The 134315-nt window shown below is 57.1% G+C and overlaps 7 protein-coding genes and 1 long non-coding RNA gene across 39 annotated transcripts in view; 6 read left to right on the top strand and 2 right to left on the bottom strand.

Moving 5' to 3' along the window:
* SRRM2 (serine/arginine repetitive matrix 2) overlaps positions 1-14790 on the bottom strand; it is a 14818-nt gene extending 28 nt beyond the window's left edge. Inside the window, exons 1-14 of one of the 7 annotated variants that reach the window (XM_042922995.1) lie at positions 14519-14790; positions 13532-13639; positions 13187-13351; positions 12937-13014; positions 12431-12493; positions 12301-12333; positions 12064-12114; positions 11783-11875; positions 10934-11129; positions 3148-9836; positions 2127-2414; positions 930-1043; positions 700-810; positions 1-615 (exon numbers count right to left, since the gene is read on the bottom strand). The exon at positions 1-615 is cut by the window's left edge and continues 28 nt beyond it. In XM_042922995.1, the coding sequence (XP_042778929.1) occupies positions 606-615; positions 700-810; positions 930-1043; positions 2127-2414; positions 3148-9836; positions 10934-11129; positions 11783-11875; positions 12064-12114; positions 12301-12333; positions 12431-12493; positions 12937-13014; positions 13187-13351; positions 13532-13639; positions 14519-14760 (8241 nt within the window). In that variant the 5' untranslated portion in view covers positions 14761-14790 and the 3' untranslated portion in view covers positions 1-605. Of the gene's footprint in view, positions 616-699; positions 811-929; positions 1044-1166; positions 1794-2126; positions 2415-3147; positions 9837-10933; positions 11130-11421; positions 11698-11782; positions 11876-12063; positions 12115-12300; positions 12334-12430; positions 12494-12936; positions 13015-13186; positions 13352-13531; positions 13640-14518 lie in introns of those variants that run through there. The other 6 variants (XM_042922996.1, XM_042922997.1, XM_042922998.1 and 3 more) reach the window with 6 other exon arrangements.
* A 3622-nt stretch (positions 14791-18412) lies between these two features.
* Positions 18413-32290, top strand: LOC122210342. Of its 9 annotated transcripts, XR_006198014.1 has the most exons (7): positions 18659-19001; positions 20784-20887; positions 24403-24547; positions 25038-25175; positions 30913-31038; positions 31110-31370; positions 31454-32290. It is a non-coding gene; the product is annotated as an uncharacterized LOC122210342 (long non-coding RNA). The 9 variants fall into 9 exon arrangements; XR_006198009.1 differs by lacking the exon at positions 18659-19001 and adding an exon at positions 18413-18501 and having other exon boundaries at positions 31110-32290; XR_006198010.1 differs by having other exon boundaries at positions 18651-19001; positions 30616-31038; positions 31110-32290.
* Positions 32291-44207: 11917 nt separating this feature from the next.
* On the top strand, positions 44208-53466 carry FLYWCH2 (FLYWCH family member 2). 3 transcript variants are annotated; one of them, XM_042921667.1, is made up of 4 exons: positions 44208-44767; positions 50141-50578; positions 52235-52368; positions 53016-53466. In XM_042921667.1, exons 2-3 carry the CDS (start codon positions 50248-50250, stop codon positions 52336-52338), a joined length of 435 nt encoding a protein of 144 aa, XP_042777601.1. In that variant the 5' UTR covers positions 44208-44767; positions 50141-50247; the 3' UTR covers positions 52339-52368; positions 53016-53466. The 3 variants fall into 3 exon arrangements, with proteins under 3 accessions (XP_042777601.1, XP_042777600.1, XP_042777602.1); XM_042921666.1 differs by having other exon boundaries at positions 52235-53466; XM_042921668.1 differs by lacking the exon at positions 44208-44767 and adding an exon at positions 48758-49422 and having other exon boundaries at positions 52235-53466.
* A 5876-nt stretch (positions 53467-59342) lies between these two features.
* On the top strand, positions 59343-85347 carry FLYWCH1 (FLYWCH-type zinc finger 1). Of its 6 annotated transcripts, none has more exons than XM_042921665.1 (10): positions 59349-59580; positions 61268-61384; positions 71960-72400; positions 72673-73134; positions 74212-74637; positions 74769-75032; positions 78827-79090; positions 80076-80348; positions 81761-81825; positions 84296-85347. In XM_042921665.1, exons 3-10 carry the CDS (start codon positions 72067-72069, stop codon positions 84323-84325), a joined length of 2118 nt encoding a protein of 705 aa, XP_042777599.1. In that variant the 5' UTR covers positions 59349-59580; positions 61268-61384; positions 71960-72066; the 3' UTR covers positions 84326-85347. The 6 variants fall into 6 exon arrangements, with proteins under 6 accessions (XP_042777595.1, XP_042777599.1, XP_042777598.1 ...); XM_042921664.1 differs by having other exon boundaries at positions 80076-80373; XM_042921663.1 differs by lacking the exon at positions 84296-85347 and having other exon boundaries at positions 80076-80373; positions 81761-82148.
* Positions 85348-91859: 6512 nt separating this feature from the next.
* On the top strand, positions 91860-96065 carry KREMEN2 (kringle containing transmembrane protein 2). Of its 4 annotated transcripts, none has more exons than XM_042922138.1 (9): positions 91860-92083; positions 92324-92498; positions 93514-93605; positions 93706-93830; positions 94144-94180; positions 94543-94875; positions 94942-95064; positions 95141-95219; positions 95472-96065. In XM_042922138.1, the coding sequence occupies exons 1-9, from the start codon at positions 91987-91989 to the stop codon at positions 95680-95682; spliced, it is 1272 nt and encodes a 423-aa protein (XP_042778072.1). In that variant the 5' UTR covers positions 91860-91986; the 3' UTR covers positions 95683-96065. The 4 variants fall into 4 exon arrangements, with proteins under 4 accessions (XP_042778072.1, XP_042778071.1, XP_042778074.1 ...); XM_042922137.1 differs by having other exon boundaries at positions 94027-94180; XM_042922140.1 differs by lacking the exon at positions 95141-95219 and having other exon boundaries at positions 95472-95680.
* Positions 96066-97300: 1235 nt separating this feature from the next.
* On the top strand, positions 97301-100559 carry PAQR4 (progestin and adipoQ receptor family member 4). 2 transcript variants are annotated; one of them, XM_042922252.1, is made up of 3 exons: positions 97301-97531; positions 98903-99124; positions 99281-100559. In XM_042922252.1, the coding sequence occupies exons 1-3, from the start codon at positions 97366-97368 to the stop codon at positions 99712-99714; spliced, it is 822 nt and encodes a 273-aa protein (XP_042778186.1). In that variant the 5' UTR covers positions 97301-97365; the 3' UTR covers positions 99715-100559. The 2 variants fall into 2 exon arrangements, with proteins under 2 accessions (XP_042778186.1, XP_042778187.1); XM_042922253.1 differs by having other exon boundaries at positions 97462-97531; positions 98829-99124.
* Positions 100560-100565: 6 nt separating this feature from the next.
* On the bottom strand, positions 100566-109320 carry PKMYT1 (protein kinase, membrane associated tyrosine/threonine 1). 5 transcript variants are annotated; one of them, XM_042922251.1, is made up of 10 exons: positions 109156-109320; positions 108709-108856; positions 104394-104898; positions 103103-103596; positions 102339-102445; positions 102052-102224; positions 101812-101966; positions 101490-101610; positions 100897-100995; positions 100566-100813 (listed from the first exon to the last, which is right to left on the bottom strand). In XM_042922251.1, exons 3-10 carry the CDS (start codon positions 104742-104744, stop codon positions 100793-100795), a joined length of 1521 nt encoding a protein of 506 aa, XP_042778185.1. In that variant the 5' UTR covers positions 104745-104898; positions 108709-108856; positions 109156-109320; the 3' UTR covers positions 100566-100792. The 5 variants fall into 5 exon arrangements, with proteins under 5 accessions (XP_042778185.1, XP_042778182.1, XP_042778181.1 ...); XM_042922248.1 differs by lacking the exons at positions 108709-108856; positions 109156-109320 and adding an exon at positions 108033-108146 and having other exon boundaries at positions 100909-100995; XM_042922247.1 differs by lacking the exons at positions 108709-108856; positions 109156-109320 and adding an exon at positions 108033-108143.
* Positions 109321-109528: 208 nt separating this feature from the next.
* Positions 109529-125579, top strand: LOC122210170 (glycine-rich cell wall structural protein-like). 3 transcript variants are annotated; one of them, XM_042922689.1, is made up of 38 exons: positions 109529-109664; positions 111292-111468; positions 114742-114774; positions 115578-115607; positions 115729-115758; positions 116420-116455; positions 116786-116818; positions 116903-116998; positions 117296-117328; positions 117436-117489; positions 117919-117939; positions 118027-118059; positions 118144-118185; positions 118503-118562; positions 119277-119306; positions 119381-119413; positions 119501-119536; positions 119740-119769; positions 119853-119885; positions 120500-120535; positions 120888-120917; positions 121010-121042; positions 121832-121867; positions 122038-122070; positions 122155-122190; positions 122274-122306; positions 122420-122455; positions 122779-122910; positions 123184-123228; positions 123545-123586; positions 123703-123735; positions 124164-124223; positions 124303-124332; positions 124410-124469; positions 124603-124716; positions 124983-125027; positions 125127-125180; positions 125421-125579. In XM_042922689.1, the coding sequence occupies exons 1-38, from the start codon at positions 109559-109561 to the stop codon at positions 125444-125446; spliced, it is 1860 nt and encodes a 619-aa protein (XP_042778623.1). In that variant the 5' UTR covers positions 109529-109558; the 3' UTR covers positions 125447-125579. The 3 variants fall into 3 exon arrangements, with proteins under 3 accessions (XP_042778623.1, XP_042778624.1, XP_042778625.1); XM_042922690.1 differs by lacking the exon at positions 122779-122910 and having other exon boundaries at positions 118027-118185; XM_042922691.1 differs by lacking the exons at positions 122420-122455; positions 122779-122910 and having other exon boundaries at positions 118027-118185.
* The last annotated feature ends 8736 nt before the right edge of the window (positions 125580-134315 follow it).

Raw genomic sequence — 134315 nt, 5'->3', positions numbered from 1 at the left:
CAAAGTGGAAAGACTGCTCACTCTCCACCCTCCACCCCTAATAAATAATCTACAGACCCAATTCCTGCATTTCTCATTTTTATTTGACAGAAAAAGTTGCTCTTGCTGTACAGATTTTAAAAAACCAAAATGCCTTTAAGAAACGTGAAGAAAAGTTGGGGGAGGGGCCACAACCTCACTTGGGGGACAGTAGGGGCCAACTAATTTCAACTCCTGCCCCTTCCTTCCAGGAACACCTCACACAAGTTCCCAAGTTCCAACTCCCCCCAGAACTTAGGGTTACAGGGGGGCATTGACGCCTCCCAGCCCTTTCTAACTCAAGACCAGGGTGTCCCCAACTGTATCCTCCCCTCCCACAACTCCCATTCTCATTCCCACCCACCCCAAAACTCCCAAAACGTGAACCAGGAAAAACTCACAGAGATTAACATTTCACAGGAACAAAGAAAAAGGGGGGGGCGGGAAGGAGGAAGAGTCCTCTCCCAGGAGTCTGCCAGGGTTCGGGGGTGGGGGGGCAGACAAGGACCCCTCCCCACGGCTGGGTAAAGGGGGCACTCCCTGCAGCTCCAGAACTTGGGGTGTGGTGGGATTCCCCCCACAGAGATTCAAGGAGACCTGAAACAGAGGAGACAGAGATCAGTGCCTAGGCCCCAGCCAGCCCCAGAGGTCCCCAGGCACAAGAGCTTGACAAGGACGCACCTGGATGAGCGGTGCCGCACGGGGCGGGGGCTGGGTGTCTCCCTCCTGCGCTTGTGGCCAGGGGAGCGGCTGTCCCCACGCTGGCCTCTGCGGGAACCCCGCTCGCTGCTACTGCAACAACAAGAGGACAGTCAGCCCGTGTGCAAGGCAACACCAACCTCTGGCAACTTCGAGCCCCAAAGCTGCTCAGAGTGGCGGTGACCAGGCTGGCCACTGACAGGAGGCCTTACCTCTGCTGGTCCCGTGGCGAGGGCTGAGGCGAAGGGCGGCGGCGCTCCGCAGGCGAGTAGCTGAGGGACCGAGAATCTCGGAGGGAATCTATTGGCTTCCGAGGACTACGGGACCTAGGGAGCAGAGGAAGTTGCCATGGCACCACGCTCTTCCAAACCCACCAGCCGGCACTCAGGACCACCCCCCAGGTCCTGACCACCAGACCTCATACCACACAGGGCCAGCCTCAGACCCACCTTTGTCTGCTCACTCACCCATCCGCCCGCACACCATCCACCGAGTGCCCCACTGGGCAGGGCACGGGGTGCAGCGGGGGATGCAAAGAGAAAGACAGTCCCTGCCCTTGGAGGGGCTCAGTCTGGTGGTGAAGGGAGGCCAAGGGAGGCCCGCTCGGCCCCGTGTATGGGAAGCAGCCCCACAAGGACCGATATACGTGGGTCTGGGGACCCGGGGGGGAAGGGACACAGGGCGGGGAAAGGGGGGGAGGGTAGTCTTCTCGAAGGTGCTGTTTGAGCGGAGTCTTGCAGAACGAGGAGTTCACCAGGCGGACAAGGGAATTCCAGGCAGAAGGAACAGCATGTCCAAAGGCATGGGGTTCTCCTTAGACTGCAAGGCGCTGGGTATGGCTGGAGCACAGGGCATGTGTGGGGGCGGGCAGGAGAGGAGAACACAGGGCAGGCAAGGCCAGTTGGTGAAGAGCCTCACACGCCATTCCCGCAGAGGTGGGGCTTTATCCTGCAGGCCACAGGGCGTCCCGGAAGGATTTGTGGAGTGGAGGGAAGTAACCAGATGTGCGTTTTAGAAAGATCCCTCTGGCTACGTGTGGAAGAGAATGGCGTGGAGGCAGGGAGACAGGGAAGAGGCTGTGGACAGAGTCGGGAGAAGATGACGGTGGCCAGACCAGAGCCCTGGCGGGAGCAACGGGGAGATTTAAAATCTAGAATCCCTGGGACGTGGGAGCAGGAAACAGGCTGCATGTCAGGGGAAGGGAGAGGAAGGAACCTAGGACTCCACAATTCTGACTGGAGCACCCACACTCGGACCCTTTGCCGGAACAGGGCACAGCACAGGTGGTAGGGAGAGCGCCCAACTCCCCCCACGCAACCAGACAGCACAGTCCACCAGAGACTCCCGGCAGGGATCTCGCGCCCAGGGTCACACCCCGCCCCTTCCGGCTCCGGCAAGGCCGCACTCACCTCCGCTCGCCGGGGGGTGGCTTCTTGGGGCTTGCAGGTTTGGGCAAGGCCTGAGGGCCAGGCTTAGCGGGGGAGGGGGACGAAGAAGTAGAGGAGGAAGAGGAGGAGGAAGAGGAGGAGGAGGAGGAGGAGGAAGAGGAGGAGGAGGAAGAGGAGGAGGAGGAGGAAGAGGAGGAGGAGGAGCTGGAACTGGAGCTACTGGAGCGCCTCTTCCGCTTGGCCGGGGTCGGCTCCGGAGGACGTCCCTCTCGAACAGCCTCCTTGGGGGCCGGGGTGGGGCTGGGGACCCTGTGGGAGAAGCAGAGCGTCAGGAGGAGACACGCCGCCCCAGCCCCGACCCTACCTTCCTTGGCCTGGAGGAACGGCAGTGGGGGAGGGGTGCCGGAGAAAGGCCCCAGGAGCCCTCGGAGCGGAGAGCCGGCGAGCACATTCTCTGGAGAGCAGTGGCCCGAGACGCCCCGACCTCTGCTAACACGAGCAACAGGCCGGGCCCGCAGCACAAGGGATCAAGGCTAAACCTCAAGAATGTCCCTGACGGAGGAGGACTAAGGCCCCTGGGCTCAGGTGTGGAAGCCGAGCTGGGCGGTCTCCTTCCCGGGAGAGCCGCGGCTTGGGGAGGCCCCTGCGAGCGGGTTGGCCGGGGGAGGGGCCGTCCTGCCTGGAGGCAGGGAGAAGGATGGGATGACCTCTGAAGATCCTTCCAGCCCAGGGAGTTCCTCTTGAGGTCTAACTGCCATCCCTCCTGCTGTAAAATTAAGTCCATTTCCTCTAGTTCTGTCCTCTGTAGAGACGGAAAACTTATCATTATCCTCTAGAGAATGAACCTTAGGAGACTTTTACCTGTCCCGTTCCTCCCCCCGGTGCCCCCACCCCAGCATTCTCTTCGACCCCAGCTTAGGGGTCAAGGTCCCATACCTCTTTCAAAGAGCCAAGAGCCTCTGGACAGAACTTCTCCCTCCCCAACCCCACCCACCCCCCAAACCGGCCCCATCCAACGGTTCTGCCAGTCAAGCCCCCTCACCTCTTCAGCGCTACCTCAGGTTGAGCAGGAAGGCTAGAGCCCTCCGAGTCGCTAGAACTGGAACCGGAGGAAGAGGAGGAGGAAGAGGACGATGACGAGGATGAAGAGGAGGAGCTGGATGAGGAGGAGGAGGAGGAACTCCGCCGCTCCTTTGCCGGCTGCAGGGTGGCCAATGCAGAAGGCTGCTGGGCCCCCGTGGAGGCCGGTGTTTCCCCACCCTCAGGGTGGGACACCCCAGGGACAGGGCCAGAGAGCATGCCGTTGTGGTCACCAGCAGAGGACGTGGTCTTTGCCACCGTCCCAGAGGAGAGGGACTGAGACCCTGCTACAGGGGTGGTCTGGGCAAGCAAAGCTCGGGACTGGTCAGAAAAAGCAGATGGCGCAGGGGACCTAGGTCGATCCTGAGCTGGAGGAAGAACACACTGGGAGGAAGCCTGGACCATCCTAGAAGCAGGAGAGGGAGCCCGCTCAGAGGTCATTCTAGACTGGCTGAGGGCAGACGGTGGGGTTCTGGAGCCTGGGCCTCCTGGTGGGGTTCTGGATCTGGCTCGGTCAAGAAGTGGTGGTGAGGTTCTACCACTAACACGTTCGTAAGCAGTGAGGGGCACCCGGGGACTGGTAAGGTTTGCACCAGACAAGGCTGGAGCCATCCTAGCACTGGTGAGGCTTGCAGGTGCCATGGCCGGAGGGGTTCTGGAGCTGGCAATATTCACAGGAGCTGTAGCATGTGCAGATCTAGGACCCACCAGGTTTGCAGGGGCTGCAGCCTGGGCTGTTCTGGAGCTGGAGGGATAGTTTGCAGCGGTCGGGGGAGTGCCAGAGCCGGTGAGACTCAGAGCTGCCAAGGCAGCCGGGGTTCTGGCTCCTGCTAGATTCACAGCCGGGGCTGTAGGGGTGCGAGGGTCAGCGAGGTTCACAGCAGAAGGTGCCACTGCTGTTCTGGGGCTGGCCAAGTTCATGGCTGCCGCCGCAGCTGGCGTTCTGGAGTCAGCCAGGTTCACTGCTGTTGGTATGGCAGGTGTCCTGGCACCGGCCAGATTCATCGCTGCTGCAGAAGCTGCAGGAATCCTGCTGGCAAGACTGGCAGCTGGAGCCGTTCTGAGACTCATGAGAGGCACTGGAGCCGGGACCTGGGACATTCTTGCAGCAAGGCCAGCAGCAGACATGGATGGAGGCGGCCGAGCAGTGCCAAGACTGATGGCTGTCAGGGCAAGTGCGATCCTAGACTGTGCGTGATTTTCCGGCACAGATGTTCTCGGGTGATCAGGAATTCGGGGACCTGGACCATCCATCATGGAGCCACCAGCTTGCTGCAGGACAGACATAGGTGTTCTGGAGCTGCCAAGGGGTTCCAGCATTCCAGGTGATCGACAGCGGTCCAGAGGAGTTGGTGACATGCTAGGACGACTGAAACAGCTCATTCTGGAGCTATTGAGCGCTACTGGAGGGGTCCGAGAACCAGAATGATTTCTCGTTGCCGGAGGAGTAGCAGAACGTGAACGATCAGAACTACTTCCGGATGCAGAACGTCTTCGGATGGCGGGAGGAGATCTCGTTAAGGACCGTTTGCCCCGAGTTGTTCGTGGAGTACGGGATCTGGAACGGCGACGGATGGCAAGGGGAGAGCGACTTCGAGAACGCTTGCGTGGCAACAGCGGGGTCCGAGATCTAGAGCGACGCCGAATAGCAGGAGGTGTTCGGGACCGAGATCGGCGGCGTGTCACCGGAGAGGTTCGAGAGCGGGACCTCCTTCGAGTTACTGGAGATGTGCGAGATCGAGATCTCCTACGGGTGACTGGAGACGTTCTGGATCTCGATCTTCTGCGAGCGATAGGGGAAGTTCTGCTTCGAGATCGCCTCCTGGTCACTGGTGGAGTCCTAGATCTGGACCTTCTTCGAGTCACCGGTGGAGTTCTGGAACGGGAGCGCCGGCGTGTTGGGGTTCTGGATCTTGAACGACGGCGGGTTACTGGTGGTGTTCTAGACCTGGATCGCCTTCGACTCACTGGCGATGCTCTGGATCGAGATCTTCGTCGAGTCACTGATGTCCTGGACCTTGATCGTCTCCGACTGACTGGTGAAGTTCGAGACCTGGACCTACGGCGGCTGACCAAAGGTGTTCTGGACCTGGACCGCCGGTGAGTGGCTGGAGAGGCCCGAGACCGTGAGCGTTTCCACGGAGCTGGTGATGTACGAGAGCGGGACCGCTTCCGACTGGCTGGGGGTGTCCGAGAACGGCCTCTTCGGCGTCGGGAAGAAGTTCGGGAACTCTCCTGCCGGGCAGGTGACCTTGAGTGGTAACCAGAGCCTCCCCTCCGCCGCCGAGTGACCCGAGACCTCGACCGGCTCCGCTGTCTTCTCCGCGAAGTTGACTGAGAAGATCCAGACCTATCTCGACGTCGAGTTGTTCTGGTTTTCTCTCTCCTTGAGCGGGAACGGGATCTCTGAAGCCCACGAGGCTTTGGTGAAGGAGAACGGCCTCTCCTTGAAGTTGTCTTAGCACGTGGGGATGAAGCTGAGCGCCGCCGGCGTGAGGACCTTGACTTTTCAGCTGGCTCTGGGGAAGACACTGAAGGACTTCTTCGACGTCTCGGGGGGGTTCTAGAACGGGTCTCTGGTGAGGACGATGCAGAGCGGCTTCTACGAGACAGCCTGGCCTTCCTAGTCAGCTCAGGAGACGATCTAGAGCTGCGACGGCGAGGTGGAGTGCGGGACTTGGTCTTGGGCTCTGGTGATGACCTAGAGCTTCTTCTAGCAGTTCTGGATTTGGGTGGGTGTTCTGGAGAGGACTCTGAACTGCTGCTTCCGTCCGGAGAAGGGCCTCTGCCTTTGCTCGATGAACCTGACCTGCTTCGTCTGGGAAGAGCTCGAAGGGCAGGAGCCTTGGGTTCAGGAGAAGAATCAGAACCGCTCTGTGCCCTGGGTGCCACTCGCAGCTTCTCTTTAACTTCAGGGGATGAGCCAGACCTACTACGGCGAGGAGAAGGTCGGGCTTTGCTATCAACCTCTGGAGACGACCCTGACCGACTCCTTTCTCTAAGTGGTACTCGTGTCTTAGCTTTGGAATCTGGAGAAGAGTCTGATTCACTTCTTTCTTGAGGGGATGCACCGGGCTTCCCATCAAGTTCTTGAGAAGACCCAGATCGACTTCTCTGTCCAAGAGGAGTCCTAGCCATGGTCTTCTGTTCAACTGATGACTCTGACCCACTTCGTTCTCTCTGGGGGGTAAGACACTTGTTGTTGAGCTCTGGAGATGATGGAGAACGACTCCTTGGCCTAGGAGTCTGGGGCAAAGCTTTTGGTTCTGGAGAAGAATCACATTCACTTCTCCCCCTAGACGGTGTTCTAGGTATATCTTTCATTCCAGGAGAGGACCCAGATAAACTGTGCCTCGAGGGAGTCCCAGACCCATCTCTAAGTCCTGGAGAAGACCCAGACCTGCTTCTCCTTGAGGGGGTTCTGGGTAAACCGTCTTTCAGTTCAGGAGATGCAGAGCTACTTCTTTCCCTCGATGGCGTTCTGGGTACAGCATCAAGCACTGGCGAAGAAACACTCTGATTTGAAGACATTCCTGCTTTTTCCACTGCATCTGGCGATAACTCAGAACTGCTGCGTCTGGAGGACCTTGTGGATTGTTCTTTCATGTCTACAAATGGATCTGTCTCCAGCTGATTAGGAAAAGATCCATTCAAATCTTCTTTAACCTCAGGAGAAAACCCAGCATTCATTTCTGCAACAGGACCTGAGTTTCTAAATTCTAAAGGTGATCCAAAGCTATTCTCCCTCGGGGAGGAATTAGACAGCTCTTTATGCTCTGGAGAAAAATGTGGCCCACTCCAAGTTGAGGCCACTGCAGGGACTTCTGCTTCCAAAGAAGTCTGTGACTGGCTTTGGTCAAGAGTCAAAGACACAGGTCTTTCTTCTATTTCAGGTGAGGATTCAAAATTACCTCCAGCCATTTCTTTAAGTTCTGGAGACAAATGAGAGAGGACCTGGTTTGAGGATTCTTCAGATTTCTCGACGTCCATTAATTCCTCATCTTGGCTTGGCTTAGCTGACGTACTTTGGTCTTTTGTATCTGGGGATGACCCAACACCACCTCTTTCCCTTGATGGGGTTTTAGGTGTCTCTCTGAGTACTGGTGAGGACTCAGATTTATCCTGCACTGGGAAAGGACTAGATTTGTCTCTTGGTCCAGGAGATGACACAGTAATATCTTCCTGAAAGAGTAAGCCTGTTTTCTCTTTTGACTCAGAAGGCTCCAATCTACTCTGCCCCAAAAGAGATTTAGAGTCCATGGCAGGATATGGGAAAGAGTCAGACTGAGACTTGCTCTGCTCAGGAGACATTCCAGATTTTAGCCTAGGACTTGACAATTCACTTCTGTCTGGTCTTGGTGGAGATCTGGGTGTCAGCTCAGTGACTGGAGATGAAGACCTGGACCGGCCACCCTTAAGAGGTGTGTGAGATTTGCTCTGCAGAGACGGAGACTCAGAGTGACTCCGTTTCATGTCTGGACTTGAAGTATCAGATCTAGGGTCTGGTGAAGTCTGTGATTGTCCTTTCTGTTGCAGAGAAGAGGAGACAAAATACATTTCTCCTGGTGGTGTGGTAGACTTTACTCCTGGACAGAGAGAGAAGGATCCAGAACTTTGTGCTGGTAAGTCTTTAGACTTCTCTTGGGAACATGGGGACTTAGATCCACAAAGACTGTGCCCTGATGGAGTTTGGGGCTTAACTTTAGGGCATGGTGAAGTAGACCCTGAGTGACTTTGTCTTGGTGGTGTTCCAGGTTTCACTTTGGTATCTGGTGAAGAGGACCTAGAACGGCTGTGTCTCTGCAACAATCTAGATTCCATCTTGGAGCAAGGAGACTCTGATCTGCTTTGCCTTGGCGGTGTTTTAGAGGTTACCCTACTAGGACTTGGAGAAGAGGAGCCAGAATGACTTTGGACTGGCGACATTACTGCCTTCACTTTGGGTTGTGGAGATGACGATCCAGAGCGGCTCCCTCTTGGAGGGGTGCTAGATTTCACTCTAGGAGGAGAGGACCCAGAGCAGCTATGTCTTGAAGGGGTCATAGATTTCACCTCAGGGTCAGGTGATGATTCTGAACGGCTCTGTATTTGTGGTGTCGCAGATTGTTCATTTGCCTGGGGACTTGTTACAGACCCTTGCCTTGGTGGTGTTCCAGACTTCACTTTAGGTTGAGGAGATGAACTGGAACAACTCTGTCTTGAAGGTGTTTTAGATTTCTGGTTAGAAGGAGGAGAAGAACCAGAACGACTTCGCCTTGGTGGTGTTCTAGATTTAGCTTTCGGCTGGGATGATCCAGAGCGACTGCGCCTTGGTGGTGTCCGAGACTTTTGTTTAGGACACGGAGAGGATCCCGAAAGGCTTCGCCTCAAAGACAAGCGAGATTTTGCTTTGGACCGCGGTGAAGAGAGAGACCTGCTCCGTCTTGAAGAAACTCGAGATTTTTTCATTTCCGGGCTTGAGTTGGACCTGCTCCTCCTCTGTGATGCTCTGGATTTGTTCTTCCGCTCTGATGATGAACCAGACCTGCCTCTTCTTTGTGGTGTTCTAGAATGAGATCTTCCTCGTCTAACTAGACTTCTACTACGAGATCTTCGTCTTGCTGGTGTCCTAGACCGAGATCGTCCTCGTCTTACGGGTGTCCTAGACCGAGATCGTCCTCGTCTTGCCGGTGTCCTAGACCGAGACCTCCCTCTCCTGGCTGGTGTTCTAGAGCGTGACCGACGTCTGGCTGGAGTTCTAGAGCGTGACCTGCCACTTCTCCTGGCTGGTGATCTGCTACGAGACCTCCGTCGTACTGGCGATCGGGTCCTAGATCTGCGCCTAGCAGGTGTCCTAGAGCGAGACCTGCCTCTCCGGGCTGGTGTTCTAGAGCGGGACCTACGCCTGGCAGGTGTTCTGGATCGTGATCTCCGCCTGGCAGGCGTTCTAGAGCGAGATCTAGCCCGGCGGGCTGGCGTTCTAGAACGAGATCTGCCCCTAGCGGCTGGGGATCTAGAATGAGACCTGCCTCGCCTTGCTGATCTAGACCTGCCTCTTCTCTGGGTATTTCTGCTTCTAGACCAGCCTGGTCGCTGAGGAGACCTAGAGCGACCACGTCGCTGGGGGCTTCTGGACCGTCCCCACCTCTGTGCAGACCGGGACCTACGCCACTGAGGGGACCGGGACCTAGAATGACCTCTTTTGGTAGGGGTTCGAGACCGAGATCGCCCCCTCTTAGTGGTGGTAGGGCTACGGGACCTCCCCACTCTTCGAGAAGGGGTATGAGAATGTGACTTATCCCGCTTTGCTCGGCCATGTGAGCGACTCTTGGATGCGGGAGAAGAAGAAATCTCTCGGCGGGACCCAGGAGCTGGTGCAGGTTTAGGACTTTCAGGGGAAGAGCTGGCATGTCGAGAAACTTTGGTAGGTTGAGGGGATGGTGGGCAGCTCTCTGAAGACGACTGGGGAGGTTTCTCAGGAGACTTAGGTGGTGAACGGCCCCGGGTTGGGGAAGCCTCAGATGGGGGGTTCACTGGCTCCTGACTTAAGGTGGTTGTTGCAAGGGGTTGTGGGGAGCCGCCATGTTGCTCAGCAAGGAGCGGAGTGGGAGCAGGTGGTTCTGGGCCTGCGCTGCTCCTTTCCGGAGAGGGGCTAGGTCGAATTGCAGATTTCTAAGAGTGGAAAAGAAAGCACGGATAGGAACATAAGCACCAAAACTTCCCATCAACCTAAACACCAAAACTTCCTATTACCCTTAAGAGCCTAACATCCTTGCCAATGAAATTTTTCCTCTACATACCCCATTACAACACCAACTGGTCCTTTACCTCACCACAGGTAGTCATTAACAAAAGATCACATAAAAAGACAATTGGGACAACATGAACAGGCTATCTTATCACTTTAAGTCTCATAACCTAAAAAAAACACAACACAAACAACACACTACGTTTTACAATAACCCTAACAAAATACCACGGCAACAGAAAAAAAGTGCATACTTTTACTAAACGGAAAAACAAAGCAGTTTCCCGAAGCGTGAGGCATCTGACTTCACCCTTGAAAAACACTAAGATTATGGTGCAAAGACAAAGATTTGAGAATATGGTTTATGTAAATAGAACTACAGATAAGTACAGAAAAAGAAAACGAAACCAAGTTTGAAAAGCTTTAAATATAAGACAAGTAAATGAAATTAAAACAGAAATTGTTTTTGAGGTAATCCAACTTGTACTTTAGAAAAATAACTCTGGAGGACACAGAAAACGGGACTAAAAAGCTAAGCATTTAACGAAGAGCAATTACACTGTAATAGCTAAAGCAATAAAACATCACGATTAGGGCTTCGATCAGAATAGCAACCATAAAATGACAAGTACTGAAAAGACCATTCCGGAGTAGTGTTTTCAAATTGCAGGCAGCAATCCAGTGGGTTGACAACTTTTAGTTAGCTACAACCAGCATTTAACAAAAATAAACTCTATAGACAAATCTCAAAATGCTAAAAATGATTTAAAAATACTTTTCTCAAATTGAATGTAAAAGCATAAACAGCATAGGGACGTAAAACCTACAAATACCCGGCGAAGTTTGAAAATGTTAACTCTATAGAATTTGCACATGCAGAAAAGACCTTAATAAAATGAAAACTGCGTTACGAAAAGAACTGAATTCACTTCTTTAAACCAGTTTACTTCCCTCCTTCACTTCAAACACCCATCCTAACCCTCCAACCCAAAAACACGCATTAACTCAAGACGTAACCTACCTCCTTGTCTTTGTCTTTGTCCTCATGAGGACTGCTAGGCTGCTTTGTAGAGGGCTCTGGGCTGCTAGGCTGCCCTGTGTTGGTGGTACCTTGTTCCTTAGAAGGTGCATCTCCCTCCCCTCGACGCCCTGAAACAGGGGAAGGACTTCGCCCAGTCAAGGTAATTGTATGGGTCTTTGCTGCCGCACTTCGAGACCTGAGGAAGGTAATTGAGGGCAGGGGAGAGGAAAGAAATCAGCTCAGGGGAGAAGAGGGAACCCCCTCCCAGCTCCCATCCACCTTTCCTGACTATACAAACCCTCTTCCAAGAAGCCTTCTCTTACACACAAGACTCAAGTCACTCATGGAAATTCAAGTCCACTTCACTTTGGTCCTTTTCTTCCCAACAGTCCCCAAAAGTGTTCTCCCTCTACCCCTTTATCCACCTCCCCCATCCTCCCCAAACCCTCCACCCTGCCCATTCCCTACCCACTTCATTCACAACTCACCTCTGAGCCCACCTCCTTCAGGAAGCCTTCCCCGATTAAGGAAGCCAGGGTAAGGATTCCTTCCTCCCCCAGACACCACGAACAAACCACCACCCCCCCTATTCTGGCAGTCCATATACATCAGAACAAAACAAAAAATAACAAAATAAACAAAAACAAAAACAAAAACAAAAAAAAAAAGAGAAGGGGAAATGTATATGTCTGTCCATCCTGTTGCTTTAGCCTGTCAGCTCCTAGAGGGCAGGGACCGTGTCTTCCGAATGGTCTGTGCAGCGCCTAGCACACCGTGGGCGCTCAATAAATATTAAATTGATTAACCCACAAGTCCCTCTCCCTCCCTTCCTCCTGGACCACCCCTTACCGACTGCGGGAAGTATCGGAAGAGGAAGCAGAGTCAGCAGACGTTGAACGGTGGGCCCGGCGGCTCTTGGGGGCTGGTGTTGTACTACGAGACCTGAAGGAAGGCCACCACCACAGCTCAGGGTGCTATTGCGCTTACACTGGATTCTCCTCGTCGGTCCCTCAACCTTCCACCATCAGTCAAGGACACAACTGATTCTCCCCTTTACCCCGCCAGGTAGACTTCACCTAACCTACTGCCTAATAAGCAAATTACCCTCCAAATCACACAAACTCACTCACCGCTTCCGCTTCTTGTCCTTAGATTTACGTTTGCTCTTTGGAGTGGGAGACCTGACAATGGAAATTCAAAATAATCATCTTAAAAAAAAATCCAAAATCAAATAAAAAAATGACAGAACTATTGACAGAAGATCAAGGAACTGAGCTTTACTCTAAGAAACCCCTACAGAACAGGCAAGGCCAGACGGGCTCACCGTTCCATGTCACTATGTCCCCGATGTCCCAAGGAGCTCTTACCTATGCTTCCGTTTTTTGGATTCAGATTCTGACCTGTTGGAGGGGAGGGGGGGAAAACAACGCATAAACCAATACCTATGCCTGGACTCCTCAAACCTCTCCAGTCACTTCATGTACTCCCACCTCGTACCTGTGCTTCTTCTTCTTAGAACTCTTCTTCCTCTCTCGTCGAGGAGAGCTGCTCTCTGACCTGCTAAAGATGGGTTCAGAAACGAAGTCATTCTACTGGGTTCCTTCTCTGACCCCCCCCACTTACAATCCACCCCCAAAAAAGGCTTCTAAATCAACAAACACGAACGTCACCAATGTCTCAGACCTAAGCCCAGGACTTATTACTCTCCAGGAAGCAGAAATACCTCTTCCATAAAGCAACAAACCTCAAAACGAAAAGCCCAGTAATTCAAGACGTGGCCTAGTTAGTTCTTAGTTGGCAAAGCTGCAGAATCAAACCTTCCCCAATGAATAAACTTAATACATTCCTTCCCGTGACTGAAATCTGAATGGTAACTCCCTCTTCCCTGATGTACCTCACAACTCTCTCCTGCTTCCCAAAAGAATTCTCTATTTCCGGGGGGGGGGGGGGGGGGCCACAAGACCGGTCCTCTGCTTATTAAAGTGACATCCCAACTAACTTACCGTCCTCTATCTTTCTTCTTTTTCTTCTTCTTTTGCTTTGGGGTTGGTGAGCGAGAACTGCTGGACTCCCGGACAAGGCTGGAGGAAGATGAGAAGAAGCAGGATGAGTGCTAAGATGAATTTTCTCAGACATTTCAACTTCAAAACAACAAAATCTCAACAGTTTGGGAAGGAACAGTCCCCCTCATCCCTAAATAGAGCAGAGCGCTTAGAAGAAAAGAAGCTGACATGCTTTCTTGACCTTGAGTACCTGTAAGGTTTGGGAGGCTCTGGAGCTGGTTGTTTAGCTTCTCGAGCACGTCGCTGAGGATCAAAAGAGCTGCCATCTACATAGGAATCACTGATACCAAAGGCAGCACGGAGTCGCTCATTCTTTTTCTCATTCAGTTCTGCCAACTGGTGAGTCTCAGTTACCCTGGGGGGAAAAAGGCAATGGTTAGAAGGGAAGAGAAAAGATCAGGGTTGCTCACACCACCGGAGGCAGCCAAATGAGACTGGGAAGAAGTTGGGAGAAAGAACAGGGAGGAAGTTGAAGAAGAGAAAACAGGAGAAGCAGTGCAGTCCAGAGGAAATAAGAGACAGTGAAAACACTCACGCTGGCCTCTGCCCTGGGGTCTCTTCCTTTCCCCCAGGGTTCACATCCTTCTCCAGCAACATGAGTCGAAAGGTAGCCACTTTTTCCTGAATTTGCTGTTCCTCGTACCTGAAGAACAAATCCCTTCAAGGTTAAAGCCTGACTAGGCACTTAACCCAGTCCCAAGTTAAAGTTTCCTTATTCCCAGGAGGATCCCTTCCCTTTCCATGCACACATAAAACTTTTCACTCACTGTCACCCAAAGGGCCCTTCTCTTAAATCTTTCTGATCTTTCACTGTTCTTTCTTCCCTCCATTTACTATAGCCTCTAGAACAGTGGATTTTAAACAGGCTAAACTCCAGGGGCTAAAAGAGGAAAGCTAAGCAGGCAAAGTTCCAGGTGCTCCTCCTCGACTTCAACAACAGGTATTTCCTGAGATTCCAAAGTAAAGTGCATTGTATAAAAAGGGTGCCACTGCTGAAGTTTGAAAACCACTGCTCTAAAAGGTTTTCTCAGTGTACTCCTTTTCCAAAATTTCACTTCCCTACCCAACCCATGATCCCCTCTTATCCAGATTAGTATTTCAATTCCTGTTTTCTTGCCTTCACTACCTTCCAAGGCCTCAATCCTTAAATCCATTTACCTTCCTCTTCTCTACCAATGACAACACCTGTCAGCTTCTACTCCAGCTCTTTTCTTGCCTGGTACCTGCTTTCCCACCTCTCCCCTTAAAGCACCTTTTTGTTTTTCAATGGCTTCCCTCTTTCCCCAAGTGTCTTCATCCTAATAATTCAAATTCCCTCAGGCTTTCTCTTGGTACAGACTTTCCTCATCTCCCACCTTGAGCTGTCCCTTAACTCCTCTCAATCTGCTAACTCCTTTACCTCCTCCCCTCCTGCAACTCCTCTCCAGGCCTCTTCAACGAGCCCTCAACTCCCTACATCCCACCTAATTCCCCCAGCTCTGCACTCACTCAGTGCTTGGCTCTCCCCCAGCCCTCCCCTCACCCCTGCTCTTCCATCATCTCCTCCAGCTCGAGGCATCGCAGCTCCACGCGCCGCTTGCGCTCGTGGTCCAGGATGTCAGGATTAGGCCGCTTCACCAGGGCAGCCTCCAGGCGCCGCAGTTCCTCCTCTCCCTTGTAGTCAGGCCGCTCACCCCGGCGGCCTCGCACCAGGGACAGGTTGCGCTGGACGTAGCCGTTGGTGCCGCTGCCCCGGGGCGTCGGCAGCCCGATCCCGTTGTACATGGCCCCGTGCCCGGGGGGGCACCACCGCTCCTGGGGGGGAGCGGGGAAACACGGGTCAGGGCCCTGACCCCAAACTAACCACTTGCCACCACCCAAATCCCTGTTCTTCACCCCTATTTCAACAGGAAGCTCCACACTAAACTCCTTTATCTGCAAAATCCTCCTGGTCTTCTAACAAAAACCCTTCCTTCCCTTCCCCTTCCCATACTTTCTTTCCACTCAATCCTACCCCAGCTCTTACAGCCTTTTCCCTCAAAGGCCCAGAGCCACTTCCATTTGTTTGCACCTACATGTTCTTGTTCCACCCTGAGAAAACAAGAAACCTATTTCTCTCGAATTTTTCCACACTCTTTATTCTCATTTGGCTCCCATAAGCACCAACGTCTCCACCTACTACTAATCTACTTTCCGACATCTGGCAACTGACTGACTGAGGCCCCCAAACAGGGCACGACCACCACTACCACAAATCTGCGGTACCTACGGGCCCACAGTCCAAATCCAAAGATTCTTTTCAGAACTGACCTAAGAATTTCAGACTACCACGTCACAAACGCAAAACAGACTAAACAACCCCTACGTATCTAAACACGTGGACCGGTTGGTTTCTGACATAAACCAAGAGTCCCATGCAGCCTCACACTCAAGAATAAAAGCCAGCATGCATATCAGAAACACAAGAACCTTGGCTACATAATCTTCTTGTACTTTACCTCCCCGAGGAGAGGCCGTTTCCCTGATTTCAAATATTTATAAGCTATCGACTACCTTGCCTGATATCTTGCTCCTTTAATTTCCTTCCCAATAGGATTTCTCACGATTTCGGCAGCTCACCCGAGTCTCATTAGCTCCCCTTAGACATCACCTGTTTGCAGCTCAATGCTCTGATCAAACCTCTGCTCCAACTGTTCCCACTGCCCTCTTCTACGTTCCTTGCCCTAAACTTACTCAGAACCCCCCCCCCCCCACAGCCCTTCACTAAGGCGAAACTGTCAACTTTCCCTACCAATTCCCCGTTATCTCGCTTCCTAGTGTTTCTCTTCCAGACCTGCCTTATCTCTCCCATGTTCTCTTTGTGCCTCCTACACCAAGGTTCTATCCTCTCAGCCTGTCCCAACCCCAGCATGGCTCTGAAAAGCCCTCAACCCCCTCGATTTTTCTGGTTAGATTTCTTAGCTACACGTTTCTTATTCTTTTCTCCTACTACATATACGTTATTTCTTCCTCCATCTCATCTCGTCCGCGACAGCTTCACAGAGCACAAATATGTGAGGGAAAACTACCCCCCTCAAAAACCCCAAGGAACAAGCGAAGAGATTAGTGAAAAATAAGCAAAGGTAGATAAACACGGATACAAAGGAAGCCTATGTTTTTAAAATTCCAGAAGAAACAGCCTATGAGTACCTGAAGGATATAGTAAAACAAAATTTTAAGTATGGGGAGATTGAGAATGGAAGGAAAATTGCCCAATTCCAGAACTGCTTGTACCTCTGTCCCCCAACTCTAAAGGCTGGGCCCCTGCCCAACCCCAGGAGCAGACTCCAGAGGACTGAAAAATCAGAAAACCACACTAAGGTACAGGAGTGACAAATGAAGCTCAATCTAGGAAAAGCAAGTAGAAATGCACAAAAAAATGAAAATTTTCGCTACAGCACAAGAAATGAGTTTCTTTACCTTCCAACACTCACTTTCATTTTCTCAAATACCAATCCTCCCCACTCTAAACCTAGGTCCTTCTTTGCCTCTCTAAACCCCACCCTAGTTTCTGCCTTCCTCGCAGAATGCTTCCAGCGTGCAATTAATTCTTCAGCTTAACCATTCACCCACACTTCCATACCACCTCACACAAAAGTCCTCCCACTCCCTTAAGAGGGCAAACCAGCAGCTGCTAAAGAAAGGACATTAAGTCACAACTAATTGGAGAACTTTAAAAAACAAGTCCTCACCCTCCCCCCTCCCCCAAAGCAGCCCACGGCACCGAGGCAGTGCTCAGAACACTAAAAGGAAAAGGCGAAGGGGGAACATCAACACACACAGAAGTCACCCGAAACAGCTAACTTTGTAAAACAAACATTCTCAACTAGGGTCCACAGACTGTGAGAACACAAAAGTTGTCCAAGATAAAAATCACAAAGCAAAAATCGACTGCAAGACAGAAAAATTTTTCCTTTTACTGGGAAACTTATCACGACGCCAGACAAAGAGAGACAAGACAATCCTCAATTCAAGACGGGAAACACTCAAGAAACGAAACGCACCAGGAGAGAGGCGGTGGGCGTGCAGGGAAACGGACACGAGCCAGCCCAGCAAGCTCAGTGATGAGCGGATTCGGGGAGGCTGGGCCAGCGCTACCGAACCCAGAAAAATGTTACGTCCTGGCTCAAGACAAGACCGCAACTCACACACTTAAGAGAAAAGACAACGAAACGCTCGTCTGGAATTCTGGGGCCAGACGACATCTTAGCCCCGCGTGAGTGGCCACGAAGGCTCAGGAGAGACGGGGGCCAGATAAAGCCTGAAGCGGAGCCCGGCGTTTCCTTCCCCAGGCAGCGCCCCACCGGCCCCGCTAAGCTTGAACTTTCGAGAAGACAATGAAGGAGTGGGGGGCCGGGGGGGGGGCGGAGGGGGGGCACCTACACTCCCTCGCATACCTGGGCCGAGCACGTCACCTTTACGTTCAAACAAAACAAGCCAAGCCGCAGAGCTTGCGTCTCCCTGCCGCTTCAAGGCCGCCAGCAACGGGCGCGAACTACCTACGTCTCCAGGGCACCCGGTTCCAGGCCTCCCCTGCGCCGGCTGGGCGGCCAAGGCCTATTTTCGGCCTTGAGGGGTGGGGGAGGGGGCTGCGCGGCGCCCGGGAGTCTGGGAGGCTCCGCGCCGGCCCGCAGGCCCCCGGGAGGGACGGAGAAGCCGAAGGCCCGAGAGGCTCGGGGGGGAGGGACCCGGGAACGCGCCACGGCCACGGCCGCCGCCTCCCCGCCGACAAAATGTCGAAAGGGGTAGCTGCGGGAGGCCCTCCTCGGCCGCACGCGTGGGGGTGGCGAGAAGCCGAGGCGCGCGCTTCCCCCTCCTCGTCGCGAGCGCGCGCGAGCCCGCGAGCCCTCGGCGGCGCGGGCCGTTGCCATGGGGGAGGGGAAGGCAGGGAAAAGCCCGCGCGCGACGGGAACCGAAGGGAAGGGGGAGGGGAGGCGGGCGAGCGAAGGCGTCCGCGTGAGCTAGGGGCGGCGAGCGCGCGTGCGCGCGGCGGCCTGGACCGTTCTCCGCGCGCTTTGGCCTCGCGCCGGGGCCGCCGCCCCTCCCCCACCCGGCTCGCGCGCTCCCTCACCCTCTCACCCGCCGCCGCCGCCGCCGCCGCCTCCGCCCGCCGCCTCCGAGGGGGAGAGGTGCTGCCGCTGCTCACGCTCCCGAGTCCCTCGGGGCCAGGAGCTGCCGCCTCGCCTCGCCGGTCCGCCTGGCTCAGCCGACACAGACGCCTCGTCGCTTCCTCAGGGGCCGCAGCGGGCTCCGACTGCGCCACTCGCACCCCGCCTGGGCCGCGCTGCACGTCAGCACGACCGACGAAGCGCGTCAGCACGCACCCGCGCGCGTCGCGGGGCCCGCCGGGAACCGTAGTACGTCCCGCGGCGCTTTGCGCAGGCGCCGAGGCCACTTCGGGAAGTGTAGTTTCTTAAGGCCCAAGGGAGGTTCAACGCAGCAGCCAAGGGAACTACGAATCCCTTCGGCCAGTGCGAGGAAGGGCGGGTGAGAGGCCCAGAGGGGGCCACGTATTCGGAGTATTTCCGCCGGGGGGGAGGCGGGGCATGGGGGCCTAGCGCCACATCGAGGGACGCTGGCGCGCTCCTTGCCCTCCCACTTTCTAACCAGAGCATTCTGGGAGTTGCAGTTCGTGCGTGCCGCGGAACCCGTATGTGGCTTCGGCCCGAGGCACGGCCGCCATTTTGTCTCCCCATGTTTGGAGTTGATGGTCCGAGCCCAGCGACCTAACTGCTTGCCTGTGGCCACGGGCCTCGCGCGGCGAGCCCGCGGCAGCGTCGCACCCGGCCTGCCGCACCGGGCAGAAGCCCCCGCAGACCCTAGGCGGCGGGTACACTCCTAACTTCAGAGCCCGGCGTCAGGCCCAGGGCCTGAGGCAAAAGCCACGGCAGCTGGCCGAGGGGGTTGGCAGCTTCCACCGCTGCAGATAGTGCTGAACGGGGCCGGCCGGCTGCCTTGGGGGATACTTTTCGTACTAGTTCCTCCGGGTAAGGCGGCCGGGCACCGATGCCGTTTTCTACAGAACCTGGGACACGTTAAACGTGGCAGGGCAACAACGTTACAAACACCCTCAGATTCTTCACCCCTCTGCAGAGTGCCTCCTGGTACCTTTTTAAAGTCCGCGTTTGCAACCTGAGGAGGAGTCCCGCTCTCCCAGCACAGCTGAAAGCCGCTGAGCCTCTCAGACCGCCACCTGCTAGTCGACCTTGGGCTCGCCCTTGGCCGCGCCCCTACCTCGGTTGGGGGGTGGGGGGGGCGTCTCGCACCCTCACGAGGTCCCGTACTCAACTGCCGCCCCTTTGACTTTGGGGCTTTGTATTTGATTTTACCAAATACCCGTCTCAGGAGCTGGACCAGGAAAGCCCCGCGGTTTCGGGTGGGAGTGGTGGCCCCGGGTGGGAGCGGTGGCCCCGGGCGCTGTTCTAAACCCGCTGCCTGGAACCCGGCACCTATGGGCAATGCTCCCGTGAGCGGAAGCACCTCTGAGCAGCCTAGGGAACAGTCTCTCTGGGCCCGAGCTGGTGTTTCTGAAGTTGAGGGTGTAGGGTGGTGGTATCTTAAAACCCACCGCTTCCCCTGAGACTCGTTCCTACCACAATTATCCTTCCCTGTATTTACCTACTGTTTGGGGCCAAGTTCTGCATTTGACGCTCATGACAACCCCATGGGTGAGGGTTCTTCTTTTCCTGTGGGAAGAACGGTGAATTCCCTGACATCCACAGTACAGATTTCAAAATCAGGAAGATAAGATTGACACGCTACGGTAATTTACAGACCTTATTGCAACGTTGTCCGTTGTTCCAACAAATCCTTGATAGCAACAAGAAATTCAAAACCATGTATCCATTGCATTCAGTTGTCGTGTCTTTTTTAGACGAATCTGGAACAGTTCCTAATTCTTCGTTTGTAACTCATGACATTGTCACTTTTGGAGAGTACAGGCCATTTATTTTGCAGAACGTGCCTTAAGTTGGGTCTGTCTGATGCTTCATCCTGTTTAGATTCAGGTTCCGCACTTTGGGTGGGAAAAACATGGAAATGAATGCTGTGTCCTCAGTACCCAATATGAAGAGGGACATTCTTCCCAAGAGTTCCATTACTGCCAACGCTGACTTTGATTCATGTGTTGAAGAAGTGGTCAGTGTGGTTTCTCTGCTGTAAAATTTCTAGTTTTCCCCTGGTAGTTTTCAAAACGGAAAAAGAAGAAGTATCTGGTGGAAATAGAGAAAAATGTGTCCACAAACCAAGATAAGGGTTGTAGGTGTACTTAGACTCCGTGTGGCATCATTACTTCTGGGCCTTCTTGGAAAACAAAGCTGGGAAATGGATAAGATGTGCACACCCCAGAGTTTACAACGTCTGTAATTCCAGCCTAATGCTGCAGGGTTTTTCTCTCCTCTCCTCCTCCTCCCCCGACCTCCCCCCCCACCCCCGCAACCCCCGCGCCGGTGTCTGTAACTGTATTCTCCAGCCCTGAGAACTTGGCTCCCGATTCACCCATCGATTGATTGATTTGTTCAATTTCCTAGAATTCCAAAAAGTAGCTTCAGATTTGTTCCATCTATGTCTGGAGCGGTGGGGAGCCTACCGATTAGAGTTAAATATTTGTTTGGAGTTCTTTTTGTCTTTATCTTGGGGGCATATGCTCTGAATTCTATATTCAAAAGTTGCTTATGTTATTGTTTTTCTCCTCACCCTTGAGTGTGTTTGTGTTATTCATTTGAAATAATGCTTTTGATTCATTTGTTTCTGTGTGTATTACATTTTAGGACTTTTCCTCCCTTGAAGATTCCTCTTCCTTGAAGGTTTGGTCTATTTTCTTTTTTTCGAGTACTCGAAGCGATAACTTGATTCCAAAAGGCAGTACCAAAAGGTACGTTCAGGGAAATGGCTTCTCTCTCGTTCCCTCCCCACCCCGTGCAGTCAATCTCAGTCCTCTTAGGTTTTTCTTTCCTAGGTTACTCTTTGCTCAGGTGAGGAGGCAAATGTGTATTTTCTTAATTCCCCTTCTTTCCTACGCAAAGTTGCACGCTCTAGATACTTTTTCACGCTTCCTGTTGTTCACTTAGCAATACGGCCTGGAAATCAGTCCACGTCAATTTACGGAGATGGGTGGATGGACTTCGATTCAATCACTCATTTATGTATGAGCATCTAAATTGTTTCTAATATTTTATCGTTACACACCCAGCTGCCATGAGTAACCAAGTCAGAGGTATTTTTGTATTGTTGAGGTGTACCTACAAGAGAAATTCCTAGAAGCCGGATTGCTAAGGCGAAAGGTAAAGGCATGGAGTTTTGTTGGTAATGACAGATTCCTCCCACAAGCAAAATATGAGAAGGCCTGCTTTCCCACAGCCTCGCCAACAGAGTGGGTTGCTGTATTTCCCAATTTCTGCTAACCTGGTAAGTGAGAGGTGGAATTCAGTGTAGTGGCAAAATGTACACACCCTGAAATGTACCGTTTTAACTATTCACAGGCCGTTCAGCAGCGTGAAGTATATTCAGTGTTTTGCCACCATCACCACCGTCCCTTTCCAGACCCTTTTCATCACCCGAACTGTCCCCGTGAACGATAACTCCTTCTTCCTCCTTCTCCCAGCCCAGTAACCTTTACTCTGTTTTCTGTGTCTATAAATTTGCCTCTTCCAGGTCCCCTATGCATGGAATCACACACTCTCTCTCCTTTTATGCCTGGCTTATTGCACTGAACGTAATGTTTTCGAGGTTTCTGTGTGTAGTAGCACGTGTCAGAGCTTCCTTCTCTGTCACGGTCGAATGTATTCCGTTGAATGTTCATCCCACCTTTTGTTTGTCCGTTCGTTCACTGGTGGACGTTTGAGTTTCCACGTTTGGGCCGTTGTGAACGATGCTGCCGTGAATGTTGGCGTACAGCTTTCTGTGTACACGTCTGTTTTTATTTCTCAGGTGTGCACCCAGGATTAGAATTGCCGGGTCATCTGTAATTCCATGTTTAAGCTATTTGAGGAAGCGCCACACTGTGTTCCCCTGGGGCCACACCATTTTGCGTCCCCACCAGCGGTGCGCGAGCGTTCGTTTCTCCACGGCCTCGCCAGCACTTGTCTGTCCCTGTGACTTCAGCGATGCTAGCGGGTGTGAGGTGCAATCTCGTATCTTTATTTTTAATTTAAGTTTATTCACTTATTTTGAGACACAGAGAGAGAGGCAAGTGGAGAGGGAAACAGAGACAATCCCAAGCAGGCTCCTCAGTGTCAGCAAAGAGCCCAACATGGGGCTCGAACCCACATACCGTGAGATCATGACCTGAGCTGAAACCAAGAGTCAGATGGCCAACCGACTGAGCCACCCAGGCGCCCCTCGTTGTATCTTTGATTAGCCTTTCTCTGATGACATTGAGCCTCTTGTCATGTGTTTTTTGTTCATTTGAGGATCTTCCTTGGAGGATTGTCTATTTGGGTCCTTCGTCCATTCTTTTATTGGGTTGGTTTTCTTGTTCCTGAGTTACAAGAGTTCTCTATATATTATTGGTATCGATTACTTATCAGATATCTGATTTGTGACTATATCCTCCCATTCTATGGGTTGTTTTTTGTGTTTTGATAGTGTCCTTTCCATGCATGAAGTTTTTAAAGTTTTTTTAACGTTTTATTTTTGAGAGACATAGCACGAGCGGGGGAGAGGTAGAGAGAGAGGGGGACACAGAATTCTAAGCAGGCTCCAGGCTCTGAGCTGTCAGCACAGAGTTCAACCTGGGGCTCGAACCCATGGACCGTGATATCGTGACCTGAGCCGTAGTCGGATGCTCAACCAACTGAGCCACCCAGGTGCCCCTGAAGGTTTTTAATCTTAATGAAATCCAGCTTATGCCAGTGTGGCTTTAGTTGGCATGTCACTCATCGTGAGTGAGCTTGAACATTGCAGTCTTCCTTTATGGAAATTTACAACGTGGCTAAACTAGCAGGATGCACAAAGCCATACATTCTGAAATGTGCGTATTAGGTTTATGGTCCACCCTTTGCAAAGTGGCACAGTTAGGCATATGTGACAATTAGAAAACTGGACCGTAGCAGGAAGGCACAAACTCCTGTTCCACCGATTCTTTAGTTTTAGGACTCCTTCAGAGAGGAGTCGCTCTTGGTCGTGCTGGGAGGCAATTCCCGGCTCATGGAGGTTTTCTGATGGCTCTTCCTCCCGAAACTGCTTCTCTTGTCATTCCCATCTGGGTAAGTAGCACCTTCATCCAAGCCAGAAAGCCAGCAGCCCAGAGTCTTACTGACTTGGCTTGCACAGCTTTCCCAGCATGCTGCCCTCTGTCCTTCCCACCGCTGATGCCCACAGGCGGGCCTGGACTCCAGCAATGCCTCCTCTTTAGGCTCCCGGCCTCCAGGCTTCCCCTCCAGCTTTCAGGGGTCCTCCAGAGGGATTTTGAAATTTTCCTTTGAAATTTTGTGTCCCACGGTATAGTGGGTTGACTAGTGTCCCCCGCCCCAAACTTCATGTCCATTCAAAACCTCAGAATGTAACCTTATTTGGAATAAGGGACTTTGCAGATATAGCTAAGGGTCTCCAGACAAAATTATCATGCATTTAGGGTAGACCCGAAATCCAGTGACCGGTGTCATCCTAAGTAGAAGAGACAGATGCTGGGAGAAGGCCATGAGAAGATGATGGCAGAGATTGGGGGGGTGGTCACAAGCTAAGGAGTGCTAGCAGCCGCCAAAAGCTGGGAAAGGCAGAGAAGCCGCCTCTGGAGGAGCAAAGCCCCGCAACACCTTGATTTAGGACTTGTGGCTTCTAGACTGGGCAAGAATGGATCCATGCTGCCGTAGGCCTCCCAGTGTGTGGCAGTGTGTTATGGCAGCTTCAGGACACTGATACATACCTGTCAGCCACTGTCACTGGAGGACACATGAGAAAACACAGATAAACAGAGAAATGAGCACAGGCAGTTCCATCCTCCAGAGACGGATACTGTTTAACACTTCAGTGTCTAGCTTGTTAGAGTAATAGTCCTTAAATGCAACCTTCTAAAATGCTTAAGGGGCACCTGGGTGGCTCAGTCAGTTGAGTGTCCAACCCTCAGTTTCAGCTCAGGTCACGATCTCACGATTCAAGAGATCGAGCCCCACGTCGGGCTCTGCACAGACAGCACCTACCCTGATTGGGAGTCTCTCTTTCCCCCTCTCTCTGCCTTTCCCCTCCCTGTGCACTTTTTTCTCTCTCTCTCTCTCAAAATAAGTAAGTAAACATGGGGAAAAAATAAAATAAAATGCTTAAAACTTTCCCAATGCTTTCAGGATAAAACCTGAAACTGCTTGCTAGAGCCTCCCAGACCAACCTTTTTTGTAGCTGCTTTTCCATCCACTCTAAGAATCAGCTTGCACCCTGCCTCTGCTTGTTCTCCAGGTGGACGGGCCTGGCCTGTGCCTTCAGCCTCCTGTTTCGTGTCCTTGTCGCAGCGCCGTGGATGCACCCTTTCTTCTGGAGCTGAGGCCGCTGGGCCAGCGGAGCCTGAGAGGCGGAAACAATGTTGGTGGCCGCTGGGACAGGGGTGAGTGGGGCCACTCGTGTTTCCACCCCTTGAGTCCTGGACCTGGGGCCCTGGAGCTCCTGTTCCAGCCGTGCAGGACACAAACAAATAGGCACCTACCAATCAGAAGTGGCCAAGGGGGGATGTCTGGAAAAGAATCACACCCTGTCCTCCAGAGGGACACCAGACCCCAGCAGAAGCCTAGCTCCCGGGGCTGATACAGTGCCCCAACCACTTGGGAGGGTCTCCGGTGTCTCCTTTTGAGCTGGAGGCCTCAGCTGCAGCCCAGCTCGTCCCACAGGCCCGCAAGCACCTTCCTGGCCAGTCCTTGTAGCTTCCAGGCCCCAGGTGGGCTGTGTGGCCTGGCCAGCACTAGCAGCCTCAGTACAGGACGGGCAGGCCAGGGTCTCGGCAAGCAGAGTGTTTGCCTGAGCAGCCTCTCAGCGGCACGGGGGCCCCAAAGATGCCTCAGATCCAAGCCCCTAGACCGTGACTCTGTTCCTGTGCCCAGGACCGGGAGAAGTAAGACACTAGAAAGGAACCTGGTGAGGAAAAGCCACAGGGACCGTCCTGGTCTACAGCGTTTGGGAGCATTGCCTCCTTGGCCGCACACCACACAGCAGCCTTCGTACAGCACGTCCTGGCCCGGGTCAGTATGTTCCCCCACCCCCCACTCCTTCTTGGGGTGGATGCTCTCTATGATTCAGAAATTTCTACAGCTTTAAAAGCAGTAATTTTATTTTCTTAGGATTGTTTTATGAAAATTCGGATGAATTATGACTACCAGGCTTGGCATCTTTTTATTTAAAAACACTGGGGAAAACAAGAAAACCACTGAAAAGTAAAAGATCAACCAATGAAATCCCGTCACTTAACAATTACAAAATTAGGGGTGCCTGGGTGGCTTAGTCACTCACGCATCCGACTCTTGATCTCTGCTCAGGTCGTGATCGCACAGATCATGAGTTCAAGCCCTACATCAGGCTCCATGCAATCAGCACAGAGCCTGCTTGGGATTCCCTCTCTCTCGGCCCCTTCCCCACTTGTTCTCTCTCTCTCTCTCTCAAAAATAAATAAACTTATAAAAAATTATAAAATTAGGGGTGCCTACGTGGCTCAGTCAGTTAAGTGTCCAACACTTGGTGTCACCTCAGGTCATGAGCTCAAGCCCCACGCTGGGCTCCACCCTAGGCCCGAACCCTACTTAAAAAAGAATTATAAAATTAGAGGGGTGCCTGGCTAGCTCAGTTAGTAGAGCATGTGACTCTTGATCTCAGGGTTGTGTGGGTAGAGATTACTTAAAAATAAAAGAAACGTTACAAAAGAGGCATGTATGTGTGTGTATTTATGTGTATATCTGTCTAGATAGTTAACTATAGTTTGTATATGTATATTATATAGTACTATATATATATCATATGTAGAACTATATATATCACATATATATATCCTATATATAGAACTATACATATAACTATAATATATAGAACTGTACATAGAACTATATATATAAATATAGATGATATGTAATATATGTAATATATATATACTATATAGCATATATATAGTATATTATATATATATAGTCATAGACTCTAAGTCTAAAGTTCTCTTTTGGCCAGCAAAAGAGCGGACACAGGATTCAAACGAGAGATGGCTAATGTCTGGGAAAAAGACAAGAGCCCCGAATAAAGGTCCTTGCCCCATATTTATTCAGATCAGAAGGCTTGCAAACGTGATGGGTGTGTACAGACAATGGGTGTGTTGACACATGGGTGTGAACGGTAACCTGTGGACATGAGCGAAAAGGGGGTTTTTAAAGATATACGGTGTTTGGGGTTTGGGTCAATATAAAACAAAATCCGGGCACCGGTCAGATGGGTAGATGGTTGTTAACAGCAGGCAGAAGGCTCTGTGCCTGTTTATCTTTGCCAACCTAGGGGAGGTGACAGACAGGGGGAATAACCTCAGGGTTAATAAGGCACCTTTTCTTTGGTTAACCATCTCCACTCTGGGCTGATTTGCCTGCAGCGCAGTGATCCAAAGTCCCATTCACCATTTACCTAACCTGGCCCTATTCTCCTATAAAAGCAGCTTTCTGTTATAGTAGTAAATTTGGGGTGCTTTCACCCTGAATATCTAATCTTGTTATTCCTGTGTATTGGGCACCTTTGTGCCATTTCTATTTCAGGCCTTTGCCTCTCTCTATTTTGGGGGCTCTGCACCCCCTCTCTATTTTGGGGTGCATTGCATCTCCCTAATCCTGGCACCTTTGTGCTTCCCTATTCTCGGAGTATCTTTGCACCCCGCTTGGAGTGCTAATCTGGTTTACCCAAACTCAGGTGTGAGCATTTTATGACTTTGTATTTCTTTATGCCTTGTTAACCCATTGGTTTAAGCCCGGGGGATTCCTAAGCTTATCTCCACAACGTAAGTATATAGATAGATATGGTTACAGATACTGATACGTATATGGATATAGTAAGAAAATGTAAAGTGGTCTCCCCCCACCTGGCATCACCTTAGCCCTGCACGGCAGAGCCCCAGAGCCACACGGGGAGCTGCTTGCTGGAGGGTCGCCTACAGGCTGAAGGTCCAGCAGAGACATTCTTACAAATACAGTGTTGGTGCAATTTCGTCATACAAAAAGATGGGGAAAACCTAAATGCTTCTGAAGTGTAGGCCCTGAACGTTGTATTTGGTTTGGTAATGCAGGTGCCTGACTTAAGCTTTGATTGGCCAAGCATCTGTTTCAAAGAGGTGTCTGCTGGGAAAAAAAATATATATATATATATACGTATACATATATATATATATATATGTATACGTATATATATATATATATATCTGGCTTTCTCAAACACATTGCCAGCCACACTGAAGAGCCAGGCCACCTCCCCAGCTGGGGCTCCTTTGTCTTAGAGTGTTTGGTCGATTTCAGTAACTGAACACTTGGGCCCTTGTCCACCCCCACAGCTTTAAATTCCTACTCTTACTTTTTTTTTTTTAAGTTTATTTATTTGAGAAAGAAAGAGTGTAAAAAAAAGAGAGAGAAAGAAAGAGCGTGATCAGGGGAGAGGCAGAGAGAGAGGGAGAGAGAGAGACTCCCAGGCAGGCTCTGAGCTGTCAGCACAGAGCCTGATGCAGGGTTCGAACTCACGAACTGTGAGACCATGGCCTGAGGCAAACAGAGATGCTCAACCAACTGAGCCCCCCAGGCGTCCCTCCTGCTCTTATGTTTTAAATTTAGCAATAAAGAGTGAGCTCATGAAACCCTAGGCCCCCACCCTGGACCCCAACCAGAGCAGAACCCTAGGCCTGTGAGCCTGCCCTCCCACGCTCGGGCTCTCTGTCCCTGCTTCCCAGAGACCTCACTGCCTGGCCCCAGGTATGTTGTATAATTTTCTGGTCCTGACGTAATAAACCTTTATTATTATTATTTTTTTCATAGTTTCCTGATGGTTATTGCCAAAGGGTGTCTTGCAGTCATAGTAAGAGCCACAGGGCTGGGCCAGTCGGGACACCGGTGACCGAGAGGCTCCAACCACACACAGGGCGGCCACCGTCGCCAGCAGGGTTGCGTGACTGCCCTTGCGGTTAGCTGAGGGGAGCGCGGCTTGCTCACTCACCCCTACCTGACTCGGGAACACCGCCTGGGGAAGCAGCACTGCTCACGGGCAGCCTCGCACGCTGCTCTGCGCTTCTGCGTGTCGCCTCTGTTGTGTGTTGCCTGCGGTATCTGACCCAAGAGGTCACAGCCGCCATAATTATCCGCGGGCCTCCCTGGAGCGGTGTGATCGAGGCCATGCGGTCTAATCATCTCGTTAGACCACTAATTATAAAGGCCTTAGTTGGCTATGAATGTGTGTGAGGGTTCTGCACCTCTCAAGGCCAAGGAGAACGGAGGCGGGCAGATTGGATCGCCAGGCTGGCGTCCCTGCCCGCGGAGAGGCTCTGGGCTGAAGGCCCAAGGAAAAGATTCCCGTGGGCGAGCGGGACGGGAGACATATTCCAGTGACCATTGAGTCAGCGGGTCGTGCCCTAACCGTGTGTCCTCACCCAGAGGAGTCAAATAGCCTTGTAACCAGAAACCTGTGGTGCCACCAGAGGGAAAATACAACGAAGGCCACGGTCTCTCTCTCACTGCTTCACTCACTGCTGTCACTGTTCATCCCCTGATGTGGGTCCTATTCCTGGTATGATACCACTACAAAAATTAATGGACAGATGTGAATGCTCTGAACCTCTGGTGCCAGCACATCCTAATATACCAGCTCCTCGATAGGTGCAAACCCCGCAGAAGCTTCCAGACATCGTTCAGTGCCGTGCATGCCAGCATGCCAAGCCTTGGTGTAGCAGCCCAGAGGCCTGGGGCTTCTCCCAAAGAGCCTGTACATAGCATGCCAGTGGAGGCAGACCCCGATCCCGGGGAGGTCTCTTGGGACGCCCTGGAAAGGAGAGTGGCCTACAAGGTCTCACGGTGACAGCATCCAAAATGTTCTGGCTTCCCTGCCACCAAGGGAAACGCTGACAGGGTTATCAAGGCCTCTCGGGAGGAGACAGAGGGAAAGGGAAGGCGAAGGCCCCTGGAGCCACGGAGACTCCTACCTGGGCCTCCGCCTCTTCACCAGGATATTTATTGCCAGGCACCGTGCCCGTGGCGAGATCTCTGCCAAGGCCCACAGGCAACAGCAAACATCGAGATGAGGCCCGTCTCCTGTGCAAATTTGGCATGGTCCGATGGGTTTATAGTTTCTATGCCGTGGCGACCAAACGATCCCCTCTTTATTGCCAACCCGCAAGAGGCCCCATTTTTTTAATGCACTAGTTTTAATGTTCACTAGTAGTATTGACTAGTACTATTTTATTTTTAATTTTTATTTTAGAGAGAGAGTGCACAAGCAGGGAGAGGGGCAGAGAGAGAGAGAGAGAGAGAGAGAGAGACCATCTTAAGCAGACTCCATGCTCAGCACGGAGCCAGACACGGGGCTCGATCCCACACCCCTGGGATCGTGACCTGAGCCGAACTCGAGAGTCAGATGCTCAACCGACTGAGCCCCCCGGGTGCCCCTCAGGAGACCCCATTGGACCCTGAGTCCAAATAATTACTCTTCACAGGGCACTCCCCGTAATTATGGGTTGATGCCTCTGCAGTTTAATTGGAAAAAATTGCATTATGAGGAAATGTTATGTTTTTAGGAATTAAGAAATATCATACATTTGACAACCCCTAACCCTAACCCAACTGCTGTGTAGCAGTTCACAATTGCTTCTTAGTTTTCACTAGAAAATAACTTTTGTAAAGATTAATCGTTCTAATTAATATATATAATTTAAACTACTAGAAATGATAAGTAAAAAGAAAGTAATTTTGTCCCATTTTTAATAATCTCTACACCCAACATGGGGCTCGAACTTATGACCCCGAGACCGAGAGTCTCATGCTCCACTGACCAAGCCAGCCTGGCTTCCCCAAAGTAATTTTGTCCTAAAGTGAAGCTGATTATTTCAAAATGAAAAAGGGGAAAACCAGAATCACTGTTATAAGCGCTGTAAAAATAGGTTTGGAGGGGGCAGGGGCATCTGGGTGACTGAGATGATAAAGCGTCAGACTTGGGCTCAGGTCATGATCTCACAATTTATGGGTTCAAGCCCGGCATCGGACTCTGCGCTGACAGCTCAGAGCCCAGAGCCTGCTTTGCATTCTGTGTCTCCCTCTCTGCCCCTTCCCTGCTCATGCACGCTCTCTCTCTTTTTCTCAAAAATAAACAAACATTCAAAAATTCTTTTAATTTTAACTAGTCTTACTTGATACATTATATTACATGGGAAGCATTTTCAAATAAGAGATAATGCTGTAACTTCTTTCTTAACATCCTTGTATGGATATACGTTATTAATATAAGTGTTCCAGAAATTATCTGAAGCTGCAAAAAATCTGATATGTAATATTATCAGTCATTATTCCAGTTATCACCTTAAAATGTTGTGTGTCCCCAAAATAACCAGATTTCCTTGTCAGCTGCGTTGTAATACACTTCCATCAGCTCTCTAACCATGTCCATCTTCAAGTCTTTTGTCACTTACAGACAGTTGCTGCTGTACTCTGATGCTTTTGGAAAACTGTTTCGTCTGCATAGACATTCATAGCAAGGACTGACAGGTGCTTTAGAATACAGGTTTCTGAGAACTCTCAGATCGCATCACTCAACTGCGAAAGAATTTACCGAACTCGAAAGCAAAACTAGATTTGTAAAACCTGCTGACAAAAGAGCAAGATCAACAAGGATTAATTTCAGGGGACTGACGGACCCGATGAGGATCCTTACACGTTTCTATGACTTTTGTTTGAAACGTTGCTGGTTCTTTACTCTCTTGTTCTCCAGATTCAAGGAAACTTTGTCTTAAACCAGCTATGACTCACGGCAGTCTGTGAAGTCTACCTTTGTAAACAAAGATAAAGCAGCTACGTTTTCTCCCTACCTCATCCCTCCAGACTTTGGAAACTCCCAGTAAGTATGCTTATATTTTCATAGCAACGCATTTGTGGAAGTCCAATAAGAATCTGTTCTCCTTGCAACAGGACACTATTGGAAACACTGGTCATATTACCAAGGCTTTGGCTAGAATATCATATCTGAGAACGACGCGCATAGACTGAGATATGACCAGACAGCGCTAAGGAACAAAGAGTGACTGTGTGGAACCAACCCTTGGAAAAATCAGCCTGATAACCTTGCTGGGGTTCCCAACAGCCTTATCATGTGAGTCAGGAAGATTGCCTCCTGACAGGCCCAGGAACCTCACGAAGAGGGACTGCCCCCCAAATTTATAGGTATTCTAGGTAAGATCGACAGGGAGGTGTCGGCTTGGCTTCTTAGCCTGGAGAGGCCTTTCAGAGTTCCATCTGAGATTCCTTATGAAAAGTTCCAGGAAAGCAGACTTGAAAGAGCCTGGATGGTCAGTCCCTATTCTTGCTGCACTCACGCAAACAAGAGAGCCGAGTTTATCGCGACTAGACTGAATTTGCAAACAAAATAGTCTTGCTACGGTTGTCCTTGCCACAGATCGGGGCGATTACAGAGAGAACAGGTCTGCTTCAGTGACACACCTTCACAGGTATATTCTGGCACCGCGGATTATCTTTGGTGTTTGTCTTCACCTAGGCTAGATCCTGAATTCTAGTTTCTTCCAGTAGTCGGCCACAACTCCAAACTTCCAGCATTTCTCCCGCCCTCTGACCTGGGATCCTTGAGACCTAAAACCGCCCATCCCACAACCGGGCAGGCCCAAGTGGGGCGACTCGATCCAAACTTCGGAGGGACCACCACAGCAGCTCGCGGGGGGACAGTCTTCGTGCCTGTTGCCGGTGGGCCCCTCAGGACGGTCACCAGAGACGTTCACGCCACAGACCGGGCACGTCTGCCAGGTTGCCGCTGCCCGCCCTCCCCTCACCCGAGGACATTTTGAGCCCTAGATGTGCCCTAGTTATCCCCTCCACGTGGCGGCACTCGGAGCTCAGGAACGGCGTTGTCGTCGGCCCCAGTCTTTAACCTCTGTTGCGTCATGTGACGCCGTCACAAGACGTGGGGTGAGTATAGGCCAATGAGGTATTCTGAGAGAGAGGGGCCAGTTTCATACGGGCCTTGTTATGCTTTGAACTACTATCGTTCTATCGTGTGTACTGCAGATATTATAATGTTTTTTTATTTTAAGACCCTTGCTTATTTTTTAATATGAAATTTATTGTCAAATTATGTTATTACTGTCATTATAATTGTTTTATTCTATTACAGGTGTTTTATTATTAGTTATTGTTAATTTCTTACCGTGCCCGACTTATGAATTTTATCGGAAGCATCTATGCATGGGAAAAGCATGGTATACGTAGGGTTTGCTATTGTCTCCAGTTTCAGGCATCTACGGGGGGGTCTTGGAATGTACCCCCCTGGCTGGGGGGCGGGGGCTGGGGGCCTGACCTTGGGAGTCTGCCTGCATCAGCACCTCCTGAAATGAGACACGACTCTGACCTGACCTGACCTGTCCGCAGGACGAAGACCAGTTGGATGAGATATGGAGCAACCTGCCGGCTCCGGACAGGTTCAAACCCACTGACGCCAGGTACAGGCCACTTGCAGGCCACCAGCTTGAGCGAGGGAAGCCTGAGTGAGGAAGGAGGGCCCACAGTGACCCCCTGACTGAAGACAGACCGGCGCATTAGGCGATCCACCTCGAAATATCCGTAAGCCCTAGCTGACCAGTGGATTACTTACACCCAGATCCGGGTGCCGAAAAAGGAAAATTCCGCACGTTCCTGTCCCTCCTCACCTTCCCCCTTTCCTGCAGCCCCGCCCCCCCCCCCCCCCCCCCCCGCCCCCCGTCCTGGCTGACGGCAGCGTCTCTGCAGCCTTCCCCACTGCTCCCCTGCAGTGCATGCAGGAAACTTCTATGTCCTTTTTTCCACCTCAGGTGAATTCTTTGACGGCCTCTTCTGCAGGCCCCCACTGGATCGGGTTGCCCCCGACACTAGATGGCCCAAGATGTTAAAATATTTCGTGGTGTTACCCAAATCCTTGAACAGATTCCCTGAGCTGGCCCCTGAGATGACCGACCTATTTTCCTAGCTGGACCCTTCAAGTCTGGGACGACGGCTACAAACTAGATTCCAGACTCTCCTCCCACCTCAATATTTATAGGATTTGTTACCGTAATCCTGTTGAGAAGTGTACTTTCTGGATGACAGTGTGCCCTGTCCCTGCTTGTGGCATATTAGCTCCCCAGGTAGTTCACATCCTCTGACAGAGGCATCACAGGGTGGGTGCGGCGTAAGCCCCCCCCCCCCCCCCCCCCCGGTGGTTTCCTTTCTCTTTTTTCTGACGCAGGTGCCCGTCTTGAACTTTGATCGTCAAGGCGTCCGTTTCAAAGAAGGCTATCTCACATGAACACATTGCCAGCCACCCTAGGAAAAGGGCCAGGCCACCTCCCCACTCTGCTGTTTCAGAGAGTTCGGTGGACTTCTATAGCTGACCATTTGGGCCACTTTTTTTTTCTCTCTCTCTTCTGAAGCTTTAGATTCCTGTTCTTATGTTTTAAATTCAGCAATAAAGAATGAGCCTGCAAAACCCTGGGCCCGCATCCCTGATCCCAATAAAAGCAGAACCCCAGGCCTGTCCGTGAGTGGGCTCTTGTGCACTCTCTCTCTCCCTCTCTCTCCTCTCTCTTCCTCTCTCCCCACCCCCAACCCCAGCTACCTCACTGTGTGGCTCCAGGGTTGCTGTAGAACCTCCAGGTCTTGTAAATAACAAATGATGGTTGTGGCAAAAGGGCATTTCAGTCCCCGCCCTCCCAGGCACAGTGTCACCTCCTCCAGGAAGTCTCCCAGGACCAAAGGCTCCAGCTGCAAGCTCCCAAGGAAAGGGTCTTTGGCCAAAAACATTGGCTGCAGAGATTATAATGAGTACGGGGTGGGGGCTGCAGACTGTGGGGCAGGACTGGACGCCGGCCGGACCTGAGGCTCCATTTACACAGTGAGCTCAGAACTGCCTTCAGCGCCACCCCTGCTCTCCCAGCTGCCCCGGGGCTAGCTCTCTGGCTCTCTCCCTCACCCTCGGATGGAATCCTTACTCGTCTCACAAACTAGGAACCTTTAAACTGCTTTTATTTCAGAGCAGGTGGAGAAATGAAACGAAACCGGGACCACGATGACCTCAGAAAAGTGTCACACGGGTTCAGCAAAACCATAGCTTTTCCAATAAGCCGCAGGAGGGAGGAGGGGGGAGGGAGGAAGGACCACTCGGGAGTGCGTCTGCTTCCAGGTCTGGTGCAGCCAGAGCCTGCGGGAGCCTGTGGGGTGAGGGCTGGACTTCCCTTCCAGGATGAGGGCGCAGGGACTGGCAGGGACCCGGCTCCACTGAGATGTGGGGTCCCACAGCGCGTCTGTGGTCAGGACAGGACAGCCAGCTCAGCCAAGGGAGGCCGAGGTGGGATAGGGAAATGTTTCGCATGCAGACATCAGACCTTCCTTCTGGAGGGTCGACAGGGAACAAAAGGTGAGGACCAGGGGCATCTGGGGCGTCCAGGAATGCGTGCCTTTGAATTGGCTGGGGGTGGGGGGAGTTGGGCAGGGAATGGCAGCGGGTTGAGCTGCTTCTTTCTGCACCCAGCAGTCCTGGAGTGGCCCGGCCCCCCCCACCCCCCTTCAGCCTGCCCTCTGTGGGTCCTGTTGGGCGCCCCAAGGTGGGGGAGGGGTATCAGAGTGATGAGAAACCAGATGAAACTGGTGAACAGGGAAGAGGGGTCAGGGGGCCACTGGTGGGTGTCCTCAGATGACCCAGGGACAGAGAAGAGGGGGCCATGGGCCAGGCCTCTGGCTGCACAGTGTGGGATACAGAAGGCCGGGGGGGCCAGGCTGGCAGCCACTGGAGGTTTTCGGAGGACAGTTTCCCCAGATTGGTCAGGGGGACAGGAAGCTGACCCCAGGAGAATGGTCTCCATCCCTGGGCAGGACGGCCACAGGGGGAGGCCAGGCCGGAAGGTGGCCCTCCACTCAGCTCCTGCCTGCTGCCGAGGCCCCGGCCCCAGCGGAGCAAAGATGTGGGCTGGATGGAGAGGAGCCTGTGGTGGTTCCTGGTGTATTTGGGCCCTGGGGGGCGGGGAGAGGCCCGCAGCTGGGGAGCCTAGGAGGTGGTGGGTCCCCCCGCAAAGAGTCCTGTGGGGGGTGTGAACATCCCCAGGCCTGCAGAGGTAACTTGTAAGCCAGAGGCCAGGTGGGTCGTGGGACCTCCACAGACACCCCCACACACACAGGGACCGGTCCGCGGCAGCCCGGTGGGCTCCTGGACAGTCAGCACCCTGGTCTCTTGTCCGGGTTACCCCTTCGGGATGCAAGGTTGACCCGTGGCCCTGGCGGGTCCCGGGGGTCTGGGAGAGTCGAGTGTGTAGGAAGAAAGATGACGTGGGGTGTCCCCACAGGGCTGAGCTCTGGTACCTTTGGGATAAGGTGATAGGAGAAGTGCCCCAAATGGTCGCCAGCGTGAGACCCAAGAGTTGCCCCTCACGCTCAGCCAGGCCTGGCCACATCCAGCCACCCGCTAGGGGATAGGAACCAGGACCCCGGTCATTTCCCCTGTTCGCTCGGTGCACCCACGATGGCCAAAGGCTCCAGGAGCCTATGGGGAAGGCACTGCTTCCCCCTGGTCTGGGACCGAGGAACCTGGGAGGGGCATTGACGGTCACAGGCCAGGTGTTCTCAGGTGACCCGACGGTCCCCTTGGCTTCTAACCCCTGCCGGGGGTTGCCTGGCCGGAGCCGTGCTGGGGGAGTCAGAGGGACCCTGTCCCTGGAGCCCCGAACCCCTCTGCAGCATGCCCAGCTTGCCCTCTGAGGACCTCCACTGTCCACCTGTTTCCTGCCATCCGCCTTAGGGATGGACGGTGCCGTCCCCATGGCCTGTGGGAGTCAGGGCTGAGAGGGCCCGAGTCACCACCGTGAGGCCACCAGCTGGTCCCTGCAGAGGGTGGCAGCCTCTGCCTTGGAGCCCACTCTTCCCGAAGAGCTCTGTGCGACAGGCTACCTCAAGCGTCCCTGGCTTTTCTCTGGTTCCCGTCTGCGTCACCCTAGGACTCTGAGCCCCGCGGTCCCTCCCCGTCTCCATCCTGTAGGCTCGGCCTGGGCTCCCTGTGCCCCAGCCGCAGGGCCTGCGGTGTGTTTCCTGCCGTGGGTGCCGTCGTTTCACAGCTCACCACCGTCCCCTCGCACAGGGCAGGGCAGGCCTGGGATCAGTGCCCGGGGGCCCCACAGGCCAGCTGGCGTAGGCTGGGGAGTACATGACCTGGCGGACTGGGGTAGCTTGGGGGAGGCACAGGTTAGGTCAGGAGAAGATGGGGCCCGTCGTTGGCCTGAGGCTCGGTGGCCCCTCCCAACCGGCCACCCCACCCTCTCCCCGTGGGGGTCTGGGCCCTGCCTGACCCCCTTGCCTTGCAGACGAAACAAACAAGAGCCGTGAAAGGTGTTGACAGGAATGCTCTCTAAGCCACCCCCACCCCCAGCAGAAGGGGAGGGTCCCCTTCCTCAGGGCAGGAATGCTGTGAGGCAGCATGCTAGACATGTTTTTACGTCTTGGGTCTGAACAAAGTCAACTTTGGGGCGACACAAAAGCCACCGAACACACATTTATTGAGTGCTTACTAAGCGCCTAACCCCTTCCCACAGCTGGGCTCTGAGTCCCAGGAGACCCGCTGCTTCAGGGGACAATCTCCGACAGCGGGGCCTCAGGTCACCCACACACTTCTGTTCCACTTGGCCGCAGATCAGGGGATCCCACGGCCCCCCGCTTGGGTTCGTTAATTTGCCAGAAGGGCTCACAGAACCCAGGCAAACGGTTTACTTGCTAGATCTCCGGTTTATGGTCAAGGCTGTACCACAAGAAGACCGGCCGGGGAGACGCACGGGGAGAGGTTGGGGGGGGGAGCGAGACACCCCCCCCCCACTTCTGGGTGTGCCACCCTCTGCACAGCTCCCTGTGCGTACCTGCCCGAATCCTGTGGTCCAGGGACCGTCCCGTGCACGGATGCATCCTTATCTCAGTCCCCAGCCCTTCCCACCTCCCCAGAGGAGGGCTGCGAGTTCCAAGTTGCTAATGAAGCCTTGGCCTTTCTATCTGGTGACCGGCCTTCATCCTGAAGCTCTCCAGGAGCCCACCCAGAGTCACCACGTTACAACAAAAGGCATGGGGCGCCCGGGTGGCTCAGTCGGTTAAGCGTCGGACTCCGGCTCAGGTCATGATCTCGAGGTTCGTGAGTCTGAGCGCCTCGGCGGCCTCTGTGCTGACAGCTCGGAGCCTGGAGCTGGCTTTGGATCCTGTGTCTCCCTCTCTCTCTGCCCCTCCCCTGCTCACGCTCTGTCTCTGTCTCAAAAATAAATACACATTAAAAAAAAAAAAAAAAGAATAAAAGACACTTCTGCCACCCAGGAAATTCCAGGGGATTTGAGTCCTGTGTCAGGATCCAAGGTCAAAGACCAAATATTAGAGCGAGCACCCCTATCACTCAGGAAATCACAGAGGTTTGGGGAGCTCTGCCTTAGGAACCATGGGCAGAGACCAGATATGTATTTTTTACTGTGTCACAGGGTCTCATAGCCCCGGAACCCTTCAGCCTGGTGACTAAGTGAGGTCCTTGAGCATCCCCCTTCCTGCTGCCCTTGACCTGAAAGGGACCCTCAGCACGGACAAGGCACCAAACCCGGTAACCTCGTTTCTAGCCTTCACCGCCTCCATCATTTTCAGTTTCTAAGCCCCCACCCCCACTTCACACACACACACACACACACACACACACACACACAGCACTACTAGCTTCGGGATGAAACCCAGCCCTCCAGACGCAGACCTGGCTGACCCAAGGACACCCTTGCTGAGCCCCCTGCACCTGCCAGGCGGGGTGACGTCCAGCCCTCGGTCTGTGGAGCCCGCCACTGCCCTGTCTCCTCTGCCGCGTCCGTGTATCTGATGGAGACTGGCAGGTGGACAGAGGCAGCGGAAAGCTTCACGGGGAAAGAGGCCGCCGGCTGGAGGCTGTGGACCCAGAGAAGCTGGGAGTGACTGACCGGAAGCGGTGCCCTGTGTGTCTGGACCGGACAGAGCGGGGTTTCCCTGTGGTCCTGAGTTAGATGCAGGGGCAGGAGATAGGGACGCTTCGGTCGCCGGCTGGGTCCTGACCATCCAGGCAGACAGCTGCACGTGGGTGCTTGGGCTTCCCAAGGGGACAGTGGCTGCAGGACAGTGGCCAGAGCCATCATGTGGGCCGGCCACTCTCCTTTCTGACTTTCCTCTTCTCCGAAGTGACATGCCCACCCCTGCCACCCGGTGCCCAGGACATGCCCAAGCACGTGGCAGGGACCCGCAGGGATGGGGGAGGTACACAAGGAATGAAAATGCCATACAGAGGGCCGCTAAGTCACCTCTGGGCTCTGGCCCCAGCAGCCGGCTGCATGGTTTTCTAGAACACTTGATTACGCCCCGCCCCAGAACAATCTCCTATAAGCCTGAGAAAGAGAAGAACGGCACTCAAAGTCCAGAGCAAAAATATGCAAACTGCCTCAGGTCAGGCCAGGGGCAGCCGAGGAAAGGGCTATGAGGTGGAGTGGACACGGGTCCCTGCGGGCAGGGTGGGAGCGGGAGGAGGGACAGAAGGTGGAGGCAGGGGCCAGGCTGGGGGCAAGAGCAGATCTGGGTGTGTCCGGGGAGACAGATGTGGGCATCCAGCTGTGCCTGGGGGGGGCAGGTCTCCTCTTTCCATTGCTGTTTTCTGAAGATGCTCTTCTGGGGACCCGAGGAAGCAGAGGGGCGTGTGCTGGCTTTGGCCTGGGTCACCTCCCTCTCAGGCCCGCTCTCTCTCATCGCCCCCCTGCCCACCCTCCTGCCCCCCAGGGACCCTGCTGCCTGCCTCCCCAGTGCCCCTCCGCACCACTCCCCAGAGATGAATCCGTAATAAATTATCAGCCATGACTGCTATGAGGGTGCTGGGCACCCCAAGGCCCACACAGGAGTCTCCACCTGCAGTCATGGGACCAAAGGGCATGCGCTGGGCTCCCCTGAGCACTAGTTCCAATCCCAGTTCCGCGACTTACCATGTGACCTCGGGCAAGTTACTTAACCTCTCTGGGCCTGTCTGTACAATAGGAATCAGAACACAGCTCCCTCAAGGGCTGGCAGAAAGGTGAAATGAGTTACCAGAGGGGCTCCTGGGTGGCTCCATCCATTAAGCATCCGACTCTTGATTTCAACTCAGGTCATGATCTCACTGTTCGTGAGATTGAGCCCAGCTTGGGGCACTGTGCTGTCAGTGCAGAGCTTGCTTGGGATTCTCTATCTGTCTGCCCCTCCCCTACTCGCTCTCTGTCTCTTTCTCTCTCTCTCAAAAATAACTAAACATTAAAAAAAAAAAAAAAAGATGAAATAAGGGGCACCTGGGTGGCTCAGTCCATTAAGTAACCCACTGTTGTTTTTTTTTTCTGCTCAGGTCTGATCTCACAGTTTGTGGGTTCAAGCCCCACATCAGCCTCGGTGCTGATGAGGAGCCTGTGTGGGACATGAGATCTCTCTCTCCCTCTCTCTGTGACCCTCTGCCGCTCTCTATCTTTTTCTCTTAAAATAAATAAACATGAAATAGAAAACGAAAAGAGGTACTAGATCTTAACATAAAATAAGAAATCAGCAGAAACCAAGCAGTGCCTGGCGCCTTCCCTGTCTCCCCTCATGACTTGGTCCACCCACCCCATCACCTGATCCGCCCACCCCATCCCCACCGAGCTACAATGGCATCGTCTCCTTCCGTCCCACAACATAGGCTCCAGAAGGGCAGAGATCTGTGTCTGTTTGGTTCCCTCTTCTTTCCTCGGTGCCCGGCCCAAGCAGGCGCTCCATAAATACAGTGAATGAGTAAATCAATGAATGAAGGAGGTTGGAGTAGTTACCTATTGCTACATAACAAATTACCACAAAATTAGAGGCGTAGCACAAGATAAATTTATTATCTTGCAATTCCGTGGCCCAGGTGGGCAGGAGGCATGGGGAACGGTTTTCTGTTCGGGTAGGGGGTTTGGGAAATAGACTGTAGTGATGGCTGAACAGCATCGTGAACGTGAGCAGTGCCCCTGAAACATACACTGAAATACTGCTGAAATGCTCCAAAGGATTCTCCTTAATTTTGTGTGTGTAGGTTAACAGACAGATGAAATCATCATCTGGTAAACGTTTCACATAGAAGAGAAATTTACAAAGCAAACTGTAAAGTAAAAGCCATCTTTCTCTCCTGCTGGCCCCAATTATATTCCTCACTTCCGGTGGCTTGGACCTTGTTCCTCCAACGTTTACAGACTATGGACAATCCAATGTGGGAGTATTAGTCCCCTGGAGTCGCTGTCACGAAGGATCACAAACTGTGCGACTTAACATTTTATTCTCTCACAGTTCTGCAATTCAAAGTCCCTCCGCAGGCTCTAGGGGAGGTTCCCATCTGGCCTGGCCGCTTCCACACGCTGGAGGCTCCTGGCACGCGTTGGCGGCGGGTGCATCGGGCCAGTCTCTGCCTGCATTGTCGCACAGCCCCACTGTGTGTCTGTGCCCCCATCTCCCTTTCTGGCCCCCCCAAAGCCTTGCGCTGTCTGTGCAGAGCCCACATCGGGGCTCGAACTCACAAACCACGAGATCATGACTTGAGCCGAAATCAAGAGTCAGACGCTTAAGCGACTGAATCGCCCAGGCGCGCCCTCAGCCCAGTTTTCCCTAATGTTACAGACTAACATAGTCAATATAATTAGCCATTGGAATGAACATTGATATAATCCCTTTAACTAAACTTCCAAACTCCCAGCTCTCAAACTTACTAAAACGTCACCAGATTTCCCACTGATGTCCTTCTCTGGTCCAGGATCTGTACACGTTACCAAGGTATTTATTTGTGCTGTCTCCTCAGCCTCTGCTAACCAGTGACAACCAACGAGACTATGTTTACAAGCATTGTCATTTCTTTTTTTTTCTATTGTCGTTGAGAGAGAAAAACAGAGTGTGCGCAGCAAGGGACAGAGAGGGGCAGAGAGAGGGGGGCAGAGAGAGAGGGGCAGAAAGAGAGAGAGAGACACAGAATCAGAAGCAGGCTTCAGGATCTGAGTGGTCACCACAGAGCCCAATGCTGGGTTTGAACCTGTGAACCGTGAAATCATGACCTAACCCAAAGTCGGATGCTTAGCTCACTGAGCCACCCAGGTGCTCCTCAAGCGTTGTAATTTAAGTCATCTGTGTATTAAATCTTACGACCCAGGGGAGCCTGGGGGGCTCAGTCGGTTAAGCATCCGACTTCAGCTCGGGTCATGATCTCATGGTTTGTGAGTTCGAGCCCTGAATCAGGCTCTGTGCTGACAGCTCAGAGCCTGGAGCCTGCTTCCGATTCCGTGTCTCTTCACTCTCTGCCTCCCCGCCCCCTCACACTCTGTCTCTCTCAAAAATAAACATTAAAAAAATTTTTTTTAAATATTCCCTATGTTAGACTTTTCATCTTCACGGCTTGTAACTGGGAGTTTGTACCTCTTAATCTCCTTTATTTCATCCATTTCCCCATCCACCTCCCCAGTACAAACCATGTTTGAGGCAGCAATTTTATTTTACTTTATTTTTTTTTTTTTACTGTTTATTTTTGAGACAGAGAGAGAGAGAGAGAGAGAGTGTGTGTGTGTGTGTGTGAGCGGGGGAGGGGAGAGAGAGAGGGAGAGGGAGACACATAATCAGAAACCTGTTGCAGGCTCTGAGCTGTCAGCACACAATCAGATGCCGGGCTCGAACTCACTAAATGTGACATCATGACCTGAGCGGAAGTTGGAGGCTTAACCTACTGAGCCCCCCCAGGCGCCTGTAGAGGGAGTAATTTTAATACAGCTGCCACTTTCTTGATTGTTCATTTCTTCTTTTAGTTTACTTTTTATTTGAGAGAGGGAGGGGAGAGGGGTAGAGCGTGGGAGAGAGAGAGACAGAGACAGAGACAGAGACAGAGACAGAGACAGAGACAGAATGTTAAGCAGGCTCCACACTCAGCAGGAGCCAGACTCAGGCTCCATCCCGCCAGGACCCTGGGCTCATGACCTCAGCAGAAATCAACAGTTGGATGCTTAACCGACTGAACCACGCACAGGCTTTCATTTCATGTTAAACTGACATTTAAATCACATGCCATAAAATGCACCATTTTTTAATTTTGGGATGTTTATTCTTGAGAGAGAGAGAGAGAGAGAGAGGGAGTGCGTGCAAGCAGGGACGGGCGGAGCCAGAGGGGGGACAGAGGATTCAAAATGGGCTCCATGCTGCCAGCAGAGGGCCCCACGCCTGGCTGGAACTCACCAACCCAGAGATCATGACCTGAGCTGACGTCGGAAGCTTAACCAACTGAACCACCAGGGCCCCCAAAGGCACCATTTTAGAGTGGACAATTCTGTGCGCTTTAGTATATTTACAACCATCACTACATTACAAATGTAGTATATTTACAACCATTTGCAGCCATCACCACTCCTTAATTCCAGAACATTTGCATCACACCAGAAAGATACTCCACACCCATTAAAAGTCCACATCTCCTTTCAAGCCTCCCCTAACCCCTCCTGGCACCCACTAATCTCCTTTCTGTCTGGATGGGTTTGCCTATTGTGGACATTTCCTGCGAACGGAACCATACAATGTTTGTCCTTTTGTGTCTGGCAGCTTCTGGGGCCGAATGATGCTGCATCGTGGGCATAGAGGACACTGGCCTATCCGCTCATCCCCTGATGAAGACTTGCGTCACTTCACATTCGTTTCACTGTTATAAATAATTCAAAAAGCCTTGTGGCTAAACCCGTGTCACCTCAGGGGAGGCCAAGGAGTGACAGTGCGATGAAACAATGACAACTAACTCAGACGCCTAAAGAGAAACCGGGGTAGTATGAAGACCAAACGAAACAGGCCCCGCGCCCTCCCGCACGCGACTCTGTGACCCGGGGCTGAGGCGGCCGGCGGCCGGCAGGGGGCGCGCGCGGCTCGGCGGCTCGGGTCCCGGCGCCTCCCCCGCGTGGGGACACAGCACCCGCTCTCACCCGCCTTCTGCAGGGGTGGGCGCCGGCGATCCCGCGGGGAGGGTTCCCCTGGGGGCACCTGCAGCGCCCCCCATCCCGTTGCATTTCCCCATGACAAGCACCGCCCGGAACCGCCCACGCAACTCCTTGTTCGTACCCCCCGCTTCTCGACAGGTCCCCCAGACACCCGAGAGCGGGTCTCTGTGGATTCGGGTCCCGGAGACGTCCGGGGTGGAGAACAGGGAGGGGAGCGCGCGGAGAGGGGCAGGGAGGCGGAGGACGGGCGGGCCCCACGCGACCTGCACCTGCACCTGCCGGGAGCCGGGAGTGGGGGGAGGGGACCACTTCCAGCAGCAGCTTTAGAGCAACGGGAGGGAGGCGCAGGGGAGCGGGTGTCAGCGCCGCGTGGGGTTTTCTAGAGAGGAGCAGCGTCTTCGCTCTGCAAAGGCTGAGGCCGCGCGGCCGGAAGACGGAGGCTGCGGCCCGGCGAAGGAGAGCGGGCGGACGAAGGGGTCCCCGCGGGGCTGGGGAGGGTCGCGGTGAGCCGAGGGCCCGGGGCGCCGTGCGGGAGTGGAGGCGGGGGCGTCCCCGCGCCTGGGCCGGGTGAGGGGACTGGGGCCGCTCCGGCCGTCACTCGCCAAGTGTCTTGGAAAGCAGCGCCCCGGCCCGCAGCTCCCCGCTGTGATCCGGGACCCCACCGCACAGGGTGGTCGGAGAAGGACAAGCGTCCAGGGGCTGTGGGCTGGGTCGGGCGGCTGGACCGAAAGGTAAGGGGGAGACCAGTGGGCGAAGCAGTGACGGAGGGGCGAGGGAGGAGGGGCGGGAGAGGCAGGGAGGAGGGGCTGGTGGGCGAGGGAGGAGGAGTCGGTGAGCGAGGGAGGGGCGGGTGCGGTGGGGAGGGATTGAGGGGCGAGGGAGGAGGGGCCGGCGGGCGAGGTAAGGGCTGGTGCGGGAGGGGGCGACGGAGGGACGGAGGGGCGAGGGAGGAGGGGTCCGTGGGTCAGGGAGAGCGGCCCGTGCAGGAGGGAGGGGTCAAGGGGAGAGGGAGGAGGGGCCGGTGGGCGGGGGAGGAGGGGCCGGCGGTGAGGATGCTGCCTCGTCGAGGAAGCAGGGTTGAGCTGAGCCAGTGGTTTCAGTGAGCGTAGAGAACAGCCTCGGGTCGCTCAGGCAAGTGTCAGGCGCGAACGAGGCCTTTAAACGAAAGCTCTGGTTTCTTCCGCCGCTAGCGGGCTTCAAACCCCGGGGGATGTCCTGGGGTCTCAGTTAAACCCACACTCTGGTGCTGGGAGAGCCCCGCCCAGAGCTTGGTTCTAGGCCTTAGGACGGCCGGCGCTCCGCCCCCGGGCGCTGTCGCCCAATCCCGGGCTGGCCCCGTCCCCTTCGGGAGTCGTAGCCCCGCCCCTCCCCGCGCCGATTGGTCAGGCCTCCAGTTCGGCTCTGCGAGGCAAAGACCCGGAGCAGTGAAATTCGCCCAAGGATTGCCCCCGCCCGGCCCTGCTGCGCATGCTCGCTCCGTGACCCCAGCTTGAGGTGACGGTCCGAACCGAGGCGGGGGCCCCAAGCAGGAGGCTGCAGGACCTGCCGCGGCTCCTTCGTCGGAGAGGGAGGTCTCCGCTGCCGCCGCCGCCCGACCGGTGCCCGGTGAGGACGGGCCCCAGTGGGCTGGGGAGGGTCCCGGGTCCCACGCGTGGCCGGGCCCCTCCCGGGGGTCCCCAGGGCTGCTGCTGCTGGGAGCGGGGATCCCCTGGTTCTGCGTCCCGGTGCTCAGGCCGCCTCCTGTCCTTCACCCCAGACTCGCCTCTTTTTTCCTGGTCCTCCTTCCCCCCCAACCCACCCGACCCCGGAATGAGCCCTGACACCCCAAGTCAAGGATCCTCACGTCGGTCTGCTTTTCCTTGACCACACCCAGTACTGCCCACCCCCCGCCCCCGCAGCCATCCTCAGTCTTGTCCCACTCTATTGGAGTTGGAGTTGTGACATATTGAGGGGGGGTAGACACGCCGCGGGGCTCAGAGAGGGGGTGGTTGTAATAATGGGAGGGGAGGGGAGGAGGGGCTATTTGGGTGCAGCAGAGACAGGTCTGACGACAAATTACAGTGTGTAAGGAGAAGTAAAAGTAAGATTCCGAGCCATGGCGATTAGGGGGAGGAGGCGTCACTGCCTGAAATTGCCACCATGGGGAAGCCCTTCCCTGTGTATCCACAGTAGCAGTCCTCGGTCTTTTTGGATCGCTGCTGCCTTGGAAATCTCCCTGTCAGGATGTGTACTTGCACACCCATGTGGGCCCTTCATGCTACCAGCACCTAATCGCAGTCCCCCATGAGCCCCAGGGTGCAAGCGGTCAGCATCACCCGGACTTTTGAAAACAGCTTAGCCTTGCCTACCTGCTCTTTAGAACCTCTGCTAAATTTGCCACTATTCCCAGAGCACAGGTGAAAGCAGCCCGGAGCGGGAAGGGATTTGTCCGAGGTTGATGGTATTTTTCTCCCACACGCGTGGAGGTAATTCTATTGAGCCCTGGTTGAACCCCCATCAGTTGCTGGGCAGTGTTCGAATGGTGCCTTTCAGAACCTCGGGAACAAGGGATTGGACCTTGTATTGGTTACCTATTGCTTTCGTAACAAATTACAACAGATCTAGTGGCTTTAAACAACACAGCTTTGTAACAGTCTTACTGTTCGGAGGTCAGAAGTCTGACATGGGTTCTGGGTCTCCTCCGTGCAGACCAATGTCATGACAGCGGGTTAGGATGAGCGAGTGACTGGAGGCCAATGACAATATCAAACCACCAGATTTCAGAGTTAGAGGGAGGGTGTAAAGTGAGTGAACTATTAAGTCCTTTGCTCTTTTTTAACTCATTTCTGCTTCACTTTTAAAAATGCTGTTGCTTCAGTGGACTTTCATGGAGTGAAATTTAACTTTCAAAAAATATATGTTAGGCTTAAAATAGCTGCCCCTCTAGTCTTCCCTCCACATCGAGAAAAGAAATTGCTAGAAGGTTAAGGATGACTCCAGAAAAGAGGCCGATCCAGCCGGCAGGACATGACCACCCCTGTTCATGGAGACACTGAACACCAGTTCAACCTATGAACTAGAAATTACAGACTTCTGAAGTGAAAGGCCCGTGGCACCTTTGTGGTCCATGTCTCTCCAAGTATGAAAGACAAATGGGGTACTGGTAAAAAGTGTAGATTCTCGGGCCCCCCTCCAGCCCCCTTGAGTGGGGGTTGGGATCCAGGACTGCGGGTTTGTCACAAGAACCCCAGGCGCTTCTTAGGTATAGTGAAGCTGGGGCACTGCTGGTTGTAGACTTAATTTCCCTTTTTCCTAATAGATAACATTTTTAGGAGATCGTTCATATACGATGCAGTTCACTCGCTCATAGTGTACAATTCAGTGGCTTTTAGTGTATTCAGAAAGTTGTTTAACCATGGCCACAGTCCATTTTAGAACATTTCCATCGCCCCAGAGACCATCCCCACCAGCAAACAACGCCTCCTCATTCTCTCACTGTCCTCCTTCCCACCCCTAGCCCACCACACATCTGTGTCCGTGGATGGATTTTTCTACTCTATAGATTTTCTAGTCGCGAGGTCATTTTATTTTATTTTTTAATTTAAATTCATTTAAAATTTTTTACTTAGGCTCCCCACATGGAGCCCAATGCAGGGCTTGAACTCATGACCTTGAGATCAAGACCTGAGCTGGGGGGCACCTGGGTGGCTCAGTCGGTTGAGCGACCGACTTTGACTCAGGTCATGATCTCACAGTTTGTGACGTTGAGCCCCGCACTGGGCTCTCTGCTGGCAGTGTGGAACCTGCTTCAGATTCTCTGTTTCCCTCTCTCGCTGCCCCTACCCTGCTCACAGCCTGTCTCTCTAAAAAATAAATAAACATTGGGGCACCTGGGTGGCTCGGTCGGTTGAGCGTCCGACTTCGGCTCAGGTCATGATCTCGCGGTCCGTGGGTTCGTGCCCCGCATCCGGCTCTGTGCTGACAGCTCAGAGCCTGGAGCCTGTTTCAGTTTCTGTGTCTCCCTCTTTCTCTGACCCTCCCCTGTTCATGCTCTCTCTCTGTCTCAGAAATAAATAAATGTTAAAAAAAAAAATTAAATAAATAAATAAATAAATAAATAAAACAGAAGACCTGCGCTAAGATCAAGAGTCAGATGCTTGGGGCGCCCGGATGGCTCAGTCTGTTAAGCATCCCACTCTTTTTTTTTTTTTTTTTTTTTTTTTACATTTTTAAAAATTCATTTTTGATAGAGACAGAGCACAAGTGGGGTAGGGGCAGGTAGCTGTCAGCACAGGGCCCGACACGGGGCTCGAACCCACGTACCGCGAGATCATGACCTGAGCCGAAGTCGGCCGCTTAACCGACTGAGCCACCCAGGCGCCCCCGTAACACGTTTTGTAAATTGACAAATAATATCCATTGTATGCAGATGCCATGTTTTATTTCTCCATTCATCTGTTGATGGGTGTTTGTTTCCACTTCTTGATGCGTATGAATAACACTGCTGTGAACGTTCAGTACGAGTTTTTATGCGGACATTTGTCTCCACTTCCCTCGGGCACGTACTTCCTTCTCGTGGAGTTGCCAGGTCACGTGGGAACTCTGTGCTTAACCTTTGGAGGAGGTGCCAGAATGCCCACCTGGCTCTGCTGGTGGCGTCCCCGCCAGCGGTGCAGGGGGCTCCCGGTTTCTCCCCCTGCTCACCCACACGTGTCATGGCCTGCTTTGTGTGTGTGCCTTCTATTTTTTCCATCCTAGTGGTGGAAAGGAGTATCTCGTGGTGGATTCGTTCCGTGTTTCCCTCCTGACCAGTGACGCCGAGCCTCTCACAGGCTTACTCGCCATTTGCCTCTCTTCTTTGGAGAAAGGCTTATTCAGAGCCTGTGCCCATCTTTAAATTGGGTTATTTGCCTTTTTGCTACTGAGTTGTAAGAGTTCTTTGTAAATTCTGGATACAGTTCCTTCAGCAGAGATGTGATTTGCAACAATTCTTTCCCCCTCTCTGGGTGGTCGTCCAACTTCCTTGATGGCGTCCTGTGAGGCACGAAAGTTTTACATTTTGATGAAGTCCATTTTATGTGTTTGTTGTATTTTTTTTTAAGTTTATTTGTTTATTTTGAGAGAGAGAGAGAGCAAGGGAGGGACAGAGAGAGGGAGAGAGAGGATCCCATGCAGACAGCACAGAGCCTGACTCCGGGCTCAATCCCATGAACTGTGAGATCATGACCTGAGAAATCAAGAAATCAAGAGGTCAGATGCTCAACGTACTGAGCCACCCAGGTGCCCCTTCTATCCTTTTTTCTTTTAAGAGTATTTTAGGGTTAATTTTTGTATATGCTGTGAGGAAGGGGTCCACCCCTGTGGGGTTTCAACCGCACACCAGGGAGAGCCGGCGAACCACAGAGGTGGGCTGGCTCCAGAGGGACGCGCCCTGAAACCAATCAGTGTGTGGGGACAGGAGCGCCTGTGGCGGGGCTTCCCCCGCGACCTTTCTCTGCCAGAGCTGCCCTCCCAGGGGAGGCGTTGGTGGTGTCCTTTCTGAAGCCGGTCCCCACGTTCCTCCAGGACTGCCGTGTCACCCTGTGGGACAGCACGGGCAGGGCAGGGGCAGGACTGCACTGGAGGAGCGGAGGCTGGCACGTCCCAGGGCTGAACCGGGGGCAGGAGGGAGAAGCAGACACTGATCCCAGGGGTGCCTGTGGTCAGGTGACCCGTTACCAGGCAGATTGCCCTGAGGGACCGGGATGGAACTTGTAGGGAGCAAGGCACCCCAACCCCTCTTTGGCATCACACCTCTGACTCCTCTCACGGATGGGGTCTTGGGACACTTTGGAATACTGGCCCTGGCGCCGTCGGGTCATATGTATTGGGAGGGGTCCCAGGAAACAGAACTGCAACCCTGGTGGGATAAACAGGGCGGGCCAGGGGCGTGGGCAGGGAGGTGTCTGTGATCCTTGCCATCGCCTGGGTCCTGAGATGGGGAGGTGAGATGTCTGCTAAGGATGCGGTCTTCTTTCTGTGCTAACACTGTAAACGGAGAAAGACCCCGCCATCTGCCCACGCGGTCGCCCCATCAGACAAAACGGCCACTGCACCTGAGCTGATGCCCCGGGGCCCTGTTTCCAGGCCAGCCCTGCCCTGCCGTCGGCCCCTGTGATACGTCTTTTCTGCTTCTCCAGCCGGAGTCTGGGGAGCCCTCAGTGACTGTGGATTCCGCAGACGCCTCTGCAGCCCTGTCCCCCCCACAACTGAGGCAGCACCACCACCGGCTCAGGCGCAAGGTCGCTGCCCTCCTGGGGCCCTGGCATCTCCTGAGTGCCGGGTGGTCCAGGGCCTCACGCCCGGGATGGGGGACGGATCCCTGGGACACAGTGTCAGGATGAGGGCCACTGGGCATTCTGAGAGGGTCTGTGACCCGAGCCCATGTCCCAAGTGCTGGCCTCCGATGCTTGGTGCTCAGGAAGGCCGGGATGTTACCCTGCCTGAGGCACAGCAGGTACTGTGTGGGGACGGGCTCCGGATCCGCCTCGACCAGACTCCCGGCTCTGCACGTCATGGCCGTGTTGGCCGTCCTGGAATGCTTCAGTGTCCTCATCTGTAAATCGGGTCAATAAGAATGGTCGACTTTCATAACACGGGGCCAAGTGAAATGGGGACACCCGTGAAACCACATCACAGCCTGCTCAGCACCCACGGGCCTCTGTTCGTACGAGCTCACGGTACTCTGTGCCTCAGGGGTCCCGACAGGCCCCGAGAGCCCTGCATTTGGCACATTTTTCAGATGGGAAAGTGGAGTTTGGGTAGGCGAGGTGACAGACCCAAGGCTGCCCAAGAGAGGAAGAGGCCCAGGTTCTCCAGCTCCGTGCGGGCCCCTCCCCAGCTTTTCAGCCCCGGGGGTCCCGAGGCAGCCCCGTCTGCCTCGACCTCCACCCCACATCCATTTTCCTGAGCCCCCGGCCCAGGGGTGCCTCCACTGATGGATTTTGGCTCCTTCCTTAGGACGGAGCCCCTGGACTGCCAGGTTCCCTACCCGGGAGGAGGAGGAAGAGGAGAAATCCGTCTGCTGGGGCCTGAGCGTGGCCTGGGGGACCGACCATCGTCCCAGGATGCCCCTTCCCGAGCCCAGCGAGCAGGAGGGTGAGAGTGTGAAGGCTGGCCAGGAGCCGTCCCCCGAGTCCTCTGAGCCAGGGACTGATGTCGTCCCCGCGGCCCCCAGGAAGCCCAGGAAGTTCTCCAAACTGGTCCTGCTGACAGCCTCTAAGGACAGTGCCAAGGTGGCAGGGGCCAAGCGCAAAGGAGTCCACTGCATCATGTCCCTGGGGGTGCCGGGCCCCGCCACCCTCGCTAAAGCCCTCCTCAAGATCCATCCTGAGGCTCAGAGGGCCATTGAGGCGCCCCCCCAGGAGCCTGAGCAGAAACGCAGCAAGCTGGACACAGGTGAGGCCCTGGTCCCGAGCTCAGAGTGAGCAAGACCTCCCCGGGGCCGGAAGTCCCCTGACCACCTGGGAGCCTGGGGGACAGCTGGGCGTGGCTGACTCTGGAGAGCGTGCACGTTTCTGTGCATCTGTGTGTGTCCTGTCCATGTCTCTGTGTGAATCTTGCATGTATGTGGACGTCCATGCACGTTGTGCTTGTCTAAGGTTCTGCGTATGTGTGGATTTGCCTGGGAGGGTAAATTTGTGTGTCCCTCCGGGTATGTTTGTGTGCGTCCTTGTGTGTCTGTGTCGTGGGCCTATTTCTGTCCATATCTGCTCTTAGGTGTTTGTGTCTGGGGGGCTGGGGGCACACGTTTCTGTGCCAGAGTCTATTTGAGGCCCCGGGCAGAACCCCCACCGCCCACCCAGCTTAGTACAGGTGACCCTGGAACGTGGGTGCCTTCTCTGAGCGTGGAATCCTGAGAGACGCTCAAGGGAAGGGTTGCCCAGTGGCTGGGGAAGAGATGAGCCGGGGCCAACTGGAGGGTGGTCTGCTGTGTCCAGAGAAGACGGGGATGAGCCACAGTGGCTGGCCTCCACTTGCTGCCTATGAACAGGTGCCACCCCCTGCCCCGGAGCACACCCAGGTCTTTGGCCTGTCAGCCAGTCCTGGGAAGGGGAGGAGGCTCCTGGCTAGCTGGGCAGTGCAGGGAACCCCACTCACTGATGGAAATTTAGGAATGAGTGGCCCAAATGCATAGGGGAGGGACCCCACTGCTTCCCCTGGAGCTGAGATGCCAGTGCACCTGTGACAGGGGCATCCCCCGCAACAGGCCTGGAGTTTCAGGGGACCCAAGGGACACCTCAGCTCGCATCGCCTGCTGGACGGAAGCTGAACTCAGGAGTTAGGGGGCCCCACCCCCCGGAGCTTGGAGGCCCCTCTGTGGCGTGTCCAGCTCACCCTTGCGTGTTTCCACCAGCCAGTCCTGCCCCAAGGGCCCCCCCATGTCTATCTGCTCTCCAGGGGGTGGAGAGTGCCATCCCCATGACCTGTGAAAAGGCAGGGCTTAGGGAGCTAAATCTTGAGGCCACAAGCTGGTCACTGCAGAGGATGAACAGGGAGAATCTGGCTCAGAGCCTGTCACTGAGCTGGGTGGTCCCTTACACCCATATGAGACCCCTGCCCACTCCTTAGATCTGCCTGGGCTCTGGGACCATGTGGTCCCCAGCCCACACGGCCCCTTGGTGACAGTTAGAACAAAGCCACCCTTCCTCAGATGGAGGGCTGGATAGCAGAGCAAGGGCTATGTCTCAGGCTCCCCTAGGCAGGCACTCTTGGGCAGTGAACAACCCCCTCAACCTGCCACCCTGTGTTTTCTACACCTGGGCCACAGACTTCTCCAGCTCTTAGCCCATCCCAGGCTGGGCGGTGGGGACAGTAGTGGGTTCCTGGAGCTCAGCCCTGATTTGGCCCGAAGTTCCCTGGAAATGACTCTAAGGGCCTTTGTGGCCCTGGGCTGGTGGCCTTGGGGAGCATGTCTCTGGAATCAGCAATGATTTCTGTAAGTCAGCCAGTGGCACCTCCAGAACATCCCCTGGCTGGGCTGAGAGATTCAGGCTCTGGGTTGTCCCCTCCCTTATCCTGTGACACCAGCCTGACTCACTCTATGTCTTCTAGATGGAAAAGAAGCTGGAAGGTTGGCAGGGCAACCTGCCCCCAGCACGGAGGTGGCCGGGGAGGAGTCCACCGCAGACGCCATCGTGCCCGGCACGGTCCTGTAACCCTGACAAGCGCGGGTGCGCCCTTACTGGGTCAGTGAACTTGGCTGTGACCTCTGCCTGGGACCCAGTTGCCAACTGATTTTCATTCTCAAACACCATGTAATTTTTTTCAAATCAAGCATACATTACTTTTGTAAGCAGAAAGAAACCCAAAAAGAATAAAAGAAGCTATAAGCCAGGTCCCATTATGGACAGGTTTTAAAACCTTCCATGATTTCGGGTCCTTTGAGACCCAACTGGGACCCCACCAGCCCTCACCTGGTCCTTCCCCAGGGGCTGCCTGGCCTGGGCAGTCTCCCAGACCCCCTGGCCCCTCAGCCTGGGGAACCACCAATGACTAGGTGGGGTCTTTGAGCGTTCTCCTTCCTGCTGCTCTTGGCCTGAAAGGGAGCAGTGGGACCCCCTGCTCTGAGCCCCAGGGAAGCCCATCCAGCCCCTTCCTGACCGTCCCTCCAGGACTTGTTCCCAGAAGGCCTCAGCCTGCTCCTGGACCATCAGGAGGCTAGCCTCTTCCAGGGAGCCACACGGACTGACAGCTTTCCTCCACCCCGCATGGGGGACCTGTGTTCATGGCTACCCAGGGTTCTGCTGAGGAAGGGGTGGGCCTGGGGGATGGTGGGGGGGGACCCCGACAGAAGAGTATGACGGCCGCATTGTGTTCCTTCTGGGTGTTTCGGAGCTCAGATTCCCGGGGACCTCAGCCCCTCCCCCGGCACCTTGGGTGCCGCACCCCCTGGAGGAGGAAGTGAAGGAACGCACGGGTACCCCCCTGCAAGCAGAAGTCAGGGTTCCCCGGAGGCCCCCCCGACAGGAAAGGCTTCGGCCTCGCGTTGCTTCCCCACACGTGGTCCTCATTTTTTTGAAAACTGCCATTGGGCAAAGGACACAGATCATTTCTAAAGAGTTGAGTCTAGAGGCCTTATGTTTTTAAACCTCATTTTCCCAAACGTAACCTGGGTCTGCAGACCCCTCCGAGGAAAAGTGAGTTACTCCGCGAGTCCCCTTGCGCACCTCCATTTCGCTCCCCTCCTTTTACAGCTGGTTGTTTGTAACATTCATGTTCTGGAAGCGTCGTTTTTAAAGTTCCTTTGTCTTGGCTCTGTGTCTAAATAGATCTCCGTTCCTCACCACGGTTTTTCTTTTCTGAGGTTATGCGTCATCCCCTGGGTGTGTGAGGTCACAAGGACACCAGAGGCGTTGGGGTGGGGGGGGGGGAGTAGCACCTGGGAAGCAGGGCGGGCAGGGGGCGTGAGGAGAGGGGGCAGGCAAGGTGTGGCTTAGTCTGCTCCGCCGCTGTACCCGCCCGGACGACAGAGAGGACGGACCCGGCCCTGCACCGGGCAGGGTTGCCGGTAGGCGTCCACTCCCCCGGCGCTGGTGTGTCCCCGTCAGCCCTCCTGCCACTGCCTTAGACGTCGCGGGCGGGGCCAGGTGCTAAGGGGTCCCCGGTGAGTGGGGCCTGGTGGACTCCTGAGTGCGCCTCCCCCTTGTGGCCCGTCGTGCTGGGTGCCGGTCATCTGTGTGCAGGGTAGTTGGTCCCACGGGCGGGAAGCCACCGCCCAGCCCAGCCGGGAGCCCACACACCCGGTCCAGCCCTGTCAAGGTCGTCTTCGAGTATTTACTTTGAAACCTTTCAAATTCGCACAGGAGCAGCATGGGCAACACCAGCTTCACCCTCTCCCCGTCCTGTTCCCGCCCCCTGACCTTCTCCCCTTGCTTCTCCCTCCTGCCACTTTCTTGACCCTTCACTTCTTGAGGACCTTAATGTCCGGCCCTGGGATCCAGCGGTGAACGGGTCACACTCTGGGCCTCCCTGAGTTTGACGGGAAACTCAGAACTCCCTGACAATGAGTCCGTGAAAACTGGGGCTGAGGCCGGACCAGGAGTAGGCCCGGTGCCCCTCGGATGTGACGGGGGGCGGGGGGGGGGATATGACAGGGGCGCGAGCCCACACTGCTCAGGGAGGGAAGCCTGAGGAAGCCCCATGGAGGGAGCCAGCGGGCCAGGACGGAGCAGGGCAAGAAGGCCAGCCAGGTGGGAATGGTGGGCAGTGGCTCAGGATCTGGGGACCCGAAGGCCACAGGGAGGATTCCAGGCTCCTCATCGGGAGCCGGGGGCAGGGGAAGGATTTATGCAGAGGAGGGACACGGCCAGCAGGCCAGCATCGTCGTACAAAGCCCACAGGCACCATGAGGGGAACGGGCTGGAAGTGTCCGAACTGTGCACTGTCCCAGCGCTCTCCACCACCGCCTGGGGGAGAGGAGACACAGGGGAAATGGGGAGTGCCGGCAGGAGGCTGAGACTGGCTCAGTGACAGGCTGTCCCACCTGGGAAGGACAGCGCCACCTACCAGGAGGAGAATCCTTGCGTTGCTGTGAAAAGAGTCGTTCCCTCGAGTGTTAGACCGGGAAATCCTCAGGGGTCACACACCGATACCAACTCTCGGTCTCTGCGCTCCGGACGGGTGGGCATTAATTATAATGAGGATCAAGACTGAAGAATATGACTGTACACTTCCTTAAAAAAATAAGTGGGGGGGGGGCGCCAAGCGGGGAAAAAAAAGATAATTCATGGTGATTAAATACATACTGATTATGAGGAAATATTACAAGTATCTTCAGTAATTCCACCATCTAGAGATATGTCTAATATTTTTTGTATTCAGAAAATTGGGATGATGCAGTTCACATTTTTTCTTGATATATTGCAAACTCTCCCACACCGGCTTACCGGCTGCAGCACACCACCGCAAGCGACGGGACGTCCTTTATCCCACCGGGCCGGTGCCACCCAGTCGCGTCCAGCCTGTCGACAATCCTTAAGTAGCCCCGGGTTTTCCCGGGACGAAGCTCTAAAAGGGAGATTGCTGCTCCCGGGGAGGACCGGCAGCTATCGTCCTCCCCACGGCCTGTTTGGGCCCCCGCTCAGAGGCGTCCGTGCCGACGGACACCGGGGCTGTCACCGAGAAAATGGTAATAATAATAGCGACAGCAGCAGCGGCACCGTCCGCTTCTCTCCTGTGAGCGCAGCCTCTGCGCGCTCGGGCGGGCGGAGGGCAGGTTCCAGCCCGCCCACACCCGGGGCTGAGGCGGCCGGCGGCCGGGAGGGGGCGCGCGCGGCTCGGCGGCTCGGGGCCCGGCGCCTCCCCCGCGTGGGGACACAGCACCCGCTCTCACCCGCCTTCTGCAGGGGTGGGCGCCGGCGATCCCGCGGGGAGGGTTCCCCTGGGGGCACCTGCAGCGCCCCCCATCCCGTTGCATTTCCCCATGACAAGCACCGCCCGGAACCGCCCACGCAACTCCTTGTTCGTACCCCCCGCTTCTCGGCAGGTCCCCCAGACACCCGAGAGCGGGTCTCTGTGGATTCGGGTCCCGGAGACGTCCGGGGCGGAGAACAGGGAGGGGAGCGCGCGGAGAGGGGCAGGGAGGCGGAGGACGGGCGGGCCCCACGCGACCTGCACCTGCACCTGCCGGGAGCCGGGAGTGGGGGGAGGGGACCACTTCCAGCAGCAGCTTTAGAGCAACGGGAGGGAGGCGCAGGGGAGCGGGTGTCAGCGCCGCGTGGGGTTTTCTAGAGAGGAGCAGCGTCTTCCCTCTGCAAAGGCTGAGGCCGCGCGGCCGGAAGACGGGGGCTGCGGCCCGGCGAAGGAGAGCGGGCGGACGGAGGGGTCCCCGCGGGGCTGGGGAGGGTCGCGGTGAGCCGAGGGCCCGGGGCGCCGTGCGGGAGTGGAGGCGGGGACGTCCCCGCGCTGGGCCAGGTGAGGGGCCTGGAGCCGTTCCGGGCGTCACTCGCCAAGTGTCTCGGAAAGCAGCGCCCGGCCGTGATCCGGGACCCGACCGCACAGGGTGGTCGGAGAAGGACAAGCGTCCAGGAGCTGTGGGCTGGGTCGGGCGGCTGGACCGAAAGGTAAGGGGGGGACCAGTGGGCGAAGCAGTGACAGAGAGGCGAGGGAGGAGGGGCGGGCGAGGCGGGGAGGAGGGGCTGGTGGGCGAGGGAGGAGGAGTCGGTGAGCGAGGGAGGGGCGGGTGCGGGAGGGAGGGATGGAGGGGCGAGGGAGGCCAGAATGAATGCCAAAGGGTGAATGAATTTTTCTGTTTGCCATTTTATGTTGGCATAATTTCACACCTACAGGAAAGCTGCAAGAGTGCAAAAGCATTCCTATATGCTCTTCACCCAGATTTCCCAAAAGTTAGGAATGAAACCAGCCACAGCGGCAGTGTTTATAATAGCGAAATTTAGAAATTCAGTGTCCACCAAGAAAAAAACTAAATTGTGTAGCTAATCATATGTAAAATAAGCCTACGATATAGGCGGTGTTTACACTACAGAGTTAAGTGGAAAGGCAGCGACATGAAAATAATTGCTATGGAGTGTTTTCTCACGGATGCAAAATTTAAAACATTCATTTTCAAAAGATTGGAAGGAGAGATAACAACTGAAAACTCAAGGGACCCAGAACCGCCAAACTCATCCTGAAAAAAGAACAAAGCTGGAGAACTCACAGTCTCTGGTTTCAAGACTTACTAGAAAAGAGCAATAATCAAGACAATATGGTACTCGTGTAAGCAGAGCCATAAACCAGTGAAGTAAAATTGAGAGTCCAGAAATAAAGCCTCAAATTTACGGTCAACTAATTTTCACCAAGGGTGCCAAAATAATTAAGTGGGGGGAACAATAGTCTTTTTTTCCACAAATGGTACCCGGGCAGGGGAAGGGGGGGGGTGGGGCTGGGTGGCTCAGTCTGTTGGGCATCCGATTCTTGGTTTCAGCTCAGGTCATGATTTCTGGGGCACGGGTTTGAGCCCTGCATTGCGGGCTCTGCGCTGACAGTGTGGAGCCTGCTTGGGATTCTCTCCCTCTCCCTCTGCCCCACTCCCACTTTCTCTCTCTCTCAAATTAAAAGAAAAAAAGAGCCTTTAATGCTTCAAAGCACATCATCTCTCAACTGTGGGCAGTCAAGTGAGGACAACCTCCAAAACAGGACAAAGTTTTTGCAAATCATATATCTGAATGGCACCTGTATACCTAGACTATATAAAGAATTCTTAGGCTCAATAATAAAATGACAACCCAACTTTAAGTTGGCAAAGATCTGATGGACATTTCTCCAAAGAAGCTATGCAAATGACAAGCATGTGAGAAAAGGCTCCACGTCGTCCATCATCAGGAACGTGCAAATCAAAACCACGAGATACATTTCATTTCTACTTGCGTGGCTCTGCTCAGAAAGACAGATCGATAACAAGCATTGCCGAGGATGGACAGAAATTGAAATCCTCGTCCACTGCTGGTGGGAATGTGAAACGGGGCAGCCACTGTGGAAAACGGTCTGGCAGTTCCTCAAATGGTTAAACAAAGAGTTACCACATGACCCAGCCATTCCATTCCTAGGTGGACACCCCAAAGAACTGAAGGCATATGTCCACACAGAAACTTGTGCATAAATGCTCATGGCGGCGGTAGGCATAGGAGCCCAGAAGTGGAAACTACCCAAATGGCCATCAACGGATTAATGGATAAAAACAAAAACAACCCCCCAACGCAGATGAATGGATATACAAATTGTAATCTGCGTACGCGGTACAATATTATTTGCCCATGAAAAAAAGCAAAACACTTCCACAAGCTGCAAGGAGGATGAACTTTGAAAACACTATACTAACTGAAAGAAGCCAGACCAAAAAACATCACATATCGGATGATTCCATTTATATGAATGTCCAAAATAGGCAAACTACAGACAGAAAGCAGATGAATAGTTACCGAGGTGCAGGGGCGGGGAGCGGGGCAGAGAATGGGGCATTTCACAGCGATTGCTACAGGTTTCTTTCTGGAGTAAATGTTCTAAAATTGATTGTGGTGATGTGTGCACATCTTTGTGAATATACTAAAAACCACTGGAATTGTACACTTTAAATGGGTGAACTGCATTGTATGAGAATCATATCTCAATAAAGCCATTTTCAAAAATGAAACAATAGTAAACCATTTATGTGTTAACTTTTTTTATGAGAAATTACTGTATTTACCAAAACAAAGAAATACAGTGAGAGGAGTGGAATTGTTTTTGCAGTTTTGCAAATCTCTTTAAAGTAAGCCTAAGGTAAGACTAGAGATTCTCACATGTGCTTTGGCAATCAACCTGTTACATCAGTCACGTCGCCTTCTTTGCAATATTCCACAGGGACCTCCAGGAACGCCCAGACTACACTTTGAGAACCATTTCTCTACTGTAAAATTTGTATTTCCCCGTTTGTAATTAATAACTACCTTTGGGGTTATGTAAATACTCTTTCCTGGTTAAACGTTCACTCTCCAGTTTTAGCGGCCATTGAGGATTTTTGCTCAAATCGGGTATTAATTAGGATGGCTGCCAAATGCTGATTTTCTGCATCATCCCTTCTGCATTTTTTACTTGGCCTTCTACTCTAAGAACGAGCTTTTCCTTCTCCCCATCTACTTATCTACATCAGTATCGACTCGTGGATTCTTATTTTATTCAAAGTCATAATCCGTTATTATCATTATTTACTACTGTGGTTTGAATCTCAAACTGCCCCAGCTTTGGGGTGGGGTCTTGGAGGGTTTCAATGAGGTGCGTAAAAAATGTCCTTCTGCTGACTAGAGAAAGTGACAGGTCTAATACAATATGTAAACAAACGCTCCCGCTTAGCGAGCACGGAGGCAAACCTTGGTGGAGGCCCCGGGGGTCTCAAGAAAGCCCTCCAACTCACTCACGTGTCCGAGAGCCCCCGCGCAGAATCTCTAGTCCAAGCAGCGGGTCCGACCGACGCCCCGCCCCCGGGCGCCGCCGCCCAATCCTAGGATTGCCCCGCCCCTTTCGCAAAACCTCGCCCTGTATCCCGGCGCCGATTGGTCAGGCCGCCAGCTCGGCGCGGCTCACGGAAGAGCCGGAGAAGCGGAATTTGTTCACGGAATGGGGCCCCCCCGCCAGCGGCCCTGCGGCGCATGCGCGCTGGGAGCCCGTTTGGGCGTTCCAAGAGGTCGGCTCTCCTGCGGGGAGACGCGCGCTCCTGGCCAGCGGGGCGGCGCGCCGGCACGAGGCTCGCTCCCGAGAGGGCAGGTGGGGGCGGGGAGCGGGCGCTCGGGTTGTGGTGGCCGGAGGGGCCTGGGCCGCGAGGTCGACGCCTGTGGTTCCGGCGGTCGAGGCCAAAGGACCCACCGCGGCTTGGTCGCCGGAGAGGGAGGGGTGCGCTGCCGCCGCCGCCCGGCCGGTGCCCGGTGAGCACGGGCCCCAGCGGGCCGGGAGGGTCGCGGGTCCCACGGCGTGGCCGCGCCCCCAGCCAGGCCTCCCCGGGTGTCCCTCGGCTTCTGATACTGGGAGGGGGTGGTCACCCGGCTCTGCGTCCCGGCGCTCAGGCCGCCTCCTTGTCCTTCACCCGAGACTCGCCTCCTTTCTCCAGGCTCCTCCTTTCCCCCAACCCACCCGGCCCGGGGACTGTGCCCTGAAACCCCCAGTCACCCCACGTTCGCCCGCCCCCCCCCCCGGCGGTGTCCGCCCCACCGGTGCTGACCCGTGCTGGCACCCCAGCCCTGTCTCTTCTGTGGTGTTCTGTAGGTCCCCGTGACCTTGCACTTTTTGCTATTAACATCCCAGCTTCCCCTCTGCTTATGTAGATTACCTGTGGTGACTTTCAAACTTTTTTTTGACTCACCCTACAGTAAGAAATCTGTTTTACATGCGAAACTTGTGCTGTAGATGTAGATTACTGAAAGATAAGTTTGAAGGGAGAAATTACCCTAACCTCTCCCGATTCATCCGGATCTACTCTACCTTTGTTCTAATTCTATTCTGTTCTTCCCATTCCAAAAGGCTATTGTTAACCCATTACATTGATTTTAGGACCTACTGGTTCTGACCAGTTTTAAACCCTTGCTGTAAGCCATCAGTCTTTGGTTTCCTTTACTTCTTCCCTTTGGGGGATGCTGACTGAGTTCCAATAATCAGATAATCACGAGTAACCTTCAATCCTAAAGAAAGGGTATATTTTTAATATTTTGACATTTCTGCTTCTCGGGGCCAAAATCACTTCAAGGACTTGACTTGAATTATCTAGTTGGATGCCATCAGGCTTATCTTGTTCTTCCAAAAGCTCTGTGGGACTTGGGGAAGAGATAGTGTTTATCTGGATTGTGGGGTGTTTATACGGAGAGGGAGACGATTTTTTACTGGACAGAGAAATAATTAAAGTTCAGCTTTAGGAAGATTAACTGGTTGGTACTGCGTAGGGAGAATGGGACTGGCTGGATGCTGGAGGAGAGGGCTGTTAAGGAGTGGGTGGGGATCAAAGCCGGGCGGTGATGTTCAGTGGGAGGGCGATAGAAGGTGTCACGACCAGGTATACATGACATGTGAGGATACATCAGTTCCGATAGGGAAGGAGTAAAAATAGCTAAGATTCTGGGATGCCTGGCTCAGGTTGTGAGTTCCAGCCCCACGCTGGGCATAGAGATTACTTAAATAAACAAACGAACAAAGAGCTAAGATTCTGATCTGGTGACTGAAGGACTTGGGCTGAGAGGACCAGGAGCTAGAATCTTTCCAGTGCCCTCTGCCTCTCTAAGGTGGTCTGAAGCAGTGTCTCCCCTAGGCCATTCAGCAATCTTAATCGCTAGGGGCAGGGCCACTGGCACCCTCATCGCCTTCTGGAAAGGACACCTGTATGCACACACAGAGACCATGCATATTTCATAGGAAGGTCTCGAGTCAGTCAATGAACACCTCTAACCCTCTAACCCTCCCTAGTGTATGTGGGAGGGGAGCGGCAGTTGGAGTCACCCAGGAGCTTTTTCAAACATCAGGGCCCCTGAGCCTGACAAAGAACTCTTTGTTCTTGTGAGATGACTTTACGGTTTATAGAAGAATTTCACATACAGTATCTGATTTGCCACTTTTCCTGTTTCACAGGGAAAATCAGCCCAGAGAATTGATGGGATTTGCCCCAGGTCTCCCACCCGGCAAGCCAGCCCTAAGGACCCGGGTACTGGCGCATGGGGACGGTGGCTCTCCCTCTCGTGTGTAAAGGTAATTCTGTTGATCCACTGTCAGCTGCCTCGTGAGGGTCAGCCTTTCGGGACCTTACCGCTTAGGGCTTGCCTCAGAGGCACGTCGCAGCCTGTAATACCGTGTGTCTCTTGGGTGCTAGGTTTACACTGACCCCCAGTGCGCAGCAATATCAAAGGAGGCAGCTTGAGTATTGCATTCGAATTGCCCTGTACCTTGCTTCTGGTGGGTGTCGGGGGAGAGGAAATAAGAGAGCGACGAATCCTAAACCATGAAGCTTTCCAACTTTCCATTTACATCTGCCCGATTTAAAAACACTCCAGTCATTCAATAAATCTTCAGTGAGTAAAAATTGAATATGACAACACGAACACGTTAGGGGCTCAAGTATTTACCTCAAAGCAATAGCCATCCCGAATTAAAAAAATATATTTAAATCCACCCGGAATAAATATACACACGTATAATAAAAGTTTCCTAAAATAATACCCAGTTATACTGCATGCAGTGCAGATTGATATTTCACATGTAATTTTAAAAACTGACCGGAACAAACAAAAATAATAATAAAATAAATAAATAATAATAAGTTAATTAATTAAAAACTGACCGGAACCAGAGGTTAAAGGACCAATGACCTGAGCAATTAGAAAGCAGAGTCTTGGGGATGCCTGGGTGGCTCAGTCAGTTGAGCGTCCGTCTTCAGCTCAGGTCATGATCTCATAGCTTGTGGGTTCGAGTCCTGCATCGGGCTGTCTGCTAACAGCTCAAAGCCTGGAGCCTGCTTTGGATTCTGTGTCTCCCTCTGTTTCTGCCCCTCCCCTGCTCACTTTCTCTCTCTTTCTCAAAAATAAATAAACATTAAAAAAAAATTTTAGCAGTCTTAAACCAAAACAAAGGAAATAAAGCTGTTTGACACAGATGTAAAGTGAACACATATGGAAACTTATACTTAGCTCATTAACCAACAAACCAGAAAGATCTAAAAACCAGTGTGCAAGAGATTCCAAAGAAAATTCTAGAAGACTATAGATACTGAAACAAATGTGCACATGGAGGCAAAACTGGCATCTTCTGCAGTGGGAAGAATAATTTGCATGTCTGTACGCGTTTGCACGGGGAGAGTTTGTTGCCTATAGACGAGAATAATTTTGCATTGCTCTCGGTTATCTACACTGCAGAGTTGTAAAAATAGTTCAAAGGCTAGAATCCTATAACCTGGAAGGCGTGTTCTAGACAGCCGCATCGTCTTCCGCTGAAGCACAAAGCTTCTTTGCAGTCTCATAACCTCCATGAAAGATACTTCTAATCTTAAAATAAGGCCGGTCTCCTTAGATTTGGCCTGATTGTTCGCGCAGGTACAGTGTGTTAATTCACCATAAAGGCCTTCTTGAGTTTGCCTTGTTGGCAACCTTCATAAGGAGTCTCAGATGGGATTTGTAAAAATCTGGTATTTGCTATCTCGTGGTATAAAAGCTATGCTCAAGAAGCTGTCTCCCTCAGATTTCATTCATACTGCTTGTAAGTTTGAGCAAAGTCCTGTCTGTATTCTTGAGGTCCCCCAAATCCCCTAAGGTATCTGACACTTGTTAAGTTGTTGAAGGATCATTTCAGGAAAGATAAAATCATGACTCTCCCACTGCTATAAAATAAACAAATATTAGTGATTTTATTTAATGCATTAATGAAGGAACGTGCACAACGTGACGGATTAAATGAGACAATGTATATAAAATGCTTCATAAGGAGCCCGGCACAAAAACAAAATAAAACAACAAAACAAAAAAACCTTCAAATCCTTCTTAGGTTGGCCACCTGTTTCTCAAGGGCATGTGTTCAAGTGTTTCTCAAAAGCAGGAGTCCATGGTCCACCAGTGCTGGAGCCTCATGGGGTACTAGTTAAAAATCCAGATTCTAGAATCGCTTTCCAGACCCTCCGTCAGCATTTTGGATGGAAATCCCAGCATTCGCATTTTAATCAGGTGCCCTGGGGAATTCTTATGAAGACCAGAATTACACATACAAATAATTGTAATAAAACGTGCGTGAAGGGGCACCTGGCTGGCTCATTCGGAAAAGCATGCAACTCTTGATCTCAAGGTTGTGAGTTCAAGCCCCACGTTGGGTGTAGAGATTACTTAAGAATAAATACTAAAAAAAAATGCATGAAAACTATACTTAGACTTATATCGATGGACTCTTTCTTTTGTATTTCATTTTTTATGCATTGATCTTAAGGAGGGTTTCTCGTCCTTGGCTCTGTTGGCATTTTAGACCAGATGCCTTTTATTTTTAATTTTTTTTTTTTTTTTGCTTTATTTATTTTTGAGAGAGAGACAGAGTGTGAGCAGACGAGGGGCAGAGAGGGAGGGAGACACAGAACCTGAAGCAGGCTCCAGGCTCCGAGCTGTCAGCACAGAGCCAGATGCAGGACTGGAACCCATGAACCACGAGATCATGACCTGAGCCGAAGTTGGACGCTTAACCGACTGAGTCACCCCGCTGCCCCGTAGACCAGATGCTTCTTTAAGCGGGTGTTGGAGAGGCTACTCTGAGCCCTGGTGGATGTTGAACAGCATCGTTCGCCCCTACCCGCTAGTTGCTAGTAGCGTGCCCTGCCTCCCAGTCGTGACGACCAAAAGTGTCCCTGGACATTGCCAAGCGTTGCCTGGGAATCACATCACCCTGATTGACAGCCACCAATCCTAACCCACTATATTGATCCTTATGGTCAGAATCTCCACTTACAAAAGGCTATTTTCACTTATTTTAAGAGGTTCGGCCCTGAGGGCAGACACAGCAGTCTCGAGCGGTGACTCTGTCTTTGTTGGCCTTGCTCTTGGCCACAGGGACCGAAGACCAACGAACCCTTAATTCCTCCTCCGAGATAGGGAAGAATAGCGCACTCTGACAAGGTTATCTGGAAGAGGAAACCGTGCGTGCAGAGCCCTTCAGGGAGTGCCAGGCACACAGCTGTGTTTGGTAAATATTAAATGGTGAAGTCACAGTCCTTTAGACTCTCGGAGGATGTGTCAGTCAGAATGCAGACGGGAGAACAGAAGCCACCGTACGATTTCAGCTGGGAATTTCCGTGCGGTCCCTGGTGGTGGAGGAGATGAGGGGCCGAACCAGAAACTGAGCAGCCCAGACGCTAGCAGTGGCTGGATGCTGCCGACACAGCAGGCCGAGCGCCCAGGGCCCCCAGGGAGACCCTGCGAAACCGAAGCCGGAGCAGACAGCACCGGTGGAGCCCCGCCTGGCAGGTGGTTTCGGGAACACCCTCCGGTGTCCCGCAGTGCCTCCCACTGGCCAGATCAGCCGGAGGGCACCGTGACAAACCACGAAAGAGCTGGTTTGTAGGGACACATCAGTGCCTCGGACGACTTACTCTGAAGGCCTGACCGCAGCTCTGAGCCTCAGCTTCCTCTGTAACAAGCGCTTCTTACCTCAAGGCTCAGGCGCTCAGGGCAGGAAGAGGCACCCCATTAGCGCGGCACCAGCTGGGCCTGGGTTTGAGTCTCGGCCGAGCCGTGTCGTCCTGGGCCGCTCGCTGAAGGCCCCAGAAGCAGAGCGGGGAAGAGTGATGGTGACCCTCGGCAGGGAGATTGCTGGGTTACTGTACTGAACATGTGGGCCGATGCCAGAGTTCTATTTCCGGCTCAGGTCCCAGGTCCCAAGTCCCAGGACCAACAACAAGGCTCTGGGCGGAAGGGTGTCTCCCCTGTCTCTTCTACCCTCTGACCCTCATCCTCTCTCATCCTTCCACCTGGAGGTTTCCATCACTTGTTTTCTCTGTCATCTCCCATGTCGTCTATAAGTTGAAACTTGGGTTTTCGAGAATGTTTTAAATTTAGGCTTTTAAAAGATTGCAAAGGGGCGCCTGGGTGGCTCAGCCGGCTAAGCGTCCCACTTCGGCTCAGGTCATGATCTCGCGGTCCGTGAGTTCGAGCCCCGCGTCGGGCTCTGTGCTGACAGCTCAGAGCCTGGAGCCTGTTTCAGATTCTGTATCTCCCTCTCTCTCTGACCCTCCCCCGTTCATGCTCTGTCTCTCTCTGTCTCAAAAGTAAATAAACGTTAAAAAAAAAAAATTAAAAAAAAAAAAAAAAAAAAGATTGCAAAGATAGTACGATGAATTCCTATGTACCCGTCACCCAGTCTATCTGATTGTCAGCATCTTACCTGATGCCGCTCTGTTAACCTGACTCTGATTTCTCCAGCTTGTTCCCAGCATCCTTTTCCTGTTCCGGCATCCCATGATGCATTTAGCCATGATCTCCTCAGTCCCCTCCAGTCTGTGACAGGTCCTCAGCCTGCCCCCGTCCTTGATGACCTCAGCCGTTTTCAGGTGTCCTGGTCAGTTGTTTTGTAGACCGTCCCTCCATGTGGCTTGTCCGATTAAAGCGGGGGTGTGTGTTTGGGGCAGAAATATCACAGAGACGATGTTGTGTCAAGGAGGTCATGGTGTTGATGTGTCTTTTGGACGGTGAAGTTGACCTCGATCGCTTAGGGGGGTGTGTTACCATCATCAAGTTACCATCTTACCCTTTGTAGTTAATAAACATCTTGGAGGGAATGTCTGAGCCTATGTAGGTCCCACAGGGATTTTACTCTCCTTGATTTTTATTCATTTCTCCGTTCTGTCGTTTTTGTTAACTCTTTAATTTCTTGTGTGACACGTCACGGGAGAGTTACGGAGTTGAAGAAAAAATTACCAAGCGAGATGTCTCCCGTTTCCCCAACGGTACAAAGCATTCATGCACATTGTACACAATTTAGGAAAACGAAAGAAATGTAAGGAGAAAATAAATCACTATACTTACTACTTTTAACATTTTGAGATATCTCTTCCTAGTTATTTAAGGTGTTGTTTTTTTTTTTTAAGTCATGAATACATAAAGTTAGTCTGTAATTGGTGGCTGGGAGCAGAGCTGGGAAGAGGCAAGAGAGGAGGTGTGGGGGCCGAGAGACAGAGGCCACAGCAGTGTCCCAGTCATACTTTGGCTTGTTTTTTGGAAAAAGCTCAGAAAAGATAGTATTTTCAGAATTTGTTAACCACATCTGCTTTCTCACTAAAGTTTTGTAAATACAAACATTTTTGGAAAGCTTGACTTATTTTTGCTACAGGGAAAAACTCCCAGATACTGCTTTGGAAACATTTGGGTCAGACATTTAATTTTTACCGGTAACTTCGTTTTAAGGAGCAACATCGCCATCTTGTGGCCTTTCGGAGCATTGCCGCTGAGGGTTTAGATTTGTGTTCACGCCTGCTCTGGGCCTACATTACATGGCGATTTCAGCCTGGCTCTATCAGATCTGCAGGTGGGGCTCCAACCGCCCCCCCCACCCCCCCCCCCCCCACTGTAAAGTGGGGTGAAATAGCAAACAACATGTTGAACGCAGTTGTATGCCACTGAGAACAAAATGTCTGTTAAGAGCACTAATCCAAGAATGAAGATAGCTGTGCATTTGAGGGCAGGATTATGGGTGATTTACTAGTGTTATGTTCTTAAGATTTAAAAAATATTTTTACATAGTTTTACAATCGAATATTAGCAACTTACAAAATATCCCAAATATAATCCATGCTGGGGCACCGGCATGGCTCGGTCGATTGAGCATCCGACTTTGGCTCAGGTCATGGTCTCATGGTTCGAGCCCCACATCGGGTTCACTGCTGTCCATGTGGAGTCTGCTTCAGATCCTCTGTCCCTCTCTGTCTCTCCCCCTCCCCTGCTTGTGCTTCCTCTCTCAAAAATACATAAAAGCATTAAAATACAATATACGTGTGTGTGTGTGTGTATGTGTGTGTGTGTGTGTGTGTGTGTGTGTGTGTGTGTGTGTAGTCCATGCCACCCCTCTTCTCTGATGAGGAAACCGAGCCCTGGAGTGAAAAGCCTGCTAATGGTGTAGAAAACTGTTTTGGGGGCACCTGACTGGCTCAGTCAGAAGAACGTGAGACTCGACCTCTGGGTAGTGAGTTTCAGCCCCGCTACTAAAAAGTAGAGATTACTTTAAAAAAAAAATAAACTATTTTTCATCCAAGTGGTCCTGGAGACCTGAGTCCCTATAAGGATTTTTTAAAATAGTTTTACTGAGCTGTGAATTACATACCATACAATTCCCCTACCCGAACTGTATAATTCACTGTTTCCACGGCATTCACAGAGTTGTATGACCGTCACCACAGTCAATTTGACATTTTCAGTACCCTGATAAGAAGCTCCACACCCCTTAGCATCACTTCCTAATCTCCCCTTCCCTTCCCCCAGTCCTATGCAACCACTTGTCTGCCTTCTGTCTCAGTGGCTTTGCCCGATCTGAACATTTCATATAAATGGAATCCTACACTGTGCTTTCTTTTGTGTCTGGCTTCTCTCCCTGAGCGTGATGTTCTCAAGGTTCATCCACACGGCCACAGGTGTCAGTGCCTCCTTCCTTTTTATTGCTGAATAAATTCTATTGTGTGGATGGACCACATATAGGCCAGGGCAGGTGGTTTGTTGGGAGAACGCGGTTAATGGGCTGACCAAGCCGGCACTGATCCTGCACGATGGCCAAAGAGGAGGAGAGTGGTGTCTGAATGTGTCAGCCTCCCGACAGCCAGGCTGAGAAGGGTCGAGTGTGGGCCGTTCTTACAAAGTTGAACTGTTGACGGAAGGAGGGCTTTAGGACACAGGAGACCGCAGAATCTCGGTGGTCCCCCATGGGAAGAAGAACCACGGTGGGGGCGGGGTGGCAAGAGGCTTGGCAACTAGACACAGCAGGATGTAAGAAGTGGGGAAAGGGCCCCCAGGAGCGTGGGGGGTATGCCAAGGGAACCGGGTGGGGAATCTGGATAACGTATGTATGTCCTCTTTATCCAGTTAGTGAGGAGTGACAAGAGCTTACGAAGATACCCATCCTCAGTGGATAAACTGAAACAGATATAATCGTAAAATTCTGGATGGTGGAGAAATGACTTTAGTTAGTCTGAAATCTGCCTGTTTTGGAGAACCGCATTCACCAGGGATGTTAGGTAAATGCAGCATCACTACCTGTACTTTGTTACGCGCGCGCGCGCGTGTGTGTGTGTGTGTGTGTGTGTGTGTGTGTTTGGTAAAATATATATAACAAAAATTTACAATTTGAGTCATTCTAAGTGCACAGCTGGGTGCCATTAAACACTTTCACATTGTCTGCCACCAGCACCACCCACCCCCAGAACTTTGCCCCCAATCTCCCTCTCCCTCCCCCCAGCCCCTGGCAACCACCACCTGACTCTGTCTTTGGATTTGGCAACAGCAGCTACATCCTAGAAGTGGGATCCTACGGCATTTGTGTTTTTTTGTGACGGTCTTATTTTATGTTATGTACTTTTAATTTTTTTAATCATTTTAAGGTTTATTTATTTTTGAGAGAGAGAGACAGACGCACACACACAGAATCCAAAACAGGCTCCGGGCTCTGAGCTGTCAACACAGAGCCTGATGCAGGGCTCAAACGCACCAACTGGGAGATCATGACCTGAGCCGAAGTCGGCTGCTTAACTGACTGAGCCACCCAGGCGCCCCTGCGTACTTTTTAAATACGTAACTCTCATTGCCGTCCTTTGTACTTAATATTTCTGTTCTTTTCACTGAATTACCAGCCCTGAGGGATTTAAAATCTGTGTAGCATGGCACCTGAACTTCAAAAGCACTTTGTTGTGTATTGCACAACCTTTAATATTCCATCCATCAAAAAGCCAAACCCGCTATGTTCAGTCACTTGCCAAGAATATCAGTTACTGCTGAGTAACAAATGACCCCGATCTCACTGGCTTAAAATAGCAGTTTATTACTGATCGATGTTCCCTCAGCTGGCTGGGCCGTTCCTCTCTTGGCTTCTTCTGGCTCCTTCATGTGGCTAAACACAGCTGCGGGGTTTGCTGGACTGGACCGTGCAAGATGGTTTCCTCTGTGCCTGGCAGTGCCTCCAACCCCCCAGCGTCTGGCCTCTCACACCACTTCCTAGCCTGGCAGTCTCAGGGCCATGTCTTATGAGGGTGAGGACTTCCATACCCCTACCGCAGGCTTCTGCCACACTCAGCAAGTGGCCAATCTGGGCTGGAGCCCGTCCAGATGAGCGACCACCTTGCAGAGGGACCTGCATACTTTATAGGAGGATTTGTGGTCGCTATAAACGATGGGTGTTCCAAGGCCCTCTAGTGGTTGAGATTGGTAAGTGTCAGTCCAATCTAAATTCTAGGTCATTGCCAAATTCATGCTTTTCTGCAGGGGATAGTCAACCATAGTGTATGGAACTTTTTCCATATCCTTTGAGGGATCTTGGAAGTCTTTTTTAAATTTTTTAAAAAATGTTTATTTATTTTTGAGAGAGAGTACGAGCAGGGGGAGGGGCAGAGAGAGAAGGAGACAGCAGGATCCTGCTGTCAGCATAAAGCCTGATGAGCTCGAACGCAGGAACCCTGAGATCATGACCTCAGCCAAAGTCGGAGGCTTAATTGACTGAGCCACCCAGGCGTCCCTTGGAAGCCTTTTAAGCAGAACTTTTAGTTAAGGGGATCGCACTGGGCGTACCCGTGACTCTAGTAAGCTCCGGGGAATGTAGGGGCTCTTAGTCACGACAACGCCCTCTGGTCCGGAGGAGGCGGGCTTTGGCGCCTGGTGGTCTGACACTGAGGCCGCTGGAGTCCCCTCCTGCCCCGCGCGTGGTGGGGGATCGATGGCTGGTCCTGTAGGAGTGTGCGTGCTGTGTGGACAGTGGCCACGCCGCTTGGGGGAGGGGGCCCGGGTTGTCTGAGGCCTCCCGTGGAGGGGAAGGCCGCCCCCCACCCCCCCGCCCGGCGCCGTGGCTCCTCCAGGTGGAGGTCAGGGCACTGCCAGAGTGTGCCCGCAGGCAGGCGGGGTGCAGGGACCCCGAGCGCGAGCCAGGGGTGGGCTGTCCGCGGAGGGACCGGCGCCGGGGCCAATCCGCGAGGGGGCGGGGCGGCCCCGGGGGCGGGGCCTCCCGCCATCCCTTTTTCCTGCTCAGAGCACATCTGCATGGAGGCGCTGACCGCGTCTCACTGCTGCTCGTCCCAAGGCCCCTCCGGATCCCTGGCCCACCACGTCGCCGTGTGGGGCGGGATGGGCAGGGCAGGACCACACGGGAGGAGCGGGGGTTGGCTCGTCCGGGAGAAAGACTTGGGAGGGCAGGGCAGCCGGGACTCCCAATCAGGTGTCCCGTTACCTGGAAGATTTCCTTGAGTCTCGAGCCACCCCCCACCCCCCACCTCACCCCCGCCAACCTGGGATGGGCTTCCCTTCTTCCTTGGGATGGACAGCCGTGTGTGCGGAGAGTTTACGGGGGGGGGGGGGGGGGGGGGCAGGGGGTTCGGCACGCTGCTCCCCTCTGCACCTTAAGCCTTGGCTGTGTCTCAGCGGGGACACTGGGGCCCTGCCCTTGGGAAGCTGAATGTGGGCCCCAAACCAGGGAAATTCAGAGCAGGAATGGGGGACCAGAGGGAATTCGAATTGGCAGAACTTGGACATGAGGGTGACAGCTCACAGATGGGGAGCTGAAATGTGCAGGAATGCTGCAGTCTTGAATGTGGGTGATTGAGGGGTGGGAGAGACCCGCCACTCACCCACCACCCAGTCCCCCCAGAAAGCAAAAAATTCCACCCTACGCAGGTACCCCAGGGCCCCAGCTCCAGGCTAGCTCTACCCCCATAATACATTTTTTTTTCTGCTTCTCCAGAATCTCCACTATCCGGGGAGCCCTCTGCGACTGTGGATTCCGCAGACGCCTCTGCAGCCCTGTCCCCCCCCCCCCCCCCCCCCCCAGCTGAGGCAGCACCACCACCACCGGCTCAGGCGCAGGGTCGCTGCCCTCCTGGGGCCCTGGCATCTCCTGAGTGCCGGGTGGTCCAGGGCCTCCCGCCCGGGATGGGGGACGGATCCAGTTGGGAGTCCAGAGAGCCCTGGCCCCCGTCTCCCTGGGACACAGTGTTGGGATGAGGGCCACCGGGCATTCTGAGAGGGTCTGTGACCCGAGCCCATGTCCCAAGTGCTGGCCTCCGATGCTTGGTGCTCAGGAAGGCCGGGATGTTACCCTGGCTGAGGCACAGCAGGTACTGTGTGGGGACGGGCTCCGGATCCGCCTCAACCAGACTCCCGGCTCTGCACGTCATGGCCGTGTTGGCCGTCCTGGAATGCCTCAGTGTCCTCATCTGTAAATCGGGTCAATAAGAATGATCGACTTTCATAACACGGGGCCAAGTGAAATGGGGACACCCGTGAAACCACATCACAGCCTGCTCAGCACCCACGGGCCTCTGTTCGTACGAGCTCACGGTACTCTGTGCCTCAGGGGTCCCGACAGGCCCCGAGAGCCCTGCATTTGGCACATTTTTCAGATGGGAAAGTGGAGTTTGGGTAGGCGAGGTGACAGACCCAAGGCTGCCCAAGAGAGGAAGAGGCCCAGGTTCTCCAGCTCCGTGCGGGCCCCTCCCCAGCTTTTCAGCCCCGGGGGTCCCGAGGCAGCCCCGTCTGCCTCGACCTCCACCCCACATCCATTTTCCTGAGCCCCCGGCCCAGGGGTGCCTCCACTGATGGATTTTGGCTCCTTCCTTAGGACGGAGCCCCTGGACTGCCAGGTTCCCTACCCGGGAGGAGGAGGAAGAGGAGAAATCCGTCTGCTAGGGCCTGAGCGTGGCCTGGGGGACCGACCATCGTCCCAGGATGCCCCTTCCCGAGCCCAGCGAGCAGGAGGGTGAGAGTGTGAAGGCTGGCCAGGAGCCGTCCCCGGAGTCCCCTGAGCCAGGGACCGATGTCGTCCCCGCCGCCCCCACGAAGCCCAAAGAGTTCTCCAAACTGGTCCTGCTGGCAGCCTCCACAGAGAATGTGGACGAGGTGGGCTCCCAGCCCAAAGGAGGGCACTGTGTCATGTCCCTGGAGTTGTCTCACCCTGACACACTAGCCAGGACCCCCCAGATCCTGCCAGTGGAGGAGCAAGCGGGCACAGTCCAGCCAACCCCCCAGGTCCCTGAGCATAAACGCAGCAAGCCAGACACAGGTGAGTTCCAGGCCTGCTGCCCCCGGCCCAGCCACCTTTGTGGCCCTGCATGCTCAGACACAGGCCCTGTGTACCCCCTTTCCGGGGGGCGGCCTTGGGGTCCCATCCCTCCTCTGAGCTGAGCATCCTCGTGTCTCATCGTGACTCTGTCTCAAGCTGGTGTGACGATCTCAGGGGGCCATCCCTGTGCATCCCCCATCGCTCCCATCCATGCCCTTGGCCTCGAGCCTTGCTCTGCACCAGCTAACCCAGCCCCCCTCCCCTGCCCTCAGCAGCCCTCACGCCCCTGGAGTTCCTGAGGACCCCTTTCGGGGGCCGCCTCCTGGTGCTCGAGTGCTTCCTGTACAAGCAGGAGAAGGCCGTGGGGGACAAGGTGTACTGGAAGTGCCGCGAGCACTCTGAGCTGGGCTGCCGGGGCCGGGCCATCACCCGGGGCCCGCGGGCCACAGTGATGCGCGGCCACTGCCACCCGCCTGATGAGGAGGGCCTGGAGGCCCGGCGCCAGAGACAGAAGCTGCCCAGCCCAGCCCTGCCTGAAGGCCCGGGGGGTCCGGAGGGCCCCGGAGGCCAAGTGGAGGAGCCACTGGAAGGGGTGGGCCCGTGGCTGTGCCCTGAGGAGCCGGAGCCCGCCCCTGGCTTGGTGCTGAGCAAGCCGGCCACAGAGGAGGATGAGGGCCTACGAGCCCTGTCGCCGCTGAGCTTGCCCCCCAAGAAACGGCCGACGCTGGGGACCGGTGAGTGCCTCACAGCTGGGCTCCCCTCTGGGGCGGGCGGGAACCCCCAGGCCCTTCCCTGTGCCCAGATGGAGGTGTGGGGTCCCTCTTGGTTTTCTAATGTGCTCAAAGTCAAGATGAGTAAAAATTATAAACATGTCCCCCAAATCATTAAGCCCGTGGGATGGAACTAGTGCTCCAGAACCGGGGGTCCCAGGGCCTTCTGGAACTTTCTGCTGCAGCAGGGTCTGGTGTGAGGCCAGAAGCCTGAGTTTTAACAGGCCCAGGTGGTGCTGGTAACCCATGAGTTTAGGGAAGGTCGGCCTAGGGGAGAATGTTGAACTTTGGGCCGGGTTCAAGTCCCAGCCCCCACCTCGTGTAGCTTGGTGACTTCCGAACACGTTCTGAACTTCTGGAGTTTCAGGAGCTTCATCAGGGCTGGGTGACGGCTCAGGTTAGGGGCGATTAGGTGTGCGATGTGTGGGAAGTGCTCGGCACCGGTCCGCGTGTGCTGGTCGGCCCCTGAGGCCTTCTGCGTGGTTTTTACCACCAGTAAGTGGGAGGTGGGCTCCATCCCAAACGCTGGCTCCCTCCTGACCCAGATTCAAGGATGCAAGGAGGTAGGGCAGCTGCTGTGCTGGTACCGGGGGCCGGCAGGGGCCAGGCGGGGCAGGGAAGACGCGTTTCTCACTGTGTGTCTTTTGCCACCATTTGTATTTTATGGCACGTGCATGTGTTATTTGAAAATTAGATAAAGATTTCAAACAAACCCTAAAAAAAGGTATGGCCGTGAGTGACTGAGTGCCTAGGCTAGGAAGTCAAAGCCGGCTCACTCCTTCCCGGGTGCGTGACCTTGGACGTGACGTGTAAACACCGAGAGCCGTGGCCACCGCGCTGACCTCCAGGAGAGGAACTCAGTCTCTTCCCCGGGTCACTGGGTGGGGGGGTCAGTGGGAGTACACCCGCGGCCCGCGCATGCCCGGCTCAGGGGAAGCTGCGATAAAGGTCAGCATCGAGGAGAAGGCGCTGGCACCCCCCGCCCCGCACCTCCTGGGCCTGCGCTCCTCGGCGCCCTGACTGCCCAGACTCCTCCTCCAGGAGAACCCCGGCCCCTGGAGTTCCTGAGGACTTGCTACGGGGGCCAGTTCCTGGTGCACCAGTGCTTCCTGTACAAGCGAGAGAAGGCCGTGGGCGACAAGGTGTACTGGACGTGCCGGGACCACGCTCTGCACGGCTGCCGCAGCCGGGCCATCACCCAGGGCCAGCGGGTGACTGTGATGCGCGGCCACTGCCACCCGCCGGACGTGGAGGGCCTGGAGGCCCGGCGGCAGCAAGAGAAGGCCATGGAGACGCTGCAGGCCCGGCCGGGCGGGCCCGGGGGCCAAGTGGACGAGCTGCTGTCCCGCAGCGGGCCCGGGCCCCTGACTCTCAGCAGAGCCCGGCCTAGAAAGCGCGCAAAGGTCCTTCCGGCCCAGCCCCCGGCCCTGCAGGGCGCCTCCGCCGGGGACCAGGAGGATGACCTGGGTGAGTCTTTCACACCTGGCCCACAGCTGGGCCCCCTCCAGCCGTGCTTCCTCGGGTCTGGGGGAGTAGGAGGGACCCCAAGACCCTGAACTCCCACCTCCCTCCCCCACCCTCCTCCCGTGTCTCCCCAGGAGGCCCCGAGTTCCTGAGGACCCCTCTGGGGGGCAGCTTCCTGGTGTACGAGTCCTTCCTGTACAGGCGGGAGAAGGCGGCCGGGGAGAAGGTGTACTGGACGTGCCGGGACCAGGCCCGCATGGGCTGCCGCAGCCGCGCCATCACCCAGGGCCGGCGGGTGACTGTGATGCGCGGCCACTGCCACCCTCCTGACCTTGGGGGCCTGGAGGCCCTGAGGCAGCGGGAGAAGCGCCCTGGTGCGGCCCAGCGGGGGAGCCCAGGTAGGACAGACTGCGGCCAGTGGGCCTTGGGGACAGGCAAGGGACCCAGCCAGCCAGTCTTTCCCTCTGACCCCCCCTCCCCCCGCCCCCCGCCGCCGTGTCCCCCAGCGAGCACCCTCCTGTTCTCACTGGAACACTCTGGAAGTAGTTACAGCCGGTTCCTGCCCCTCTGCGGCCTGCTGGGTCCAGCGCCAAAATCTCTGCAGCGCCTGATAAACGCCGGCTCCCCTCCTCTTCCTCCGCCTCCTCCTCCTCCTTTTTTTAAAAAATTTGCAAGATTTACAGAGAAGCTAACCACAAGCTGGCTGCTCGTTTTCACAGTGTGAGTGGCTGACACCGTGCCTGCACTGAGCACGTCCTACAGACCAAGTGGTTTACGGGTAGGAGGTGACATTTCTTCCCTCCTCCTGTGGTTCTCCAGAAACATCATGGTCCCTAAGGGACCCGTGACAAGGGTCAGAGCCCTGCTCTTTTCATCTTTGTCCACCTGGGGTTGTGTCCCTCTGGTCGGAATTCCTCTCGTCCTCTTGCTAAGAAGAGCACTGTGGCCCAGTCTGGTCCACCCAGTGGCTCCCGGTCTGTGTCCCGGGGTCGCCTGCCTGTCCTTCAAGAGCCCCCGGTCCTATGGTTTTCTGAGTCATCAGAGTTGCCTTTAGAGTCTTCCTGGCACCAGGGCACCTGGGTGGCTCAGTCGCTTAAGTGTCCAACTTCGGCTTAAATCATGATCTCAGGGTCTGTAGGTTCGAGCCCCACGTCAGGCTTTGTGCTGACAGCTCAGAACCGGAGCCTGCTTCCGATTCTGTGTCTCCCTCTCTCTCTGCTCCTCTCCCGCTCATGCTCTGTCTGTCTCCCTCTCTCAAAAATAAATAATAAGCATTAAAAAAAAATAGAGTCTTCTTGGCCCCAAAGTTCTCTCAAACTAGAAATCTCTGATTTTATTTTGTTTTTAGAAAGTTTTTTTTTTTTTTTAACATTTATTTATTATTGAGAGATGGAGAGACACAGAGCATGAGCAGGGGAGGGGCTGAGAGGTGGAGAGACACAGAATCGGAAGCAGGCTCCAGACTCTGAGCTGTCAGCACAGAGCCCGACGCGGGGCTTGAACTCACAAACCGCAAGATCATGACCTGAGCCGAAGTCGGACGCTTAACCGACTGAGCCACCCAGGTGACCCTGATTTTGTTTCCTTCGGATTCTCCCTTTGTATTCTATTTCCGTGTGACTGGGTACAGGGGGAAGACGTTCCAACTCACAGGGCAGCCCCCGCCCCGTCCTCACCCCCTACTCCCGCCCCAAATAACCAGCCCCTCATAGAGTGTCTGCTGCCCAAAATCTAGTCTGTGCCTCTGCTGCTATCAGCTGGGTTTTTCTGTTTTGTTTGTATTTTTTTTTTTTTCATTTTTTTAATGCTTATTTATTTCTGAGAGAGAGACAGAGAGAGAGCAGGGGAGGGGCAGAGAGAGGGAGACACGGTTTCGGGAGCAGGCTCCAGGCTCCCGGCTGTCAGCACAGAGCCCACCGCGGGGCTCGAGCCCACGGACTGTGAGATCATGATCTGAGCCGAAGTCAGATGCTTAACTGAGCCGCTCAGGCCCCCCACCCGGTTTTTAAGTCTCTTGGCCTGCTGACCAGGGACGAAAGGAGGGACCCCGCGCGCTGCCCCACCCTCCCAGTGCCTCTGCGGTGGCTTGTCTGCAGTTCAGTAGGAGGTCGGTCACCGGCTGCAGGGTGTCCGGTCCTTCTTCCGAGGCCGTTTTCTCCGCCGTCGGGCAGCCGCTCTACTTGTTGGCCTCGTCTTCTGTGTCCTCACACACGCGGTGGCCAGGCAGCGGGCGGCTCCAGGCTGGCTCCGGTCCTCCCGGGGGCCCCTCCTGCTCTTGCTTGCCCGACCCCCTCGTCTCGCTGCGGAGTCCCTCCTAGTCGCTCCCCGAGCCACAGCGGGAGGGGCCGGGGGCCACGCTCACAGACCGCGCGCTCCTGGTGACGCCTGATGGGGGCTGGGGGAGCTCCTGGTTCAAAGTCACTTTCTGTGGCTGTCTGGCCCCCGTCCTCGAACCCGTCCTATGCATGTGCTGTGTCTTTGCTGACGTTTTGGGGTCGCGTCTCCATCCCTGGGATATCTGGCTGCACTGAGGGCCTTGGGGGCCGGAAACTCAGTTCCCTCTCTCAGAGTGACTTTGTCTTGCTCTTTCGTGACTTTCTGCTCCCTGCCCGTTTCCCTCCGTTGTACCTGTTGGTCAGCTGTCCATCGTCCCGGCCTGACTGCCTGGGACATTCCCTCCATTTTGTCTCCCAGCCTTTCCATCTCATGTCTGCGTTTCTGCTGTCGTGCCTGGACATCTCTGCACCCCATCCTCTCGGGACGACAGGCCTGTCTCCTGTCTCTGGCGACGGCCTTGTTTTCCCCGAGCGCCTTTTCTCTGTGTCTGCTTCGGCCTCTTCCTTCTGGGTAAAGCTTCTCTCCAGTGTCTGGTGATCCTTGCCCCGCTGCTCACGTTCAAGGCGAGGCTGCGAGCTCTGTACGTGGTGCTGACGGGGGGCCTGCGGTCAGGCAGCTGCGGCCGTGAGTGGCCACTCTGGCCCGAGAGCCCAGGCCTCGCCTCTGTGGGGCTGCAGGTTAGGTTTGCCGGTGCCCATGGCAGGGGCCGCCCCCTGGGCGGGGTTCTGGGAGCTGGCAGGGACAGCTGGGCGGGAAGTGCCAGCCTGCAGGACAGACTTCCCCCACCTCCGCCCCGGGCCTGGCTCCCTGGGCTCTTTGCTCCCCACGCAACTAACCCCCCTTCGGAGGGACTCCGCATCCCCCGCACCTTGAGCTTGGCCCCCGGGCTCTCGGGTCCTCAGTGGCTGGCTTCCCCTCCGGGCTCTGTGACCACTCGCCCGCTCTCCCCACCTCTGACGTTCTGGGTGCATCTCTGCCCTGCCACCCCCGCTGCTCCAGACCTGGAGCAAAAGACTCTGTCTTTGTCACTTCGGTGCACGTTGTCACGGGCCGTGTCATATGCCCATTCCGCTGCCCGCCGCGGTCTCCGGAACGCATTCACCCCCCCATGGCTTCGGCAGCCACGACAGACTCCCCAGTGTGTCTCCAGCTCCACGGTGGTCCCCACGTGCCCAGAGGAAGTCCTCAGGGTGGAAGGCACAGCCACCCTCGGTCCTCGCCCTCAACACTCCAAGACGGTGCCTCTGAATACGTGGCCTGGGTCAGCTAGTCCTTGCTTTCTCCCACCGCCCACAGGTCACATCCCCGCCCAGCTCGGGGAGTTGCTGCTGCTTCAGCCCCCGAGCCTCCCCGCTGCACGCAGATTCACCCTGACTGCCGTTTCACTCCCGAGCCGCTTGTCCCCACAGGGCCCGTGCCTGTTCCTCCCACTCCGCGAGGACCGCACTGCCGTGCACCCTACCCCCCCTCGCCTGCCCACGGGAACCGAGGATAAGTAGTGGTTGCAGAGAGTGGCCTCCTTCCTGCAGGCCACCCCCCCCCCCCCCCCACCGAGGTGGGGAGACAGTTTCTGCCTTCAGGGCCTTTGCCTCACCCATCTCCTGCCTCCCTTCACGCCCCCCGCCCCCAGACCGGGACTAGGCTGGGTCTGGGGGAGGGGGCTGCCTCCTGGGCTCCAGGGCTGGCTCCTCTCCCTGGCGGATGTGGGTGCTGAGCGGAGGGGCGCTGGCGGGTCTCACTCCAGGAGCCCTGCTGCTCCGGCTTTGAGCACAGGGGCCCCGTCACCTCGCTGCTGGACCCCAGGACCTGGCTCCAGGCTCTCCCTCCCCCCACCACCTCTCTGGTCTCTCCCCAGGAGGCCCCGAGTTCCTGAGGACCCCTCTGGGGGGCAGCTTCTTGGTGTACGAGTCCTTCCTGTACAGGCGGGAGAAGGCGGCCGGGGAGAAGGTGTACTGGACGTGCCGGGACCAGGCCCGCATGGGCTGCCGCAGCCGCGCCATCACCCAGGGCCAGCGGGTGATGGTGATGCGCAGACACTGTCACCCGCCCGACCTGGGGGGCCTGGAGGCCCTGAGGCAGCGGGAGCAGATCCCCAGCCCAGCCCAGAGGGAAGGCTCAGGTGCGGGTGCGAGGGTGTGGGGGGTGAACGGGCTCTGGGCCCCGGTCTCCCTGCTGCCAGCGCCCCCCGCCCACCCCCCTCCCCCCGCCGCAGCGCCAGTGCCAGGCTAGAGGTTGTCTGGGTTGTTCTGTCCACCGCCCGTGCCTGGCGGGGCCTAGCTGACCACGGTGCGGGCTCCCTAAGGGCCGGCGGGCTGCATCTGGGCTCCTCGCTCATGGCCGGGCTGGTCTGGGGTTGGCTGCTGGCGAGAGAACCCACTCAGGCTGCCGAGGGAGGGGTGAGGCCGGCGCTACCAGCTCCAGGAAGCGCTTAGCTCCATTTGGGGGGAGGTGCGCCTGGACGTGGGACCCTCCGACTCCCCTCCCTGGGTCTCCCGTGTCTGTTTCCTACCTCCTCTTTCACTCCTCACCCTGCCCACCCACCCCCCCAGTTCTCTCTGGCTACCCAAACCCTAACATCGCATGACTTTTCAATCCGGGCTTCAAAAGCCTCTAGAGAGAGTTGATTGGTTGCCAGCTGGCCGAGGGAGGGTGCACAGGGAGCCAGGAGGCTCCTGGTGAGTGGCCCAAACCAGCCGTGGGCCTCACTCCATGTTCCAGCCTAACCTCCGCCCTGGTGTGTGTGCCAGCAAGTGTGGAGTCCGGGCCGGGTCAGGAGAGGCCTCAGGAAAGCTCTGGGTTTGGGTGGCTGCGGGACCAGCACCAACACCTCCCTCCCCGCCCCCGGGAAGCAGCAAGGCCCTGGGAAGGAGACTGCCAGTCCGAGCTCGAGGGTGTCAAGCCGGGGGCCCTGAGCTAGCAGCCCGAACTTCGGTCCTTGGGCCCCATGGCACAGGCAGGTGTGGAGGCGGAGAGCAGAGTGGGTCGTGTGGCAGGATTGCGGTGGGGCGGGCCAGTGGGACACAGGAAAGAGCCTCTGTCCTTGGCACGCAGGCTCTCTACCCTGCTTCCGAAGTGCCCCGCTCACGCTGTCCCCTTCCTTCCAGGAACGCTGCAGCCTCTGGAGTTCCTGCGGACTTCGCTCGGGGGCCGGTTCCTGGTGTACGAGTCCTTCCTCTACCGGAAGGAGAAGGCGGCCGGGGACAAGGTGTACTGGATGTGCCGGGACCAGGCCCGGCTGGGCTGCCGCAGCCGCGCCATCACCCAGGGCCAGCTGGTGACGGTGATGCGTAGCCACTGCCACCTGCCTGACCTGGCGGGCCTGGAGGCCCTGAGGCAGCGGGAGCGGCGCCCCGGCGCGGCCCAGCAGGAGGACCCAGGTGGAGACAGGGCTGGGGGTCAGAGGTGGGAGTACCAACGAGCCGTGGGCATCTCGCGGCTGCCAGCCCAAGGTTCAGACACCTCAGGGCATTGGCACCATCTGGACCTTCGCGCCCTGGCCTTTCTACCTTTCCAGAATCTTCTACCTCTCCTGTCCACTGGCTCCTTCTCCTGAACCTGAAAACACCCCCAGATCTGTCCCATCCTCAAGAACAACTCCCCTTCTCATTCATTCTGTCTCCTTTCTTTTATTCTAAGAGGTCTTCACTTGTTACAGGGCAGTGTTTTGTGAAAATCTGATGAAAAAATAGAAAGCACTCCAGAAGAATGTACTAATGTCTGTGTGCACGCGCACACACATGCACGTGTGCACACACACGTTCGTAAGGCTTGCCGATAATTAATTTTATTGAACTGAAAATGGGTCCCCTTCACATAAACAGAATATAAAACCAGTCTTTAAGAGGCATTTTTGTGTTTTATGTTAATTCACGTAACTAATAAGGGCCACAGGAAGCCTCGGGGGCCCAGCCAGTTAAGCGTCCGGCTCTTGATTTTGGCTCAGGTCATGATCTCAAGTTGGTGGGATTGGGCCCCAAGTCGGGTTTGGGCTCTGCGATGACTGCACGGAGCCTGCTTGGGACCCTCTGTCTTTCTCTCTCTCTCTCTCTCTCTCTCTGCGCCCCTCCCCCACTCGCACTCGCTTGCTCTCTCCCTCTCGAAATAAATAAACTTAAAAAAAATGATAAAGGCCACATTTTATCAAATACAAAAATGATTCCAGGTTGTATAAAACAGCCCAAAGAAATTTGATTTCTGTTCAAAGACAAAACAAAAACAGAAGGAGACTTCTGAGAGAAAGCCGCCAGTTGGCAACAGGAAGTAGAATCCGTGGCGCCGCAGAGGGCACCTCGCTTTGTTTTGCACGTTTTTATTTCTTTATTTTGAGAGAGAGCGCGAGCCCGCGTGGGCAGGGGAGGGGCAGAGAGAGAGAGGGAAGGAGGGGAGCCCACGCAGGCTGCACGCGGTCCGCGCAGGGCCCGATGCAGGGCTCAGAGGCACGAACCCCGAGATCCTGACCGGGGCCGGAACCAAGAGTCGGCCGCTCGACCGCCTGAGCCCCCCCGGGCGGAGGGCCCCTCGCTTTTGACGCCCGGTTCAGTCCCGATCTGCTCGATGGAGGGGCTGCCCGCTGACCCTCAGGATCCCGACCGGCTCCCTTCACCAGGCGCGGGAGTTTGGGGCGTCAGGAAACCAGAATTCCCCGCGACGGCCCGCATCAGGGTCTCCCCTCCCGGATTCCTTTATCCTCGGGGCCTCGAGGTCATCAACGCAAAGTGCGCGCCTCGGGCTCTCGCCGCCTCAAGGAGAGAAGAATTACTGACCCGTGTTTTCCATTCTCTTCCCCCAGAAAACACGAAACTTCCGCCAGAAGTGCAGCCGCGTGTCCAGAGCGTCCCTCCGGAAACCCAGCAGGTGTGCGGGTAACGGTGTCCGTTGTCTGACGTCGCACCACAGATCGCCCGAAACGTGGTGGCTTCCGGCGACGGAGAGTCACCGTCTCCCACAGCTTCTGTGGGCAGGATTTCCGGAGTGGTTGGGCCGGTGGTTCTGGCCCGGGGTCCCTTGTGAGGTTGGAGAAGGTGTCAGCCGGGGCCGCGGTGACGCGAAGGCCGGCGGGGGCTGGAGAGCCGCTTCCAAAGCGACTCATTCAGTCGGCATGTGGGCTGCCGGCCTCGGCCTCGGCTCCTCCCCGCACGACCGCTCCTCAGAGCGGCTCCGGTGTCCTCACACCGACAGCCGTCCTGTCTCCCCACGAGCGCCCCGAGGGAGGGAGCCGAGCGAGAGGGCCCGCAGCCCTCCCCCGCGCACGCGGGGCCCGGCCGGACGGACCGCGTCTCGGCCCCGACCCAAGGCCCCGGGATTCTACGAGGACTGGGCTCACACCAGCTGTGTTATCGGTCACAGCGCGACGAAGCCCGAAGTCGGGACACGGAGAAAGTTGGGGACCTCATAAATGTGACAGACAACACGCTCCCGAACAACCGATGACTCGGGGGGAGAAATCCCGAGGACAGTGGAGAGTAGCCCGAAGTGAACAAAATGGGGCACCGCCGGCCGCGCGGCCGCAGCAGAGCCCTGCTGACGGGGAGCCTGCGGCTCTGAGTTCCTGGATTAAGAAACGAGATGTCAACTCGTTAACTTAAACTTCCACGCGAAGACCCCGGCGAAACGCGAACGAGGCAGTCCTGCGGCGAGAGGGGGAGACGATAGGTGATGGAAATTCACGACAGAGAGAAAAGTCGGTTCTTTGGAAGGATCGTCGAAACTGATAAACCTGTAGCTCCCGCACCCCCAAAATTGGTTTTTAAGGATAGGGAAGACTCGGGGGCACCCGGCTGGCTCAGAGGAGTGTGGGACTCTTGTTCTCAGGGTCATGAGTTCGAGCCCCACATTGTGCGTAGATCTTACTTTAAAAAAAAGAAACAACTTTAGGGGCGCCTGGGTGGCTCAGTTAAATGTCTGGCTTCGGCTCAGGTCATAATCTCGAGGTTCATGGGTTCGAGCCCTCCGTCGTGCTCGACGGCTGTCCTGCTGACAGCTCGGAGCCTGGAGCCTGCCTCGGATTCCGTGTCTCCCTCTCTCCCTGCCCCTCCCCCTCCTCATGCTTTGTCTCTCTGTCTCTCTCAAAAATAAACATTAAAAAATAAAATCTTTAAAAATCAAATAAGGATAGGGAAGATTCAAATTACTAAAATCAAGAATGGGAGGAGAGACACTACTACCTACATCACAGGGAAACACACACACACACACACACACACACACACACACACACACACAGAAGGATCGTAAGGGAAGCTATGAGGCCAGCCCATCCAGTAACTCAGATGAAGTGAACGCATTTCTAGAGAGGCAAGTGCCAAGTCTGGCTCATGAAGAACTACGAAAATTCGAACAGGCCTGTAACAGGTCAAGAGGCTGAATTCGAAGTTCTAAAACTGCCCGTCAAGGAAAGCGCAGGCCCGGAGGTCCCTGGTGGCCTCTACCAAACACTAAACGAAGAATTAGCACCCGTCCTTCACAGACCCTTCCTCAAGGTAGAAAAGGAGGGACGGGACTTTTAGGGAGAGTGGCGGTGCCCTCGAAGTGGCCGTGGTCCTGGGCGCACGGCTGTGGGGACGCTGCGCCTGTCGTGCTCCACGCTCAGGGCGGACACGGTGGAGTGAGAACAGCGGCTCAAAACTCGCTGAAAAAAAACCAGGCAGGAAGCCACGGTGACTTTCTGACCGACATCACACCCTGTCCCTCTTGCTTCACTCTGTTCCTCCACCGCACGGAGCCCACGCTCGAGGGGAGGGCGTCGGGCTCCCGCACCTGAAAGGAGGGATAGCAGAGAACTCGTCATTTCCAAACCCTTCGCGGTGATACAAGAGAACTTCCTGTTTCTTGACAAAGAGTCTTGCAAAGGCCACATGCAGAGCCCCGGGGACTCTGGAGGCGGGGGTGGGCCTTCTCAGGAGCGTTGGTGGTTCCTCCCGGGACACGCTGGCCTGGCGTAGAAAGCCGAGAATTCCCAAATTGTAGGTTAAAGGAAACGGGACAGGGCACCTGGGTGGCTCAGCCGGTTAAGTGTCTGGGTTCGGCCCAGGTCGTGATCTCACAGTTCGTGAGTTCGAGCCCCACGTCGGGCTCTGCGCTGACAGCTCGGCGCCTGGAGCTGCTTCGGCTTCTGTGTCCCCCTCTCTGCCCCTCCCCCACTCACGCTCTCACTCTGCCTCTCTCAAAAATAAACAGTAACAAATTAAAGGAAACGGCACAATGCCTGTGCGTGTACGTGTGTAACAAGGTCTAGTCGGTGGCGATCTCTAGGGAAAAGGAAACTAGGGTCTGCTTCTGCCGTGTTTGGATGTTTGTAACGAACCGTGTGTTTCTTTGTAATCAGGAAGGTGAACTGTGCGAAACCGCCCAGTGAGGAGCAGTGTGGCCCATCCCCTCCCGACGGGAGCACGGGGACCTCGTGCTGCCAGCGTCACGGATGCTCCGAGCCCACCCAGGACCCTGGCGTTTCCCACCCGGTTAGATTTTGCTTCACAAAGGCTCTCTCCCACTCCTCCACAGCACGGTGGCCTTCTCACTTCTTCAAGGGGCCTCCCAAGAGGAAAACTGACGGTGTCTTCGAGCGGCCACACGGGAGCTGGCGGCCCGCACACATGGGTGACTCGGGGAGAGGCCCCCCCCCCCCCACGGAAGACCTGAAGAAGCATCTTTTCACGGAGACACCTCTCCCCCGCTCCGCCGCCCCGAGCCGCGAACACCCGTCCACTTTCAGAGCACGTGACTTTGCCAAGGCCTTTCCAGTCGGGTGCGGCCCTGCTTGGCCAGGGCGCGTTTGGAGAAGTTCCTGCTGCTTCGGGCTCAGCTGTCCCGCGTAGCTCCGGCCTCCCCGGGTGTTCTCTGGGCAGGGGCCACGTGGGCCTTTGCGCCCCTCGGCCACCTGCCACTGGGCCACAGGCCCTCCCCCCCCACCGCCTGGTAACAGCAGCCCCACCGCACTCCCCCCGCACGCGCCGTCGACTTTCTCTCCCTCGCTGTCTTCCCAGGGTCCGTGATCCCCGTGGCGGGCGTCCCTGCCGGCGGTGGGAGCCAGCCCGGATGTCCACGGGAAGGCGGCCCCGGACAGCCACGACCGGGCCCGCGGTGTGTGGGTTGCCCACGTCCGTGTGATGCAGGAGACGCAGACTCGATCTGTCCCCCGGTGCAGGAGAGCTGGCCTGGCAGGTCCGAGAAGCAGGCGGCGGCGGCCGGGAGCCCCCGAGACACCTGCCGGGCCGTCCGGACAGCGAGGTTCCTTGTCTCCACGCTGTGACTGCAGAGCGAGCACGGGGCCACAGACTCCCTCTCTCCCGCCAAGCCGGCCGTGCAGCCTGCTGTCCGGCTACAGGACAGCGACAGCTTGGGACCCCACCGTCCCTCTGCTTACAGATTTCCCGCCAATAAACCCTATTTTCTATCTCACCTGGTGGAACTGGTATGTGCGTCCCCATCCCCTCGGCGACAACAGCTGGCCACCAGGAAGCCGCACACCCTGTGTCTCAGCGCCACCTGGTCGGGAGTGATGGAGTTAGGCTGGCACCCCAGAAGAGACCCCCGCGTAGGTCACCTGGCCCACGTGTCAGCTGGACCCAGAGCGGGGGGGTGGGGTCCTCTGGAGCAGCGGCTGAGGGGTCTGCTCCAAGCCTGCAGGGAAGAGAGGCCTTGATTCTCTGCCGCAGCCTCTCACCCCGGCCCTGCCTCGTTCCCGTAAACTGAGACAAGCTTAAAATGGAAACGGCTTCCCCGAGGACAGAGCGACTTAGACCCCCAATTTAGACCCTGGCTACCTTCCCAGGCGAGTAAGTGGCCTATCAACTGACCCAGCTACCAGCTGGGCGACAGTGTGCTTCTGTGCCCCTTTGTGTGACAGAGGGCAGCAATCGTGAAATTATGTTTCAATGATGATTTTTTTTTTAAGTTCACTAGGAAGAACAAAAGTATCAACAAGGAACACAAATTTTTAAAAGGGGGAGCAGTGGCCGGCCATAGGTGCTCCGGCCCCCCGTTCCTGTCCCCCAGGGCTGCAAGGTGAGCGTCACCGAAATGCTTCTCATGGGTCCACTCCCCTTGGCCCCAGCCCAGCCTCTGGTCCCCATGTCCTTCCTGCAGGACGGTGGCTCCAAGGACTTCCTCGTGCCTAAAAGCCGGGAGATGCTTCTCAGAGCTCACCCTCGGGCACTGACCGCCCCCTCCCGCCCCTCCCCGGGACACCTCCCCTCAGTCCCCTGCCTACCTCCCTGCAGCCGGTCCCAGCCTCCCTGGAGGGTCCCTCTGCCCCCACCCGACCTATAAGCTGGGTGGTTGGTGTTTCTGGGGACCGGACCTCGGCCCTTTTCTGCCCAGCCGCTTTGAGGGTCCACAATTGGTCCCCCCGCAGCACCAGCTGGCCCTTTTTCTGGGACCTGCGTGCCCCGCTGCCTCCGTGGCCATGGCCCTGGGTAACCCGTGAGCGCCAGGCACAGGCAGCAGAGGGAAGCTGTCGTCATCCTCGTCGGATGGTTCCACCGCACAAGGAGAAACCCAGAGCTGTCCTCGATGTCCCCGTCCCTATGTCCTGCCCACCAGTGGCACCCTGTCCACGCACCCTGCAATTCACCCCCTCAACGTGTATGACTCAGCGGCTCCTAGTATATTCACCAGTCTAATTCCAGAGTATTCGTCCCCCTGAACGGAAACCCCAGATCCCTTAGCATCATTCACTCTTCTTGTTTCTGTCGCTACGCGCTAAGCCCCATGCGGTTCCTCTCTCTGGCGCTGGGAGGTTCTGAGGAATCCAGGCGACTGGGCCACGCAGGCCGCCATAACAAATACCGAGCAATCAACATTTATTCCTCGAGGTTCTGGAGGCGAGAGGCCGGAGATCAGAGTGTGACCTTGCTGTGTCGTCACACGGGCTGGGGTGGGGACTGACTAGCTAACCCGCCGGCCTCAGAGGGCGCCAGTCCGTCGTGAGGCTACGCTCCCCCTCCTCTTACCATCGCCGGTCATTGGGTTTCAGCATGTGAATGTTGGAGGGACGCGTTCACCCCTCAGCCCCAGGTAAGGCGCTCGTAGAGTCCAGACGCCTCTCTAGCTGGTCCTCGCGTTGACGGACAGCCTCGTTCCAAGCCCACTGAGTCACCGAGAGCCCCGGCCGCCTGCCTGCAGGACCACGGCAGCCTCCGGCGTCGCCTGTCTGCAACCCATCCCCGTGACAGCCAGGGGCTTTCCTAGAATGCAATCCCACCGTGCAACACCTGCCTCAGGTGTTTGCTCCCTGGTGTCCACATCGAGTATGACTGCCTGGTTCAAGGACCAAAAGCCAGAGGTACCAGTGGTGGCGATGGGGGGGTGGGGGGCGGGGGCTCCTCTGGAGGCCAACCAACGACAGGGCGGCCCGTGGCCTTAGGCTGCACCCTCAGCACAGCTCTGCAGAGCCCAGAGCCTCCTGGCTGCCGACCCCACTGTCCCCCTGAGGGCTCTGAGGGCACTAGAAGGGCCCCTCCGCTTTGGAAATAAGGCCCTGGCTTGAGCCTTGGGCTCTAGTGTCTCACCCCCGACGCTTTGGAGAAAGGAGTATTTGCCTAGCACATAGCAAGTGCACAGAAAATACTTATTAAAGATGTGACTGAAGGCACCTGGGTGGCTCAGTCGGTTAAGCGGCCAACTTCGTCTCAGGTCATGACCTCACGATCCGTGAGTTCGAGCCCCGCGTCGGGCTCTGTGTTGACAGCTCAGAGCCTGGAGCCTGTTTCGGATTCTGTGTCTCCCTCTCTCTCTGCCCCTCCCCTGCTCACGCTGTCTCTCTCTGAGTCAAAAATAAATAGAAACATTTTAAAAAATTGAAAAAAAAAAAAAAGATAAAGACGTGACTGAGTAAGAGAGGAGGGGTGGGCCGTGAGGACCCTGTCAGGGTCCTGCTCGGGTCCATCCACACCGTGGAATATTACGCGGCCTTTAAAAGGAGGGAAATCATGTGCCATGACACGGATGAACCCGGGGGACGTTATGTGAAGTGGAACAAGCCAGTCACAAAAGGTCAAGTACTGTGTGATCTCACTTATATGGAATATTTACAGCCAAAAATCATAGAAACCGAAACTAGAAAGGTAGCTTCCAGGAGGGTGGGGGCTGGGAAGGGGGAGCTTCAGTGCTACAAGACGAAGAGGTCCCAGGGCCATCGCACAGTGATGTGAATGCTATTAACGCTATTGAACTGTTCGTTTTTTAAAACTTTTTTTTGTAACAATTTATTCATTTTTGAGAGACAGAGAGAGACAGTGCGACTGGGGGAAGGGCGGGGAGAGAGGGAGACACAGAACCGGAAGCAGCTCCAGTCTCCGAGCCGTCAGCACAGAGCCCCACGCGGGGCTCGAACCCCCGAACCGCGAGATCGTGACCTGAGCTGAAGTTGACACTCAACCGAGCGAGCCACCCAGGCGCCCTGAACGGTTCACTTGGAAAGAGCGAAGAATGTAGACTCAATGTTAGGTGTTATTTCCCACTGAAAAAAAAGGAGAATGAGGGGCGCCTGGGTGGGTCAGTCGGTTGGGCGTCCGACTTCGGCTCAGGTGACGATCTCACGGCTCGGTTTGCGTGTTTGAGCCCCGCATCGGGCTCTCTGCTGTCAGCGTGGAGCCATCTTCAGATCCTATGTCCCCCGCCCCGTCCCTCCCCCGCTTGCGCTCTCCCTCCCCAAAATAAAAATAAACATTAACAAAAGAAGAAGAAGAACGAGCACATGCCAAGAGCCAGAAGGTGCTCGCCGTAAATGCTCCCCCCCAAAGACTCCGGCTGCCAGAGGGGTGTGGAGGGTAAGCGTGGGGGGCCGGTCGTCAGGCTGGAGTGTGATTTGACGGCAGTGGCCCAGACTCTGGCGGAGGCCGCACGGATGGGAAAGGGACGAGAGATAATCAAGAGACGCCAGAGCCAGAAGTGCACTTGTGCTCTCCCTGCCCCCCCGGTTCATGGCTCGGATCCAACCCCCAGCACCACAGAACGTGATCCCATGAGCGAACAGGTCACTGCGGAGGTGATCAGTCAAGGTGCGGTCACACTGGCAGGGGCCGGGCACAGACATCTGGACCCAGACCCCCCACACGCGGGGAGAGCGCCGGGCAAAGATGGAGGCCGAGGTGGACGTGATGATTCTAGAAGCCGAGGAACACCGAGGATGACAACTGACATCCAGCATCCAGTCGAGAGGCATCGGACAAACGCCCACTCACGGCTCCCAGAAGGAATGGGCTCTGCTGATGGCTGAGTCCCAGGGTCCCAGCCTGCAGACCTCGAGGCAACACATCTCTGCTGTTAAAGCCCCCAGTCTGTGGGCCTTTGTCCGGACGCCCCAGGAACCGGCTGGGGGCAGGAGGGTGTATCGGTGGAGGGGAGGTTGTGCGGGTCCCTATAACCAGCAAACTTCCGATCTCAGCGGCTACGCAGCTGATGTTTGTTTACCTCTCCCGCCTCCTGACGCTTCCGGTTAGTGGGCACCTTCCACAGGGTCGCTCAGGAATCCAGCTCCTTCCACCCTGCCCCAGGCCCCTGGCATCTCCCGCGTCTGGTTGCTGAAGGGAGGAGAGACAGCCCCGGCAGGGGCCTGCGCGTGCGCTTTCCAAACCTGGAGATCTTGTTAAATACAGGTTCTGATGAAGGAGGCCGGGGGTGGAGCCTGAGAATCTGCATTTCTAACGAGCTGCTCCGTGGTGCTAATGCTGCTGGCCCCGGGCCCCCACTTTGCCTTATGAGAGGCACCACTCCTGCCCACGCCCCATCGGCCTGAACTCACCCCCATAGTCGAATGCAGGGGACACAGGGAAATTCATTTCAGCTGTTTGCTGAAATTCAGTTCAGCTGTTTGCACAGGAGCTGGAGGAACCAGGATCAGTAAACACAGGTGGAGGGCCTGAGTAGGCAGGAGGTGGCCCAGCCCTCCCACAGCAGAAGCGCTGTTGGTTTTGGACGGACTAAGTCCTGACCGAGACTCTGGGGGCCTTCAGCCTCTCTGAGCTCCTTGCAAGTGACAGGGTGAAGGTCAAGGTCTTCTTCAGTCTGGGGTTCTGTGAGCCACCCGGGACTGGAGCTGGCAATGAGGACACTGCCCCTCATCTCAGGGCCGGCGGGCCTGGAACCGAGCCCCCCTCCTTGTCATCCAGGATCCCCTGTGCGGGAGACAGGGGCCCCCTCGGGTGGTGAGAGTCCCTAGGACAGTAGACTGGACGGACAGCTTGGCCGGCCCTGCCAGGGAAGGGCCCACCTCCTACTCTACTCCCCCTACTGTCCCCTCCCTGACCCCACCTAGGCCTTTCCTGGGCGGCCTGTGGCCCTGAAGGTGAGGCTCCCCACGCACCTCCGTGGCCCAGGCCGTGGCCCAGGCCTGCAGAGTTGGGAGGACCCCAACAGGCCCCAGCAGCACTGCCCCTCTCCCTACCCCGAGGAGAGGAGGAGAAGGGGGCCAGGCCAAAGGGTGGCGACCCTCCGCTCCCTGGTTGGGGGGCGGGGGGGGGGCGGCTTAGATTCTCTGTGCGCAGCTAGCACACGCGGGTGAGACTCCCATCCCGGTGCTCCACGGGGCCTGGAAAGTGGGAGGCGAGCCTTGGCCAGCCTGGCTGCCGAGAGGGCTTCCCTCAGGAGGCGAATCCCGCGACGGCTTCGAGTCTCAGCAAGCCCACCTCCTTCCAACGTTCACTCCGTGGGCTGCCCGCCCTAGGATCCCAGAGCCTCATCGTGGGGCGCTAACCGCTAGGTCTCCGCCGGTCGCGTCACCGCCTCCCGCACCTTGGCCTTGCTAGAATCCGCCCTGAGCCACCCTGTCTGCGGGGCGGGGACTGGTCCGTCCCGGCTGAACCGCCTGGTGAGGGCCCGGGGAGAGGTGGGGAGGCTGGGTTGAGGGGCGAGGGAGGTGGGCGGGGCGGGGCCGCTCGGGCCCGGCCACCACCCCCCTCCGCCCCGGCCCCCGCCCCCGCCCTCCCACGCACCTGCGCTGGCCTCCCCCCAAGCCCTGGGGGCAGCCGGCGGGCGGCGCTGGGAGATCAGAGGATTCGCAGGAGTCGGGCCCGGGGAGGGGGCGGGGAATTTCCCCCCACGCCTGCCCGGGCCTGCTCCCCTCCCCCTCCCCCGCCAGGTTGGGGTTGCGGGGGGGCTCCGCTGGGGGAATTCCGCCGCGCTGCGAGGGCTCCGGCGAGCCTGGGCTGGGGGTCCTACGGAAAGAAGGGGGAAGAGAGGAGGGGACAGGCTGGGACCGGGGGCGCAGCTGCCTTCCTCCCCAGACACCAGCTGCCCCTGCCTGTCCGGGATTGAGCGTCCACCATCCCCGCGGGTGCGGGCGCCGGGAGTGGCGCTTCCTCCGTCCGGCCGGAGCCATTCGGTACTTGGGAGAGGGGCGTGTTTCACCGCCACCGGGGTCCCTCTGTCCACCAGCCTGGCCTTTCCTCCTCCACACACCCCTAGAACCTGCACGGACTTTGAGAGGGGGAGGGGAGAGGAGAAGCGTGCTGGGACACCGAGGGTCCCGGGGCAGTGTGTTGGCGGGGGGGGGGGGGGGGGGGTTGGCGTGGGAGGCGTCTGGACCTGCTGCCTCCGCTCCAGTCTCGGGCGGGGCTTCCCGGCCTCGGGGGGATGGGGTGGGGAGGGAGGGACCCAAGGGGGAGGGACCCACAGAGGGACGCGAGGGGGCAGGAGCCAGTGCGTTAGAGACCTGAGCGAGGGAGAGCAGGGCGCCGCGGGAGAGGGCGGGTGTGGACGCGAGGGCAAGTCCCCCCCCCCCCCCACCCGCCGCCCCAGCACTAAGAGGCGGTGACGGAGACCGCCCCTGGCCAGAGAACCCCGGGGACAGCCAGAGGGGACACGGGGGCAAAGAGACGCCTCCTGGGGCAGAAACCCTGGAGGCAAATACTCGCGGGAGAGGGTTCACCGCTCCAGACGGAGAGCGCCGCCCAGAGCGGGGCGCGAACAGGCTGTCAGAGGACAACGCCCCCCAGGTCGCCTGGAAGACCCCGGAGCGACCCCGGGGGTGGCGTGGGCCGTGTGCGGGCCAGGGCAACCTCTCTTGGACTGGGGGCGATGGAGACACGGGCCCCGCAGGGCCTCCTGCTTCTCCTGCTCTTCCTCCCGCCGCTGCCGCCCCGCGGGGCCTCCGCGGGGAGCCTGCACAGCCCAGGTGAGTCCCGCCCCCGCGACTGGACCGTGGTCACCGCTCTCTCCTCTGCCTGCCTGCCTAGGAGCCGGTCCCGAAGCGGAGGAGGGGGCAGAGCAGGTGGCGGGAGGAGCTGAGCCCCGGGGCCCCGCAGGCGCCGGGGGCGCGGACGGGGGAGCCGGGCGGGAGTTAGAGTGGGGGGGGGGGGCGGTGAAAACGCGGGAGAAGGTCGGGACCTCCCCAGCCCCCGCGGTCGCCTCGCAGGCCTGTCCGAGTGCTTCCAGGTGAATGGCGCCGACTACCGCGGCCACCAGAACCGCACGGGTCCGCGCGGGGCCGGCCGCCCGTGCCTCTTCTGGGACCAGACGCAGCAGCACAGCTACAGCAGCGCCAGCGACCCCCAGGGCCGGTGGGGGCTGGGCCCGCACAACTTCTGCCGGTGAGGGGCGGGGCCTGCGCTGGGCCCGGGACTGGGCGCACTATTGCAGGCCTCCGCCCGGGGCCGGGCCTCGGTGTGGGTGGGACGGAGGTCTTGGCTGGGCGGATGCGAGGGCCACCCCGAGGGTCTGGGAGCAGAGCCTAGGCGAGGGACCAGGCCTAGCCCGTTCTGGGGGCGGGGCTGGCCGCTCAGGACATTTAAGGGACGTTTAGGTGCCCAAACGCTGCAGAGCCTAGGGTCAGGCCTGGGCATTCAAGGAGCCTGTGTAGGCGGGACCCAGTCAGAGGGCGAGCCCCGGGGTGGAGGGTCCAGCCCCTGCGGTACGACTTCTACTCTCGGTGACAGAGGGATTGGGTGGGGGGACGTTCAGAGCCACAACTGCTGTCTGGACCCGCAGGGACCCAGCGGAGCGAGAGGACACCACAAAGCTCGGGGCTCACCACTTTTGCTTTAAAGCAGGGTTGCAAGCCAAGGGAGGTGGCCGAGGCCCAAGGCAGGGTTGGGGACGAACACTGCAGGTGGCTTCAAAGTCCTCATGTATAAGGTCACGTCCTAGCAACATCTGAAGCCCAAAATATGCCCTCAATGCCCCTCCTTTAAAAAAATAGTTTATTAGTTAATTTATTTGTTTGAGAGAGAGAGAGCGAGCAGGGGAAGGGAAGAGCGAGAGGGAGCCAGAATCCTAAGCAGGCTGCACGCTGTCAGCACAGAGCCCCACTTGGGGTTCGGACTCAAAAACTGTAGGATCATGACCTGAGCTGAAACCAAAGATCGGTCCCTTAACCGACTGAGCCACCCCACCCAGGTGCCCCTTAAGGACTTCCCACCATCCCCTCCGGAGTCGACAGCCACAAACAGGTGGGACAAGCCAGAATCTGTGTGACAGTGACAAAGGAGAGGAGCACACAAACCAGATCTAACACACACGATGGCCATTCTGCAGAAAGGCTGTGGGGTGGGGCCTGGGGCTTGCAGCCCTTGGGGTGGATCCAGACGACTTCTCCCCCACCGGCAGGAACCCCGACGGTGACGTGCAGCCGTGGTGCTACGTAGCCGAGACAGAGGAGGGCATCTATTGGCGCTACTGCGACATCCCCACGTGTCACAGTGAGTGGGCCGGGCTGGACAAGGGTAGGAAGGCTGGGCTGCCTGGGTAGAGTTCTCTTTTGGAGGCACCGGACAAAGCCGGACTCTGCTGCCCCCTCAGTGCCCGGGTACCTGGGCTGCTTCGTGGATTCGGGGGCACCCCCGGCCCTCAGCGGCCCCAGCGGGACCTCAACGAAGCTCACGGTCCAGGTGTGCCTTCGCTTCTGCCGCATGAAGGGCTACCAGGTACTGCCCCTCCCCCCTCCGGCTCAGAACAGTGACCCCTGACCTAGACCTCAGGACCCAAATCAACTCCCACTCTGACGTCAAACCCTGACGCTGATTTTGGAGTCTCCTGCCCGATTCCCACTTATGACCCTGACCGTAGGACCCACCCCTACCCCAACCCCTGCCTCTTGGGTCACCTAGTCTGTGCCCCCAGCTGGCGGGCGTGGAGGCTGGCTACGCCTGCTTCTGTGGCTCTGAGAGCGACCTGGACCGGGGACGCCCGGCCCCAGCTACCGACTGCGACCAGATTTGCTTCGGCCACCCGGGCCAGCTGTGCGGCGGCGATGGGCGTCTGGGCATCTACGAAGGTGAGGAGTGGGCGGGGAAGGGGGGCCTGGGCGGTGAGGGGAGAGGGTCTGGGTGGGTCCCGGGGTGCCACGCCCCGGTAGGGGGCGGAATCTGGGAGGGGGAAGCCGTACGCTGGGGGCGGGGCCCGAGAAGGGGAGTGGGGTGGAGGGCAGGCTCCGCACCTGGGGGGTCAGGGGCGGGGCGTGGAGTTGGGGGCGGGACGCGAGGAGGGGATTCGCGGTTCGCGGAAGGAGTAGGACCCGGCTCGAGGGGGCGGTGGGGCAGGTCTGGGGTCGCGGTCCAGCGGGGAGGGGCAGGCGGCCCGCCCCGTGAAGGAAGAGCCCGCGGGCCTCGGGGTCCTGACCACCGGCCCCGCCCACAGTGTCCGTGGGCTCCTGCCAGGGGAACTGGACGGCTCCGCAGGGCGTCATCTACTCCCCGGACTTCCCGGACGAGTACGGGCCGGACCGGAACTGCAGCTGGGCGCTGAGCCCGCCGGGCGCCGCGCTGGAGCTCACCTTCCGCCTCTTCGAGCTGGCCGACCCGCGCGACCGGCTGGAGCTGCGGGACGCCGCCTCGGGCAGCCTGCTCCGCGCCTTCGACGGCGCCCGCCCGCCGCCGCCCGGGCCCCTGCGCCTGCGCGCCGCCGCGCTGCTGCTCTCCTTCCGCAGCGACGCGCGCGGCCACGCGCAGGGCTTCGCGCTCACCTACCGCGGTGAGAGCCCGCCTCGTCGCCCTGCGCCCGCTGCCCCGCCACCCTGCCTCACACTTCTCTCCGCAGGGCTGCAGGACGCTGCCGACGACCGCGCGCCCCAGGGCTCGGCCCAGACCCCCGCAGCGTCCCCTGACTGGGCCAACGTGAGCTGCAGCCCCCGGCCTGGGGCTCCGGAGGCCGCGACGGGGGGTGAGGCGGGCACGCGTGGCGGGAGGCAGTTTGGGGAGCAGCCCCTCCCCTGCCTCACGGCACCGTGTGCCCGCAGCCCGGGTCTTCTCGACAGTGACGGCCGTCTCAGTGCTGCTGCTGCTGCTGCTGTCGCTGCTGCGCCTGCTGCGCCGACGGTGCGCCCGCTGGGGCAGGGCCTGAGGGCGGACGCAGCTGGGCGCCTGACGCCTCGGTGCCCGGGGGGGGGGGGGGGGGGCCCTGGTGGGAAGCTGGGGCTTTCAAGGGGAACGCGGCTGGGAGGCAATCCCGGGTTCTTGAGGGACAAGGGCTTGCGTCCACACAGGGAATCGCGCGCGGGATCGCAGGCGGAGCAGGACGCTGGAGGTAAGATTGGTTGGGGGTTCAGCTGACATCTGCTCCCTCTCTAGGAGCTGTCTGCTGGCTCCGGGAAAAGGGCCCCCGGCGTTGGGGCCTTCCCGGGGCCCCGGGAGAAGCTGGGCTGTGTGGTACCGCCGGCCTCGAGGGGTGGCCCTGCCCTGTCCCCCTGGGGACCCTCAGGCTGAGGTTCTAGCCGCGAGTTACCGGCCCCTGAGCGCCTCCAGCCAGAGTTCCCTGCGTTCTCTCATCTCTGCTCTCTGACTCGGGATCCCTAGGGTCCACTGGACCCTCTGCCAGTGGAATGGACATCTCAGACTCCATGCCGCACTCTACGTTGACCTTCCGCCCCTGTAAGGACAGCTCGGTCTCTGATCATCTCCTGGAGGCCAGACATTGGACAAGAAGCCTCTGGTGCTATTACTGAGAACTTGGTCTGACCCTCGAAGGTCCAGATGGTTGAGGCCAAAGGGCAAGAGGAATCTGGCTCCCCTCCCTCATAAACCTTAATACCGGGGTCTCTGACTTCAGGTTGCTTTTAGAACTTCTTGGGGTGGTTCTGGACTGCTGCCCTAAGTGAAATGTGAGAGGTCAAGAAAAGTAGTCAAAAGGCCAGCCATAGATTCTGAATAAAGGACCTATTTTGGTACAGGGCTCTCTGCAAGTTCTTGCGTGACAAGAAGAGTTATGTTAATGAGCCAAAGTTGGGTGTATCCATACAAAGTAAGGTCGGTCCAAGCCTAGAGTGCTTGGGAGCTGCCGGGAAAGTTTAGGACCGAGGAACGGCGGAGGCGGAAGGATGAGTGGACGGGGTCCTGGAGAAGGGGAGGAGGGGAGGAGGAGGAAGAGGAGGAGGAGGGGGAAGCGGTTGTGGGCGGGGTTAAGCCGGAAAAGGGATGCATTCCTGGACCCGCCTTAGAATGAACTCGGGCAGGGACGGACCTTTCTCCCGTGACCTCCTGCCCTAGCTTCCCCTACGTTTCTGTCTTTTCTGGGTGGAACCGAAGGTGCCTCGCAGTGGGCGATAACAGGGAGAGAGTTTGACCGAGCTCAGGCTACAAGAAGCCCGGCCTGAAGGGCAGGGCATCGCCCGAGGGCGCTGGGCGCGTCAGACACACGTGTGAGGCCTGGCTACTCAGCGTGGCTTGCTGCGCTCTGGCCGAGTCGGGCCGGCGGAGATCACCCCCCGGGCTGGAGTGGGGACGCGCAGGCTCTAGACCTGACTGGTCCGAAGGTCCGGGACCGCCAGCACCTTGGACAGAGCCCGGGTGAGGGGTGGGGTTTGGTGGCGACGAGGGTGAGTGCCCAAGGGTGCGTCGACCTAGGGGGTCGCGCGGAAAGCCCGGGCACGTACGGCAGACTCTAGGCGCCGGGGTCACTCCAGCAGAGCCACTGGGACCCAGAACGTCGGATCCCAAGCCCACAGCTACCCCATGCAAATGAGGCTGGGAGCGCATATATTATGGTAATCACACTAAAGTCTGGGCGGGCGTGGGTGGGGCTTCCCCGCCAGCCTCGCCCATTGGCCCTCGCAGCGTCGACGTCACGAGTACCGCGCGCGAAACGCCGGCGGGATGGCGGGGGCGAGCTGCTGGGGCGGAGCCTGGCGTCCCCACCAGCGTCCGGCCGCGCCCGTCCTCCCGGCTGCGAAGGGACGACTGACCGCTGCCGCCTCCGCGAGCTGTCCCTGCGGCGCGCCTTCCCCAGCGGGACCGGTCTCACTGCGCCCGGGCGCCCCGCGCGTCCCCAGCCTCCGCCCCAGCGTGGGGGCGCCGGGCCCGCGCGTGCGCAGCGCGGGAGGGGCGCGGGCCGGGACCCCCGCCCGGCGCGTGCGCGGACGCAGCGCTGGGCGGCGGGCGGGCACCGGGATGAGTCTCGGCGCGCTGTGGCAGCACTGAGGAAGCCGGGGGCCGAGGGGAGCGCGGGCCGCCCGCGCCGGGCCGGGCCATGGCGTTCCTGGCCGGGCCGCGCCTGCTGGACTGGGCCAGCTCGCCACCGCACCTGCAGTTCAACAAGTTCGTGCTGACGGGCTACCGGCCGGCCAGCAGCGGCTCGGGCTGTCTACGCAGCCTCTTCTACTTGCACAACGAGCTGGGCAACATCTACACGCACGGTGAGCCGCGCCCCGCATCCCACACCCGCGGTAGCCCTGCCCGCGCCGGGCCGGGGCCGGAAGGCCGAGGAGCGCCCCAGTGCTCAGGTCCCGGTCTGCCTGGGCCCTGGCACGGCCAGGAGCCGTGGTGACAAAGCTGCCATTGTCCCAGACGGAACTGTCCTTCCGCTCCCCGGGCAGGGGCCCCCGGGCAGGCGAAGGAAGCAGCATAAGGGACCAAGTCCGCTTAATCCCTCTGAGCCCCGGGGAGGAGTCTGGTGTCCGACCCCCTTCATAATCCCTGTGTCTGGGGCACCTCCCCCGCCAGCACTGGTCCAGGAGATGGGGTGTGGACTTCGATTAGGAGAGGAAAAGAAACCAGGCCCCAGCCCCTCCGCACGCAATTGCCCTGCCACCCTCGGCCGGCCCGGAGCAGCCCAGCCACACGGGGCTCCGCCTGGTGGCGGCTCCTTCCTTCCTCCACCCCCCCCACCCCCCGCCCCAGGCTCGGGGCCCCTCCTCCGCGGCCCTGCTCTGCTGACACAGCCCTGCCCGTCCTTGGGCTGCCCCGGCCAGGAGAGGGGCCCCGAACAGGCTGGGCCCAACCTGGGTGCCTGCCTTACGGGGGGGGACTGTGGCCTGGCCAGACCTTGCCGAGTGTGCAGCCACAGCCCCAGTCCGCTGTGCCAGTCTTTGACCCTGTGAGGGCGATGCCAGAGTGCCTAGGGAAGGGTGTAGGAATCACCCTGGTTGGGACTGAGAGAAATGGAGTGCAGGCAGCGCTGCCTGGGGAGCTGGAACAAGCTCCTCTCAGCCCCTCTCCCCTGCCTGGCTTTGCTTCTTTCCGGAAGACAGAAAGGCCCAAAGCCTCCTCGTTTGATCACTTACAGAGAAGACACAGGGGTTGAAAGAAGCAAGCTAAGTGGCCCTGGGATCTGGTACCACTGCCCACATGTTCTATTCAGAATTCCGCTTGAGGCCATGCCTCCTTCTGGGTTCTGCCAACACAACAGAGTTTAGGGGATTGGGGCTCCTGCTCTCTGGGGAGGTAATGTGGCCTAGGAGTGAGAGCAGCTTGGAGTTAAGAGTGCCCAGGTTCTATTCTGCTCCCACCCCTTCCTTGCCGGGGTCACCTGGGGCAGTTACTCGGTTTCTTCACCTGGAAGTGTGGACTGGATAATGGTGTCTATTCCCCCGGCGTCTTGAGAGCTCTGCCAAGTCACTGAAGTCACTGAAGGCGCGGGGCCTGCCTCTGTCAGATAGTGTGCTAACGGCATTGTCAAGATCTGTCTTGCCTCATCCCTTGTGTTATCTCTAGACCGCAGACTCCCTGAGGACAGGACCTGTCCTCTGGCTGAAGCTGTGTGATGGATCATTGTCTCCCTCTCCCAGGGCTGGCCCTCCTAGGCTTCCTGGTACTGCTGCCGATGACCATGCCTTGGGGGCAGCTGGGCAAGGATGGCTGGCTGTGGGGCACACACTGTGTGGCCTGCCTGGCCCCGCCCACAGGCTCTGTGCTCTATCATCTCTTCATGTGCCACCAAGGGGGCAGCCCTGTGTATACTCGGCTCCTTGCCCTGGATATGTGTGGGGTCTGCCTTGTCAACACCCTCGGTGAGCTAAAGGACGGGGCGGGTAGGCTTGAAGGATGGGCGCTGGGGGGGGCGGGGGGGTGGGAAGAGGCAGGGGACACTCACGGGAGCCCTGGGTGGAAAGGGCAGGCAGTCCCCCGGACTGACATGCCTTCTCCTGTATCTCTCCTCCGTGCAGGGGCTCTGCCCATCATCCACTGCACCCTGGCCTGTAGGCCCTGGCTGCGCCCAGCCGCCCTGGTGGGCTACACCGTGCTGTCGGGCGTGGCTGGCTGGCGGGCCCTCACCGCTCCCTCCACCGGCGCCCGGCTCCGCGCCTTTGGTTGGCAGGCTGCCGCCCGCCTCCTGGTGTTCGGGGCCCGAGGAGTGGGCCTGGGCTCTGGGGCTCCGGGCTCCCTGCCCTGCTACCTGCGTATGGACGCACTGGCACTGCTCGGGGGGCTGGTGAACGTGGCCCGCCTGCCGGAGCGCTGGGGACCCGGCCGCTTTGATTACTGGGGCAACTCGCACCAGATCATGCACCTGCTCAGCGTGGGCTCCATCCTCCAGCTGCACGCGGGCGTCGTGCCCGACCTGCTCTGGGCCGCCCGCCACGCCTGCCCCCCGGACTGAGCCACCTGGCGCCCACTACGCCGGCCTCTCCAAGGTCTTCTAGGACCAAGAGTATCATGCTTCGCTCCTTCTGCTGGTGTGCAAGGGGCTGACTCCCCGGATGCTTCCAGCAAACGGGACTTGCCAGCTGGGAGCCTCATCTGTTTGTCCGTTCTTCCCTGTGGACGAGGACCAGCCTCTTCTACCCACACCTCGGAGCTCAGCTTCCCCTCCTTGCCTTCTTTCAGGGTACTGTGGAGACTAGAAGGAAACCTTTCCTTCCTGGACCTCAGTTTATCTTCTGTGACCTATGAGGGTATGGCCAGAGGGACTCTGGGGTCACGTCTTGCTGTGACAGAATTCTACCGGCCCAGAGCTGTCATTCCACCCTGCCCCACACATAAGGTACCTCATGGGTGCCTTGCCCGGCCCTCAGCCCTATTTCCTGACCTGTGTCTGCTCTGCGTGCCAGCCCTCCCAGCAGCCTGAGGCTCACCTTCGCCTTCTCCTTTCTGTCCAGAGACTGTGGAGTGAGGGGTTTGGACCACAAGAGCAGCCCCTTATCCCAGGACCAAGGGGTAGGAGGGGGGCTGCAGCTGCTGCATCCGAGCACAGAGACATGACGACCTGAGTGGGCTGAGGGCCCGCCCTCCACCCTGACTGCCATACTCTGATGGCTCGATCAACACGCCGGGGACGTGCCTGCTCAGGCAGTCTCTGGTCCACACAGCGCATGCTCCTAGCTCCAGTGTGCTGGCCTGGGGCCCTGTATCAGGGCTCAGCCACGGCCCATCCCAGGGTCGCAGATCCCGGGCAGCATCAATAAATGGGGCAGGAAGAGCCGTTGCCACACAAGCAAGCTTGGGTGCTCCCAAGATTCAAATACCTTTTATTAGACACGGCAGGCAGAAGGAACCCCTGGAGTTGCCAAAGGGACCCCAGCCTCCAGGAGGAATGGGGAGGGGGTGGTGGCTAAAAGGTTAAAAACACCAAGGCTGGCCTGTGGACTCACGCTGGGCCCAGTGAGTCCTCAAACAGGCTGAGGAGGTTCCGAGGTTCAAAGGAGGGGAAGGAGCCCCGAGGGGGCTCAGAGTCAATGTCACTTAGGTCCAGGGCCTCCCTGGGGTGGGGGGAAGAGAGACAAATGACACTCAGGATCTGAAAGCCACCACCTCCCACCCGCTGGACTCTGGGCCTGCTCACCTCAGTGTGTACCTGCTCCGGGGGGCAGGGGAGCCACTGCGGGGGGTGGAGGTGTTCCCGACAGCCCTGGCCAGGACAGCCTCTGGAGAGAGGGAGAGCCTGCACAGGTGGGCCAGACAAGTAAGGTGTCAGGGGTGGGGAGCGCATGGGGAGGGGGCCACAGCAAGGTCAACCCTTGCCCTGTGCAGACCCCAGGCTCCTGACATGGGCAGGGGCCCCAGTCGGGAGCAGTGAGAGCATGGTGCCCTTTGAAAAAAGCACTTTCACAACTTTTAAAGGCCATCTGACCACTCAAAGGCCACCTCTGTTCCTTTTTAGAACATGTGGGTTTTGACAGCTGGCTGACAAATGAACTTCTGACAAAGGAAGCCTATCTGGTACCTCACGTCTGCTATAAAGCGTCCCCACTGCATGGGTGACATTTCCTTACAAAGGGGTTAATGGCGTGATTCCTCCTGAGGACTGCCCCAAGCGGTTTCTTAATTACAGCCTCTCACTTGGCCGCCAGGTACCTAGGACCAAGGAATTTCCCGGGGCTCGGGCTCCCCAGGCTCTGGGGACTGTGTTCCCGGAGAGGACGGACAGCACCTCACCTGTGGGCACCGCAGCCCTACCGTGGCGGCGGCCGTGGCCCTCGCGCTGCTCCCTCGTGAGGCAGCGCCCCAGGCGTGAGGTTGCCGGTTCTGCTCTGCTCTGCGTGGTCCCTGCACTGAGCTTGGAGGAGACCGCCGCATTCAAGCTGGGCCAGGCCGCACCCCCACTGGCCTTGGCTCCCTTCCCGGGTACGATGGCGGGGGGGGGGCGGGGGCAGGCTTGGGGGAGGGTGCCTGTTCACCACGAATCCTCACGGGGCTGCGGCCTGGCCGTGCTGACTGCCCCTTTCCCCCACCCCCGGCGTCCTCAGCTCTCACCCACCCTATGCTGTCGTCATCCCAGTTGCTGGAGAGGCTGCTGTCCAGGAGGCTGCAGGGTGGCGAGCCGGGCGGGGTGGCTGGTGGGCTCTGGGACTGCAGCCATCTGGCGGGGTGAGCCAGCCCGTGCCAGAGCCAGCACAGCAGGGCAAGCAGGGCCTGAGGGGACAGGGACAAGGGAGGCAGGGCAGGCCCTGGGGCCGGGGGGCGCGGCTGGGCACCCTGTCACGGTCACCCACCTTACCTGCCACAGTGCCCACCCTCGACTGAGGGCCTCGGCGGCCATATACCACAGAACGTTCCAAGGCTGAGGCTGCCTGAGCATGGGCAGGGCCAGCAGGGACTCGGCTGTGGCCCGCAGCTTGGGGTCAGGCTCCAGCATCATGGTGAGGACAGAACGCAGCTCAGAAGACAGGCCTGTGCACAGGGCGGGGCCGTGTCAGGGGTGACAGCTCTGAGCCCAGGGGCCCCAGACGTGAGCCCGGCCTCCCTGGGGCCGCACGTTCCTTCCCGTCCTTGCCCTCCACTTACCGGCAGTGAACTCCGGGGGCAGATAGCCCTGGCGCAGCTGCTGCCAGCCCTCCCCGCCATGGGGCAGCTCCATGTTGCATGCCACTTCCAGGATGGTGAGGCCCAGACTGGGAAGGGTGGGGGCGGTGACAGAAGAGGGGCAGGGTTGGCCCTGGGGCCCAGACCCCAGAGCTCCAGGCTGCCCAAGAAGAGGGTGGAGAGGGGCTGCTGTCTTCCACCATGAGCCAGGGAAGTGGGGAGGGAGGGGCTGGGGGTCCCAAAAAGGCCCATCTCACAGAGCCCCCTCACCACCTGGTGAGTCCTCCTGGCACCCGTCACTGCACAGGCAACGCGGGTGCTGACGTCACCACCATCGTTCTGCCGCCAAGGCTGGATACGGCCGTTAGAGGCAGAGCGGCGGTCACCCGCCTGGACGACGGAACCCACTGCCCGGGCCAGCCCTAGCTTCCCCGCTTGCTAAGTGGACTCTGTGCAAGTCCTTCGGCCCCACTGTGTCCGTCCCCTGTAAGTGGAGCAATTGTCCCTGCTGTGGGGGCGAGGTGAGGAAACGGGGGATCCATGTAGAGGGGCCGGAGGGTCCGCTGCCCAGAGTCTGTCTCTGCAGAGACGCCTCCAGTGCAGGACGGGCCTCCACCCCCTCCAGGCGGGACGTCCCGGCCCGAGGCTTCCTGACTTGGGGCTAGGGTGGCACTTCCCTCCCTCGGCTGGCTGCACGTCCCCTGCCCTCCAAGCCCGCCGAGGGCCTCCCGCCTCCCGGCCCTCACCTGAACACGTCGGCCGCCGTCCCGTAGGAGCCCCGGAGCAGCTCAGGGGCCATGTAGCGGGGGTCTCCCTCCTGGGCCTCACCGGTTCCAGATGCGCCCAGCTCCACCAGCAGCCCAAAGTCACCCAGCTTGCAGCGGCCCCGGGGCCCCAGGAAGATGTTGGCGGGCTTGACGTCAAGGTGGACCAGGCCTCGGCCGTGCAGGTGAGCCAGGGCAAGCAGGGTGTCCCGCAGGTAGCCCCAGACCTGGGCCTCGGGCAGGCCGGCGCCCTGGGCCTCGCAGTGCTGTTGCAGGCTGGGCCCACACAGCTCCGTCTGCAGGTACAGGATGCCGCCCTCCTCCCAGGCTCGCTCCAGCCGCACACAGCGCGGGTGCTGCCCCGCCCTCTCGTGGCCACCGACCTCGGCCAGCTTGCGGGCCCGGTCCTTAGGGCCCCGGAAGGGCGACATAGAGCGCTTCACTGCATAGAGCCGGCCGTCTTCCTTAGAGCGCACCTGGAAGGGAGGTGGCACCCGCGAGTGGGACAGGAGGCCGGTCTGGCGGCCCCTGTTAGGACTTCACACTATGGAAGGCGGAGCACGGCATCCGCCTCGGAGCCCACGTGCGCGGCAGCAGAGCTGGACGGGCCACCCTGAGAGCTCCACGTACTGCCCCAAGAGGGCCTCGGGGCACGAGGCCACGTGGAAAAATCTGGCTACACGAACACGTGGCCAGCACGACCCACTGTGCGGGAGACAAAAAGAGTCTGTCTGTATCTGGTCAACCCTGTGGAGACGTAGAGAAAAAGATCCGGAAGGAAGGACACCCACCCGAGAGGCACAGCGGTTTCCTCCAGGAAGAACCAGTCTAGGGGCCGCGTTATTTGTGCTTCTTAACAACAAAATTGTCTCCAGGTAGTACTTACGTAAGGAAGATTACCGTTGTAAAGGAAATATAAAGGGGAAATATATTTTAAGGAGAAATAAAAAGCTGGTATGAAGGGTGTAGCGGGAGCACCTGCTGGCCTGAGAGGTGATGGGGCGTGGGGTGTGCGCCACGCAGAGGAGGCTGCTCTGGGGCAGGAGAAAGAGGCAGCCAGGAGCCACTGTGAGGCGTGCCAGGCCCTGCACAAGGGGGGAGTGTGTACTGAGGGGCGCGGAGGGCCTAAGTAGGGGGAAGGAGAAAGCAGCCAAATCAGCCCAGGAGAAGCAGGCTCTCAGGGGAGGAAAGGGGAGTGGGCTGCCCAGGACACCGTCCCCTCCAGGCGGGGGTGGTGGCAGTAGCAGGCCCGAGGAATTGTCACCCCACTCACCTTGAAGACCTCTCCATAGGAGCCGTGGCCCAAGCGGCCAAGCCTCTGGAAACTCTGTTGGAAGAAGGACTCTGGCCGGCTCGGGTCATAGGAGGGGCTCTGAAGCGTCTCAGAGGCTTTGCCTTGGAATGTCACCCTCCGGGGCTGGGGCTGGTGCCAGCCCGGGGTCCGAGGAGGGAAGAGGCGGCTGATGGGGACGCTGCCCTTGGCAGGGGGCCGGGGCGGGAGGCTCCGACTGAGCCCTCCAGGCCTCTTGAGGGAGAAGCCAGGTTCCGCGTGGCGGAAGTAGGCTGGGACTGGAACGGGGGTGCCACTCAGGGGCGGAGGGGCGCCCTCTGTGGGCACAGGCATGGCCAGCACAGGAGGCCCTGAGGTGCACAGGACAGAGCGGTGTGTCCGCTCAAACAGTGCCTGGTCTTGTGGCCCCGAAGAGGCTTCGGAAGAGAGGTGCGTCCACTCTGCACACACGTTCCGCTTTAAACATGGAGGCCACAGGGACGCGCACCTGCAGGGAGAGGCAGAGGACAAGTATACATAGGCCTGCATGCAGTCATCTGTACCTTGGAGGCCAGAGAAGCATAAACCACAAACCCCAAGGCCATGTCCTGGAGACTGCGCAGTCCAGCACAGGTTGGCTGAGAAGGGCTCTGGAGCCGGGGACCCCACAAGTATCTCCCTGCCCCATCACAGCCAGCTGTTTGGCCTTAGGATACGCACCCTCTTCCAAAATCGTAAGGGGGAAATATTGATGCAGGCCCACCATCCCTTATCTCTAATTCGAACGTGAAAACAAAGATCTGAAATCCCAGTTTCTCTCCTGTCTTCGTTCTCACAGCTGTGGGGCCAGCACTCACTCAGCAGACCACCGCCTCCGGCCACGAAGGGAGGCCCAAGTTCCAAGTGAGTGCAGCGGGGCGAAAGCCCTATCTGGCAGGAGGGCTAGGGACACTGGGGCCCAGCCACTCCGACCCCAGCAGGGGGTCCCCCACCGGGAAAGGCCAGCCGAGAAGGCCAGAGGCTACTGTTCCCACCCTGAGGCAGCAGTGTCACCCAGACAGGCACCTGTGTCGCTGCCCTTAGCTCCAGAGCTCTGGCCCAGGGATTCAGTCTACAGACAAGCAGGCAATCGGAGAGAAATTCTGAAGCTCTCCCTAAAAAATACACACACACACACACACACACACGCACGCACGCTATTTGAAACGATGTGTGGGAAGTTCAAGCCTAAAGACACTCTCAAAGACTCTGGAGGTTTTGATGGTAAGCAAATAGGAGGAAGCTTGGTACCTCCATGAGTGCAACAAGTGCCCCACAGCCCGGCTACTTTCCCAGACAGAACTGGGGACAAGAGCCTTACTGGGGTCAAAACAAACCTCAAACACTGAATTCAAAAGCTACCTTGTCAAAGGAGCCCCAAATTAATTAGATCAGTCTGCGGAGCAATCCATGCCCTAGACACTGAGAAAAACAACAGAACGATCCGCCCACAATGGGTGGAGCCCAACAGCTAAGGACGGGGATGGACAAAGAGAGGCCCGTACAACCACTGTCACTCAAAGGTGACCGTGCACATGCCCAAGGCTGGGCCCTCTGAGGAGCGGCATCCCAGGCTTCACGCTGCAGGGGAAAGAGACATCGCGACAATGGCCCAGCCAGTCGCTAAAAAATAAACAAGCAAACGAGTCATAATCCTCCAGGCGGGGAAGAAGCCAGTAAGGCCAGTTGCTATAACACTGTCTAAAATGTCCAGTTTAAAAAAAAAAAAAATTACAAGATATCCACAGCCATAGGAAAATGTGACCCCCACACAGGAGAAAACCAGACAAAAGAAAGTACCTGAGAGGGACCGGATGTGAAATTTAACAAAGACGTCACAGTACTCACTATAAATATGTTCAAAGGACTAAAGGAAGCCACGCTGAAAAGAGTAAGTGAAGCGTGATGACCACATTTCAGCAAATAAAGAACATTGATACTGAGATAGAAATTATAGAAAGAACCAAAGGGAAGTTGTGGAGTTGAAAGGTGCAAGAACTAAAATGAAAAGATTCATCAGAGGGGTTCAACAGTACATTTGAAATGGCAGAATGATTCGTGAACCTGGAGATAGATCAAGAGAGATTATGCAGTCTGAAGAACAGAGAGGAAAAAGAACGAAGAAAAGGGAACCGAGCCTCGGAGAAACGCAGGACACCACTGGGTGCACCAACGCGTGTACAAGGTGCAGCAGAGGAAAGAAGGGGAGGAGCAAGAAAAATATGCTAAGACATCATAGATGAAAACTGCCCCAATGTGATTCACAAAAAAAACCTCCCCGTCCTAAGAAAAACACACGAACACTGCCAAGGAGCTCAAGGAGCATCAGGGAGGACGAATGGAGAGACCCACACACAGACACACCGTTTTAAAATGCTGAAAACCAAAACCAAGGACGCAGTCTTGAAAGCGGTAAGAGAAAAAGGCCTCATCGCTTACAACCTCCCCTAAGATTAACTGCTGACTTCTCAGCAGAAACAATGAAGGCCAGGAGGTAGCGGGTGGCCTATTCAAAGTGTTGGGGGAAACATCTGTCAACCAAGAATCCCATATCCAACAAAACTATCTTCCAAAAACTAAAGGCAAAATAAAGACATTTCCCAGGTAAAAACAGAAAGAATTCACTGCTAGCAGACCTGCTTTGTAAGAAAAACTAAAGGAAGTTCTCAAGACCAAAAGCACGTGATCCCTAACAGTAATCTGAATCGACACGAAGAAGCAAAGGACTGGTATGTCATACAAAAGACGGTTAAATACATATCTCCTCTCTTAGCCGATATAAAAAGTAAGTGGACGATAGCATGCAATTGTATACTGGGCACTGAACGTATAGACCTAACACACTTACAAATAAGAGCCCAAAAGAAGTGGGTGGGAACAAAATTACATTGGACTGGAAAGTGACACCAGATGGTAACTCGAGTCGCAGGGACAAACGAAGAGAACCAGAAGTGACAAATAAGAGGGTCGCTGTAGCCAACATTATGCATATACACTTGCTTTCCATCCACTCTTCCTTCAGCCGCTTAAAGAAATTAAAGGTGACCTAAATAGGGCGCCTGGGTGGCTCAGTCGCTTAAGCCTCTGACTCTTGGTGTCAGCTCAGGTCATGATCTTATGGTTTGTGGGTTTGAGCTGAGCCCCGCATTGGACTTGGCACTGACCGTGCAGAGCTTGCTTGGGATTCTCTCTCTCTCCCTCTCTCTGCCCGCCCCCATTCGAACATGTTCTCTCTCAAAATAAACTTTTAAAGAAATTTTGAGAAAACCAAAATAAATGCTGTTACATGATAAGTAAAATATAATAATGCTCTGAGCAGTAATTGAAAGAACACACCCAAAGTGCGGTGGTCCTGAGGGTGTGTGTTGGGAGAGAGAGGGCTGTGTGTTGCCATAATGTTATTATAGAAACAAAAACAAGAAAACAAGAGAGGAGGAGTCCAATTTTGAGAGGAAGCCACAGTGTATCAAAAGAAGCAGGGAGTGAATGGGGAACAGACACCTGAGGGAGCAGTCCTCTGGAGTCTGTCGCTGGGGCAGTGAGGGGTAGGGGAGGGACCCCCATCCGACATCCCCTGGGGACCCTTCCTCCGCCGGTATTCACCTCAGGATTCCCATCTCAGGGTTTCTCAAAGTGCAGAACCAGGGTGTCAGAACCCCCTGCTGGTTACAAGTACAGCCTCCAGGCCCAGTCCTAGCATATTTGGAGACACCAGGCATCTGCATTTTTTAAATTTTATTTAAAAACAAAAATTTAATGGAGGGGCACTTGGGTGGCTCAGCCCGTTAAGGGTCTGACTTCAGTTCGGGTCATGACCTCATGGTTCACGAGTTCAAGCCCCCACGTAGGCTCTGTGCTGTCAGCGCAGAGCCGGCTTCAGATCTTCTGTCCCCGAAATAAACATTAAAAAATATGTTTATTATTTGGAGAAAGAGAGAGCAGCACGAACAGGGCAGGAGCAGAGAGGGAGACACACAATCCGAAGCAGCTCCAGGTTCCCAGCTGGCAACACACAGCCTGACAGGTGACTCGAACCCACGAACTGTGAGATCGTGACCTGAGTTGAGTCAAAGGCACACACTTAACTGAGACACCCAGACGCCACTCCAGACACCTGGAGCATCTTAAACCAGTTCTCGGGCGACCCCAGTGTCATTTCATTCTAGCACCACCGCCCTGGCCACACAGCTTTGGGGATGATGGGACAGGGGAGGGAGAATCCTGGGTGGCCCTGACCAGGCCAGGCCTGGGTGGCCTCTGGACCTTTCGGGGGCCTCACCCGCTCACTGGGCCGGACACATCGCTGACCACGGTCTGCCGCGCTAGACTGTGAGTTCCTCCGGGACAGGGCCACAGCCGATTCACCTCCGTGGCCGTGGGCGAAGCCTGGCGAACAGCTGAATAGGCCGGCCGCCTCGGGGGAGGGGCTGCAGATGAAAGGTGGGTAGGGCTTTTCCCGGGGAGGGACCCGTATGGGGGGGAGGGCGTAGTCACCGAGGAAGGCCGGGAGGGCGGTGGCAGTCACCAGGAACAGCGGGGGCAGTGGGCGGGGCCGCCGCGGGCAGGGCCCGACCCGGCGGGACGGGGCGGGGCCGTCGGTGGGGCTGGGGGCTGGGGGCTGGGACCGGGAGCGGGTGAGGCTGACCGCGGCAGGGGCTGTCAGGGGGGCAGGGGCTGCCGGGAGGAAGTGCCGGCAGACGGCCCTCAGGACCCAGTCTGGGCTCACCTTGACGGGTGGGCGGGGCGCGGCCCAGAGAGGTCCCAGATTCCGGATCGGCAGAGGCCGCGGAAGCCCCCGGCGCAGTCAGGCGGTCGGGGGTCTGCAGTCGACGGCTCCCCACGCCCGGCGGGAGGACTCTCGGAGGGGAACGGCCCGTGAACGCGCGCAGAGCCGGCTCGCGCCAAAAATTCCAAACCGGCCTCGAGGCCCCGCCCAGGAACGCCTCTTACCCCGCCCCTCCCCGATGCAGCCCATCAGAGGCTCCCAGGCTCAGAGGCTCCGCCCCCGACGTCCCGGCGTGCGCGTCCCCGCGCCCTCTCCGGCACCTCAGGTCGTGCCGTCTCAGTGCGCAGGCGCGACGTCTCGGCGCTAACAGGGGCGGAGGCTGCGTCGCGGTGCAATCTCGCTGATGCGGCGTGGCGCGTGGTGGGAGCTGGGGCGTGGAGTTGTCCCGTTCGGGTCCCGGGCTGGGGACGCAGCTCCAAACCCCAGTCCTGCACCCACGGCCGTCGCTGGTCTGGCTTAGTTTTCTATATTCTAAAAGAGGCGGTCTTTGCAGTTGGCCTCAGAGGCGCCTCAGGAGGGGGTCCCTCCGGACGGGACGGGAAGTGCCTGCGCTCTGCGGGTCCCAGCCGGGTGGGGTGCCCTGGGCTCGCTGGCTCCTTCCTGCGTGTCGTGCACCGCACCGGGAGGCCGGACATCGTCCCCACCCCCCGGGAAGCCCACCAGGCCGGCCTCGGCCACCTCCGAGGCAGCCGGAAGTATTCTTTGGATTTGAGATTTGAGCTCAACTCCACCCTACCTCCGCCCCTCCCTGGCCGAACGACCTTGGGGACCCACGGGGCCTTTCTGAGCTTCGGATCAGCCACCTGCAAAAACTGAGCTGATGAAGCTTCCCGCACCGAGCTAGAGGTTCACATGGGAGGGATCCCCTTGGAGTTCTTAGCAGGGAGCCCCGGCGGAGCAAGCGCTGGTCCCTAACACTGGCGCGGCTCGGGGGTGCGCCTTCACGGAGGGGACCTTTTATCCGTTTAACTGTGGGGGCGGGATGGAGTCACACTTCCGGGCCACCCTCTCAAGAACGCTCCCCAGCGCGTCGCATCTCCTTTCCCATCTGGTTTCCTTATTATTACACTTAACTTCTGAAATTCTCTCCTCTAGTTATTGGTTTACTTGTTGACCACCCGTCCCCCAGTTTTCTAACAGGTTAGAGTTCCCAGCCCGTTGTGGTGCCTTCAGCGAACGCTCCAGTGTGTGGCCCAGCAAAGGAGGGCCTGGTCCCCCGGATTAGGTCCTTGGACCTAGAGCGTCTCTAGGGGCCGCATCCCCACCCACCTCCACCCACCCTCCCCTTGAATTTGCATCTCTGGCAGCCACAGCCCCAGTGACTCAGTCTGGATCCTTGTTAAAGGCCCCAAGCTTGTCCCCAGGAGGCCTGGGGAAGCAGGCAGGCCCCTCTCCAGCTGCCAGCCCCTCCTGCAGGAGTCTGGGTCCCAGGGCCTCTTCCAGCTGCCCAGTCTTGAAAGCCTAATATGCAATGACCTAAAAATAAATATTTCTTTAAATTCGAAAATATACTTCCGATGGATATTTCACTGTGTGGAAGGACTATAATAATAATATGAAGTTAAGTACAGATAGTCGCTAAGAGCGTGGGCGGTGAAGTAAGGAAAACGAGGGCTCTACCCTGCTCTGCCACTCAAAAGCTGTGCTATCATAAGCAGGTTGCTTTATGTCTGGATGTTTCCCTGCGGAGAGATTAGTTCCTACCTCCTAGGGCAAGAGCACTAAATAAGAAAACGAATGTGAGGGGCACCTGGGTGGCTCAATCAGTTCAGAGTGGATTCTGGCTCAGGTCATGATCTCATGAGTGGTGAGTTTGAGCCCTGTATCTGGCTCCTTGTTGATGGTATGGAGCTTGCTTGGGATTCTGTCTCTCTGCCCCTTCTCTGCTCACTCTCTCAAAAATAAACTTAAAAAAAAAAGAAAATGAATGTGAACTGCCTTGAGTTACAAGGCTGAGCAAGCATACAGTAGGAGCTTACTGTTTCATACTAACAGTATATATATATATATATATATATATATATATATATATATGTATAACAAGTAATATTTTGCCAACTGTATAGTATTTTACAGGCTTCACAGCAGCTGGCTGGGCCACAAGGAAGTTCCTGGTAGAGAGGGATCGGGCCCCCACACCCGGCCGGGGACCACAAGTTCCCAGACCAAAGAAACTGGCTGGGGCTCCGTTAGAAGGAAGCCCCCCCACCTGCTTCCCAGGCTCTGGATTCCCTGCGTCCCACCCACACACAGGTAAGAGCCGGATTGAACCCTGCGCCCCCGTGTGTCCCATCGCCGCAACAGCACCGTCACCCAGACTTGCAGGGAAGAGTCACCCCTCACCTAGGAAGCCCCCGCAGGGATGGGGCCACAGAACAGGAATACCGTGACTTAAGAGAAGCAGGGAAATGACGGCCCCAAGTGCAAATGTGGCTACCCTAACGGAGAAGAGATTGTGAGGGGTGCTTCTGGGGAGCTGGCTACGTTCTGTTTCTTCATCTTTGTGCCAGCAGCACTAGCTGAATTTTGTTTAAGTTTATTTATTTATTTCGAGAGAGAGAGCATTAGCAGGGGAAAAGAGAGAATCCCAAGCAGGGTCCACACTGTCACCGCAGACCCCGACGCAGGGGCTCCTTCCCACAAGCCGTGAGATCATGAGCCAAAATCGAGATTCCGACACGCGACCCACTAAGCCACTTAAGTGCCCCAGTAGCTGTTTGTTTTGTGGGTATTTGCTATATCATACATTTCTGTCCTCTGCACGCTTCTGTGTGTTTGCCCGACTTCACGCTGGCATAGGCTTTAATAAACTGGCAGGTGAGTGGAGAGGGAGTTCACAGAGGTCAGCTTTGCACCGGGCAAGTGCCTAGAGGTGCTGGGCAGTGCCCTAGAGGCAGCCAGCACAGGGATCCAGGCTAAAGGGCTGTCAGGTGCACGGCCAAGAGGGTGACCTGAGGGGACTTCAGCACAGGTGCAGGTTCAGAAGGCGCCCGCCCTCCCCTCCAGCTGTCCTCCACAAATTCCTACCCCAGCAGGTGCCGCTTTGAGCAGCTGGCTGCGAGTCTATCGACAGGCTTTACCATTTTAGGCGACACACTTCCTGGACCTCTGCCTTACACTCTCAACACCCAGCTGTCACCTTGCCCTGGCCCCTGGAAGTCGCTCCTCTGCTTGGAAGCTGGACCACCATGTCCCCTCACACTTAGGAGCAAAGGGTACCCGAGGCCCGGGCTCCATCAGGGGCTCTCTCGGTCCCCAAGTGGTCCTTGTGCTCTCAGGCCAGCCTGGCCCGACCTGAGGGAACTGGATGTGCTGGGGTGGGGGTGGCAGCACTGCAGGGGCCAGGGGATGCCCCACTGGGTTCAGCCCTGGCTCTGAGCAGCCTCCAGCTGGCCCAAGGCCCCAGGCTGCCTGGCATTTTCCACCGGCCCATGCCAGCACCAAGGCAGCCTGGCAGTGGCCGTGAGTACCCGCATTCCCTTTGGCAGTAGCCTGTACCTCCTGCACGGCCCCTCCTGGTCTGTGCCTACCTCATCCCGGGCCAAGCTTCCCTGGCACACTATGGGGAGAGCCTTGTGTCTGGGTCTGTGTAGGGGGCCCTTAGCTATATGGGCTCTGAAGCAGACACCCTGGGCCTAGACTGGCATAGGACAGAGAGCGGTGCAGTGTCTGGGGTGACCTGGCCTGCTGCCCGCCCAGCAATGTGTGGCGTAGCAGAATAGGGGACTGGACCCAAGGAGCCCTGCAGACTGCCCGGCAGCCAGTAAAAGGTCCAGCCCCCAGGACTCTGGGTCACGGCTCTATGCCTCTGTACCGGGCAGGGAGAGTGGGGGCGTGTGGGGTGCTGCGCCGGGGTACTGGGCTGCAGGCACCCAGTGGGAACATAGGGGCCCTATGTGTGTGTGGGGGGGAAAGTGGGTGCCAGGGCATGGCCATGTGCAGGTGGGAGAACAAAGAGGGAGGTGAGGTACAGGCACATCTCAGTGCGGGGGGCGGTGGGGGGGTACTCCAAGTGAGGGTGTATCTCGTAAAAGCCCTGCTGTCCACTATGGCTGGAGCTGGCCCCTGTGTGTGTTGCGATCTCAGAAGCCTTACAGCAAGAAGACCCGTGTCGCCCACTCCCCGCGGTAGCCCCTCTAGGTCCCCGCCCTGGCTGGCTGTATCCTTAGACAGAGGTGCCAGGAGGGGCGGGCTGGGCAGGGGCCAGACCATCAGACAGGGTGTGGGGCCTTCTGGACTAGGGCCCAGGGGGCCTGAGTCACTGTCGTCCCCAGCCAGCTCAGTGGGGTTCACTCCTGGCACTTCCCGGGGCCGCCTCTCCCGTCTTCCCCTACTTGGGTCCTCACCAAGTCCTCATGCAGGCCTGGGCTCCAGGCTCATCGGCCCACCCCCGAGAAACAGAGCGCTAACTGGCTTCTGGCACCCTCTTGCGGTCCTGTCCCCATTCCACCTTAAGCAGTGCCCTCCCACCCCCGCCGGCACCCCCCCGGGGGTAGAGCCATTGCTGCTGGAGCTGGCCAGGAGAAAGGGGTGAAGCTGAGAGGGCCTCCTGCAGCGGGTGGGCCCCCACCAGGCTTTCAAGGAACAGTGAGGATCCCTGGACAGGCTCCCTGGGTGTCACCACCTCCTGTAGAAGGGAGGCCGGGCCCGCTCTTGTACGTGCAGCCTCTGTTGGGAGACCATGGGCCACCTCCTGGTATGGTCCCCGAGCCTCCAGGGTTAGACAAGCTCTTCCTGTGGACACGCGGCCTGTTGTCGTCCCCTGTCTGTTGGCGTTTCCACACGCCTCTGGAACACTCTGGTCTCTGCCCCCCGCCCCCGCCCCGCTGTGTATCACAGTAACTCATCAGAGTCTCCCCTGCCTGCCCCCCCACCCCCCACATTTCTGGGCCTGGCTTTCCCTCCTCTCTCCGGCTCTATATGGGCTGGGCCTGGGGTGCCTGCCTGCCCCTTGCCAGCTGCTGGGAGGGAATCTGAGCCCCCGAGGTCTGGCGCCGGGGCCCCAACCCTGACGGGTGGAGGAGCCCCAGGGGCCAGGTGGGGGCCTGTCCCGGCTGTCAGCACCCATGATGGATGAGGGGTGGGGCGGGGAGAAGTCGAGGGGTTGGAGTCATGCCACAGAGAGAGGTGGGGGCTGGCCCCCTGGGTTCCGCCAGCAGAGCCTCTGCCACGCACAGCTGGGGGGCCCGGGCGAGACCCCACCCAGCAGGGGTGTTTAAAGGCCCGAAGGGTGGGTGCCATCCTGTCCCACTCGGCATCATGGGCACCTGGGCCTTCCCCGCGGCCCTTTTCCTGCTCTGCCTGACTTCTGAAAGCCTGCAAGGCGGTGAGGGCGGAAGGCGGGCAGCTGAGGTTGCTGAGGTTGGGTTTGGGGGGCCTAGGTACAGCCCTGGGCCAATGCTGGGGCTCCGGAGAGATGGAGGTCCGGGTGTGAAGCCTGTCCTGGGCAGGGGATGGATGCCTGGGTCCTGCTCCCTCTCCACCTCTGGGGTCCCCACCCCGAGTCAGCACCTCCTTTCTCCCCAGGGCTACCTCCATTGTCTCCAGGCCTAGGGAAAGGTAAGCAGTCCCTCCTGGCACTGGGGTCAAGGAAGAGGGCCTGGTCTCTCCCGCAGGGGTCTGGGAGCCCTCTGGGGGGAGAGCCCCAGATGTTTCCTACCTAGTTCTAAGATCCAGATGTGGGCCCCAAGAGAGCACAGGGTCCCTCCCTGACTTCATAGCAGACAGTCTCGTCCATGGTCAGCTCAAGTGTGTGGAGCAAAGACACCCCACACCTTTGGAACAGGAATGGGATGGGGCATGAGAACATCCCAGAGGAGGGGTTTGAACTAGGTTTTCAAAGGGGGCAAGCTGTGACAGGGAAGGGGAAGCACATCCAGGCAGTAAGACAGGGCAAAGGCCTGGAGGCAGGGCAGGGGGGAGAAGACAAAGGGGCCCAGGGACGGGGGGGAGGGGGGCCAGAGTGTCACAGAAGGGTCTTCACTCCAGGAACCTGTGGGGTCTTAAGGGTGGGAGAAGGGGATCCCTGCTGAGACCAGAGGCACCTGAGCTGCAGGAGGGAAAGATTAGGAGGTGGGGCGTCAGGAGGATGAGATTTCCGGGAAGGGAGGCATCCCAGAGACACTCCAGAGTCGGAATGGAGGGTAGAGGCAGACACACCCCTGTGGGAGGCACAGGGGATCTGCCCCCTCCCTCCATGACCCTGCTGCTGGCTACTCACCTGGCTCTGTCCTTGCCCCTCCTGTGACCAGAGGGGAAACTGAGGCCCAGAGAGGGGTTCCGCTCTTGCAGAGTGGGAGGGCGGCATTCAGGTTCAGACCTTTGCCCCCTCCCAAGTTCGCCTCCTTCTCCTCAACCCACAGGCTTAGGGACCCCCAATGGCTACAGATCAGGTAAAGCTGGCTGAGAGGGTGGGCAGGGTGGGAGCAGCTGTGTCCTCTGAACGAGGGTGAGGCACCCCAGCCCTTGGCCCCTCCTGGCCCCCAGGCTCAACTTCTTGTTTCCTCCACTCAGGCTACGGCCCCCCCAGTGGCCTGGGAGCAGGTGAGAGATGGGCAAATGGGACTTGGGGGTTGGGAGAAGCAGCTGCCTCAGAATATGTGGGGACAGTGCTGACCCCCTCCCCGCCCCCCCCCACATACACATCCCCCACCCACCCCCACCCCCAGGTAGAGAAGCAAACCAGCGATCCCTTGTGGCAGGCGTAGGTCTCTCCTTTTCCTGCTGCACACATTCCCCTCCCCCCTCGGAACCCACCAAGACGGCTCTGGTGTCATCTCACCCGTGGACCTGCCCTGGGCACCCCCAGTCTTTCCTCTCCCTGCTTCTTCCCTGTGCTGCCCCTGCTGAGCCCCACTCTGGGGCGAGCAAGCATGGCTCACTGCATGTCCTCTGGGCCTGCGGGAGCGGAAAGAGGGGAGTGGGCTCCAAGGCCCCCTTTCTGTGCACCAGCAGTCCTGTCCACCCTCTTTGGGATGGACCGACCGGAGCTGAGTTCCCTTAGGCCTGCTCAGAATGACCGGCAGGGGGGAGCAGGGGTCCTGGGCGACCCTGAGGAAGGGGATCCGGGGTCCCTCACCTGTGCCCTGGGTCTCCCCTGGCTTCAGTGGGGATGTTCAACCTCAGAAGCCAGGTGGGCCCTGCCCAGCCCCAGCTCTGTCTCCCCGCCTTTCTCTCACACTCCTGTCTCCATTTGTCCCTCCAGGATTTGGGAACGGGAATGGCCTGGGAGCCCAGCCAGGTGAGACTGGTGGGCTCTGGGGGTTGGTTTTCTCTGTCTCCCTCCTAGACCTTGGAGGGGAGGGTCAGGTTTTTTTAAGGATTGAGGGGGCAGATCGGGAGCCTTCTGACTTGCTGTTTCCGGCTGGGTCTAAGGGCCTCGTACCCCTACGCCGGGTAGACCCCAAACCTCCCCAGTTCATCCCTCCCTCTCCCGATGGGCCCCCCAGCTCAGAATGGCTACAGAACAGGTAGAGGTGGGCCCAGGGTGATGGGGAGCTGGGGCCAGGATTCTAGAGGTGCTCCTGAAATGGGATCCGAGACCCTCACTTGATTCCCATCTCCCTCCCAGGCATTGGAGGGGGTGTGAAACCCCAGAAGCCAGGTGAGCCCCCCACCCTGTCTCCCCATCTCTGCCCCCTATTATTCCCTTATTCCTCCCTGACCCCCTCCTGCCCTTTCTCCCCAGGGTTTGGGAACGGAAATGGGCTAGCAGCAGGGGCCTTCCCAGGTGCGGTCGCCCAGCCAGGTGTGGTCACCCAGCCAGGTGCGGTGGCCCAGCCAGGTGCGGTGGGAGAAGAGGGATGGGTCTGACATGGGGCCGATGAGGCTGGGTCAGCGTCAGGAGTGTCTTCTCCCCGGCTCCCCCAGGGCAGAACTGGTGACTTACTGGAGGTGGAAGGGGACCATAAGAGTTCCTCATGTCTGGCTGGGGGAGGGGAGAAGGGCACCCTTGCTTCACCCCCACCTCAGCTGGGACCCCAAAAGCCCCTGCCTCACCTCACAGCTCAGCACAGCTATGGAACCCCAGGAGGAGGCTGGGTCGCTGGGGTCCCCTCACCTGCCACATCTTTCTCCCCAGGTTTTGGAGGTGGTGTGAAACCCCAGAAGCCAGGTGAGACACCCCCCCGTCCATGCCCACCCTTCTGTCCACCTTGTTCTCTGTCTGGCTCCCTTTGGAGCCCAGTCCCCTCCTTATGCCGTCTGGCTCTGCCTCCCCAGCATATGGAAATGGACTGGTTGCTGGTGCCTTCCCGGGGCTTGGAGCCCAGCCAGGTGAGGACACCCGGAGACGGGGCCCCGGGAGGGAAAGGAGGTGCGGGTAGAACTGGAACCAGGGAACCAGAGGGGGAGAAAGTTGTGGGGAGCGGCTCAGCCTCGGTCTCTCCCCAGGCCTGGTAGGGGGATGCAACCTCAGCAACCAGGGGAGGGGAGAGTAGCCCTCTCTGCATGTCCCCAGCTCGGGCACCGTGTCTCCCTCTCAGGAGCTGTTCCCCTCATTGGGCTGCTGCTGCCACTCCTGTGGCAAGAGCCATGGTCTCGGGGAGGGCCTTCCCGAATCCCAGGCCCTTCTCAGGGCATGCTTCCTGCAAAGAACAGTTGAGGGACACAGAGGTCCTGGGTGAGGGCAGCATAGGAGGCGGTGAGCCCACCCTCAGCAGCCACACTGGCCCAGCTCCAGCCCTGCCTTCCCTCTCTCCACAGGCCCTGCGGCTCAGGGACCAGGTAGGGGTGGGGGCCAGGAGGATATGGGGGGGGGGAAGGTTCAAGGGAGCTCCAGGCTTCTTCACCTGGTCCCTGACCCTTTCTCAGGAGTTGGAGGGGGCGTGAAACCACAAAAGCCAGGTGAGCCGCACCCTGTCCCTATGTCCCAATCTCCTTTCGCCGGGTCTCCCGGCCTCCCCTTACTCCCTCTCTCTTTCTCCCTAGGATTTGGCAATGGGAATGGGATGGGAGTTGGAGCCCAGCCAGGTGAGGGCGCCTGGTCCAAGCTGGGGCACGTCAGGGACTAGAGGGGGCAGAAAATTGATTGCTGGCGGGAGATTGCTGGGGTGATGTCCCCATGTGGCTCCGAATAGATCTCGCAGCTCAGAATGGCTTTGGACGAGGGGTGGCGAGGGGGTGGGGTTGAAGCTGGGAGCCTGGCTGGGCTTCTGGGTCCCTCATCGGCTAGTCTCTTACCCAGGTTTGGTGGGGGTAGAAAAGCACACGAGCCAAGTGAGCCCCACTGCTTGTCTCCCTGTCAGTCGTCCACATCCTTCTTACTCCCTCTTGCTCTGTCTCTCCAGGATTCGGGAACGGGAATGGGCCGGGAGGCGGCGCCTTCCCAGGAGCAGGAGTGCAACCAGGTGAGGGCCCGGAGCTCCGGGAGAGCGGGGGTCCCTGAGGTGGCCGGGTGTAGTTATGATTCGGGGGCCTGACCCTAGTTCGGAGGGACGACGAGGGGCCGGGCAGCGCCCCCCAAGTCTTCCCCATGCCCTGGGGGATGTGGGGGAGTAAAGCCACAGAAGCCACATGAGACCCCCAGGCCACCGCCTTCCCCAGCCGGTGTGGCAGACCGCCGGGGGTGAGCAGGTGGGGGACAGGCCCCTCCGGAGCCTGGGCCGCTCTGGGGGAGGACAGGAAAGGAGCATGAAGGCAACAGACAGGCCAAGGCGCCCGCCGGGTTTGGCAGGGAGAAGACCGCTGGCTGGGGCCCGCTGAAACACCTGTGGGTGCTTGAGCTGGGGCCTCCAAGAGGGGACCAGACAGGGAACAGGCTGTGGAAACAGCTCAGCGGCTGAGGCGGCAGGAGCTGGCACTGAGCCTGCGGTTGGTGACAGGAAGCAGTGTCCGAGTCTGCCTTCCTGGCTGGTTGACGCACATGGTGGCAGTGATAACCCAACCAGCTGGCACCCAGGCAGCGGGGGGTGGCGTTCAGGCTCCCCAGGGGGCTGGGCCCCAAGGGCAGGTCAGGGACTCAACGGGGTGGGTATGGTGGTGAATTCAGAGCCACAGGGGCCAGGCTTCAGGGGCAGCCTCAGAAGAGAGGCTATACCCAGAGCCCTCTTGTTTTCCACCAGGCCCTGCAACTCAAAACGGCTATGGACCAGGTAGGGGCGTCCCAGGGCTCTGGGGACACCCAGAGACGGGGACTGGACCCTCACCTGCTCCCTGTCTCCACCAGGCTTTGGAGGGGGTGTGGAGCCCCAGAAGCCGGGTGAGCCTCGCCCCTGCCTGTCTCTCGCCACCTCCCCCAAACCTAAGCTCTCCTCCCCCATTCACACAGCCCCTATCTGCCCCCCAGGATTCGGGAACGGCAACGGGCTGGCAGCCCAGCCAGGTGAGACTGGTGGGGTCTGGGTGCCCGCGTCTAGGCGTCCTCTCCCCTCCAGGCCTTGCGGAGGCCGGACTGGTAAATAATTGAGGGAGGGCTGAGAGAAAGCCTCCAGGATTCTAGCTTTCTGGCTTGGCTCTGAAGGGGGCACCTTCACCTGTACCTCAGCTGGCCCCAAATCCCCCCAACTCACCCTTCCTCTCCCACAGGCCCAGCGACCCAGAACGGATATGGAGCAGGTAGGAGCGGGGTGGGGAGGACCGTGGGGAGGCCTTGAGATGGGGGCTCCCTCGTCCCTCACCTGCTCCTGTGTCTTCTCCAGGCTTTGGTGGGGGCAGGAAGCCTCAGAAGCCAGGTGATTCCTGCCCTGGTCTTATCTGTATCCATGAAGCCCCTGAAGCCAGAGCACCCCCTACTCCCTAAGGATCCTCTCTAGGATCTGGGAATGGCTGGGAGGCAGGGCTTCCCAGGGGCCAGGGGCCAGGGGCCGGGCTTTATAGGGGGGGGGGGGCTGGGTTCCAAGTGTTGGGGAGATGGAGAGGTGAACTGTGGCCTGGGAGGGGCATGAAACCTCAGAGGCCCCTGTGAGGGGAGAGGTGGCCTCCCAGCCCTAGCCAGCTCTGTCCTGCCTCCTCCTGAGCTCCTCCAAGCACTGTCCCTCATCCCCATCCAGCTTTCCTTTCCCCCCACCCCCCCCCGTCCCCCCACTTATGACAACAGGAACCCATGGAAGGCAGCCAGGTCTGGGTCCTGAGGGTTGGGAGAAAAGCAGGAGCTGGGGGTGCGTGGGGACCAAGAGGAGAGGTGTGGTGGGGTCCACATCAGCCTCTGCCTCCCCGGGCCTAAGTGAGGGGGGGCAGTAAGATCCAGAAGCCAGGTGAGCCTCACCCCTCCCTGTCTCTCTCCACCTCCCCCAAACCCTGAGCTCCCCTGCCGCCATTCACACCCCGTGTCCTTCTGTCCCCCCAGGATTCAGGAACGGCAACGGGCTGGGAGGCCAGCCAGGTGAGACTGGTGAGGTCTGGGGGGTGCAATTCTGGGCGTCCTCTCCCACCTCCCTCCGGGCCTTGCAGGGGCAGGGCTGGTGACCATTTCAGAACAGCTGGGGGGACCTCCACCTTAGCCAGCCCAACCCCCACCCTCCCCTCACCCCTCTAACTCACAAAGACTACAGAGCAGGTGAGGAGAGGAGGGCTTGGGGGGCAGCGCGTCTCTTCACCCAAGCCCCGTTCTGGGGGTCCTGCCAGACTCAGAGAGTGGAGCAGACGATCGCATGGAGGTAGCAGAGGAGGAGGCCCCAGGTTTCTGGCTCGTCCCCTGTCCTCCTTCCATACCTGAGCCTCTCCCGTCCACACAGGCCCCGTGGTTCCCATCAGCTACGGACCAGGTAGGGAAGCGGGCGCTGGGGCCGCCAGGGTTGTGGAGGAGAGGCCCAGAGATGGGGAGTCGGCAGCTCACCTGGTCCCATCTCTTCTTCAGGCGTCAGTGAAGGCGGGAAGCCCCAGAAGCCAGGTAAAGCCTTTCTCGGTCCCGGCCCCGTGATACTATGACTTATAAGAAGAAATAAGTGTTCGATCTCCAGTTCTGGCACAGAGCTCCTAAAAGCGTAGTAATTTCCTAAAGGCCGCAGGAGGTGTTCTTTTGTTATGTTAACGAGCCGCCTAGGGTTGGGGAGCTGGTTGCCAGGAGATCCCACTCCGTGATTGGGTCCCACCTTCGGTCCCAACCTTTGAGCTCTGGGGAGGAGGCCGGGCTAGGGAATGAGAGGCTCTTCCGGTGTTGGTGACTTAGTCCGCCGGGCCGCGTAACAAAGCCTCCCTGAAAACCCAAAAGGCTCGGAGGGGGCGGAAGCCCCTCGGGCGCTCCCGCAGGCCCTGGGCATTTCTTCCCTGCACTGGTCCTGAGTTCTAGCCTTTCTAATAAGCCTGCACTCTGAGAAGTCAAATGTTTTTCTGAGTTCTGTGAGCGGCTCTAGCAAATTAGCCAGACCCAGAGAGCTCGATTTCTAGCCAGTGGGTCAGAGGCACAGGTGACGCCTGGACTGGGGATGGTTCCTGAAGTGGGGGGTGGGGCACTGAGCCCTTAACCTGTGGGCTCTGACGCCAGCGTCTGCTGGCATCTGGGCTGAGAGACACCATCAGACACCCAGCTGGTGTTGGGAGAGTTGCCTGGCGCCGGAGGTGGGGGGGATCCCAGAAAGAATTGGGACTGCGGTCAGGCCCCCACCCCTCTCTACCCCCAGAAACTGTCTACTCCCCCCACCGCCCCATTCCCCCTCATGACCCACACCCTGTCTCCCAGTTTACAGGAATGGGCTGGGAGCCGGAGTCTTCCCAGGTGAGGGGGCCCAGCCAGGTGAGGGAGGTAGGGGCAGGCCCTGGAGTGCTGGGGGGTGGGGTGGAGACAGGGGAGGACGGGGCACGGGGTCCCGTGGGGCCAAGAGTTGGGTCCTGGAGAAGAGAAGGAGCAGGGTGGGGTCCCCTCATCCTGCTTCTGTCTCTTCCCAGGCCTGGGAAGGGGCATGAGCCCTCTGAAGCCAGGTGAGCCCACCCCTGCCCCTCTTGGGCATTGCCCTGAAGTCTGTGCACCCCAGCCCCTGTCCTCAAGCCTGCTTCTCTTCCCAGGATATGCCCCAGGGCCTGGGCTGCAGCTCCCGGCAGGTGAGTGCAGTGGGGGCCTCAAGAGGGCAGACAGAGCTCCTTCTTAGGAACTTGAGGTCTCAAGGCTCCTGTCTCTCCTGCAGCTCTTGGAGGGGGTGTGAAACCTCAGAAGCCAGGCAAGTGAGAGACCCCCCCCCCCATGTCTATCCTGCACCTCCTCCTGCCTCCTTCCAGAACCCTCCCCCACCCTACCATTACTGCCCCTCACATCCCTGCTTTTTCTCTCCAGGATATGGCAATGGGATTGGGGTGGGGGCCCAGCCAGGTGAGGCTCCTGGGGCGGGGCTGGGGGGTGAAGGGATGTGCACCAGGAGGGAGGTGGGAGGGATGTTGCTGGAAGGCAGAGGGTCTGGGTGGGCCAACAGCAGGTGCCATGTTAGATGTGGGTCACCTTGCCCCCTAGCACTGCAGGAACAGGGCTTTTTCTGGCCTAGCCAGTGCCCCGCCCCATCCCCCCTCCCCCCACCCAAGCTGTGTCTGTCCTGGAAGCCACTGAGGGCTGGTGGTTTGGCCAGGCTGAGGCCAGGAGAGCAGCCTGGGGTAGGCGCCAACTTGGGCTCACTGCCCTCCCCCCCCCCCCCCATCTAGGTCCCTGCAATGGGAGGGTCCCTCCACTGCTGCTCCCCAGGCCTCCCACTTCGGGGGTCCCTTCTGACAAAGGGGGCAGCTGGGGCCCCAAATCTCAGCCCCCTCCCCCAGTGCAGAATGGCAAGTTCCCAGGTCAGTGTGGAGTGGGGTCTGGGGGGCAGCAGGGGATACCTGGTCCCAGGAGGGGCTGGGTCTAGCTGGGCTGCCACAAGCCCCTGCCCGTTCTCCAGCTGAGCCTGAGGCTATCACAGAGAGCCACCTGAAGGAAAGCCTAAACTGGCCCTGAGACCCCACGGGACCCCCAGTATGGCAGCCCCGCCCCCAGCCCTTGCACCAAGGGCAGCCTGCAGCACTCCTGACCCTCCCTGCCCTAAGCTCACTCCTGTCACTTGGCTTTCTTCCTAGCACCGACTCCGGCCATCCAGTGGGGAATGAAACCTCAGAAAGCAGGTGCGAGTCTGTCACTCCTCCATCATGCTTGTGCCCCGCCCCCCCCGCCCGTCCCCATGCCACACCAGGGTCACTCCTCCATCATCCTTGTGCCCCAGTCTGCCTCAGCTGTTCAGGCTCCTTAGGGAAAGGAAGTTCCTCCCAGAGTTTACCCTCAGTTTCTCTTGCTGCTTTCTAAGCCCATTTCTTCTGATTCCATTTCCTGTCGATAGTGAGGATCCCTTCCTCCTCTTGAGAACCCATAAGGTCCGTCCTTGACCCCCAGGGCGTTAGGGAAAGTCGGGGTACTCTCCGCTGATCTCTGTTCTCCCCACAGGATACCGGCCCCCCAACGGCTATGGAGCAGGAACAGAACTGGGTGAGAAGGCCCTTCCCTTTCCTGCCTCTCCTGTCCCCAGCTAGAGAAGAGTGGAGTCAAGAGACTTTGGCTGACCACCTGCCCCCCAATCTCTATCCCCATTTCCTCTCCCCCAGGCTTTGGTGGTGGCCTCAAGCCTCAGAAAGTCGGTGAGTGCCTGGTCCCCTGGGTGCAGGCTGCCACTTTCCTTATGGCAAGCCCTCCTTGCTCCCGTCTGTTGCCGCATCTGGCTCTTTCCCGATGTAGCCGGCACACGTTTACTGTGCACTAGGCCGTAATTATGGCCAGAACCAGGTGCCACCCTGTCTCCGGTGAGGGCAGAGTGGCAGACTGAGGCACGGTCCTGAGGTGGAAAGGGGAGCTGCCCAGAGGGAGGTCAGGAGAAGCTTCTGGAAGGTGGGACACCAGGGGTGGCACAGGGTTAGCCTACTGAGGGTGGGGAGAATGTGTGAGGCCCTCTCTGGGTTGCTTCCGAGTCAGTCTGCGTGTCTGCTGCCTCCTGTCTGTCCATGAGCTGGTCACCCTGGGCCCCTACCCCCACCACTCACCCGGTCTTTCTCCAACTTCTGTCTTGCAGGGTTTGGCTACGGGAATGGTCTGGGAGCCGGGGTCTTCCCTGAGGCCCACCTGCAGCCAGGTGCCCGGGGGCGCTGGGGTGGGGTGGGGAGCACTGGACTCAGGGGCTACTCCTGTCTCTGACCTTCTCCTTCCTCCAGAGTTCCCTGGGGCCAGTGGCTTTAGGAATGGTGAGTCTGGGGGAGAGTGCAGGCGATGGGGAGAGGGGCATCCAGGGGCTGGGAGGAATCACTTGGATCTCTTGCAGGGTTCGGGGAAGAAGCGCCAGTCTACCCCAGGGCAGCAGCTCCAGGCCCTGAAGGAAATGGTAGGAAATGAGTGTTTTGGGGGTGAACCCTGGCAAGGGCCATGGGGACCACGCCAAGCGGGCGGGGGCTTCTGAGGCCCTGGATGCCCTGCTCTGGTGGGGACAGGTACCCACAGCAGCTCTCCTTCTGCAGGTCAGGCTGGGACCCTAAGGGGCTCCTCTTGGCCCTCCGTCCAGCCCTGGGTGCTTGCCCTGAGGCCTGGATATGGGGCTGGAGGTGCATATCCAGGGGTCAGGAGCCAGCCAGGTAATGGGCTATGTGGAAAAGCATTGTGGGGTTGTCCCGGTGGCTGTAGGGGGCTGCGCCCTGGGCCCAGGCCCACCCACAGCCCTGGAGAGAGGGAACAGGACAGGAACGGGGTGGGTAGGCAGGAACGGATGGGGTTGGAGGAGAGGCGAGGGGCAAGGGACCCTGAGCATGAACCTGGATGCTAGAACAAGAAGGGGAAGTGACAGACCCCAAGTGAAGGCCACTGGGGACTCAGTGCCCCCACCTTCTGTCCTTCCCCCCAGGCACATATGGACAGCTGAGGCCAGAGCTGGGCCCTGGACCCTTCGGTGAGTGGCAGTATCCCAGGGCCTGGGGTGAAGCCGGGAAGGGCAGGAGGACTTTGAAGTCCTCCGGTGACCTGGTGCCCTGGCTTGTCTGTGCCTTAGGCAGCCCTGAGGTGAAGAGAGGTGGCGGTGGCCTGCTGGGAAATGGCTATGGAGGTGAGAGGCGTCACGGTGGCCCTGTCCCCCACTCACCCTGCGCCACCGTTGTGGCCCCTCCAGGCTGCCCTGGGGCTGGCCCTGGGGCTGGCCCAGCCCTTGGGAGGGATGGCAGGCTCTCAGGTCACCTGTAGGTATGTGCTGAGTGACTGATCTTAGACACCAGAGGAGGGAGAGGGCTCGAGTCACCTGGGAGGTGAGGAGGGGTCCAGACTTCACCGGGGCCCTGCCTCCTCCCAGGCCACTGTTCTCTTGGAAAATGCTGAGCGCCGAGGCCCTTCCATCACCACCCATCCTGAGTGCCTCAGAACCACAGCCCGGTGTGGATGAGGACGACCAGACCCTGGGGCTTGGCTTCTGGCCTGGGGTCTCCTGCGGGCTGAAAGTATTAATAAAGACCACGTGCTTCCCTGTTTGCCTCTTTGTGCTGTGGTAGGGGGATCGCTGGCTGGGGTGGGGCAGCCCCGGCCGGCACCTCATTCATCCATCCCACGTCCATCCATCCATCCATCACTTTGCCCCGCTTGAGTGGGGGGGAGCCACAATCAAATTAGGGGACGTGTGCATTATTTCTGTGTGAATTTATAGTCTATTTATCAGTTATTCCACTAAAAATCTTTTTCTTTTTGATTTTTTAAAATGTTTTTATTTTTCATTTTTTGAGAGAGAGAAGGATAGAGTGTGAGCAGGGGAGGGGCAGAGAGAGAGGGAGACAGAATCCAAAGCAGGCTCCAGGCCCTGAGCTGTCAGCCCAGAGCCCGACGCGGGGCTCAAACTCACAAATGGCGAGATCATAACCTGAGCGGAAGTCGGACCCTTACCAACTGTGCCCCGCCCCCCCGTGCCCCTCGAAATCTTTTTCTTAAGCCTTTCACTTGCTTTCCAATGGTATTGTGCTAATTAACTTTACAATTTGGATGTAAAACTCCCACATTCTTGGATGAATGATGCAATAATTATATTATTATATATCTAATAATTATTAGATTATGAATTTGCCAGATCTGACTTCTCCCTGAAGATTTAGCATGCCTTCCAAACCTGATGACCTCAATTCCCTTATACACTTCAGTTACACACATAATCTCCTTGATCTACAAAATCCAACCACTAAGTTCTTTCTGAGTACTTAAAGGGCTCTTGGAAACGAAGAAATCAGACATTTACCATCTCCGATTCCCGAACGCTTTCAAACATCTTAAAAAGCCAGTTACTGACCCAGTATCAGTATTATGCTGGATTAAACAGGATTGCCTGTTTTTCTTACCCCACGAGTACAGATCTTCTTGCACAGAAATGTGGACACCCAGTAGTCTTTTGCCCGGCTCCAGCATGGAGGTGGCACAAGTGGGGACTGACCCGCTGTTCTGAGCTCCTACTCAGAGGCAGGCCCGTGCCAGAACCATCTCTCTGAGCCTCTGGCTTATGGCCTTTTGCCCTTCCAAGCCCACACCTCTGGCGACCCTCACAGTAATCCAAATAAGGCTTAAGGTTGATCAGCTTTTAGGAAATTCTGTGAACATCAGAATTGCGGCCTGATTTTTCTTAGCCAACCTCATTTGATTTGCTCTCTTTGGGAGTCCTAGATTTTTCCTTTTTCACAGAACTACTCATTTAAAAAAAAATATCCAACTAGGTGTCTCAGTGGGTTAAGCGTCCGACTTCGGTCATAACCCCACAGCTGGTGAGTTCGAGCCCTACGTCGGGCTCCAAGCTGACAGCATAGAGACTGCCTAGGGTTCTCTCTCTCCCCTCTCCCTCTCTCTCTGCCCTTCCCCCTCTCATGCTTTCTCTCTCAAACGCTAAAATAAAATATCCAAATAGTCTCATCTTTCTCTGCCCCAAGGTATACACTAAATCACATCTTTTTACTGATGTTAGGAAAGCACAAGCTAAAGATGGAGCCACTTAGGCCAAGTCCCCAAAGGGGAGCTTAGTACCTTACCTACCTTACTAACTTTCCAACCTTCCTCCGGGAAACGTAGTCTTAACCGGTCAGGGATTTTCTAGTCCGCACTACTGGGGTAATGTCACATGGGCCTCACCATCCCCTCCCCGAAGGAATATGAGGTAATCTACCTAATTCTCCTCTGCCCCCCTCCTTCCCTTTCCCCTCTAAGAGAAGGTGACCTTGCTGTCACAATCTTCTTTAGCTGAACTTTCTTGCCTCACCCTCCTTCCTGTAAAAACCTTCCATTCTGCCCAACTCCTTGCAGCTCCCTTCTACTTGGTGGATGGGATGCTATCCAATCCATGAATCGCTTAAAGCCAGTTAGAGCTTCAAAATGACTCAGTTGATTTTTTGTTAACAGTAACAAAGGATTAGAAGCTAACATCTGGGCACAGGGCCCGCCCAGCACACTGTCCTTGAGTGATATCCTGCCTAACTCACCTAGAAATTTAAAAAAAAAATTTTTTTTTAATGTTTATTTTTTAGAGAGAAAGAGAGGGAGAACACAAGTGGGGGAAGGACAGAGAGAGAGGGAGACACAGTCCCAAGCAGGCTCCTGGCTCTGAGCCAGCAGCACAGAGCCCGAGGCGGGGCTCAAACCCACCAACCATGAGATCACGACCTGAGCTGAAGTCGGATGCTTACCTGACTGAGCCACCCAGGCACCCCAAAATGTTTTTTTCTATATGATTTGCTTTTATTTTTTCATTTTGAGAGAGTGAGCTCGAGCAACCGAGGGACAGAAGAAGGGAGAGAGGGAAGGGGGGGGAGAGAGAGGGAGAGGGAGAGGGAGGGAGGGAGGGAGGGAGAGAGAGAGAGAGAGAGAGAGAGAGAGAGAGAGAATCTCAAGCAGGCTCCATGCTCAGTGAAGACCCATGACGCCAAGATCATGACCTGAGCTGAAATGAAGAGTCAGTCACTCAACTGAACCACCCAGGCACCTCTCACCTAGAAATGATCTAATATTTTAATAAAGGTTTCTATATTCCAGTTTTAAAGAGAGTTACCATCCCTTCGTTTCTGATTGTCACCCACCCGTCATTCATATCTTAACAATAACGCAAATGCTACATGTCATCAAATTTCGGTTTTTTTTTTTAAGTTTTTAAGCATATTAAATATATTTATTTTGACAGAGAGAGAGAATCCCAAGCAGGCTGCTTTGTTCAGCACAAAGTTCCGCTCAGAACTCCCGTCTCATCACTGGGGGATATTACGACCCGAGCCAAAATCAAGAGTGAGCCGCTTAAACAACCGAGTCACTAGGCCACCCCTAAATTTTGGTTTTGAATTCTCTTTTCTTTAAGATAATTGAGATCTGCATTGGTCTTGACCCACGTCCAGGCGCGCCTCGTTCCGGGACTGATAAGTGCAACCCCGGAACAAGAGGGCCGCCCTATCGCCTCGTTGGCCGCCACGGGAATGCAGCGACTCGGCCGACGCTAAGGCCAGGTGGGGGCGCCAACTGCGCGTGTGCAGCGCCTGGTCTCGGGGCTAGTGGAGGGTGGGGCCAAGGGCACCGCGGGACACCGTGATTGGTTGAGACCGTGGGAGGGCTGAAAGGAGACGCTGACAGGGAGCGCTGCCGCCTCTGATTGGCCGCCACAGCAGCTCGTTCTACCTGGCGGGACGCACGCGAAGGCCGCCAGCGCACTGACCCGTGATTGGCCGGGTCGGCCCCCGCGCGGTGCGTGGCCGCCGTAGGGGAGGGAGGAGGTCGCTGCGCCGCAGCGACGGCCAAGCTGGCGGCGCGGCTCCCCCGCTCCCGCTCGAACCCGCGGCTCGTGCGTGTCCGCGCCCACTCGCGGCTGGGCCGGTCCCGCACGTCGCTGTCGCTGACCCCGCCGCCCGTGCCGTCCCTGCCGCACCCGCCGCTGCCGGGCCTGCCGCCCGGCCTGAGCCCCACGCCGCCGCCGCCCTCGGCGCTCGCCCTGGCGGAGCTGCCGCCTCTGCCCGCGCTTCCGCTGCGGCCCGAGCCGCTGGCACCCTGGGGCCCCGGCGCCCACCTGGCGCTGCCGGAGCTGCCTCCCGAGGCCTGCGTGCCCGCGCCGCCCGCCGCCGCGCTCGCGCTGCAGGACCTGCCGCGCCTACCGGCGCCCGCGCCGCCGCCCGCGCACCTGCCGCTGCCGCCGCTGCCCGAGGCCGCCGTCGCCGCCACGCCCGGGCCTGTAGGCGCGCGCGGCCGCCCGCCCCTGGTCGCCGAGCCGCCCCCGCAACCGCTGCCGCCGCTGCCCGCGAGGCCTTCGCCCTCCAACCTGCTGGCGCCGCCCGCGCCCCGCGCCCCCTGGCTGCTGCCCGCCTTCCCTCCGCCGCTGCCGCCGCCGCCGCCGCCGCGGACGCCGCCGCCGTACCTCTTCCTGTCGCCTCCCTGCTGATGGCCTGGCCCTTGCGAGGCCGTGGACCCCGAGGGGCTGCGGGCGGGTGAGTAGGCCGTCCTGCCTGGACACCGGGGCTGGGCGCCCTCACCGCCTTCGCATCTGGCAGATTGAGAAAGCGCCGGTGAGAGCCTAGACTGGGGAAGCGCCAGGCAGTGTCAGAGGAGAGGCCCAGCTTTGGGGTGGAAGGGGCAAGTCTAAAAATAAATTCGTTTTAAGAATAGGGTCTTTATTCCGTTTTGCCCTACTGCCCTACAGCCAGCCTCTTGCCTGGTTATTTGAGAATGTAACTCATCCCTTGTGCAGATAAGTTGGCTGCTTATCCGGGGCGGTGGGGACAGGGGGCACGCGGCGCTTGGCTTGAGGAAATGAAAACAAGACTTCAAAATGTTCTGACTGGGTGTGCGAGGTGTTTCATTTTCCCTTATAAAGTGAAGGGTTTGGATGTCGTCACTAAGGTCCTGTTCCTTTGCATGTGTATGGCTTCTGGGAAACTTGCTGCCTTGCAAGCCTTGAGTCCAACTTTCTTTTCTCGTTTTTAATGTTTATTTATGTTTGAGAGACAGAGCATGAGCAGGGGAGGAGCGGAGAGAGGGGGAAACAAAGAAGCCGAAGCAGGCTCCAGGCTCTGAGCTGTCAGCACGGAGCCCGACGCGGGGCTCAAGCTCACCAAACACGGGATGGTGACCTGAGCTGAAGTCTGACGCTTAACCCACTGAGCCCCCCAGGCGCCCTTTGAGTCAGACTTTGGACTGAAAGAGATCCAAGGATTGTGCAGGTCTGGATGCACCAGAATAGCAGCGGGCTGATGGGCAACTGATACTGGGCCCTGGAGCAGCAGCCTCACATGCAAGGCCTAGGTCATCCCCAGGGACGGGAAGCCTCCCAAGGTGAGTCATGAAAGGAAGCCCCTATTCTGTCCCCGTTTTACTTGCCCTCCCCTCCCCCCCCCCCCCCCCCCGCCCCCGCCAGGTTCTCCCCAGCCTGTACAACTCAGAATAAAGTTGCCTTTGTTACTCAGGTGGCTTGGGCTCAGGTAACAGGCAGATGTCCTATCTCATTGGGCTCTTCGACAGCAACTCGAGCGTGGTATCAGGAAGCCAACTTGACCTTGGGCGACCTCTGAGAGCCTGGAACCCACTAGCAAAAAAGGCAGTATATGAATTGCTTGTGACTGCTTCAGCAAGCCACCACAAATTGGATGGCTTAAAATAAAATGAATTTGCCAGAAACCCCAAATCAGGGTATTGCAGGGCTGTGCTCCTTCCTCCCAAGGCTCTAGGGGAGGATCCTTCCTTGCCTCTCCAAGCTCCTGGCGGCCCCTGGCGTTCCTTAGCTTGTGGCCACATCCCTCCAGCCTCAGCCTCCGTCTTCACATGGCCTTACCCTGTGTCTGTGTCTCACATCTTCCTCTTTTTCCTCTTTTGACACCTGTCATTGGATGTAGGCCCCATCCTGAATACAGAATGGTCTCATCTTGAAGTTTTTAATTTATTTTAACTTAATTACAGCTGCAAAGGCCTTTTCTTTTCTTTCCTTTCCTTTTGTCTTTTTCTTTTTTTCTTTTCTCGTTTATTTATTTAGAGAGAGAGAGAATCCCAAGCAGGCTCCGTGCAGTCAGCACAGAGCATGACACGGGGCTCAGTCTCAGGACTGTGAGATCAGATCACGACCAGAACCAAAATCAAGAGTTGGACACTTAACTGACTAAGCCACCCGGTCCCTTTTTCCAGTTAAGGCCAAATTCAGAGGTTCCAGGGCTTAAGACCTGGACATGGTGTAGGGGCCACCATGCATTCTATACCAGTAGTGTCCTGTCGCTGGGGGCTCTGGCCACCTTCAGAGCCGTCTTCCCAGCTTCCCTTATCACTCTATTTAAAACCCTATTTCTTGCTTGAACCTTGCTGTCCCTTGGAGTCCTTGGGCAGGAGCCAAAGTCACTGGTACCTTCATGATGACTCCCTGCCCTTGTCTTGAATTCTGGCCGTGTTCCCATTCCTGCTGGTTTGCTCTCTTCACCCTCTTCACATCCTGGAGCTCTCTTCTCCTCTCCACTGAGAATCAGACCAAATGGGAGGGACAAGACTGAATGTCCACTCTTTGTAAGAACACAGCAGTGAGGTGAGGGGCAACCCCCTCACCTCTAAACTCCAGACGGATAAAGACTGCTATTTGAAGGCTGACGGTTACGACAGAAATAAAGTTAATTGCTACCCAATCCATGGCGTCTGACCAGGTTTACGAGGGAAACCGCCATGATGCTGTGAACAAAATACTCTAGTCCCAAGTCGGTACCTACAGTGGTCCCCAAGGTGTGTGGGGTGCTCGCTGCCTGGGCAAATTCTTGTAGTGACCCTGGGGGCGGGCAAGGCAGGCGTTTCCCTTCGTTTTACAGCCGGGAGGCCCCCCGGAGATCGCTGCAGTTGTGACTTGCCCATCGAGGTCTGCCCTGGCTCCGTTAAGCTGCCCACAGCAGGTGGTGAACAACTGGTGCCTTCTGTGGTGGGGACAGACACGGTGAAGGTGCCGCCCAGGGTGGACGGTGGCTCCCGGTGTAACCAGATCCAGGTGCGGTTCTCTGCGGAGACCTCCCGGCGCAGGGTGCCTGCAGGAGCGGGGAGAGGGAGGGGAGGCAGGGGAGGACCTCGGCAGGGTGTGGGTGGGGTGGTGCATGCGGGTTGCTGTGCTGCGACTGGGAGGCCTGGCTCAGCGCCCCCCCATCCCCACACTGTGCTCTGGGACAGGGTCTGGACGCCTTCAGGCTTGTCCTGTTTCTCACGAGTACATGTGGCCAAGTTCTCATTGCCCCCCCATTCCCCCACCTTGTTTCTGGGTCTGTAAAATGGGGCTAGTAACCCAGCAAGAACGGATATGCGACCTCGGGCTTCATCTGCCCGTTTTTGGTTCAGCGGCCAGCGGATCTGGCCTTTCTCCTAACAAAGTCTGGGGCCTTGGGCACCTCCAAAGCAGAGGCTGATGCTGCCCTTGGGCCGTACAGCCCCCGTGCCCACCCCCCATGCTCTCCTTGGCCCCATGATGGCCCTCTGACCTTTCGTTCCCGTCTTTGTCTTTGGGCCACACTTTCCTCCAAAAAGCCTGGTGGAGGTGAGGATTGAAGGTAGCCCGCCCCCGCCCTTCCCCCCTCTAAGCCGGCCTGTCTTCCGCCCACCTGAGCGGGCCCCCCCCCCCCCCCCCCCCCCCCCGCTGCCCTCCGGAGAACACAGATAGGGTCCAGTTCTACCACCCACCGAAGCAGCAACTGGGGCAGGCCACACCCCCCCGTGCCTCAGTTTCCCTCCACAGTAGTATATTGGGGCAGTTTTCCCTCCCCCACCTCTTTCCCCGGCGGAGGCAGTGGGGGTGGAGATTCCAGTGGATGTGATGCAGTGCCTTTGAGATGGTAACCGTGCCGAGGGAGTCCCCACCTCTCCATATCAATGACATTCCGGCCCCAGCTACAGTCCCCGCTGGGCCCCAACTTTAACCCTTTGGTTCTCGGATCCAACCAAGTCCGGGTGGACCTGGGGACCCAAGACCCGGCCTGAGTGAGGGCTGAGGGTGGAAAGCGCCTTCCGGGGTCTCCCCGGCATCGTCCTTGCTGCCCACCCCTCCTGTGGGCGGTTCCCCTGACCACCTCCGGCGTCCTCTCGGCCCCTCCCTGCTCTCGGACAGATCGTCCCACTTTTAACCTCCCCGAAGGCCTTGGGGGGAGGTGCGTTGTCTTCTCAAAGGGGGGAAAGAGTAGACTTAGGTGGGAGGAAGCTGAAGCTTCCCTGGGCCCCCCACCACGGGTCTGGTTCCGATTGGTCTGGGGGTGTCTTCAGCCTCTGAGCACTCACCTCCCGTGTGTGTGGGTCTTTGTGCTTGAGTGTTGATGTGTCAAGCCCAAGAGGAATTGGGATCTAAAACAATTAGGGTCCTCAGTGCCACCTCTGGGCACGATGTGTGTGCAGCGCTCCCCCCCCGCCCCCGCACTGGCCCTGTGACAACATCAGGGGTTTAAAGCTGCCTGTGAAACTGGGGGGGTCCTTGCGGCCGGGCCCAACTGCAGGCTCTCAGGCAAACCGGGCTGGGTGGGTCCCACTGTGCCGAGGCTGTCTCTGCGCCCAGGGACGGGAAAGACCCCCGGCCAGGCTGCCCAGGACGCCGGCGCTGTGGGAGGGTTGCCGGGCCCCTCCGATACCTGGGCTTGCTGCTGCCTCCTGACACCTGCAGGAACCTGTGTGGCTGGATTCCTTGGGCCCTGAATGCCTGCCTCTATTTGTCCTTCTCAGCCACCCCTCCCCTCCCCTTCTTACCAGTCACCCCTCCCCGCCCACCCTGTAAAATCTAGAGCCCCAGGGCTGGATTAGCTGGACAAACCCCACGATTCCCCAGGCCCATCACAGCCGCAGGGGGCTCTGACCACTTGCCCCCCCCCCCCCACTGCCCACCATGTCCACCCGGCCACCAAGTCGGCCCCTCACAAGGGAGGAGCACCCCTCCCCCCCCCCCCCCCCCCAGCCAGCTGAAAAGCTGAACCTGTGGGGAGGCAAGGGTGTGGAGGAAACTCTACCCACCAGCGTCTACCTTTCAGACCCACTCATCGGCCCACTTATCGGCGCTGGTCTCAGTCTCCATTTTATTAATGTTTATTTATTTTTGACAGAGAGACAGAGCACGAGTGGGGGAGGGGCAGAGAGAGGGGGAGACAGAATCCGAAGCAGGCTCCAGGCTCTGAGCTGTCAGCACAGAGCCCGACCCTGGGCTTGAACCCACAAACCTCAAGATCACGACCTGAGCCGAAGTCAGATGCTTAAGTGACTGAGC

The sequence above is a fragment of the Panthera leo genome, chromosome E3 (genome assembly GCF_018350215.1).
Source record: "Panthera leo isolate Ple1 chromosome E3, P.leo_Ple1_pat1.1, whole genome shotgun sequence".
NCBI lineage: Eukaryota > Metazoa > Chordata > Mammalia > Carnivora > Felidae > Panthera > Panthera leo.
The sequence above is the reverse complement of the archived record's forward strand: the minus strand, read 5'-3'. Positions and strand labels throughout refer to the sequence as shown.

Coding starts and splice junctions, on each gene's coding strand:
- PAQR4 (XM_042922252.1), top strand. CDS start 97,366: ATGGCGTTCCTGGCCGGGCCGCGCCTGCTGGACTGGGCCAGCTCGCCA. Junction 97,532..98,902: donor GGGCAACATCTACACGCACG/GTGAGCCGCGCC, acceptor TCCCTCTCCCAG/GGCTGGCCCTCCTAGGCTTC. Junction 99,125..99,280: donor CTGCCTTGTCAACACCCTCG/GTGAGCTAAAGG, acceptor TCCTCCGTGCAG/GGGCTCTGCCCATCATCCAC.
- FLYWCH2 (XM_042921667.1), top strand. CDS start 50,248: ATGCCCCTTCCCGAGCCCAGCGAGCAGGAGGGTGAGAGTGTGAAGGCT. Junction 50,579..52,234: donor ACGCAGCAAGCTGGACACAG/GTGAGGCCCTGG, acceptor TATGTCTTCTAG/ATGGAAAAGAAGCTGGAAGG.
- LOC122210170 (XM_042922689.1), top strand. CDS start 109,559: ATGCGGCGTGGCGCGTGGTGGGAGCTGGGGCGTGGAGTTGTCCCGTTC. Junction 111,469..114,741: donor TGCGTCCCACCCACACACAG/GTAAGAGCCGGA, acceptor CTTTCTCCCCAG/GGCTACCTCCATTGTCTCCA. Junction 117,940..118,026: donor CCCTGCGGCTCAGGGACCAG/GTAGGGGTGGGG, acceptor ACCCTTTCTCAG/GAGTTGGAGGGGGCGTGAAA.
- PKMYT1 (XM_042922247.1), bottom strand. Junction 101,967..102,051: donor GAGGGTGGGCACTGTGGCAG/GTAAGGTGGGTG, acceptor CTGTCCCCTCAG/GCCCTGCTTGCCCTGCTGTG. Junction 100,996..101,489: donor TAGGGCTGCGGTGCCCACAG/GTGAGGTGCTGT, acceptor CCACCTGTGCAG/GCTCTCCCTCTCTCCAGAGG.
- FLYWCH1 (XM_042921661.1), top strand. CDS start 72,067: ATGCCCCTTCCCGAGCCCAGCGAGCAGGAGGGTGAGAGTGTGAAGGCT. Junction 72,401..72,672: donor ACGCAGCAAGCCAGACACAG/GTGAGTTCCAGG, acceptor CCCTGCCCTCAG/CAGCCCTCACGCCCCTGGAG. Junction 79,091..80,075: donor AGCCCAGAGGGAAGGCTCAG/GTGCGGGTGCGA, acceptor CCTTCCTTCCAG/GAACGCTGCAGCCTCTGGAG.
- KREMEN2 (XM_042922137.1), top strand. CDS start 91,987: ATGGAGACACGGGCCCCGCAGGGCCTCCTGCTTCTCCTGCTCTTCCTC. Junction 92,499..93,513: donor GGCCCGCACAACTTCTGCCG/GTGAGGGGCGGG, acceptor CCCCACCGGCAG/GAACCCCGACGGTGACGTGC. Junction 95,220..95,471: donor CTGCGCCTGCTGCGCCGACG/GTGCGCCCGCTG, acceptor CTCCCTCTCTAG/GAGCTGTCTGCTGGCTCCGG.